Source organism: Brienomyrus brachyistius, chromosome 16, assembly GCF_023856365.1.
Source record: "Brienomyrus brachyistius isolate T26 chromosome 16, BBRACH_0.4, whole genome shotgun sequence".
In the NCBI taxonomy this organism is placed as follows: domain Eukaryota; kingdom Metazoa; phylum Chordata; class Actinopteri; order Osteoglossiformes; family Mormyridae; genus Brienomyrus; species Brienomyrus brachyistius.
The window spans coordinates 1,696,740-1,800,000 of record NC_064548.1 but is presented as its reverse complement, the minus strand read 5'-3'; the positions used below and the strand labels follow the sequence as shown (position 1 = coordinate 1,800,000).

The following is a 103,261-nucleotide window of genomic DNA, read 5'->3' as shown; positions in this document are numbered from 1 at the left end:
TAAATCAGTATAACTGTAATTTTAAGACACAAAAATGCCAGAGAGGTGATAGAGAAAGTCCCTTAAACACTGACAAATTTCACGCTGTTGTATTGCAGTGTATATCTGCCCCCTTACGGTGATATTTGAAATGGGCCATAAGAATTAACTCGTATGAAATGCTGCAACTCGTTATTTTGTTGTAAAATTTTGTTTTTTTCAAAACAGGTAAATGTAATAACTTACTAATAGAATCACTGCATGGCTGCAACTGTAGACAAAAGAGGAATTTTATCAAATATAAAATGATTTATTCATTATTTATTATTCATTAACATTATTATTTTATTGATCCCCATGGGGAAATTCTCTTTATGCCTCCCCCAACTTGCTTTCTATATAGATGAGAGCAAACTGGCTGCAAAGGGCAGCTACCTATAGCAGCATATAGGAAGCTTGGGGTTGAGGGCCTTGCTTAAGGACACACAGACATGCTAAAGCCAAGCTCAAACTGGCAACCTTCCAATCACAGACACAGAGACTTAGCCCACTGAGTGACTTACTGCCCCCAACAAACAACCAAATAGTAACAACAAACAAGAAATGTTACAACAAGTAGTGGTTTTCTTCCTTACAAGGCTAAATAGGATTTGCATTTACTGTATATTTAAAGAAACTTTTTCCAAAGTGACTTCCAAGCTAGTGTATTGGTTTTTTACATCTATTTTTTTCTTGAATAATGTCATATCTATACAACACTACTACTAATAATAATAATAGTGATAATGACAGATTACAGCAGTGGTTCTCAAACTCGGTCCTCAGGATCCACTGCCCTGCTTGTTTTCCAGCTATCCCTGCCCTACACACTGCTTATTACCTGGATCAGGTGTGTTCAGTCAATCAGAAGCCGAAAGACAGCTGGGACTTGTGTGTGGGGCAGGGATAGCAGGAAAACAAGCAGGGCAGTGGGGCCTGAGGACCGATTTTGAGAACAACTGGATTACAGTTACATAGGTTCTTTTCACAAAAAAGAACCAATGTGGGGAAAGTCATTTACGCCTCCCTCAACTTGCTCTTTGTAGAGTAAGTTGTCTGTGAAGGGCTGCCGCTTGTAGCGGCACCCAGGGAGCTGGGGATTGAAGGCCTTGCTCAAGGACCCACAGATGTGCTGAGGCTGGGTTTGAACTGATGCCTTTGTGATTACAGGAAGTAGGAAGGTCATCAAGACCACAAAGGGAGCAAGAGAGCTGTTCAAGGAGTTCCACACATCTCCTATTGGTGGGCAAGGAGTTCCACACATCTCCTATTGGTGGGCACACAGGTGTATTGAAAACCCGCACTGCCATGTGCTCCAGATTTTACTGGCTTGGCATGTCTGTGGATGTTGATAACTGGGTAATTTTTTTCCATATTATTATTATTATTATTATTATTATTGTTATTTTTAAATAGAAATAAATTAAATAAAAAAATTAAAATTAAATAAATAAAATATTGTGTATGGTTTTTACTATAATTATTTTCATGTTAAAGGTTTTGGAGTGTGACAAATGCCAAAAGGTTCCAAACCTTTGACTGTTGCTCAGCCACTCCAGTGTATTGAGGTAAATGTAAAATAGTAGACAAAAAAATCTTACAATTTACTTTGGGACCCTCATTGACTTTTTAGTGCAATAATCCATTTGCTATTGAGCAATGTTTGTTAGTTTGGATGATGTGTTTATTTATATTTTGAAAAATTGTTTGGCTAAAAGGTGTCTGCTGTCTGGGACCTTCTTGGAATTGAGCTGACGGGCCCACTGCCGAAAACATCAGAAGGCAACCAATACATTTTGACTGCCACCGATTACTTTTCGAAGTGGGTGGAAGCATTTCCATTGAAAACAAAATCTGCTGGAGATGTTCGACGGTATCTGTGCTCCATAATATATAGGCATGGATGCCCCAAACGAATCCTGTCTGACCAAGGCAGGGAATTTGTTAATGAAGTAAGGTTTTATTTTATATTCACATTAATTATTATTCATACTCTTTATGTACTGTATCTGTCTATGTATCTGAATAAAATAATTAGTTACCTTTCTTGCTATTCTTAAGCTAAACCAGAAGCTGTGTCAGGTGCTAGGGGTTGAAAGGAGTGTGACTGCAGCCTGTCACCCCCAGACAAACGGACTGGATGAGAAGACTAACGATAACATTAAATGGTAGTATTATTTGAAGGTTCCCCAGGGTACATTATTTACAATATTTTTTTTTGTAATCATGCTTGAGTTTTAGAGCCCTAAGGAAATTAGTCAATGACTAATGTCATTGTTTCTGGATGCCTTTCATTACCTTTTTCATTGAGGTCCAAAATTCGCACTACAGCAAAGCACTCCTCATTTCTACTTATGTATGGGAGAGAAGCAGTGTTCCCCTCAGAGGTTCCAGTTGACTTGCCGGTGAGTATTTATTTACAGCTCTGTGTGTAAATTTATATTATTATATATTATGAATAATGAAGATTTGATGCCACAACATATACATTATAAGTAGATGATAAATGATAAAATAATTCAGTTATTTGCAGTTTTGTTGTTCTAGTTCATAGATACATTGCTTAGCATGCTTATGATGTTTCCATGATCAGTGGTTACATCCTGTTATTTCACTTTTCTCCCACAGCCTAAAGACTTGGATGTTAGGTGAACTGAAGATGTGAAATAGTTCACGTATGTCTTGTGTGTTACTCAGACGCTGTCGGTGACCTTGACTTCAGGAGACAGTGATTAGCAGTAATGTGTGTTGTTTAACAATAACTGTTGCGTAGTTCTTCTGTTGTATTTTCCATGCTTTTGGCCCTGTTATTTGTAGATTACTGTTTCTTCAACTGATGTACCAGTTTTATATTTATTTCTTTTTATTAAAAAATAACATTCTTATGGTTAATCTCTAACTTGCCATTTTGTTACATGTGCACTTTTAATTAAGAACATAAGAACTATACAAACGAGAGGAGGCCATTCGGCCCATCAAGCTCGCTTGGGGAGAACTAAACTAATAGCTGAGAGTCGTTAAAATCTTATCTAGCTCTCGTGGTCTTCTCTTCCCCTCTCATTTCGGGCTAGGCTGGCTGTTATTAAGATGAACGTGCTCCCTAGAATTAATTTTATGAGTTCCATGCTTCCCCTCTCCCCTCCACCTGGGTACTGGGCCTCAGTTAAGTCTACTATTTCTACTTTTCTTTGGGATGGCAAGAGACCCTCCGTCAGACACTCTACCCTAATCCGTGACCGGTTGGATGGGGGCGTCTCTCTACCGGACTTCGAAATTTACCACCTTGCTTTTACTCTAAGGCCAGTTTGGAGCTGGATCAGTCCTCCCCAGCATCCCCCTGCCTGGCTTCCTATCGAAGCAGAATATGTTCTCCCCCATCGTCTAGCCTCGCTTCCTTTCCTCCCTGTTAAATTCAAATCCATCTCTGCCTCAGTCGGTCCGATTATCTGTCAGGCCCTTCGCACATGGAGAAGGGTTGAGAAATTGTTGGGCCCCTTCCCAAAATGGCACCCCAGTGTTCCGTTGCTCCATAATCCTGTCCTGAACATTGGAGGCTGCCCCATCTCTTCCTCGCCGTGGTCTCAGTCAGGTATCTCCACCCTGGGTGACATTTTTGATAGCTCGGGTCTCAAATTGTTCCAGTCTCTTAAGGTCACATTTAATCTTCCCTCTTCTTCATATTTTTTCTACCTCCAGCTGAGGTCCATGCTTAGGGCCTGTAATATCTCCTTTTCCTCACCTCTTCCGTTTCACCCGCTGTGCAGATTTGCTCTGTCCCTTTCTCCTGTTTCTAAGCCCGTGTCCAGTCTCTATTCCCTCCTCCGTAAATCCTCTCATAAACCTCTCCCCATAATTGCTGTCTGGCAGGGGGAGCTCTCTCCCACCCCCGTCTTATCTTGGAGTGTTATTTTTCATAATATTAAAAATTGTTCTAAAAATCCCAATCACCAGCAAACACAATTTAAGTTTGTTCACAGATTATACCCCACTCCCAGGAAACGCCATCTCATGGGCTTAGAGCCTGACCCCTTGTGTCATCTTTGTCCCCTCCAGGTTCCTGGTACCTTTCTCCATATGTTCTGGGACTGTCCTCCAGTGGCTGCTCTTTGGGATTATGTGGCCAGATCTCTCTCTTCAGTTCTTTCCTCTCCCATCCCCCTGTCTCCCATGGTCCTTCTTCTCCTGGACTTCTCTTCTCTCTCTCTCTCTCGCTTCCAGCAGAGGCTTCTGATGTCTGCCTCCTTAGCGGCCAAGTTGTTATTAGCCTCTCGTTGGAAGTCTCCTGATCGTGCCATTCCCTCTGTCTGGAAGTCCACCTTTCTTGATCTGCTTCTGCTGGAACTCTCTGCGGCCCGGATTAACAACTCGTCTGGTTCTACAATCCAGAGCTGGGTCCATGACGTGCAGCTGGTCAAGGATTGGTTGCAGGTCATGTCCTGAGGCCATATTCCTTGTTTTTTTGTTTTGATTTTTACTTTCCTAATTCTAACATTTTTCAGTGGTATAAGTGTGTTATTCCTTTTATCCTCAGTTTTTAGCTGTGCTCTCCGTAGCTGAGTGTGCTGGTGACCTTTGTTGGTTTTCTGTTTCTTTAAATTGAACTGCTGTCTCAGGGTGTATTGGGGGTGGGGTGGGGGTGGAGTATGTTCTGTTTTGTTCCATTTTGTTCTTTGTTATAAAAATCTCTAATAAAAATTTGGTCACAAAAAAAAAAAAATCTTATCTAGCTCTGATTTAAAGGAACCCAAGGATTCAGCTTGCACTACATTATCAGGAAGGCTATTCCATACTCTGACTACGCGCTGTGTAAAGAAGTGCTTCCTTAAATCCAGCTTGAAATGTTCTCCCGCTAATTTCCACCTATGGCCACGAGTTTGTGTATTTAAACTAATGCTGAAGTAACTATTTGGTTGAACAGCATCCAAACTTGTTATAATCTTATATACCTGGATCATGTCCCCCCTCAGTCTCCTTTGCTTGAGACTGAACAGATTTAGCTCAAGTAACCGTTCCTCGTATGACATTCCTCTAAGACCAGGAATCATTTTTGTGGCCCTACGCTGCACCTTTTCTACGGCCACAATGTCCTTTTTAAGATATGGTGACCAAACCTGCACACAATATTCTAGGTGAGGTCTCACCAAGGAATTGTATAATCTTAGCATTACCTCCCTTGACTTAAACTCCACACACCTGGAGATATACCCCAACATCCTATTGGCCTTTTTTATTGCTTCCCCACACTGGCGAGAATGGGACATGGAAGCATCAACATACACACCAAGGTCTTTCTCATGATCAGCTACCTTTATTTCAGTGACACCCATGAAATACCTGTACTTTATATTTCTGCTCCCTAGATGGAGTACCTTACATTTATCGACATTAAATTTCATCTGCCAGGTATCGGCCCAGTCACTAATTAAATCAAGATCCCGCTGTAGCTGCTGAGCCGCTAATTCAGTATCTGCTACACCACCCACCTTGGTGTCATCTGCAAATTTCACCAGTTTACTGTATATATAGGTATCCATATCATTTATGTAAATTAGGAACAATAGTGGTCCTAAAATCGAACCCTGCAGTACCCCACTATGAACGCAAGCCCACTGTGACATTGTGCCTCTTATAACTACTCGCTGTTTCCTATCTGTTAACCAGTTATCAATCCAGGTCGCTACGGTACCTAAAATACCTGTCGCTTTGAGTTTAAGTAGGAGCCTCTTGTGGGGGACAACATCAAAAGCCTTTTGGAAATCTAAGTAGATGACATCATAGGCTTTCTTATCATCAACTTCCTGAGTAGCTTCCTCAAAAAACTCCAACAGATTTGTTAAACAGGATCTACCTCTCCTAAATCCATGCTGGCTATCCCGCAAAATGTTATTGGAGTCCAGGTAATCTACCATTTTCTCTTTGATTATAGCCTCCGTAACTTTACCAGTTATACAAGTTAGACTGATTGGCCTATAGTTTGACAAATTACTTCCTACCCCTTTTTTGAAAATTGGCGTTATGAAGGCGTGCTTCCAATCAGAAGGTACCACACCTTCAGATAAGGATTTTTGAAACGGTAAAGTTAAGGGTCGGCAAATAATATCCCTCATCTCTTTTAACACTATAGGTAAGATGCCATCAGGGCCCTGTGATTTATTTATTTTGAGCTTAGCTAGGCTTTGCAAAACATCTGCTTCAGTTATATATATATTAGCTATAGACGATGCTGGATAAGTAATAACTGGTAAATTACTAAGGTCCTCAACAGTGAATACCCGTGCAAAACTATCATTGAACTCATTTACTATATCAATGTCGTTTACTATTATAAGACCCTTACTATCCTGCAGATTAGTAATTTCAGGTTTTAGAGCTCTTTTAGAGTTAAAATACTGGAAGAAACTTTTAACGTCATCCTTAGCTTCCAATGCAACCATCCTTTCGACATTTCTTTTAGCTCGTCTAATATCATTTTTTAACTCAGCCTGTAGACTTAGATATTCCTGCTTAATTCTGTCATCATCAGTTATTTTCCATTGCTGGAACAAAGCCCTTTTCCTCCTTACTTTATACTTCATTTCCCTAGTAAACCACCTAGGTTGCAATTTCCTAGATTTATTCTTGCTGGAAACAGGTATGAAGTCCTCTTGCACTTGCAATAATGTGCTTTTAAAAAATTCCCAGGCCTCTTCAACAGTTTTGTTATTTAACTCCATCCAGTTCACAGTTTCTAGTTTTAGTCTCATACACTTAAAGTCAGCCTTCCTAACATTATATATTTTTGATTTGGACTTAGCTCTTCGAACACTAAACTTAACCTCAAATTTAACCATGTTATGATCGCTACTGTCAAGTGGTTCTAAAACGTCTAATTTACCAATCCTGTCCTGGTTATTAGAGAGAACAAGATCAAGAATGGCATATCCCCTGGTAGGGGTGTTAACAAACTGAGTAAAAAAACAATCCTGTACTAATTCCACCATCTCCAGTTCATTTTCTGAAGAGCCAGTGATAATGTCCCACTGCATTCCTGGTAGATTAAAATCACCCATAACTACCACATAATTTTTATTGCTCATAGTCCTAATATCACTGTATAACAATCTGCTTTCCTCAGCAGCGATATTAGGTGTTCTGTAACAAACACAGACAATTAGGCTATTTGAGTTTTTAGCATCTAATTTTACCCATATTTACTTCCGTAGTTTTATTTATATCAGTAAGTTCCCTTGCCTGCAAGTTTTCCTTTACATATACTGCAACACCACCTCCGTTTTTTCCTATACGATCCTTACGGAACAACATGTAACCATCCATATTATATTCTTGTTCATCCTTTTCACTCAACCACGTTTCAGTTATTCCTATAATATCATAAGAGTCCGATGAGATAAAAGCCTCTAAATCATGAATTTTGTTCCTAATACTCCTGGCGTTTAAATACAGACAACAAAGGGTAGGCCTATTACGGTGCCCAGTTACAATATGATTATTTGGGGCTTTCCGTTTCCCCCCACCAACATAGTTAACTAACCTCCCTGCCCCCCCAGTCCCTAGTTTAAACATTCCTCAACTACTCTACACATACGCCTCCCCAATACACTGGTTCCCGTCTGGTTCAGGTGCAACCCATCCGGCTTGAACAGGTCCCACCTGTTCCAGAAGGTCCTCCAATGCCCCATAAACCGAAACCCCTCTTTCCTACACCATCCTTTTAGCCACGCATTTAATTTCCTTATCTCAGCTAACTTAACCTGACTTGCACGTGGCACAGGGAGTATTTCGGAGAATACCACCGTGGACGTTCTGCTTCTAAGCTTATTGGCGACTTCTATAAATTTATCCTGCAGAACAGCCCTTCTACCCTTGCCTATGTTGTTGGTGCCAACATGCACCACGACAACTGGATCCACCCCAGCTGGGGCCAAAAGCTTATCCACACGATCTGGAAGGTCTCCTACCTGGGCACCAGGCAAGCAAGACACCGTACGGGACCCTCTATCACGCGTGCACACATAACTGTCTACTCCCCTAATAATGGAATCCCCCACTACCCAGGGGGTTCATTTGAAGCCGGCACCCGGAGATATTTCACCGCCTGTGGGTAAATACATCACCGGCTACTTTCAGTTGTTGAAAAAAAAATTTGCCTCTGTTCCCAGAATCAAACGATCAGCACTCGGTGCCACAATAAAAGATTTATTTTGCAGAAATTTCCATATTCTGTCCAGGCGCAGCCATCTTCGTCTTAGCTTGGCTTTCTTAATTCTTATCTTCGCTTTGATTGGCTATTTTTGGCAAGCTTTTATTCTGCGTTTTCTGATTGGCTGATTGAGGCAAGTAGACAAAATGGTGTCTAGAAAGCGAAGCAGCTTTCTTGACCAGTCGCTGCAACCGAGCGCGAAATTGCCCAGGACTGAAGGAACTGAAGGTGAGTTTAATACATAATGAAGTGAGACCAGCATGGCGTAATACTATACTATTTCATCCCGGTGTCGTCGCTTCGTTTGCCGCATGCATTGCATTGACATACGACTCGACTCGTCGACTTATTCACACAGTACAGATGACCATGGATCAGACCAGCAGCAGACGATCGATATCTTCGTTCGTTCGAGCCAACATCGGCCGAGAATTGGTGAAAAATATGGGAAGATATTGCATGACACTGATTTTGTTTGAAAGCTAAGGCCGACAGCTTATTAATAAAGTGAAATATTCTGACAAAAAAAACGACAAAATGCTGGAGCATCTGAACTCGCTGATCTAGTTGTGTGTGTAGGCTAGTTACTTTTACTAGCCATATAATGTACAGCGATGACGTCACGATCAACCGAGCCCGTTTACAAACATTAACACGTGTTCCAAGTTAACCCATTCTGACAGTTTTTATACCATGCGTGAAAATTCAGTCTTTCTTAGTAAATTCAGTATTTCTTATTTGACACAAAATGCTTCTGTCTAAAAACTTTGAAATATCACCATTTCGTAGTGTCTAAGGATTGGGAACCACTGTTTTTGAACCTACATCAGTTTGGCTCAGAGGCATTGTATTTTGAAAGAGACTTTTAGTTGGTAACTTGGAGTGGTTGTTTTTTTCATGAGTACTAGTATTTCATGGGCATGACATGAGTGTACCTGGTAGGATTATGGAATTATTTTGATTTAGGAGACCACTGAATTTACTGAATGAAGAAGCTACATTCAGACAGTTGTAGGTTCCTTTAACATGTCTAATAGGGTGTGAAATAAATAAATGAAGTCATAGACATAATTTCCTTTGTTATGTTAACTTTATTTTTTTTAATGAATGGTTAATGGTTAAAAGTCTTATTTCAGACACTGGTAAGCTGACCTCTTGTTGATGAAACCATTACTTGATAATTGAGCACTGCAACTGACCAGTACATCAAACATTAATCAACATAATCTGAGAATGAGATACATTTGGTGTCCTCAGTAACAGACTGCTACTACTACTTAGTACTACTACTGTATGATGAAAAATAACCCAGAGTTTGTGTCAGTAAAATTTGGTGGAATGAGGCCTCTAAGATGCCTGAAAAAGGGACTATTAAAGGGTCTACATTTCAAAATTTCCTCAGAAGGACCCCTACAACCCCCTGCAATTGGTTTACGTCTCATGTCTCGGAGTTTGCGTGTCGAGTTTCCCTGAACAATTGTAGCCACCTACTTTCAAGGTGGTAGCCACCTTCTCTTGAAACTAATGAACCCCCTGACTACCACAACCTCCCTCTTCCTGGGGGGAGGGGGCTTCTCAGTGCCCAAGGGCCCACCTGCCTCCCCAGTCCGTTCCGGCTCTAAAGCTGGAAGAACCTGAAACCTGTTCGACACAGTCACCTCAGGTGATGCCGCCTCTGCAATGTGTGTACGCCCTTTCCTGCGTCTACGACCTACGGTCACCCAGCTCTCTCAACCTCTCTGCTCTTCATTCTCCCCCCTCCCCGCTAGTGGCGTACACACCTTCTCCCTAAAAGGCGTATTAACTTGCTCCTCTAACTCACTGTTGCATTGGATGAGAGCCAGTTGCTCCTCAAGGCCGCGAACCTTGACCATGAGCGAGTCCACTGGCTTACATCGCTCGCAGATGAAGTCCGACTGGACACTAACGTCCAGAAGGGCAAAGATGTTGCAAACGCAACACTGAGCCGGCCCCATAATTAACTAACTCACTATGACCCCATACTCCCAGCCCAGTAAATTCATATAGCGTATTTAACTTTAAAGATTAATTAGTGTAACGTTAAATGCAATAAAGTGCCGAGTACACTAAAATAAGTTACTTGGGTTGAAACGGAACTTAATTATTATTTTTATTTAAAATTTTAAATCCGATAAATTTACTACTACTTACCAAAAGAACTTCTGCCTGAACCAAGTATGAACTAAAAACAAAACGAAATCGAAGTTGCTCTTGGGAGGTCGAAAAACCACAAAAACCCCCACACAGCAGGCTACTGCCGGAGCGGGGAAAAAAGTGGAAAATGTCCTCCCGGCCCCGACTGGCGACCGAGCAAAGCTCAGGAGCAACTGTCCTTTTCTGGCGCTGAGTAACGTTACCGACGTTAGATATTATTAGCTATTTCACCCCGCTGGTGTTTTTTACGGAGTTAAACGCGAGCAGAAAACGCAGCTCACTGCCCGTAACAATCGCGCTGTTAATAAACAGACAGGACAGACAAGCACTCGCGCCGACCAAAATAAGAACAATAAATAGAAATAACACAGCCACCCACTAAACAATTAAAGCACACAAACACTCAGAATATACGTTCCAAACACCCCAAAAACAATCACAAACAATCCCAAAACAATCGCTGTAGCTGAACACCACTCTCTCGCAGTAATCCCAGGATGCACTAAGGTCTGCTCTGTTTCACCAATTGTAGCTCACCACCATTATTCTTCCTGAGGAGGATAGTTACGTAGAATTTTTAAATCAGAAAAGTCAAAAAATGGAGGCTGTTAGAAAAACAGCTGAAGAGAACATAGAAAAGTCTCAGCAAACAACTAAGGGATGCAAATGACAGGAGAGCCCAGAAGAAGTACAGAAATGTGGTGCACAGTCATGGCGATGAGGTTCTGCTTCTCAACATGAGGAAGCGTGGGAGAAAAGGAAGAATGGAGCCAGATTTCTCAGGGCCGCACATTATTGTATCCATTAGTGGTAAAATAGTTACCCTAAAATAATCTGAGGGAATGACTTTAAAAAACAAGTACAAATACCAGCCACCTCAAGCCCTACAAAAGAGGCCAGTGCACAGATTCAGTTGTTTCTATCCTGTAATCTGAAGTGAGGAAAACGGAAGCTGATCAGCAAGATGCAGCAGTTTCTTTAGAACAAAACCAAGTTCCTTCACGGCCTTCAGTCATCTCTTTTGCATCAACCAAGAAACATTGCATGCCTCCAAAGAGGTTAAATCATGTGCTGAGGCAATAGTAAAGATACAGACACATGCCACGAACACGCAAGACGGAGGTCCTAACATGAACGTTCTTGTTGCCAGTTTGGCACCAGTTCTTTCTTTGCATGATGTTGACCTCTTGGCTGTTCTGTCCAGTTGGTCATTTGTTGCCAGTTTGGCAACGGTTCTTATTTTACATGACGTTGGCTGAATGTCAAGTACAGGGGCTGTACAAACTACCCTAAATAACTGAATTTACATAATTCATGAGGTGACAAATTATTGTAAATGAGAAAATTTGCAGTCTTAAAATTTTAAGACTGCAAAGTTTTTTAACTGTCTTGTGAAATACTGAAAATTAATCAAATGACTAATGTTAAAGCTTGTGTACTAATGAGAACAGCTGTGATTATAGGCAGTGCAGAAGATTATTGCTTGATTTGTTCCATGCTGGAAGATGATCCCAACAAAAGCACAATTGAAATGGTAATAATATTTCAACATGTATCATCCGCAATAATATAATATCCTACTATGCTCATTTTCACTCTTCATAATTTTGTTCTTGGGGTGTAGTAATATAACTTAACAAGTAACATATTAACTGCTTCTACACCTGCTTAGCCGCATCGGACCAAATAGTTCATTGAATCAGTCAGTATTATTACTGTTTCCATGTTCAGACTAATACTTATATGTTTTATTTTTCAGGTGCAGTGTGATATGTGCAGTCGCTGGGCACATTGTGAATGTGCCAAATACAATGGAAAAGTTGATATAGCATGTTTGTAAAAAAAATGTTTAGATAAATAAGTATTGTTCTTTGGTCTTTGTTGTTGGAGTGTTTTATTTATTGTTCATTAATGTATGTAAATGAAAGACTTTTTATTCTTCCTATATTTTATTTAAAATGCCCTCAAATAAGGTGTTTTATGGACCTTAAAAGTTTCACCTAATATATTCACTAGAAAATATTGCACATACTTTATAATGATGTATGTAATAAGAACATAAGAACATAAGGGATGTATGTAATATAGTTCTACTGTAGTTTATTTTGTTATACTATATATAATGTGTCAGCTTTGCAGTATATTTCAGTCCTTGAAAATGTGTTACTGATGTACCCATATGCATTATAAAGGTAGTGTTGTGATCGCTGAACGCGGGTAAGGCGCACGGACAGGCAGGCAGGCAGGCAAGGATCAGGCAGGCAGCCCAAAATCGGGGAAACTAGGGGTTTATTCCAAGGACTACGAACAGGAAACATCAGACGATAACTAACATCAATGACAGACGAAGGACTCAGGCAAGACATGGACTCAAATAGACAGGATTGATCAAAACAAGACACAGCTGGGTACGATCGGGGAAGCACACGTGGATAATCAGGGGGGCGTGGCACACACAAGGATCGTACGAGCCGGGCATGACAGGTAGGATGTTTATATAGTGTTATTTACCACATCGAGATTGTCTACTCATGTGCGGTATAAAGGGAGGATGGTTATATAGTGGTGCCCTGCAATGGGCTGGCCCCCCATCCTGGGTTGTTCCCCGCTTCGTGCCCATTGCTTCCGGGATAGGCTCCAAACCCCTCACGACCCAGTAGGATATATATATATATATATATATATATATATATATTAAAATAACACCGTTACTTATTGCATTTGGCGTTTATACGACTGTTTGTACACGTTTATTTGTGCTTATTATATGTGACTGCTTACAGTTTCATTACTGTAGTTTGTCTTTTCATGAAATTTCAAGGGTCCTGTATTTCCTGTATTAAAATAAAAGTGCAAATGCGTCCTATTTCTCTAGTGAAATTGTTGCAAAGATTAGACTGAATACAATCCATCCATCCGTCAATTTTCCAAACCGCTTATCCTACTGGGTCGCGGGGGGTCCGGAGCCTATCCCGGAAGCAATGGGCACGAGACAGGGAACAACCCAGGATGGGGGGCCAGCCCATCGCAGGGCACATTCACACACCATTCACTCACGTATGCACTCCTATGGGCAATTTAACAACTCCAATTAGCATGTTTTTGGACTGTGGGGGGAAACCGGAGTACCCGGAGGAAACCCCACGACAACATGGGGAGAACATGAAAACTCCACACACATGTGACCCAAGCGGAGACTCGAATCCGGGTCCCAGAGGTGTGAGGCAACAGTGCTAACCACTGCACTACCATGAGTGAGTTACAAAAAAAAGACTTAATTGAGTGGAACTTCCCATCACTAATTCCGACAGCAGTGCTAAGAAAGGCTGGATGTGTCATGGTGGCCCAGCATGTTCTTCGTGCCCCAGCCCACCACTGCCCATACCTGGGAAGCTAAGAGAATGCTTAGTGGCTTTCCACTAAAACCTCTAGGAGGGCATGTTGATCCACAAAGCTCTGCTCATGGAGACATAATGATAGAGAGTGCCTCAGCACTGGGGCCTAAGTGTGGTCTGTAGTGATTCCTGTTATCAGGCATATGATTAATGCCTATGTTGGATTTGGCTCCGCCCGGTGTGTGCAAGGGTGCTTGGGTAGCGAGCATAATAGTTCATTTGGCTCTTACTTGTATAGTGAATGGTGCATGTAAATAAAGACTGTTCAGTACACGAAACAATCCTCCCTCGCCTCATGACATGGTGTCAGAAGTAAAAGACTGAGCGCCGAATAAGTGAAGAAATGTCAAAATTTAACCCACCGGAGCCGTTCGACTTCTCCCAGCCGGCCGCGTGGCCGATATGGCGACAGCGTTTTTCCCGTTTCCGAGTAGCGTCGAAACTGGATAAGGAGACCGGCGAAGTGCAGGTGAATTCGCTGCTTTATGCGATGGGCAGGGACTGTGAGCCTATCTACAATTCCTTTCGTATGGGGGAAGAAAATGAATTTAATTATGAAGCTGTAATTGCACGGTTTGACGACCATTTCGTGCCTAAACGTAATGTCATTCATGAACGTGCTTGCTTCCATAAGAGAGCTCAGAAGGCGGGAGAATCTGTGGAATCTTTCGTGAGAAATCTTTACGAGTTGGCCGAACATTGTGATTTCGGAATTACCAAAGATGAGCAAATTAGGGATAGGATTGTGATAGGAATAGTGGACAACGAGGTCTCACAAAAATTACAACTAGAAAAGGATTTGACGCTGTCCAAGGCAATTCAAATCGCTCGTGAAAGTGAGCAGATAAAGGTGCAGTGTGCCGACATAAGAACCGTGAGCAGCAAAGTGGACGAGGTAAGACACAAGCAGCGGCACGGATACATTAAGAAATGCACTGGAGGACAGCAGCGGCAGTCTAACAAGCAGGGGAAAAGGGAGTTTAAGCAAGGATATTGCACACGATGCGGGCAATTGCACGATTATAGTGTATTATGCCCTGCACGTGATAAGAGATGCAGGAAATGTAATAGAAAGGGTCATTTTGAACGCGTGTGCAAAACAAAAATGGTGAAAGAGGTTACTGAAGAACCCGAGATGGAAATGGAAAATCAAGGGACATTTTTTCTGGGTTCATTAACTAAGCAGACAGACTCAGATGACCTGTGATATGTTGTGCTCCCTGTTAATGGCCACAAGATCAAGTTTAAAATAGACACTGGTGCTGATGTCACAGTCATGTCAGAGAAAACGTACCAGAGTCTGCGACAGCGCCCCCTGCTGGTGGATACTAGAACTGCCGTTAGTAGCCCGGGTGGCAGAATCGACTTTATGGGAAAATTTCTAGCCACAAGCGAACACAAGGGACATAAATACACCTTTTGGGTTTTTGTAATAAGAGGGCCTTATGCAAACAATCTTCTCAGCAGAACAGTAGCATGCAGGATGGGTTTAGTGTTGAGAGTTGACCAAATAGACACAGACATCTTTGGTGATATTGGACTGCTAAATTGTGAGCCCGTTAAAATAGAGCTGAGGTCAGATGCAATACCTTATAGTTTAGCTACTCCTTGTAGAGTGCCATTTCCCATTTTACCTAAGGTGGAGGAGGAACTGAGACGCATGCAATCACTGGGCATTATTGAAGAGGTTACAGAGCCCACCGACTGGTGCGCGCCCATGGTGCCAGTCATGAAGAAGACGGGTAAAGTGAGAATATGCGTTGATCTAAAGAGACTCAATGAGGCCGTGAAGCGAGAAAGGTTCATCCTACCAACCTTGGAGGACATAGCCCCTAAGCTAGCTGGAGCAAGGGTCTTTTCAACGTTGGATGCTTCCAGTGGATTCTGGCAGATACCCCTGGAAGCCAGCTGTAGAAAACTGACCACGTTCATCACGCCAGTTGGAAGGTTCTGTTTCTGTCGCCTCCCTTTTGGAATAACTTCAGCTCCTGAGTTTTTCCAACGGGAGATGAGCACACTATTGAAGAACCACGAGGGCACAGTTGCGGTGATGGATGATGTGCTAGTCTATGGGCGGACTGAGGAGGAACACAACCGGCATCTGAGCGCAGTGTTACAGACCATTAAAGACTCTGGCCTAAGGCTCAATAAAGATAAATGCCACTTTGGAAAGTCAGAGATCTGCTATTTTGGACACATAATTGGAAAGGATGGGATAAAGCCAGATACCAGCAAAGTAAAAGCTGTTTCCGAGATGCCAAGCCCCACGAATATCAGTGAGTTAAGGCAAGTACTGGGACTCATCAACTACCTGGGTAAATTCTTACCAGCCCTGTCAACTACACTACGGCCAATCACAGAGCTACTGAAGAAGGAGGCTGTTTGGACCTGGAGTGAGTCTCAAGAGCAGGCATTTGCCAGAGTCAAAGCCATGTTAGTATCAGCACCCGTACTTGCGTACTACGATGCCAGAAAACCAACAGTCGTCAGCGCGGATGCAAGCAGCTACGGCCTAGGAGCCGCCCTGCTACAGGCACATGATGGCGAGCTTAAGCCCGTCGCCTTTTGTTCACGCACTTTAACAGCTGCAGAGAAAAGGTATTCGCAAATTGAAAAAGAGTGTCTGGCAGGAGTCTGGGCATGCGAGAGATTTTCCCGTTACTTACACGGGTTGGATAGGTTCTGTTTACAAACAGATCATAAGCCACTGGTTCCATTGATCAATGCATATGACCTAGACAAAGCACCACTCAGGTGCCAGCGTCTGTTGATGCGCCTCATGCGTTTCAATGTGAAAGCCGTGCATGTGCCAGGCAAGCAACTAACAGTGGCTGACACACTGAGCAGAAACCCACTGACAGACGAGACGACGTCCAACACAGAGGAGGATGTTAAGGTCTTTGTGGAGGCTGTGGTGACGAGCAGGCCAATGTCAGTTCATAGATTAGATGACATTAGAGAGGCCACGCGTAAAGATGCAGATCTCCAAACGGTCATCAGCTTCATCAGATCAGGCTGGCCAAAAAGAATTGCACAGTTACCATCGCTGCAGGGATTTTACACAGCGAGGGCGCATCTGTCAGAGGCCAATGGCCTCGTATTGTACCAAGACAGGATCGTTGTCCCGGCCACGTACAGATCAGAAATGCTGCAGCGGATACATGAGGGTCACCAGGGGTTGACAAAGTGCAGGGAAAGAGCCAGAATGTCACTCTGGTGGCCAGCCATAAGTACAGATATTGCCAAAATAATTAAGACATGCATGTTCTGTGCCGAGCATAGACCATCACAGAAAAAAGAGCCTCTCAAATCAACTCCACTCCCTAAAGGTCCATGGCAGAAAATCGCAGCCGACCTGTGCGAGCTAGAGGGCAGAAAATACCTTATTGTGGTGGACTATTATTCCAGAGATATTGAAATAGCCCACCTGCCCACCATCACAAGCCAACAGGTCATCACACAACTAAAGTCCATGTTTGTGAGATGGGGCATTCCCCTAGAGCTGGTAAGCGACAATGCCATGCAGTTTTCATCTTCCGAATTTCAGGTCTTCAGGCAGCAATACGGTTTTACGCATACAACCTCAAGTCCACATTATCCCCAGGCGAACGGGGCCGCTGAGCGGGCTGTGCAAACTGCCAAGCGTATCCTCAAGCAACCAGACCCTCATCTTGCTCTAATGTGTTATCGTGCAACCCCCATTAGTGCGACAGGAGTGAGTCCAGCGCAGCTTATGACTGGACGTCAGATCAGAACAACACTCCTCACATTGGATGAGAAGCTGCAGCCTAAGCATGTCAGCTATGAATAAGTGCTTCAGAGGGACAACAAAGCTAAAGAGGCCTACCGGTTCTTTTATAACCGCCAACATTCTGCAGAAGCTCTGCCGGATCTGCACCCTGGTCAGAGCGTAAGGGTCAAACTAGACGAGGAGAAGGCGTGGAAAACACCAGCCAAGGTCCTAGGCAAATCTCCTGAGCCTAGATCCTATTGGGTCAGGACAGACAGTGGTATGGTCGCTCGACGGAACAGGAGACATCTCCAGGTTGTGCCAGCGTCAGATGAACATGCTGGAGATGCACTAGGATCAACTGGAGAGGCCAGTCCACAGGTTCAAACTGAGACCCAGACAACTACAGGCACTGCGCCGGTGTCCGCAACACCACCTGGGACTCCTAGAGCAGTGAGAAGAACATTCAGGGGTAGAGAGATCAGAACCCCTCTCAGGTTTAAAGACACTTAGGTGGGGAGTCCAACTTCTTTGTGAAGAGAATGGGGAGAGACTGTTGTTATAGGAACAGCATCTGTTTGAGGGCAGAATAATCCCTATGTTGCTGTGGACGGAGGGCAGTCTACCCCAATGTCCTAGTTGAAACGTTCAAATTGAAATGTTCTAGTAATTATTTAAAAGTAAATTAACGTTAAACTAATAATAATAATAAATGGAAGCCGAGTTGCTTCATGCTACATGGTTGGGAGCAAATGTCATGCAAGCATGTTGAAAAGAAAAAAAAATTGTTTTATTTCCTTAAGAGAAGGGAGATGTAGTGATTCCTGTTATCAGGCATATGATTAATGCCTATGTTGGATTTGGCTCCGCCCGGTGTGTGCAAGGGTGCTTGGGTAGCGAGCATAATAGTTCATTTGGCTCTTACTTGTATAGTGAATGGTGCATGTAAATAAAGACTGTTCAGTACACGAAACAATCCTCCCTCGCCTCATGACATGGTCCACCTGCGGCAGAGAACGGGCAGACAGCAGCTATGGCTTGGTTTGACATAGCAGCTTGAATTCCCCATTATTGAGCTTTTTGTTAAGGTAAGGTGACAAAACAAAAAAACAAAACAAAAATGTTTTTATACTATTTTTTCCAGCAGTATAGTATCTGGTAATCACGGTGCAGAAGTTATTTGCATAAATCAGCTGCAGATTGTGTTCTGCTGATTATGATAGTATGATAATGGCCTAACTTGGCTTCAGGTACAGGAACACACTTAAAATAATTGATTATATCATTTCCAGCTGTAGAGGTTCCAATATATGGTATACACATATAGAGGTAAACAGAATATATGTTAAATGTCTTGTGTCCCCAGGCAAGTACTGGTAGAGAAAGCATTGGTAACTGTCTGTTCTAGCTACTGTACATGTTTATGTTTTACAGATGAAGAGAGCATTGGTCCATTCTCCCAGAGGCTCTTCATTATCCTATGGCTGATCAGCATCACCACAGTTGACCTGAAGAAGTAAGCCAGCAGTCCTAATGTCAGTAACTTCAGTGAAGGGCATTGTGGAACCCTCCAGCCCAGGTGACGGGGTCAGGTATATTTCCCCACTTCATCATACAGAAATATAATTATGGTAATAGAAAATAAGAAGCTATTTGCAGTGTTTATTTTCTTAGTAGTTCATCGGCAGCATGTTGCAGTTGAGTTAAATTATAGACAGGTTCTGTTCCAATTTATGACAAGACAAAGATAAGATAAGATTAAATAAGATGACATCAGACAAGAGAAGATGAGATGTGATGAGATTTGCAGATAACACCAGAGCTGCAGGCTCTGGCCCCAGGGAATCACCCCCTGTCCGTCATATTCAATGGTGAGCTCAAAGCTGATGTCAACCAGATTGAAAAGTTCCTTGAGGGATAGCTGGTCCCTCCATGGTATAATTTCATATTTCATCCCACCCCTTCATCATTTCAATTTCTCTTTTTTCCCTGTTCATTTTTGCGCCCTTATACTAAGCAGCATGAGTGGAGGAGTGCAGTGTCCTGTCCCTGGGTTAAAATTGCAGACATTTTTTCCCACAGATATCCAAAGCTGGTTGCTAAGCATCCAGGGTCAAACATAGCAGGAAGAAATGTGTTTGCCAAGTTTTCTGCCTTCATCAAGAATTCTCGCAAGAATACCAGTGATGGTAAAACGCAAGCAGGAGGGAACATCTTTATTAACACTACTCATCCCTTAGAGCTCATTCTCTCTAAACTGTTCTTTATCCTGTAAGCCTAATAAACTAGAATTACCAGCATATTTAATATAAGTCCATTTGTAGTCACAGAAATAGTAATATAGCAGGGCTCCTGACTGTAACAACTTAATCAAATTTTGTGACCATTTTTGGTGACTGCAACTACATTTTATAGCTTGGTACCAGTGTAACTTGTAAATATGCGCTCCATTTTTTTAAACCATCATCATATACCAGGAGGCATCATGTGTGTGAGGGAGATAGGAGCTGTGTCCAAATTCAGAACACGGTCTAAGAAGGTATACCCTTTGTAGGCTGCATTCTTCAAAGGCTAAATGGAAATCGTTGTCAAATGAGATGATCTGGCCACAAAGTCACAAAGTAAAGCTCCCTTCCTATTGTCTAGCCAGAACACGTGCACTTTACCTCTGCGCAATGAATCTTCAGATATGTTGGGCTACAAGGATCCATCTGGTGGACCTTTCATCTCGACTCGGCAAGAGGAGTTCGCATTTCTACACTGCATTTGAAGGAGACTTGGGAGAAATGGGACAGCCTTGTCGCTGTGACACATTCGGTCTTCCAATGCAGCCTGAGAAGACAGCAGCCCCTGAATTTGAACACAGCCATAGTGGAGAGCTAAGGTGGTGATGTTGCCAACATAGGAATGTGGACTAGGGATGATTGACACTGCATTTTTTTTCTCCTTTATACATAGTATACATAGTACATGGAAGCTAATTCATTATTCATGATGATTTTATGGATGAATTAATACAAGATGTATCATGAATTTCTTTTGTTCACCACGAACTAATCATGAAGTCACAATGACTTGGTGATTACTTTTCACATACTTGATCATCAGTTAAGGAGTGTTAATTCACAATGTGGAAGTAAAATTGGACATTGGTAGGCCCGGGAGGTTGGCATATTGGGTCTGTTATGTCTTAGGCCTTAGGCAAGAAGAGATTGTTTTGAATACTGTGTGACCTCGCTTTGCGATAGCTGCCTGCAGTAAGTTCCGCAGACCCTGAGGAAAGCTCGGACCTTGGAGAGGCAGACAGCGGAACAAAAGTGGGGGAGAAACCACCTGCAGGGAGAGATTCGAAGCTGCCCCAGCTGGTGCACAACGAGTTATAGCTTTACAAAATAGTTGTGGCAGACAATATATAGCAAGCTATGTGGTAGTGCAAATGTATAAGTAATTATGTTAATCATACTTATCATATGTTAACCATGTATTTGCAGTGATTCAATGACAAGGACGTCAATATGTTAATCATTAATCAATGGAACACCCAAACATTAATAGTGATTCAATGTCATATGATCAATATCTATATTCATATCTCAAGTAGAGTCTAGAAGCCGAGACAGATTCCGGTAAACTGAGCTAGATGGGTGGATTTTACCTTGCCACCAAGGTAAACCAATAGAGCAGGAGAATTGTGTTTGTTATACGTTTGAGCTCGGTTTGTTGGTGTTCTGTGACCAATCAGGACTTAGATGTCCTTATAGGGAATTCGGAGTTATGCTTTATCAACTGGTTGCTCTGTGAGCTCCGGGTGACTTGGTACCAAGTGCCAGAGTGTGAGGGGAGCGCTTTGTTGAGTTGCTAGAATAAAAGAGATTTCCTTTACTCACCAAACTGAGAGGTTCAGACTTTATAGTGTTATATTTAAAATTTTTCTACCACAACAATTACTTCATTCATTAATTGATATACCACCAAATTAACTTTATTCTAAGAAAAATGTGTTCATTCAAGTAGACACAAAATTCTTCATATACCAATTGGTAATTCATCAAGTCACTATTACTTCATTATCTATTCATTGATTTGTCATCCCCTGAAGCAAAAGCAAAGCCAGTGTCATCCAAATAAAATGTTACTTTATTACAAATAAAACATGCTTTCAAAACCAAATCTGAAAAACAAAACAAAAAGCTGTGTTTTTTTGTTTTCCTGCTTTAAAATTGCTCCACCCCAATAAATAACAAAAAAACTCTTCTATTGTTTTGGGATGGCAGTGTAGTTTTGAATTATGTGTAAAGTCTAACCGACAAGCTTTTTTGAGTGTCTAATGGTTATTTAGCATGTCTCTCTTCTGTTGTGCGGTTTGAAAGCAACACTTGATAGTGGCCCGGAGCTTCAATAGCCCCCTGGGGAGACAGCCCAGAAACTTGCAACCAGGCACTAGGTTGTGGAACTTTGATGTGAAAGCGCCTCACAAACACACACACAAACACACACACACTGTGATGCTGCCTACAAAGGAGAGTAATATTGTCGCATCACATGATCTGGTCATCTGACCTAAACACAATAGAGATGGTTTTGGAGGCAGAGAGTAAAGACAAAGCTGCTGTGAGACCACAGCATATATTTAGAACCTCCTTCAGGACAGGTGCAAAAGCATTCCAGGAGGCCACCGCATGAAACTGGAGTAGAGGAGATAGCAGTTCCTGGAGCAATTGGGGTTAGGGGTCTTGCTCAAGGGCCCACTGGTTAGATCACTCTGTCGACCACAGGATTTGAACCAGCAACATTCTGATTCCCACCCCACAGTGCTGACCCACCTTGCCCAAAAAAATATTAAATATTTTTTTAAATACATTTTTGGTCAGTGCATAAGCCAATATCCAGCATCCCCAGGATTTACTGTAAATATCACAAAAACTAAACAATAGAACATGATTTTCCAGTTTTAAAACAGAAAAACAAAACATGAAGCCTGTTCTTTTCTTCTTTTCCTATTTTTTGTTTTCCCATTCTGATTTGGTTTTGAAAAGGAAAATTTAAAAAAAAAATGATACATGGAGTTTGATGTTATAATACTTTGTGACTGTGTATCCCAGAGGAAGGCTCTGCAGAGTTTTCAGTTCGTTCAGTTCTAAGGTTTTATGTATCAGGATATAATAAAAAATTATCTGGTCTTAAAATTAGGTAAATGCAGCCTGAGATTAATATATTTCATATATTTCACCATGTCATTATTTATTTAACAAAAACTAAGCCAACTTGCAGAAGCAGTGTGTGAAAAACTAAGTACTGCATCCATTGGAATTAAGAGGGTAAGTAGCAGCCAGGTGCTGCTAATCAAATGCACTTGATTAACTGATCATCAGCAAGTGTGACCACCTCCATAAATGCAAATGTTTTGGTAGTTTGCTGGTCTGGAGCACTTCGGTGTGTGCTAACATAATGCCAAAGAGGAAAGACATCAGCAATGATCTTAGAGAATCAATTGTTGCTGTCCATCGATCTGGGAAGGGCTATAAGGCCATTTCCAAACAGTTTGTAGTCCATCATTCTACAGTGAGAAAGATTATTCACAAGTGGAAAACATTCGGGGCAAAATGGTGGTGCAGTGGTTAAAACTGTTGCCTCACACCTCTGGGACTCAGATTTGAGTCTCCGCTTGGGTTACATGTGTGCGAAGTTTGCATGTTCTCCCCATGTCGTCGTGGAGTTTCCTCCGGATACTCCGGTTTCCCCCCACAGTCCAAAAGTGTGCTGAGGCTAATTGGAGTTACTAAATTGCCCGTAGGTGTGCATGTGTGAGTGATTGGTGTGTGCGTGTGCCCTGCGATGGGCTGGCCCCCCATCCTGGGTTGTTCCCTGCCTCGTGCCCATTGCTTCTGGGATAGGCTCCAGACCCCCCGCGACCCAGTAGGATAAGCAGTTTGGAAAATGGATGGACGGATGGAAAACATTCAAGACAATCGTCCTAAGAGTGGACATGCCAGCAAATTCACCCCAAGATCAGACCATGCAATGCTCAGAGGAATTGCAAAAAAGCAAGAGTTACCTCCCAGACTCCACAGGCCTCAGTTAGCATGTTGAAGTTCATGACAGTACAATTAGAAAAAGACTGACTTGTTTGGAAGGAATGCTAGGAGAAAGCCTCTTATCTCTAAAAAGAACATGGTAGCACAGCTTAGGTTTGCAAAGTTGTACCTGAACAAACCACAAGACTTTTGGAACATTGTCCTTTGGGCAGATGAGACCAAAGTGGAAATGTTTGGTCATAATGCACAGCGCCATGCTTGGTGATAACCAAATATAGCATATTAGTACAAACTCCATATAGCAAATGCCAAGCATTGTGGTGGAGGGGTGATGATTTGGGCTTTTTTGTACAGCCACAGAGTCTGGGCATCTTGCAGTCATTGACTTGACCTTGAACTCCTCTGCATACCAAAGTATCCTAAAGTCAAATGTGAGGCCATCTGTCAAGTTTGGCCGAAATTTGGTCATGCAACAGGACAATGGGCCTCATTCACCAATATCTTCTTATGAATTCTCTTAAATTTGTTACTACGAAACTTAGGAACAACCTATGTTGGATTCATGACCTGTTCTTAAGCAGCAGAATTGTTCGCACCTGTGTTCTTAAGAAAGATGAATCCCACGTCTTTGTAACTGAAAGCCGGTGCCAGTTTATCCTAATTAGCATAGCGAAACACCCCTCAATTTCCCTTAAAAGGGCATGAGACTGTAGGGCCGTGTGTAAGGAATGGCGAAGAAAAATGCAGGCTGTGGGCTGCTTGGCATTAAGAGGAAAAAAAACTTCAGTAACGCTAGAGTAGAAGTATTAATACAGGAGGTAAATGCAAATAGACACATATTATTTAGTAGCATTATCATATAAAGCCCCCAAGAAAGATGAGACATGAAAAGGTATCACCTTCTCTGTGAACACTGTCCGGAGAATGGCGCACATTAGAGGAAGTGAAAAAGAAATGGTTTGATGCCAAAAAAGCCTAAGTTAAGACCAGTTAAGACCAGTCTTGGTAGCCTAAACCTTGAAATTAAGTACTCATTAGACTCCACAAATAAATCTAAATGATCTTCAAACATGTGTTCCCTTCTCAGAGCACGATTGGCAAGTTCTTCAAGAAGTAACAGAAATGCTATTTTCATAGCAAGACCAATGCGCAGAAACAGACCTATTTTTAATCTGTATGGTTGCCTTTACGACCATGAAAACAATTTTTAAATTTTTATTTTTTCCTATTTTACTTTTATAATTATTGAAATACTATCATTTTATCGACTGTAGAATGAACATAACTGCTTTAACCGATGATTTTGAACAAACTTTCATTACTCAAATGTGCGTACAAATGGTTTGAGTGTGTGTAGAGTCTGTTCTTAGCTAAGAACAAATTCAGATAAGAAAACATTTGTAAATGTCAGACTTTTCGTAAAAAAAGTGCGTATATAGGGTTTAAGAACAAATTTGTTAGTAAGAACAGTTGGTGAATGAGGCCCAATGATCCCAAGCACAACAGTAAATCTACAACAGAATGGCTGAAAAAAAGGAACCATGGTGTTGCAATGGCCCAGTCTAGACCTCAGGTTAAAATGCTATTACAGGACCTTAAGAAAAGTTGTGCATAAACGAATGCCTGCAAACCTCAATGAACAGAAGTAACATTGTAAAGAAGAGTGGGCCAAATTTCCTCCACAATGATGTGAGAGACTGAAAGTCATACAGAAATTACATTATTATACATTAAAAAATGTATATACATTAAATATACATTATTGCTGCTGAGGTTGGTTCTACAAGCTATTGAATCAGGGAGTGTAGTTAGTTGTCCACAGACGGCTTCTCCATTTTGGCTTAATTTTTGTTAAATATTGACACAGTGGAATCTGTTGTGTTATTTTACACCTGAGGTTAGACTTAAATACTTTTAGAACCTGGTAAGGACCAGATGGATTTTTTTTTATTATGTGCTGATACATAAAACCATACTGTAGAACTGAAAGTGTGAGTACTTTCTTTTTCACATGACTGTGTGTGTGTGTGTGTGTGTGTGTGTGTGTGTGTATACACACAGTATATAGAAAGGCAGTTCCTCATTCATTTGTCAGTACCAGTGAATAACTAAAAAGTAAGTTAAAAAGTTAATCAATCTCCTGCATAATTATATCAAAGTCAAAATATTTACAAGACTTTGATCTGTTTAATCTAGGTTCAAAATGTATCAAATGAATCTGTGCTTATTTAATCCATTTTGGACTTAAGTCTTTACATTGGGTATGTAAATGCACAACATTCAAATAAATACATAGGTACCTACCAACAGCTACTAATGGAAATATTAGCATGTTTAACTTTATCATGCTATTGCTGCATATTGCTTCTTCATTTACAAAACTCAAACATTTGTTTATCATGTACGTTAGACTGAACGCACATTTGTCTGTCAAGTGGCTTTCCTTGATGTAGTACAAAACCTTACCTTACAGTTTTTTCTTCTAAGTTCAATGTGTAATATTGGTAGCATATCATCTGTTAGGCTAGGGAAACACATTAAATAAATATGAGTGCAAATGCTTGCTATATCACCATTATACATTGATTCATCACAATTCTTAGAAATATGGAAAATGTAGGTTTGCCTTTTTAGTAATCATAATAAGATTAAATCTTAACTCTAATTAGTAATATTCTCTTTAAAACACAGAATTGCTGAAAAAAATATTATGTGGTACCTAAGAAGGAGCTAGGTAGGGGTTTCGTTTATGACATCATAAGCGGGAGGGGGCGTATCCCTTATTCTGATTGGTCAAATGGTTATGTCTGTATGTTGTATCAGACATGTTTGTTCCACGTGTTGCTGATAGGGACCACATGGTTTGGGAGATAAAGGGGGGCCGTTAAACTTTAATAGAATAAAAATACATTATATGTATTTATTAATGTATTATGTTTAATTATGTTTTAAGGAATAAAAGCTTAAAATTATGTTCATGGTAATAAAGGCAACCCTACAGATTAAAAATAGGTCTGTTTCTGCGCATTGGCCTTCCTATCAAAAGGCACAGCGTAAGCCGGCAAGACGGGGGAAGCATTGGACTTGGGGTAACGTATTCTCACAACATGATTATGGCAGATTTTACAAGCCTTACCCAGCTATCTCTGAGGAGTCGGCCCAGACAAACACTACTGTATTTAATTGCATAGGAGCTAGTGAGCGCCATGTATCAACATACATCAAAAACATTTTAAAAACTTTGGTAGAATTCTTATTTTAAAATAAGTATAAAATGTGTTATAAAGCATTTGACCAATGATAATTAATAAAGAATTTAGGCACGTTGTCCTACACACGCATATACTATAGTAACAGAAGTATGTTTTTCTTATAACCCAGGTCACCAACAGTCAAGAATTTAGGATATTGTTCTTTTGTTATTTTAAAGAAGGTGGACAATATTATTTAATTACAATTAATAGGACCTAGTAAGCTGCATTTAGAATTAATTGCTGGGCAGATGTACCATACTGATAGCCTGTCGTACGACCCACAAGGTAAAAACATATGGCACCAAAGCGGGTTCAATAGTCTTTAAAAGAATAAAATACATTACAGGTATTTATTAATAAATCATTTTAAATGCGTTTTAAGGATAACAACTTTTATCAGCTTGCTATTAACAGTGCACCGATCTTTTCTAGCTAGAGATGAACGGCTTTAAATGGTAAAAAACAATAGCTGTGTTTGTTAATGTCAGGCTTTGCGGTTGCGACGGGTAGACAGGCGGGCAGGAAACAGGCAAGTATGAGGCAGGCAGGCGAAAGTCGGGGAAAACGGAGATTTATTGCGGGGAAGACAGCTACGGGCAGGGCAGGACAGAACAACAGCACTAACTTCAACTAACATCAATGACGGACAAACGGCAGGGCAAGACGTGGACTAAAATAGAACAAAGACATGGCGAAATAAGACAATTGGGGAGGCACACGTGGATAATCAGGGGGCGTGGCACACAAGAAGATCGGACGAGCCAGGCATGACAGTTAACGTGTAATTTTAAACAAATGGGCTATTTTATAGCAGTAAAAACACAGCCAACATGTTTAGATATGTAAGGCGACGAATGGTCGCAAGCCCTCTATTGTCGTGGACGATGTTTTCGGTGGGGCCGTGTGGTCAAGCAACATGGCTGCCCGTAGCCATGCCATATACGGTACAGCACATGCCAACAAAATGGGGGTCATTAGTCTTTAAAAGGATAAAATGTATTACATGTGTTTATTAATGTACTGGTTAAAATGCGTTTTAAGGATAATAAAACTTTTAGCAGCGTAATTTTAATGGTGCTCTGGACTCGTCAATCTTTTCTAGCTAGAGATGAAAGAGGGTATGGCATTTTGAATGGTAAAAAACAATAGCTGTGTTTTGTTAACGTATTACTTTAAGCAAATGTGCTATTTTATGTCAGTAAAAGCGTAGCCAGCATGTTTTTAGGGTGAAATAATATGATCTAATTTTGTTTCACATGTTTAGACCAATCGGTGCAGCAGAGGGAACAAGTGTCTAACACACACACATGCTATCGTTTCGTGATCGATAAGGCCAGCTTATGCCAGCATGGGATGCAGAGGTAAGATATTCTCGCAACATGATTTTAACTTTAGGTCTGAAAGTAGGAGCGCAATGTGTATCCAAGCCCCAAAAGCACACTAACTCAGACGTTCATGCACCTTAACTTAACACTAACTTCAAAGATATAAAAAACTTTAGCTGTATTTGTTAAAGTGGCAAAATCGAGTTATTTTAAATTGGTATAAAAATTTAGCCTTAACTTTAGGAGTAAGACGAACACCCCACAAGCACCGCAAAGCCCGAACTCGCGCACATGCACGTATCCAAGGGTTGGTCAGCGAAACGGTTGTAATTCTCTCTAGCCGACAGTAGGCACCCTAACATGATGGGTATTACAGGTATTACCTAATAACCCTGCCTCATGCTCCTCATCAAAAAACACCAGACATATATAGTTCACGCTTTTCTTAAAATTGTATAAGGATTGTTTTGTTATAGCGAAATTTTAAATTAGGATGAGTGTGATATAACTCAATTAGGCAACAAGAATTGAGTAGAGGTAGGAACTAGTGCGCGGTATGTATCAACAGACATTAAAACATTTTTAAAAACTTTGGTGGAATAATGCCTTAGTTATTTTTTTATCCCTTAAATTATTAAGATATTAGATGTGTTTGTCAACGTGCTATTTTAAATTATGTGTTATTTTCTAACGGTAAAAACAATGTCATCATGTTTTATGGTGAAATTATATGAGTTACCTTTGTTTTACAACATATTACAGGATACTGATTCACACTATAGCTGTTAAAAGACGCCCAGGTATGCAGAAGTGCGAAGGTATACAGTAGCACAAGCCATGGATGGATTACGGGGAGGTACAGGGAATGGTCAAGAATTTAGGATATATTTTTGTTATTTTACCATTTTTGTTAATGTGCTATTTTAAATTATGTGTTATTTTCTAATGGTAAAAACAATGTCATCATGTTTTATGGTGAAATTATATGGGTTACCTTTGGTTTACAACATATTACAGGATACTGATTCACACTATAGCTGTTAAAAGACGCCCAGGTATGCAGAAGTGCGAAGGTATACAGTAGCACAAGCCATGGATGGATTACGGGGAGGTACAGGGAATGGTCAAGAATTTAGGATATATTTTTGTTATTTTACCATTTTTGTTAATGTGCTATTTTAAAATAAGTATAAAACATGCTATGAAACATTTTATTTAAAGTGCTTTAAGGGGTAACTTTGCTACAAAAGTTTAGTCAAGAGGCGACATGCCACTCTGTCTTTGAAAATGAGCAGGGCATAGCCACTGATGATTAAAACACGGAATAAAACAGTTTAAGAGTAACTGTTATTTTGTTATTTAAAGAAGGTGGACATGGATATTTAATTACATTTAATAGTACCTAATAAGCTACACTTAGAATCAAGCATCAAATACACATTAAAAAACCTTGGTAGAATAATGTCTTAGTTGACCTGATGGAAACACCCCTCCTCACGCTTTATTAAGCGAGCGAGTGGCGAGCACAAAATACAGTACAGATACAGTACATCTGATAGCTTGAAACAGCCCCAGGCATCTTCGATGATCAACTTTCATCGCAACGATGGAAATGGTAAACTGGAGGTATGCTTAATCTTTTACTGTATTTTAGAATTGTTTGAATTGTCACAACTGTGAAAACATGTTGCACTTGTGGGGTGTTCGTCTTACTCCTAAAGTTAAGGCTTTAACTTTAACAAATACAGCTAAAGTTTTTTATACCTTTAAACCAGGGGTGGCCAATCTTATCTGCAAAGGGTCGGTGTGGGTGCATGTTTTTGAGATAGTATCACACAGCGTATCATTTAGATGTTTAAATTCATTGGCAACATCTCTTACAGCATTGACTGTTGCATTTTGTGACTGCAGCACAGCTTCAGTCAGCACACGGCCGGACGGTCGGCCCCCGGTTTCCGAGGCACGGGAATGTGTGCAGCCAGCACCCAAACATGTGCTTGGCACAGCAACACCATCGCCGCCTGTGTCGTCCTCGGCACTGGGGGCACCTCTTGTACTATTGTCTTTAAGAATCCCCTTTTATCTATTTGCACGGTGGCTAATCAGTAACAATCACGTGATGATCAGTAGGTACATACCCTTTACATTTTCAGTGCTGCTAATGGTGTAGTGTTTTCACATTTGCTGGCTTGTTTTTATATTTGCTGGCATGTTTTCATATTTGTTTTGTGTTTTTTGTATTTATGGTTGTGTTTTCTTACTAAATCTCAATCAAATTAAAAATTCATTTGAGAGCTTACAATGTCAAATTGAAAGCACAACAAACTAAACTGTGTGTACATTTTCTGAGTTTCATTTAGTATTTTCTGGGAACATTAAACTAAAATCTGTACATGATTTAGAATATCGTGCCCAGAAAAAAAACTGTACCATTACTGTATCTGTTGCAGTTTTGTCATTGACAAGGCTGGTCAAAGTTCAATAAATAAATTGAATATAAATATTTAGACATTTAAAAATAGTTCTGACATTTTAAGAGATACACAAAAAATTCAATGTATAATCCTTTAAAGGTGCAACATACTTCACAGATCATTTATACTCCTTTATAAATATAAAATTCAACATGTTTTCCTGTCTTTCTTGGCTTCTCTCCAAGGTGTTTCTAGAAGCAGCCCTTCTCTTCTCCCAGGTATGTTCAGCTCCTATGTATCTGATCTCTATGGTATGAGAATGTCTGTGTAATTTGGACCCCTGCTTCCAGTAACACAGATTCCCTGCTGGCTCTGAGCTTCACAACAGGTTGAATCCATGTTACTGACAGCAGGAGCCTTGCTGATCCCATTTTCTGTTTACACTTGTCTGTTTTTGTTTTTACCAAAGAGGGGACAAGCTCCCTCTACAATCACCTTTTCCAGATCATCATACTTACTGGCTGGTTGAGTTTCATCCACAGATCTGTTTGATCTATAAGCAAACTAGAGGGTCCTGGAGAGTTTCAGTAGTGGTTTTGAGAAATTGCTGGATGATCATAACTACAGAGATTAGGGCTACTAGTATGTAGTCATTCAGGCAGGAGATTTTCAGTTTTTTTGGAACTGGAATGATGACTGAGTATTTAAAGCAGGTGGGTACTGTGCACTGACTCAGGCTCAAATTAAAGTGGTCAACAAAAATGGAGACCAGTGGATCAGTACAGTGCTTGAGTGTGGTGGGCCCAGCTGCTTTCCTGATCTTTTGTTTCTGGAGTATGCATCTCACTTGTTTATCAGTGATTGTGATGGGTGGGCTCATGGAAACCTTTGAAGAGAGAGCTGGTAGTGGGTGAGGGGGAAGCAAACAAGATTTTGCAAGATGACTGTAGTTAGGTTTTGGGGAGGGGGTGTCAGTCCATTGCTTCTCAAATCTGGCTTAGAAGTTGTTTAGCTGGTTTGGCAGTGAAGGTCTTGCTTCACTGATTGATGGTTATGTTTTGAATTTGGTGATAGTGTGAATTCCCTTCCATATGGAACAGTCATTAGAAGAAAAATACTCCTCTAGCTTGTCCTTGTATTTGTGTTTCGCAGCTTTGACTGCCTTATTGAGAGCATGCTTGGCCTTTTTGTATTCCACTATGTCGCCACTCTTATGAACCTCTTCTTTGGCAAAGCGTAATCTCCCAAACTCAGCTGTAAACCAAGGTTTGTTGTTATTATATTTCTCTATGGACTTTGTTGGAATACAAGTCTCTTCACAAAAGCAGATATAAGAGGTGACTGTGTCAGCATAATCATCCAGGTTGTGGATTTAACCCTCTGGGGATGAGGGCATCGTTGGAGATGCCACGCATCGTTCTTGTGTATTTCAGTTCATAATTCGCTTAAGTCATTTTATAGGAACATGGAAAAAACGCTGAATAAATCAGTAATCTGTCTTCTTTTCAAAACGTACATTGTTGGAAGTATTAAAGTTTTTTAAAATAGGTTAAATTCACAAAAAAGTAAACCACGTCACCTTACTTTGTTTTACCTGCATCGGGGGCATGTAGTACCACCCTCACCTTGAAGATCAGTATTCGCATTCTAAATAGCTGCATTAATGCGTATTCAAATTGCATTCGCATGGTAATTTGATTAACAACGCAATGATTAAATTCGATCCAGATAGATCATCATCAGCACCATAAAAACGGGGGGGGGGGGGAGACGTGGCCAAGTGTGAATGGCTCATGCATACACCTGAGAGCTCCTACATATTCAATGGAAGGAGCCCAGAAATAGTGACATGAGTTAGGTTTTTCTTATTTATTTATCCAACTGAATGTTGCAGTTACACCATTTAATCATCTTCATGTACTCAAGAATTTGGTGATCAGATATCTGGGATCAAAACAAACTGCCAGCATTGCTTACTATGTACTTTTATAATGTTTCTGCAAGTGTTCCAAACTGCATTTGGCAATGTCTATACTTTGATGTCAAATTACAATCCATCCATCCATAATCATCCATCATAATCCATCCATCCAACTGTCCCAGTGAGAGCCCAAGGTCACAGCTTTCCCACCCTGAGCCGCCTGATTGTGGACCAGAATCCTCGAAGCCGTCCAGAAGTTTTTTTCCATACCCTCGCCAAACTCCTCCCACACCCAACACGAGTTTTTGCCTCAGCAACCGCCGAAACCGCATCCTGCTTCGCCTGCCGGTAGCCGTCAGCTGCCTCTGGAGTCCCACAGGCTAAAAAGGCCCGATAGGACTCCTTCTTCAGCTTGACGGCATCCCTCACCACCGGTGACCACCAGCGGGTTCGGGGATTGCTGCCGCGACAGGCACCGACCACCTTACGGCCACAGCTCTGGTCAGCTGCCTCCACAATGGAGGCGCGGAACATGGCCCATTCGGACTCAATGTCCCCCGCCTCCCCCGGGATATGGAAGAAGTTCTGCCGGAGGTAGGAGTTGAAACTCCTCCTGATATGGGATTCCACCAGACGTTCCCAGCAGACCCTCACTATATGCTTGGGCCTGCCAGGCCTGACTGGCTTCTTCCCCCACCAGCGGAGCCAACCTACCCCAGGTAGAGATCAGTTGACAGCTCCGCCCCTCTCTTCACCCGAGTGTCCAAGACATGCGGCCGCAAGTCCGATCATCGAACTGCGGCCTAGGGTGTCCTGGTGCCAAGTGCACATATGGACACCCTTATGTCTGAACATTGTGCTCATTATGGACAATCCGTGACAAGCACAGAAGTGCAATAACAAAGCACCGCTCGGGTTCAGATCGGGGGGGCCGTTCCACCCAATCACGCCACTCCAGGTCTAACTGTCATTGCCTATGTGAGCATTGAAGTCCCCGAGCAGAACAAGAGAGTCACCAGGAGGAGCGCTCTCCAACACCCCTTCCAAGGACTCCAAAAAAGGTGGGTATTCTGAACTGCTGTTTGGCGCATAAGCACAAACAGCAGTCAGGACCCGTCCCCTCACCCGAAGGCGAAGGGAGGCTACCCTCTCGTCCACTGTGGTAAACCCCAATGTACAGGCGCCCAGCCAGAAGGCAATAAGTATGCCCACCCCTGCTCGGCACCTCTCCCCACGGGCATCTCCAGAGTGGAAAAGGGTCCAACCCCCCTCAAGGACACTGGTTCCAGAGCCCAAGCCGTGCGTTGAGGTGAGCCCGACTATATCTAGCCAGAACTTCACAACCTCGCGAACCAGCTCAGGCTCCTTCCCCATCAGAGAGGTGACATTCCATGTCCCTAGAGCTAGCTTCTGCAGCCGAGGATCGGACTGCCAAGGTCCCCGCCTTTGGCCGCCACCCAACTCACATTGCACCCGACCCCTATGGCCCCTCCTATAGGTGGTAAGTCCATTGGAGGGGGAACCCACGTGCCTTGTTCGGGCTGTGCCCGACCAGGCCCCATGGATGTAGGCCTGGCCACCAGGCGCTCACCATCGAGCCCCGCCCCCAGACCTGGCTCCGGGGGGGGCCCCGGTGACAAAATGTTGTCTGTCATTAGGGGTCTTCTGATCCGCACTTCGTCTGGTTCCTCACCCAGGACCTGTTTGCCTTGGGTGACCCTACCAGGGGCATAAAGCCCTGGGCAACTTAGCTCCTGGGATCATTGGAACACGCAAACCCCTCCACCACGATAAGGTGTCGGCTCCAAACGTAACATAAATCTGACATATTTACAAAGTACATTAAAATTAAGATGAGTGTAATGCCAAAACAAATATATAAGAAATAATTTATTTGCCATGAATTTAGTTTATGATATTGAAAGAAATGTGTGACCATGCCCCAGTCAGTGAAAGCATGTTCCTTACCACAAGTCCCTAGAAGGTTGAATATGTGCCAGTCAATGGAGTCTAAGCAGTCCTTCAGAGCATCTGTGGCTGCAATGGTCCAGATTTTCACCAGTTTGATTTTGGGTTTTATACTTTTGAGCTTTCGTATGTATGAGGGTATGAGGAGGATGAGTGAGTGGTCCAAGTTGTCCAGTGGGGCATCGAAATTTCTCTGGTTTTAATAGTGTTATAACAGTGGTCCAGAGTTTTGCCTTCCCTGGTAGGACTGCTGATCAAGTGTTTACATTTGCAGTTCCTCAGTCAAATTAGTGTGGTTGAAGACTCCCAGGATGATTACTAGAGAATCTGGGTGTTTCAGCGCAACCTCACCAACTAAGTCAGTCAACTGCTGTTGTGCTGAATATGCATTTGCAATAGGATGGATGTACACTCCAGTCAGTACAATAGACACAAATTCATGGGGAGAGTAGAAAGGCTCGCTGTTAATGAAGAAACTTTCCAGGTCAGGGGAACACGTTTTCTTTAAGACCGACACATCACTGCACCATTTCATGAACTTTTTTCATATAAAAACATATTCCTCCGCCTCTGGCTTTGAAAGAGAGCACGGGATCGTGATCTTCTCTGAGCAGCATGAAACCATCACCTTTTTGCCACAGGATCTCTAAATCTATGGATCGCTAAAATCTTGAATGGTTATTTGACTAAATCAGAATAAACCAGCTTCAGACTCTTTGCCTTTCCTACAGGTTGGTCTTGCTCAACTGAATTGGAATTATTACTTTGTCTGAATTATTATCATGAATGATTAATTCTCCTGGATTTATTACTGAGCCATTACCGGAAATATTACTCCCGATGAAAGATGACGCACTAAGAGTGCAAGTGAGGTATAGACTGATGAGACAGAGAAAGGATCAGAGACAACAATAGGAGGGTCCCATCTCCCTGTCTCCCTTCCTTTCATTACCATCTTCTCTTTTTGACATCTTAGACATTTCACACAATGGCTGCAGGTTGACTCGGCTGTACCATTCTGTCTGCAGGTTCAATAAGCTGTAGCATTCTGTCCACAGGTTGATACAGTTGCTGATTCAGCAGAAGTAATGCTTTGCATAACTGAATAACTCTTCTGCTTCTGTCTTCTAGTGCCGTACTTAACCTTCTCAGTCTCTGTCTGTATATCTGTCTGACTTTTTGTGTGTGAAAACAGGGCAGTTCTCAGTATACAGCTGAAACTTATTTACAGCTGAATTGATCGGCTCATTTAACGAATTCTCTCATGTGTTTCTTCTTCAATTTGACTCATTTGGCTGTTTTTGCCATTGCTATTTGCCTCATTTCTGATGAAAATACCCACATTATCAAGTTCAAGACTTTTATTGTCATTGTTCAGTTGCCTGGACAATGAAATTAACAAAGATGCAAGAAAAGTGACAAAGACATTACAAGATTTAAAAAAAAATCCTTTCTCCCTGTCTTTAAACCTCAGTACCTGTCTGTACTCATGATACCGCTATTTCTGTCCCTCTGCCTGATCTGTAAAGCTTTGTTGTGGATCTGTCTCTTTTGGTCCTGTGTAACTGTAATTTCATCCTGATTCTATTATTTTTCAGACAGTGATGGCAATATTAGCTGTTTGCTGCTAAATAGCAAAACTAGACACTGTATGTCTATGAACTTCTTTTTCATTCAGTGGATTTAACCCAGCTTTTTGTGTTTTGAGCAAAATAATAAAAAAAAAAACGTTGAAGCTTATCATTTAACCAACCAACTAACAACAATGCGAGACTCCCTGAGGCAGACTAACTGACTAAAAGGACAGCAGGTAGTGCTGTTAAATAAACTGCAATGGCACCAAACGCATCTCAGAGTGAAGACGAGCTTTCACTGAGGAAAGGCAAAGGACCGAAACTGCCTCAGTGAATAAAATGGGACCCCACTTACCTCCCAGTGTCTGCTTTAGATCAGGCTGGCTGATTTCCTCTCATATGTCTGGGAAGACTGCACTCCTTTGGGTGACCTTGTTGCCATTAATAACACTGAGGAGGGCACTGATAAGGCTGCAAAGGGCCAGTTGCTTGTTAATGATCAACCTTCTTATCTGTGTGTTCTCACTCCTTGGATGATAAAAGAACTGCAGGGATAGCTGTAGGGCAGGCTTAAGATTTCCTATTGGAGATCCCAGTCAGCATTTCGATGCATGATTTTACATGCTATGTAAACAGTCACACTGCTTTCTGCATTTAACCATCCATTTTCCAAACGACTTATCCTACTGGGTTGCGGGGGTTCCGGAGCCTATCCTAGAAGCAATCGGCACGAGGCAGGGAACAACCCAGGACATGGGGGCCAGCCCATCACAGGGCACACTCACACACCATTGCATGCATTTAGTAGCTTAAATGCAGCTATTTGTATGTGCTTACATACACACTGTCTGTTTTGTGGGAAAGTGTGTGATCTTTGGGTCCACTGTGTGTGTTTGAGCTTGTTGGTGCATGTGTGTGTAAGTTTCACCTTATGAATATTGTGATCATTTGGTTGTCTAGGCAGAAGTTAAAATAGGGAGAAAGTTGCATTTGACATGAAATAGAAGGCAATTAGCTCCTGGGTTCAGGGAGCAGGTTGCTGATAACAAAACGAGCATCAATTGGAAATACTTAGCCCAATGAAACATACAGGTGTCTTTGCTAAAAGGTTTGAGGTGGACCACCATAGCTAATGCATTTTTATGCTGATAAAGTTGCTTCTGCCCTCCACCTGGCTGGTTTTTGGTGATTGCCAGTGTCTCCTGCTTCACCTTGTTCTTCTGCACTGTTATCTTAGAAACTTTGGGCCTGTCTCTCAGTGTAGCCTTCTGCCAGCAGAACCAGGATTAAGCCAGAATTTAAAAAGGGAAATAAAAAAAAATATAGAGTTGTCTCAATTTTTTTACAGAACTGTACATTCATATCTTACAATTTTAAACACTGGACAATAATATTTGCTAGTAAATATAAAAACATTATATTTAATTTAATAAATTTCTTTTTTATAAAACTGACATTTAAATGCCTCAATGGCCTTGTCCCAGAGTTGGTGAGCAGAATGATTGTAAAGGCTAGCAGCACAGGAGCCCCAACAAGAGGAGCAGCTAATGGAGACTGTAAACCAGCAAAATACAAAACATCATTTGGTCAAACCTCATTCTCATTTAGAGGACCTTAGATTTGGAATAAGTTACTAACAGCAATAAAACTGTTACCAACTGTCAGGGTCTTTAGGTCCCAGGTGAAAAAATGGCTGAAATGAAAACAAACCTGTGAGCACTGATGTTTTATAGTAGTTATATTAATTAATTTACATTAATTTCTTGAGTGTGTGTGTGTATGTGCGTGTCTGTGTGAATCAATAGTTACTGTTATTGTCTGTCTTTAAAAGTCCAACCAAGGCCTAGATTTGCAAATTAGCCTCTGGCTAGAAGACCTCTGTACAAAACAACAGTTGCATTGTTTTTTACATGTAACATTGTCTTTTGTGCTGTCCTTGTTCAATAAATCCAATAAATAAATAAATATTCAAAAATATGCATAAATAATTCAAATATACTCAGTGACAAAAAAGGTTAAGCACCCAGAAGTAATGGTCTGATTTGGATGTAATTTCGTACATGTGCATTCCAGCGATAGGTATGTAAGCGATTTGAGCTGGCACGTTTAGTCACCAGATATATGCCTCATAGACACTTTAGACAACAATACCAGCACTTGACGGTCGCATTGTGGGTTTGCATGAGGTTGGCTGGTTATATCCTGCAATTGCCCAGCATGTGGGGCATGCAGATGACACTGTAGCCCAATGTTGGAACCAACGGACACGTGAGGGCACCCACACACATAGAACCAGCAGTGTGCCCATACTGCTAACTCTGTTGTCCATTTGATATGATATCATAATCCTTGTGATATAGTTACATGACATTTCACTAGGTGTGGATTCATTTCATTTCCACCACTCCATCTGGGTGCTTTTTGTCACTGACTGTATTTACCTGCCATGACCTCAGCTGACAGAAGTGCACAGTCAATAGGTTGTACAAGTGAGAAATGGCTGTGACAGTGTCGTTCATACAGCAAGCTAACAGATCAGAGGTTGACACAGCATCACTAATATATCAGAAGTTCATGCAGCACGGCTAATGGCCCAGAGCATTTTATCATGATGTTCTGGGTGTTCACCAGTAAGCACAGTGCTACTCCTTAAAGAACTTTGGCCTCTCTATCGATGGTGTCAGAACAAGTCAAATCTGGTTTTGTTTTATAGCTTGAGTTTCTTGCCTTGCACAGGTAGGTAGCATGAGCCATGAACCCATGGACTCTGATAAAGCACTGATCGTATGCTATAAAGAGGGCCCAACATCTGACAGCCAAGCACTCTGAGAAAAATGATGCAGTATTCAGCGGTGCACTGTAGATTCAATATTTATTTTTGCAGCAATCCCAGTCTTACCAGAATGGATAATTCCAATTGGTAAACAATAGAAAACAATAACGGACTTCAGGGAATATATCTGGTTTTGGGATCAGTCTGCTGACACTGCAGATTCTTTGCAGGTTAAACCAATAACCCAAAAACCATTTGGTGGATCTATTTCAGATTTTGCAGAGGTATTTTATGGGGGACAAAATAGAAATGATTATATTTTGAGCCAGTTTGTACCAATAATTGAATAAGTGTTGCATATTGATAGCAAATAAAAGGCAGAGTTAATACCATTAAGATAACTCAAAAAGGCTTCTATCGATCATTTGATCTCAAACTTTGCCAAAGTACTGAATGGGTGCTGTACTGGAAGGTATTACATTTTGAGACAAAATTGAAGCAATGCTGCTTAGTGGCACCAATGGGAATAATGAAAGCAGATGAAGTTTGCACACATGTGAAAGTCAAGATGAAGTTTGTGAATGTGAAAGTCAAAACGTCAAAATGTATTGTTTTGAAAGTATATTATTACTACTCCATAAAAACATGTTATGGGTAAAAATCTGTTTCAAATTTCAAACAAATTGCCCCAAAAATTAAGCAAAAGTGCTGTGTTCCAGCAAAGGAAGGAAACAGCAGCTATAGAAGACACTTGAACTTATGAACACTATAACTGTAAAAGACGTTTATAAATCTTTTTGAAATATTGCAGGCATATTGTAGGAGTGCAAATCTGAACATGATCATATCATGAGACAGATTTCCCCAAAATTGATAGCAAAGAGAAGGCTAGCTTAGACATTTGATCCTATTAATGTGATAACTCAAAAAGTATTTCATTGCTCTTTTTTGACCTTTGCAGACATATTGTAAGGAAATGCACCTGATAAAATGTTGACACAAACTGCGCCAAAACTGAAGCAGCACTGCAGAGCAATATCAAAGAGAAAGCCGGCTCATATATGTAATTTTGTCAGCATGATAAAAAATTATTTGTCCAATCTTTTCTAAACTTTGTAGGCACGTTAGTGCTACTTGAGACAGGACTTCTTTTGCAGTCTTGGTCTCATCTCCGAATCAATTTTATTTTTACTTAGTGTCGGACATAGAGGACTACAGGTTTTATTTCAAGACCAGTCAAGACTACTCATCAAAATGCCTTAATATTTATCACAATAGCTTAATATTTATCTGTTTGTTAAATCAACTGCGTTGATTTTCACACTCATTAATCTCAGGCTCGCAACTTTGGGTAGGTGTAACAAACAGAAAAAATGGATACTCACATTATATGGAAAATAAAGTGCATTTTCATTTCCACAATGATCCACACACAACCGTTTTGGGGATTTTTTTTTATTTATTATAAACCTGTAAATAGTTGTGTCTGAAATGGTATATGAACCCACACTTCCAGCAGGAGACCAGAACACCCATTTCTAGGGCGTTAAACCTTGAGTCAGGCGCCTTGGGCCGCTCACACACCCTGACACTGGCAGGGTGAAGTTGTGGCTCTGAGGATAGGGATCTATGCCAGTAATCAGAAGATTGCTGGTTCAAATCCTGTGGATGCCTGGAATGATTCTACTCCATTGGGCTCTTGAGCAAGGCCCTTAACCTGCAATTGCTTTGTTCTGGGTATGACATTAATCTACATCCAGCCCTATAAGGAGGTCCTCCAACTTACAACGGAAAAACTTGGGGGTTGACGGCAGAATTGGCACTCCAGCCACTGGGGAAAAAAATCACGCTGGTCCATTTGGACTAGTGTGGTGCTGAGGTATTGCCCGCCACATGGCTGTACTCAGATTCTCATCTCTGAGGTGGTTTGTCCAGTCTTGTATAAAGTGCCCGAAAGTCAGACTTAAGTATAAGTACAGATACCCTCCCAAAAATGTACTTTGATAAAAGTTCGTCACCAACTAGAATTCCACTCAAGTAAAAGTCTTAAAGTATCTAGTATTCACTATACTTGTATATGTATTACAAGTAATCTATAACTAACTGTACTTGAGTAATGAAAGTACAAGTAAACATAAATAACAACAGAACGCTGTCTAAACTTTTAATATTAAAATGTTTACTCAGCATTTTAAAGCATGGAAAATAAATATTTTGCCTACATCACACACTTCAAAAACAGGAGGCTTTAAAAACCTAAACAGGAGTAGGCTATTGTTAAAAAAGTACAGGTTAATGTTAATGTATTTTAAAGCCATTTCTGAAAACACAAGTCATTGTTTTTCCTATTACCAGCATGGGATTCATTATCTCAGTCACAAAACCCTGGTTTACAGCTTAAATAACTATTTCAATGTTCATTGTTCAAAAGTCCAAGTTAATATTAGTGATTCAAATACCCTAACCAGCCTATCACAAAGAGAAGAAAACGTTCACCTAACATCAGACACAAAGCTCACCCCAAGCTTTTATCCAGGCCAATCGTGATAACTGAAGTTAATTCACTGGTGTTTGCCATTAATTTAGCTTTCCTCAATGTGCTTCTTTAGATTGGACAGGGAGTTTTTAAAAGCCAAAATTTCGATGTCTGTAAGCAGGCAGAAGAGGCATTTCATCTGATAGGACGAATCTTTCCTGCCCACGTAAGAAAACTTTGTGTTTAATTATGGCCAGGGTGCTGCTCATCTTCTTCTCCGTCATTTGTAGCCGATGCTGCTTCCACTATTTCTTCCTCCATGACTGCTTGTGGGATGGCTGCTCAGTGCTCATATCAACAGATAACTGACAGGTTGAGTGAGGAGTGATGTGTGTGCACATCACGTCATGTGATTCATAGAACAATGACAAGTCAGCTTCCTCAAGCTTTTGTTACGGTCACCTAAACTAAGAGCAGCAGAGAAAACACCAAATATAATTTGATTTTTGTAACGAGTAACGACACTCCGTGCTGAAAATGTATCGGAGTAAAAGTATGCAATTAAATTAGGAAATGTAGTGAAGTAAAAGTGAAAGTTGACAAAATAAAAAAACTCAAGTAAAGTATGGATACTCCCAAAACATACTTGAGTACAGTAGTGAAGTATTATTACTTCGTTACTATACAACACTGGATTTGTCATGTAGTGGGTGCAGCAATGCACTGTAATTGGTGCATGCTCCTATAAATAGGCCTAAGGGGATAACAAAGACTCAAAAATCGACTGAAATTCTACCACAGGTAACAACAAAATGCAGCATTCTATTTATTAGGAAGACAATTGCTGGATATTTTCACAAAATTTATTCACGAAAGTTTGTATATGTATATTTAATGTAAAGTTCTCTCAAAACAGATGAAATAGAACGTGCCCATAGTGTAACTGGAACACCTTATACATGTACTGCAAACACAAAGACATACTACAGCGTTAGTTTGTTGTTTGAGGCTAAAATGCCAACTCAAAGATTCCTTCTAAAATTACACTTTACCAATCATACTGTGCATTGGTGAAAAAATGATAGCGATAAACATTCAGAATTAGACTTTAAAACCATCTGTTTATCCAGTGGATCATAAAGTAAACAATGCTGTTCTATTTCAATTTCTTTTAGATGTGTCATGGATCACGCTCGAGAATCCCCATCGCCATCTCAGCCATACCCCTGCCCCCGGGGATTCCGACCGATAGGGCTTCCCCAAGGCTTCGCGCCCTGTTGTCCAGTTTGTCTAGTTTTACTGGTTACTCTGGTCTCAGACACTCCTCTCCCAGCTGTTCCTAGTTTTCCCTTGTGTTGGTGCGCTATATCTGGCAACTCGGCTTTCTGATCTGTATGAGATCTCATGGTGTGCACAGAGTTTGAGCGTTTCTCCTGTTATCGATTTTCCCGTGTACCGACCTCTGCTTCGTGTTCCAGACCCCGAGCCTTACAGTACCTGCCCCCTTTTTACTATCGACACCGATCTACAATTCTTCTCCTTCTGGACACCGTCCCCGATCGCCCGACCCATGCCCGGCTCACCAACTCTGATTTCTGCCTCCCCCCTCTGGACTCTGACACTGATCACCCGTCTCCCTGTGTCGTGCCTTCAGCCACCTTTCCTGTCTCTGGGTCTGCAGAGTTTTATTGACAGCCTTATTCCATGCTGGTTATTTTCTTACGGCTCATCTTGCAATAAAACCGCTTACCTGAACTCGATCTGTGACAGTGTCCATCCTGTGCTTCTGTCACAAAATGTTAGAAAGTAATAAATTAAAAAACAAATATAAAACCATGCATGGCTGTTTATCAGAAATTGATGGAAAATCAAAGATATTCATTTCTGCCTGGCCCTAATCATGTATTCCTTCAGACTACTAAGCCATAGAAAGGTCTCCAGTGAAACCTCTGCACTCCCACATCATAGACACTCTAATCTCAACATGTAAAAGATTATATTTGTAGTGGCTGCAAATTTTTATATTAGATGAGACAAAAAATTGAGAGATTTCAATAGGTACAAGTAGTTTTTCCTCATAAGAAGTGTGATAAAGACTGTGTCAGCATTTACATGTCAATTTATGATACATCTGCGTAGCCCAGATTGCCCAGAAATCAAAAACATAAAATTCATGTACATACAATATAATAAGCCAAAATCAAAAAGATAGAAAAATGCTCAAAAATGGATAGGGTTCAAAGGGTTAACACAGTACAGTGAAACCTCCCGTATCCAGACCTCCAATATATGGGGACCTTCCTCTACTGGGCAGCTCTAGGCACGCGCATGTGCAAATTACTTTTACACAACCAGCAGCTATTGTTATGAGCCCCATTCTAGGGTTGGGGCATAACAGAGTGAAAGGGAAAGGGACATTGAGTAAGGGAAAGACAGGGTGTGATGGACAAGGGATCACACGTGGACAAAGGGGTATTTTTTATATATTTCATGCTACGGACACAACAAATAAACCTGGTGCAGGACTCAGGAATGACTATATAGCGAAAACAAACAAAACCCAGCTTTCGAAAGATACCCAAAGTTAACCTAGCTAAGTGCAGAGAAAACAAAAACACAACAACAAATTCTACACCTTACTCCCTATCCAAATAACAGCATACGACATAAGCTCGGAAAACAAAAATGGCAGTCACTCCCTATGCACCTGACACACAGACAGAGCACACACAGCGATGAAAGCGTCAATGTCCAAAATCAAAAATCCAATAAACCAAACAAATCATACACAGTAATATCCATCAAAGAAAAGCAACCCAACAGCAACAATCAATAAGTGTCACATAGAGTCATGGGCGGAGTCTGCACGTGGAGGCGGAATGAATGTCAAATGCAGGGTGAGCTAGAGGACAAGGCTGTGGGTGGAGCTGAACTTACAGTGGCGCATAACACTGTGCAAAATCCATGGCTTCAAAAGGGAAGCATCGTGTCATGTCCCTCCAAAAGAGGCTCGATATCATTACAGAGATATGAAAAGGAAAATCACACAGAGTTGTGTCATCCTTCCCCTCTTCCTGTCTGCCTGTTTGCCCGTCCAACCTGCGAGTCATAACAGAATGACGGACCTAAAAGAAGAAGCACCGCAGCAGACCGAGAATCGGCGTCTCGGTCTGCTGCAAGAGGTGATATACTGGCTAAACCAGCTCGAAGTCCAGGAGGACCCTTGTAGCGCTGGATTTGGCCAGCAAAAGTGACGATCCCCTGGTGAAGATGTGGGCGTGCACATCAAGATGTGGGCGTGCACCCGAGGGTGTGCACCTACTAGGAAAAGTGCACGCCAACCTCCAGCGGTTGATCCAGCGCGTGATGGAGTGGAGGTTCGAGCTGGTCGCTCCGCGCGTCGCAGAGGTTTTCCCCCCGCCGTCCATCCCGTCGGATATGGCGCAGCCTCCCTCCACCACCGCGAGCCGGAGGAAGAAGAGGAGAAAGTCAGCAGAAGCCCCGACGACCGTCTTTCTGGGAGCCGCTTCTCTCTTCCCTGCTTCTCTCGCTGCAGGTGACCTGGGGAAATCCCCGATCACCCCTGACATCACCACAGCTGCTAAGCTGCCTTCGCTGGTGGCTTCCCCCATCCAGGGAACGCGCCTGGCTCTTAAAGGGGTCAGAGCCGTGTTTGACGCTATCCAACGGATCCTGTGGGCTTTCAAAGGGGCAACGCCCACTTGTGCGCTCACTGGAGGAGGAGGAGCTCGAATGGGATCCCTCGGGGACCTCCCTGATGACTCCTCTTCCCTCGTCCCAATCCCGGCCTGAACCCCGCATGCCTGTGTCCCGGAAGGGGAGAGGACACAGACGCAGGGCTAGGGTCCCACCTGCCCTGTCCCCTGGCTTGCCCTTGCTCGCTTTGGCTAGGGCTCGGGGGGCGCCGGGTCCTGAGGCTCCAGGTCGGCAGTCACCTGTGGGTCCCTGCTTCGGTCCCACCTCTGACGCCTCGTTGGTCACCTGTGGGTTCCCCCGCTGCGGCTCCTCCGTCGCCTGCGGGCCCCCCCACTCCGGCGCATCGGGGGATGTCGCATCGAGCTTCTGGCTGTCTCCCTCCGCTCTTTCTAACTCCCCAGAGAATTTCCACAACTTTACCTCATTCTGATCTACATCCACCCCAAAGCCAACGCCGCCACTGCTACGGAGAACATCGTTAACACTCTAAATAAATTTGAACAGTTATCACCGGACTCCCCCAAATTTCAATTACTGTTCTCTCGACAAGTCCCTCAAAAGATTCCAGCAGTATGTCACATGCACCACCCGCATGGGGAACATTCTAGACAAATGCTATGGTTCTGTCCAGGATGCATACAGATCTCTTCTCCTCCCCCCTCTCAGCTCAGCTGATCATCATACAATCCTGCTCGCCCCAGCATACACACCGATCATCAAATGGGCAAAGAAGGATGTTAAAAACATCAAACAGTGGACTGCAGAAAGCATCCAAACCCTACAAGAATGTTTTGAATCTACAGACTGGGACAATCTCCTTTCCTCCAACAATATACACAATCAGGCAGACACAGTCTTATCATAAATCGCCTTCTGTGTTGACAACATCATCCCATCAAAAACAGTCACTATCTTTCCCAACAATAAACCTTGGATCACCAAAGAGCTTAAGGATATACTAAACAAAAAGAAAAGGATTTTCTTTACTGGCTCTGATTCAGGCAAGAAGGAAATCAACAGAGAAGTTAAGCAAGCAATTAAAACAGCAAACCTGAAGTATAAAAACAAAGTGGAGAAGAATTTTTCAGAGGGGAACCTCCGCTCTGCTTGGCAATGACTGAAAGCCATAGCTTCTGCGAACACTGCTGCCTCCAGTCCCAGAATCATCCATGTGGAGGGCAGTACCGCCACATCCCTCTCTGATGAAACTCCTTTTACACCAGGTTTGAGTCAGACAACTCCACTCAGCTCCAGAGTTTAAGATCATCGCTTAAATCAGACAACTCTGCATTCATCTTCAACACTCTGGACGTAGTGAATGCCCTTAAGAGGATTAGAGAGAGGAGCGCACCCGGTCCAGACCACATCTGCAGCCGAGTCTCACTGTGCTCAGCAACTAGGTGGTGTATTCCAGACCTTGTTCCAGAGCTCTATGGACAGCGGCATAGTACCCCGCTTCTGGAAACATAGTTATCCCCATTCCCAAAAAAAGTACAACCAAAGCTCTGAATGATCTTCAGCCCGTGGCTCTCACCTCACTAGTGATGAAAGCCATGGAGAGGGTTGTAAAACACCACATCATCAGAACCACTAACTCCCAAATGGACCCGACGCAAAACCATTCATTATAGACACCATGCATACACATTTGGAGCAGCCTCAGTTAGACTCATCAGTTAGACTCTTGTTTGCTGACTTCTCCTCAGCTTTCAACACTCTGCAACCCCACATCCTGGATACCAAACTCTCCTCTAACTTTCAACTGGACAACCAGTTAATCCTGTGGATATTGGACTTTCTGACCAACAGATCACAGAGAGTACTGGTAAACAATATTCTCTCTGACCTTCTCTATACCTTGACCGGGTCGTCCCAAGGATGCGTGCTGACTCCTCTGCTCTTCATCTTATACACGGATGACTGCAGAACCGCACAGCCGAACTGCCATTTGGTGAAGTACACTGTCAGGCCCCTCACACAACCATGGTCAGGCTCTGCAGAAGTTTGTGGACTGGTGTTGTAGTAGAAAAATTTTAAATCAACCTCTCTGATAACACAGAGAGTTACTTAGAATAAAAGTCTGGACCTCTCAGTTTGGTGAGTAAAGGAAATCTCTTTAATTCTAGCAATTCAGCAAAGCGCTCCCCTCACACTCTGGCACTTGGTACCAAGTCACCCGGAGCACACAGAGCAATAGTTGATAATCTATAACCCCCAATTCCCTATAAGGACTTCTAAGTCCTGATTGGTCACAGAACACCAACAAACCGAGCTCAAATGTATAACAAACACAATTCTCCTGTTCTATTGGTTCACCTTGGTAGCAAGGTAAAATCCACCCATCTTGCTCAATTTACCGGAATCTGTCTCGGCTTCTAGACTCTACTTGAGATATGTATATAGATATTGATCATATGACATTGAATCACTATTAATGTTTGGGTGTTCCATTGATTAATGATTAACACATTGACATATTGTCATTGAATCACTGCAAATACATGGTTAACATATGATTTGTATGATTAACATTATTACGCGTACTTATACATTTTCACTACCGCGTAACAGACTTACAATAAGCTAGTTTGAATGGAATTTATTTAAATTTAAAAGGACTTAAATGTTTAATTGTTTGTTTAAAAAAACTGAATGTTTTGGGGGAGAAACTGCAAAAAAAGTGCTTTACGATGTTTTTTAAAAAAGTGTCAAAAGCACATGTCTGCACAAGAAACACTGTCTTGTATTTGTACTTTAACAACAAAAACAATTTCTGGATAGAAATTGCTCTGAAAGCTAGATAGCTTACTCTGAAAATGTAGGAACATAGGTATACTGAACTACATAAAGTTTACTGTAACATATCGGTTTGTACTAAGGCGAGTCTCTAGATTTCTGAGATTTTCTTACAGATTTTTCTCTGCAGCGTTTTGGTGTATCGTCATATTGTGATATGGATTAATATTTGTTAATTGAGTCGATTAAATCATATGTCGCCTTTAACAATCAACACATAGTTTATAATCGATTAACTGTTACAACATTAGAACATAGATTACAATATTAAACAACAAATCATATGAATCATGTCAAAATGGCCATACTTACCTTATCAGGGTAACAATGTTAATATAAAGCTATAGGAAGCATTCCTTGACCAGCTAATCTTACGAGATAATGGTAATTGTCATGCCCTGCTCGTCGGCTCCTCCTGTGTGCCACGCCCCCTGCCTACCCACGTGTGTTTCCCGGATTGTACCCAGCTGTGTCCGTTTGCTTTCAATCAGTCTTGTGCATTTAAGTCCTGGTCTCCCCAGTTTTCCTTGTCTGTCATTGATGTAAGTCGGCGTTTCATGTTTCCTGCTCCCAGTCTGTTTATTAAACCCCTGATTTACCCCGACTTCTGCCTGTCCGCCTACTTCCTGTCCGTTCGCCTCGCACGATCGCCGCTCTCCCCGCGCCAGATCGTGGCAGAATGACAAACCCACAACAAAAGAAGCGGAGGAGACGGAGAGTCCCGCAGGGGACGATCCGTCTCGGCGCCTGCTCGCTCTCCAGGATTTGGCTCCCGACGGAGGACGAGAGGGAGGTACCCGCCCTACCTCCAGCCCGGGGGCTGACCACACGCGACCCCGATCCCGCGTGGAAGTACTGGCTCTCCAGTGAGGACGAGGACGAGGAGCCCTTCCTCTACCCTTACCCGGAGCCGGAAGCCTTTCTTCCGCCGTCCGTTTTTACGGACGTCGCGCCGCCTCCCGCCACCGCCAGGCGCCAGCGAGGGAGACGAAGGAGACCGGCGATCGCCAGTACGGAGGACCTCCCTCCGTTGCTGCCGGCGGACCCCGCTCCCGTGCGGCCGCCGCCGCCTTCGCTGCCGCCGCTGCCTGCGCAGCCGCCTTCGCTGCCTCTGCTGCCTGCGCAGCCCGCTCCCGTGCAGCCGCCATTGCCGGCGGACCCCGCTCCCGTGCAGCCGCCATTGCCGGCGGACCCCGCTCCCGTGCAGCCGCCATTGCCGCCTGCGCAGCCGCCTTCGCTGCCCCCTTCGCCTGCTGCAGCTCCCGGGCAGGCGCCCCCACTGCAGCCACCTGCAGCTCCAGGGCAGGCGCCCCCACTGCAGCCACCTGCAGCTCCAGGGCAGGCGCCCCCACTGCAGCCACCTGCAGCTCCAGGGCAGGCGCCCCCACTGCAGCCACCTCCTGTCCCTGGCCGCGCTCCTGTCCCTGGCCGCGCTCCTGTCCCTGGCCGCGCTCCTGTCCCTGGCCCCGCTCCTGCGACCCCTTGTCCCTCGCCCCGGCAGCGTCGACCCCGACCTAGGGTCGGCCTGTCTGTGTCCCGCAGGGGAAGGGGACACAGACGCAGGGCTGGGGTCCCGCCCACCCTGCCCCCTGGCTCGCCCTGCCTCGCCTGCGCTGGGGCTCGGTTGGCGCCTGCGGGTCCTGGCCCTCCGGGTCGGCTGTCGCCTGCGGGTCCCTCTCCGATGCCTCGTCGCCCTGCCTCGCTTCCCCCTCCGGTGCCTGGTCGGTCGCCTGGGGGTTCCCCGACGGCGGCTCCTCGGTCGCCTGCGGGGCCCCTACCTTCGGCCTGTCGGAGGACGTCGCCGCCTGCGGCAGCTCCCCCCCTCGCCTTGCCTTCGCCCTGGCCCCTTCCAGCTCCCTCGTCCCCTTCCCTGGTGCTCCCTCCTGCTCCCTCCCTGGCCCCTCCGTGGGTCCCTCGCCCTGTCTCCTCTGCCCCTCCGAGGTCCCCTCCGGCTCCGGCCTCCCGGCCGCCTGCGGCCCCTCTGGCTGCCTCCCGTCGCCCGCTTCGGCTCCCTCGGGCTCCCCTTTGTTCCCCCTCCTTGTCTCCCTACGCCCCTGCCTTTGTCCCGCCTGTCTCTGCCCCTTCGTTTTCTGCTCGCCCTTTCGTTCCGCCCGTCTCTGTTCCTTGTGCCCCGGTGTCCCCGCCTTGCACTCCTGGCCCCTTTGTTCCTCCTGTTCCCGCTGTGTCTCCCTTCCTGGTCTGTCTCTCTGTTTTCCCGACCCTCTGTCAGGTTTTGTCCTTTGTCTTGTCCCTGGCTGTGTTTTGTGCCTCGGTCCTGTTTCCTGTCTCTCGTTGATGGTTCTGTTTTTTTGCTCCAGTTCCCATGTCCCGTCTGTCGCCTCCTCCCTGGCGCGCCCGGTGAAGCGCGCCTTTGGGGGGGGGTTCTGTCATGCCCTGCTCGTCGGCTCCTCCTGTGTGCCACGCCCCCTGCCTACCCACGTGTGTTTCCCGGATTGTACCCAGCTGTGTCCGTTTGCTTTCAATCAGTCTTGTGCATTTAAGTCCTGGTCTCCCCAGTTTTCCTTGTCTGTCATTGATGTAAGTCGGCGTTTCATGTTTCCTGCTCCCAGTCTGTTTATTAAACCCCTGATTTACCCCGACTTCTGCCTGTCCGCCTACTTCCTGTCCGTTCGCCTCGCACGATCGCCGCTCTCCCCGCGCCAGATCGTGACAGTAATAGTATATTTGTAGTTTTTTTTCATATTATTTTAAGTAAACACTCGCCAGAGAAAAAACTACCACTAATTTTGCTGTCTATTTTTAGAGCTATGGAAAAGAAGTGGGATGAAGTTTATAATTTTGTCTCTTCACAAGCATACCCTGCAGGGTATAGTAAGGCACAGAAGCAAAATACAAGGAGATTTGCCTCCAAGTTCATACTGAAAGGTTAGTAATTCTTAAGGGAAAAAAAAGATTCCGGTATATTATGAATGTATGTATTAAACATTTTTTTAAATTGCAATATAGGTGGAGAACCCTGGTTTGGGAAGAGAAGAGTGGTGAAAACCAGAGAGGAAGCAAAGACTGTGTTCATGGAATTTCATTCATCTTGGGCATAAGAAAAACACGACATATATCTTCATGGTTTTACTGGTTTGGCATGTCAGTTGACATTGAAACCTAGGTATGTTTAATTGTAGATGATGTAGTTCTAATCTGTGCTGATATTAATTGTAAATATCTTACAGATCAAGTGTCAAAAAGTTGGTAAGCCTTTGGTTGCTGTTCGGACACTAGAATGTATTCAGGTAAATGTCATGTCTTTTCATTTTATGCCTAAATTTGCCAGTAAATACAGCTTCCTGCAGCTGAATCCTCCCAAGCCTGTCCCTCAGTCATTATGCAAATTCCTGTGATTTAATAATGGCTGTTAAGTAGTAGTAACTTTAAGTCAGTCTGGTGAGTAGTGGCTCCTTATTTGTGCCTTGTGTAGGTGCCACAGCTGCCCTGTGTTTTTTCTGGCCATTCTCTAACACAAACCACATGTCACCTCGGGCCGCTTTGACCATCGTAACAGTGACCACTGTACATATTATGTATGTAACATTTAGTATTGCACATATTAAAAAGGATCTTTCTCTTAATAGGTCAGTGATGTCTGGGAGCTTATCGGAATTGATCTAACAGGGCCTTTCCCAAAAACCACTGATGGCCTTCAGTACATTTTGACAGCCACTGACTACTTCTCAAAGTGGGTTGAGGCTTTCCCCTTAAAAACAAAAACAGCATCAGAAATTGCAAGACAGTTGTGTTCAATTATATACAGACATGGCTGTCCCAAAAGAATTCTTTCCGACCAGGGAAGAGAATTTGTTAATGAAGTAGGTACCGTTAAATATATAACAACCAGTAATTTAAGGTTTTGTGATTACTCTGCAGTCTCTAAAATTTTGTTTCTTCATTCTTCAATATCAACCATTCCCTTTGTGAACTGCTGTGCATTAAGAGGAGTGTAACAGCAGCCTACCACCCCAAACTAATGGCCTCGATGAAAAGACCAATGATAACATAAAACGGTAATGCTTAATGTTATTTTGCCTAGATTTTTATATTTCATAAAAATGTGATTATAATGATAGTATTTTTATTTTAGAGCCCTCAAGAAACTTCAATCAGCAGAATGACTGGGATACAATCAGCAGAATGACTGGGATACTTATCTGGATGCCACACTGTTCTCCTTGAGACCGGAGATGCACACAACCACAAAACACTCTCCCTTTCTTTTAATGTATGGCAGAGAGGCGGTATTCCCTGCAGAGGTTCCTGCTGACATGCCAGTGAGTCCTTCCAAAATTTATCACTTGCTATTTTAGAAGACACTTTTTAATCCTAACTTTGGCATTTCACTGTAATATGTCAAAAATATCTTACTGTGCATTTACATTTTGATGGCATTCCATTCCCAATTAATTGAAATTCTAGCTTTCCACTGTCATTCTCCCTGGAGAGTCTGTGTATACAGACTTTGTACAAGCCAAAGACAAGACAATGAAGGCTTTTAAACAGGCAACAGAACAAAATATTAAAAAGTCACAGGATAAACAGAAAGAAGTATATGCCAAAAGGGTTCAGATGAAGTACCAAGATGTCATGTATGGTGTCGGTGATGAGGTTCTTCTGTTGAATATGAGGAAATGTGGACGAAAAGGAGGGAGAATTCAGCCAGATTTCTCCGGTCCATATGTAATTGAAACGGTGTGTGGCAAACTGGTTACATTAAAAAACCAAGAAGGGTCTACGCTAAAAACAAATTACAACATAAGTCACCTTTATGTCACCTTTCAACATAAGCCATACGTTATGACCCGCATGTCCACCTAGAGGAGATGTCCCCACCTGGGAATACGCACCTCTTTACAGAAGTGTATGAAAATCTCCGGCGGCCGGTGGAGAGCGTAACAGAGAGGAGGCTGCAGCCAGTTGCGTCGTTCACAGCAGGGGCTGAAGACCCGCCATCTGTCTCTGCAGAAACGGCACACCCTACCACCACAGACGCGAGCCAGAAGAAGAAGAGGAGGAAGCGGACAGAGAGACCAGAGGTAGCCCCGACCATCCTCCTGGGAGCCACCTCTCTCTTCCCCGCCTCTCTCCCTGCCAGTGATCGGGGGGACTTCCAGATCACTCCAGACATCCCCACTGCTTCCAAGTTACTTTCATGGACAGCTTCCCCCTTCCAGGGAACGCAACTGACTTTGAAAGGGGCCAGAGTGGTTTGGGACCCTATCCCGCGGCACTTGATCTGCCTGTCCTGCTGGCGCCTGATCAGCCTGTCCTGCCTGTCCTGGCCACTGCGGTGCCCCCTGCTGGTGTAGAGTCGGTGGTTCCTGCGACGCCCCCTGCTGGCCCAGAGTCGGCAGTGCCTGCTGAACCCGAGGCACCTGCCACGGCCCCACCTCCAGCTACTGCTTTGCTCCCTGCACCGCCCGAGCTCCCTGCTGCAGCTGCTGCACCGCCCGAGGCATCGCCTCCGCCTGAGGCTCTGCCTCCGCCTTCTGCACCACCCACACCAGAGGTCTTGGCTCCGCCCGAGTTCCCGCCTCTGGCTGCTGCTCCGCCGGAGGCCCCTCTTCCTCCGCCCGCAGTTACTGTGGCTACCTCTGTGACTCCAGCCCCTGTGACTACTGCCCCAGTGACTCCTGTCCTAGTGCCCATGACCTCAGTCCATGTCGCCGGGGAGGTCCCGGCCTTTTCGACCATCGCTTCTTCTTCCTTGGAGGAGGAGGAGCTCAAGTGGGATTCCTCGGGGACCTCCCTCATGACTCCTCCTCCCTCGCCCCAGTGTGGTGATCCTGGCCTATACCCCTATATACTGTGTCCCAGAAGGGTAGAGTACACATATGCAAGGCTAGGGTCCCACCCGCTCTGCTCCCTGGCCCGCCCTCCGACGCCTCATCACCCTGCCTCGGTCCCGCCTCCGACACGTCGTTGGTTGTCTGCGGGTTCCCCCGCTGCGGGTCCCCCCACTCCGGTGCATTGGTGGACATCGCCATGGTCTGCTGTGGCTGCGCCGTCACCTGCTGCGGCTCCCGCACCCTCCTTGCCTTTGCTGGTGTCCCCTCCGGCTCCCTCCTCATCCCCATCACCTGTCCCTCGCCCTACCTCCTCAGCCCCTCTGAGGTCCCCTCCTGCTCTGGCCTCCCAGTCGCCTGTGGCCCCTCCGGCTGCCACCCATCGCCTGCTGTGGCTCCCTCGGGCTCCCTTTTGTCCCCCGTTCTTTCCGCGTTTCCCGTCCTTTGTCAGGTGTTGTCTTGGCTTTTGCCCCTGTGCCTGTTCTGTGTGTCTGTTTTGTTCTTGGTCCCTCGTTAATGGTCTTGCTCTTGTTTTCCAGGTCCTTTGCTCCCGGTCTCGTCCTCTCCACCGCTGTCATTGGGACATGCCTGGAGTGCGTGCCTTTGGGGGGAGGGGTTCTGTTATGACCTTCGCTTCCAGTCCTCGTGTGTGCCACTCCCCCCCCATCATCCACGTGTGCTTCCCCGATTGTGCCCAGCTGTTTCCTGTTCTTTTCGACTTGTCTTGTGTATATCAGTCTGCGTCTGAGTCAGTTCCCCAGATCGGTCATTGACATTTGTGCCACGTTGTTCTGTGCCTTCCCCATGTCCTTGAATAAACCTCCATATCAGGACTTTGACCTGTCAGCCTCGTCATTGCTCGCTACCTGCCTGCTCAGATGGACAGCTGACTATAACAATACAGAAGAAGCACAGACATTGACATTTCAGAAAGTTCAACAGATCTACTAGCTGTGAGTCACCAACCTTTGGCCGAAGAGAATGATCAACAGCCTCATGACAGTACAACCCCAAAAGACCATCTGTTATTGCATATGCCACAAAACATGAAGAACATATAGAAGACTCAAAAAAGGTAACAACAGCCACAGAAGCTGTAGAGCCTGCACCAGAAATGCCATCCAATCAAAAGAGAAGCTGTGAAGAACAAGGTTGCATACTCAGATTTCTACTTCTGACCTGTTGGTTACTTGTAACAACTTTGGCCTACTCCACCAATTTGTTCTTTACATAAAGGTGGATTGGCAAGTTTGTTATCCACCTGCTGTACTAACCTATTGGTCACAAGTTAGCAACAGGGGCTGGAGAAATCAGCATAAATCACAACCTATTTTTCAGTATCTAAAGCTTGGACACAACAAAAGGATGCCTTCTGCTCACAATGCGCGGCCAGCTGTGATATTCAGTATGCTTGTTATATGTAGAGTCATGCTCGGCTCGTCCGATCCTCATGTGTGCCACGCCCCCTGATTATCCACGTGTGCTTCCCTGATCTTGCCCAGCTGTGTCCGATTATTTTCGCCCAGTTTCATCTATTTCAGTCCATGTCTTGCCTTGGTTTTCATCCGTCATTGATGTTAGGTATTGTGAGTAGATGTTTCCTGGTCTCCGTTTCCTTATTAAATCCCCGTTTGCCCCGACTTTTGTCTCCTAGCCTGCTTCCTGCCCGCTTGCCTGCCCATGCACTTACCCGCTTAACCCACGATTCTGACATATAGGATAATATTTAATATTTTTATTGAATGGTACCATGCATGTCCTATGGTTCACGCATGAGTTATTTTATGGTATTCCTTCATCTAAGGTTCTACATCCACACACGTTAAATAACCTAGCCAAAAATATAACATGGAACATTTATGATCACGGGGTGTGTCTAGCTTATATAAACTCAACTCAACTTCCTTATTTATTCTTTCAGCAGTATTTCCCTATTCCTTTAAGGCCCTTTTAAGCATCAGAATTGGGGAACACTGTTGTATACTCTGATTATTTTATGTTATCCCGCTGGCCCTGTTCAATTTTATGTTGGCCCATTGGCCCATTTGAGTTGTTTTAGTAGACACTGATTTTTCTATAATCATTTAGTAATCATGTTCTGTGCTTCAAAAGACCATGGACAGATCGAAGCAGTTGTGGGACCTTATAAGCTGTATGGCCACTCTTTTTGCACGCTGCAAGGGACTGAGTGGCTGTCAGATGATGTAAGAAAGAAAAAATTACTTATGTTGTTGTGTTTAACGTCAGGTTTTGTACAGGCTTTAAAAGTAAAAATTTGGTTTTCTATTTGTATTTGTTCCAATACTGAAATTTATGTCAAAGAAGAAGCATATATGGACAAATGTTTGTTTGACAATTGGAACAAATACCGAGTATGTGATGTAAAGTGTCAATCTTGGTTAGCCATAGCTGTTACTTCTGCAAGTGCATGAAGATTGTTGTTGCATTGTTGACTAGACATTGCTAATAGAAATGCTCATTTAAGGTCTGTCATGAGACCAGAAAGCTAAAGCTAGTGAAACTTAGCACTCTACATATGTAAGGAGTACCTTTACAAAAGTTTATAAAAAAGCAAGCGGCACATTTTGAAAGATTTTCTAAATTTTAATTTTTGCTATATGGCTTAAAATATTTCTTAATGTCAGTGAAACAGCAATGTGTAGTTTGTTAATATTAAAAATAGATTTTTTTTAATAATTATAATTTTTAAGTGAAATTGTGGAAAATTTCTAAGGTGTCTGTTACGGCCTGCCTCCAGCTGCAGCTCCTCCCGAGGCCCCTCTGCCTCCGCCGCGTGCTGCTCCACCTGAGGCACCTCTGCCTCCGCCTGGCCCTGCTCCGCCCGAGGACCCTCTGCCTCCGCCAGTGGATCCACCCACTCCTGTAACTCCTGCCCCTATAGCCCATGTCTCTGTCCCCAACCCGACTTCAGTCCCGCCAGCATTGGTCCCAATCCCTGAGGAGGTCCCAGACAGTTTGACCACCGCTCCTTCCTCCTACCTCTGGGACTTCTCTCATGACTCCTCCATCCTCGCCCTGGCGTGGTCGATCCTGGCGTAAACCTCACCTTTCTGTATCCCAAAAGGGGAGAGGACACAAGTGCAGGGCCAAGGTCCCGCCCGTCCTGCCCCTTGGCTCGCCCTCGCTTGGCTTGACTGGGGCTCGGGGGGCACCTGCGAGTCCTATGGCTCTGGGTCAGCGGTCACTTGCGGGTCCCCCTCCGATGCCTCATCGCCCAGCTTCGGTCCTGCCTCCGACGCCTCGTTGGTCGCCTGCGGGTTTCCCTGCTGCGGCTCCTCAATTGCCTGCGGGTCCTCCCACTCCAGCGCGTCGGTAGACATCGCCCTTGCTGGCTGTAACTTAGTGTAATAAACTGTTTCCCCACTAAAAACTATAGGCAGCAGTGTCTGGCAGCATAAAACTAAGTGTAAAAAACTGCAACCCCACTAAAAACTATAGACAGTAGTTTCTGGTAGCATAAAACTAAGTGAAAAAAACTGCTACCCCACTAAAAACTGTTCACTAAAAACCCCATTAGGCAGCAGTTTCTGGCAGCATAACACTATGTGTAAAAAAACTGTTTCCCCACTAAAAACTACAGGCAGCAGTTTCTGGCAGCATAAAACTATGTGTAAAAAACTGCTACCCCATTAAACGCTATAGGCAGCAGTGTCTGGCAGCATAAAACTAAGTGTAAAAAACTGCAACCCCACTAAAAACTATAGGCAGTAGTTTCTGGTAGCATAAAACTAAGTGAAAAAAACTGCTACCCCAATAAAAACTGTTCACTAAAAACCCCATTAGGCAGCAGTTTCTGGCAGCATAACACTATGTGTAAAAAAAACGTTTCCCCACTAAAAACTACAGGCAGCAGTTTCTGGCAGCATAAAACTAAGTGAAAAAAACTGTTTCCCCACTAAAAACTACAGGCAGCAGTTTCTGGCAGCATAAAACTATGTGTAAAAAACTGTTTCCCCATTAAACACTATAGGCAGCAGTTTCTGTTAGCATAGAATTATGTGTAAAAAACTGCTACCCCAATAAAAACTACAGGCAGCAGTTTCTGGCAGCATAAAACTAAGTGTAAAAAACTGCTACTCCCTCTGAAGTACAGAAAAAATATTTTGATAGCATAAATCCTTATACAGATATCTATTCCGAAGTATAAGTAGGAAATTTTGGCAACGTAGCAAAAACTGACAGATGTAACTGAAAATTTCTGCTTCAGTAGGAAATTCTGGCAAGGCAGCAAAAAATGGCAGAATGAACAATTAAAATGACAACCAAAGAAAGCACACGTTTTCAAATAAGCAGAATCATTAACACTAGTTCTCACTAAACAATAAAGCGACCACTCTAGTTGGTTAGCCATAAAATGGCAGAATGAACGTATAGGCCAATGCCAGAAAATGTAATGTAGTGCACGCCTGCTCGAAAATAATGCGCATGAACAGCGGTACGAGGTACCACTCAGTACTCGATTTCCAACCCAGTACAACAGCACAAGCCCAGTTCTGTGGTGAAAGTTCAGCTGCGGTTTAGCAATCGTATTTATTGGTAACATTTACGAACTTGGTGGTAACAAATTTTCTTGGGTAATTTGTCTATTTCTTCCGTTTTGTTTCTTTCACGAATAACGGTAGACCTTATAACAGCCTTATAATAGGGAATTTTATAGTTATATTTCAGGCTGCCAGTCTCAAAAACTAGACATACCTGCCTACCTGTACCGAAGTCTGAGCTAACGTCTATGCGAAGCGGCAGGTCGGATATCCTATCAGTTAACATTACCCCAAATGTTTACTATATAGTAATTACATTTAATAGGTTTACCATCTGAAACTGTAGTGTTGACGTTCCTCTATCATATTCGATTTGGTTCTATTAATACGAGATAATATTTTTGTTGAGAATATTATTTGTGTGCCATTACCCGTAACTGGGATGCTGTAACTATGAAGTGAGCTTAAATGTTGATAAAAGCGGACTGTTCATGATGACAGGATCAGGGGTTTTGTTTTGTACAGCCAATGACGATGTAAACATGTGTCTCTCCTTCCGATGGTATCACAACAAGAGGTGTGGCTTATTGGAAATGGGTTGGAAATCGTGTTACGCGACCGGTACAAAGACGAACTAGGGAAATGTTTTACGGCAACTCGGACGCACGCCGGTAAGGCCAGGAAGTGGAGATGAAGGGGAACATGTCTGAGAGCCAAGCCGAGGCGGGAAACGACATGCCGGCGAAAAAGCAAAAACTCAGTAGCGATGAGAACAGTAATCCCGACCTCTCGGGGGATGAAAATGTAAGTATCATCCGGCCGTCACTAGTATTTTCACTGGCCGTAATTTATCATATTATGTCGGACATGAACTTTCTCCCCATTTCATTGTTTAAAAATTTAGTTCGAATATTAGGGTAACAAGCTAGCGGTGTTCTGTATTCTGAGGCCCACTTATAGCCGAACTGATTCTTTAACACATAGTCTAGTATCCTCGTTGCGATGGTTATATTTGAATTCACTGTTTAAGAGGATCGTTGGATAGTTTATTGGTAAACTTTCAGTAAACAAGCACATTTTGAATGTGCCTACAGAGACGATGCGCGTCCTTAGCCTAGCATCCGGTGAGCTTGCCTTTGTTCAGCTTGTCTGAACTTTTAACCAGTATAAAATATAAGGTACGAAAACGTTTATTAAAGAAGCGAAGTACTCGTCTGTGGCAGCAAAACATAATGTTAAGAATTCAGAATTCGCTAATGCATTTAATTCGTTGCCTGTACTTGTTTACGTATGGTGGCTACGTTAAATTCATATACTTAAAAATATCCCCTATATAGCCAAGGTCTTTCACTTTTAACAGCAAATTCGATTTTTGTGCGCATAAATTTTCGATCCTTCTGGTACTATTCTGTACATATAACGCAAACAACCATCTCTAAAATTGAGAAATCTTTCATGAATACTGCTATTTGTGCATTAATTACCCTTCTCGAGGTGGTTTTACTGAGCCACATAAATGGATCTGTCATTAGTAACTAGCAGGAGGGTAAATGAGCTTTAACCGTTGTTTAATGAAGCAGCCATACAGGTTTGCTAACTGACACTATTATGCTTTTTATGTGATTGAAACGTTCGTGCAAGAAATCCTATGGCAGATCTGTATTATTGCCTTAACACTAAAATTAGCTACATGAACATTGTTGGGGTAGTTTGCAACCCTACAGACTATTTACAAGGTGATGAAACTGGCATACATGTAAATGTGTGTGCAGGCTTGTCTCGAATTGAAAATTTCACTTCAGCCTTATGACCAAAGTTGACAACCCTGGTCATAGCACTCTGTCACCCACAGGTTTTGTCCAGGCTCTTTACATCATGGAGCCATTTTTCTGGCAGTGTATGGAAAAACATGTATTTGACTAATTATTCCAGTAGTGATTTAACCACTGCTAATTCCCAACTGATCTACCATTAATTGATCGCATGGGAATGTAAGCAATGTTTGTACACACTATTTTTTCGTGTCTGTATAAGGTTCCAGGATTTGGGTGACAGATTTAAACCAATGCATAGAGTCTATAAATATTTAACAAGAATTTGTAAAGTACTGATGTAAATGTACTGCAGCACCTTTTAGAATTTGCAAAATTTTGATAACACTAATCCAGCCCCTTCTGGCTTTCCAAGGATGATGCCATCAGCATTGAGAGTGGGACCAACATGGAGCGGCCGGACACACCCACAAATACACCCAATGCCCCAGGCAGAAAGAGCTGGGGGAAGGGCAAGTGGAAGTCCAAGAAATGCAAATATTCCTTCAAGTGTGTGAACAGTTTAAGGGTGAGCTCTGGGCTGCTTATGCCCTTTAACCTATTGTCGGTCATTAGCATGATGTAGGCCTGTAGTGCCCTAGAGGTGCTGGATTGGATGTAGTGGATGGAATATAGTCAGGTAGTGATTGATCCTTGTCCTGTGATTATCAGGAGGATCATGGCCAGCCCTTGTTTGGAGTGCAGTTTAACTGGCACAGCAAAGAGGGGGATCCCCTGGTATTTGCCACAGTGGGAAGTAATAGGGTAAGGAATGCCTGCACTTGCTTATATGCACAAAAACACACCCACTCAAGCTGTTTAAGGCAAACCTGTGCTGCTCCTCTCAGGTGACCCTGTATGAATGTCATTCCCAAGGTGAGGTCAGACTCCTGCAGTCTTACGTGGATGCAGACGTATCCTTCTCTTGCGTGTTAATTCTCCCATTGCTGTAATATTTTCTTTTGGTTCTGGTATTAATTTCTTCTTTATTAGTGCTGGTATGCTTTAATTGTGTCTTTCTTTGTGCTCTGGTGTAATTGCTGTCTCTTTATGTTGTTCTGATTTTTGGGCTAGATATGGGTTGGTTTTCCTTTATACTAGTTCCAATCAGGCAGATGAGAACTTCTACACCTGTGCATGGACCTTTGACACCAGCACCAGCCACCCTCTGCTTGCAGTGGCTGGATCACGAGGCATCATCCGAATCATCAATCACATTACCATGCAGTGCATCAAGGTGCGTGTGTCTGTTGCCTCAATCCTATGAACTAGGTGCCATATCCCTGCCTGCTTACTGTTATGGCTCTTATTATATAATCTGTTATTTATGTGGCTTCTTTTGTTTTGTCTGCCACCGCAGCACTATGTGGGACATGGGAATGCGATTAATGAGCTGAAGTTTCATCCTCGAGATCCGAACCTCCTCCTGTCTGTCAGCAAAGGTAAAAAGGAATAATCACTTGTATCCATCCATCATTTTGTTCCAGCAAACAGAAAAATATACCTTGAAGGATTTTATTTTTTTTAATTTATTTTCTGAAATGTGGAATGTAAAAGCTTTTAAGTACAGATGAGTCTGTCACTGGTCCTGTGTCCCCCAGATCATGCCCTGCGGCTGTGGAACATCCAGACAGACACATTGGTGGCTATATTTGGGGGTGTGGAGGGTCATCGGGATGAAGTGCTGAGTGCAGTGAGTAAAGAATTAAGATGAGGTGTGTCATAGGTTACAAGGTTCTGAATGCCAGTCTTGATGGGCTTGGAGAAGGTTGTGTCCCCCTCTGTGTAGGGTAACGTGGTCTGACTTTCTTGTGAGTAGGTTAAAGGGGTAATTGCTTGATTTTATGACAGGACTTTGACCTCCTTGGGGAGAAAATTATGTCATGTGGGATGGACCATTCTCTGAAGTTGTGGAGGATCAACTCCGAGAGGATGCAAAAAGCCATTCGGGGATCCTATGAATATAACCCCACTAAGACCAACCGGTGAGTCAAAACTCCTGAAAACAGATGTTTAGGATGGCAAAAGTGAATCTACCTGGTCACTTTTTTTTCTTTTTATTGAATGAGGTGTGGGTAAGATTTGACAGGGTCATATTTGTGAAATTGTTTCAAGGTGGATGAGAGCAACATTATATTTTCCTATGCCGTGCTAAATTTTTGTCCACAGGCCCTTTGTCTCCCAGAAGATCCATTTCCCTGATTTCTCCACACGGGACATACACCGCAATTATGTGGACTGTGTGCGTTGGCTTGGAGATCTAATCCTATCCAAGGTAAGACTCAAGACACAGGACAGTGTAATTGAAAATTTTACAACATACTGCATACTGTGAGCATTCCCAGTGTCTGGTCAGATTCAGAGATCTTTCACTGATTCGTTTTTTTCGGTGATATATGATGCACTATTACAGCTTAATGAGGCAGTGAAATTTAGTTGACAAGGATTTTATTAAATGTACAATAAACACACAAGCCAGGTAAAATAAATTGTGACATGGAATTTGGAATGGACCAGAGATTTGGGAAATTTCTTTTCCAGGGATGGAAGTGGGCAGCAACCAACAAAATTTAATTTTAATGGATTGTCAAGTTAGGGGGCTCTGAAGAGAAGTACGTCAAATGAATCAATAAATGATGACTGCTGCACTCAAACTGCTATTAATCACTTGGGCACATTTATATTTCTAGCTGTATGAATCAATTTTTTTTGCATCTTTCACAAATGTCACCCCATGGCACTTTACAGGGGTGTGTTGTGATGCATTACTGCATCATTTATACAGAATAATTAAATGGAGAATAGGGAAGCCCAAGGGTTAAAATAATAATTGCACGACTTAGGTGATATGGTAATTCAGTGGGTGTAACTGTTGCCTTACACCTTAATGGTTGGGAATTTTGAAACCCTTCTGTGTATACAGTTTGTAGTTTCTTACGATGCTGTATGCTCTGTTTTTCTCCTGCGGTCCAAGGACATGCAGTCACCCTTACTTGTGTGTTCTGCAATGGACTAGACTGGCATTCCATTCGGCATACACCCCTGCCTTGTGCCCAGTGCTACTAGTCATAGGTGTAAAATCCCCCATGGCTCAGCAAGCAGTTTGAAGATTGATGGATAGAAATTTCAGGTTTGTGCACCCCGCAGCTGCTAAAATGGCTGATTGTTTTCGCTCCTTTCTCTACCCTCCAGTCATGTGAGAATGCCATTGTGTGCTGGAAGCCAGGGAAGATGGAGGATGACATTGACCGTATAAAACCCAATGAGTCAAATGTGACCATCCTGGGCCGCTTTGATTACAGTCAATGTGACATCTGGTACATGCGCTTCTCCATGGATTTCTGGCAAAAGGTACATGAGGGTTTGGGCATCCAATATTGTCCCATCATAATGTATTTTTCAGTTATTTTCATATGCACAACTTCTCATATTCCAATGTTGTAACATGAAATAAGTTTTTGATCTCTTCCAGATGTTGGCTTTGGGAAATCAGGTGGGGAAGTTGTATGTGTGGGACCTGGAAGTGGAAGATCCACACAAGGCCAAGTCAGTTATATTCCTTTGTCTTTTTGTTTGTATAATAAATTTACATACTGAAAAGGTTCTAATTTTATAGATTTTGTGTATCGTAATTGTATACTGCTAGGCTAGTCATAACTACCTCTGTTGGGTGATATTTTGACAATTGTGCTAAACAATATTATTGTCCTTTTAAGACCATTTTATGCCACTGATATATAATACATATATAATAATGGTAATATAAATTATTCAAATATCCCTACACATGTACCACAGCAGTGACGTTTGTGTCCATTTCTCTGTTTTCCAAAGTCAAAAAGCCAGCTCACAGGGTTATCAGCTTTGGTCAGCTGGCTGGCGTGAGATTTTCAGTTCGAGTCTGCACTTGCATACACGCGCATTTACATGTATGTAACAGTTTTATTACCTTGTGAATAGTCTATAGGGTTTGTAAACTACCCCCCACACTCGTCAAAAGCATCCATGTTGGTATTTAAAGTGCACACTAGCAAATCGATCATGCCCAGTGTGTGCAGAGCTGTGTGGACACCAAATTTGAAGTGGAACAAATGTTAGTCTGTGGAAGCCTACAATGAGTGTCATAGATGTTTGCGCAGACATGTCATCTTATATGCATGCAGAGAAGTATGAACCACCCTTAAAGCTCTGTTAAAAATGGCACTAAAATGGCATTGTGTTATAGACAGTCATTCGTTCCTTAACTGGAAATGTACTGCAAACCTAGTTTTGCAGAGGCTCCACTCGTATAAAAATACATAATTTAGAAAATGAATTAAAAATCAAAACGATGACTGTCCCCCCCATATACATGACCGACTGCAGATAGCTGAAACAGTGTATGATAGTGAACCATTTGTGGAGCCCATACATAACAGGACCTCTGTGTATTTATGGTAATGATATATTATGCACAGTAAGACATTACTGACATTAAGCAAGTTGTGCATTATATATATATGTGACCCTCCAGCACAAAACTGTACACTTGGGTCAAAAATTAGAAATTAGAATTATGGTATCAAATGAGAGTACAAAAAATCCTCAAATATATAAAAATACGGCCATGCGACTTCCGTATGGTTTTGTGCTGGAGGGTCACATATTTAAAGTTTGGTAGTTTAAACGATTTAGCCTCATTCTACATATCGTAAAGTGGAATTGACAAATTATGCATATTAGGACATTACTAACATTAAATTCAGTAATAATAAAAAGATACGTTATTGTGCTCTACGCTCTTTTGGATGTTTTAGCCTAATTCTCAAGATTCTACAATAAAAATGTGTATCGAGAGGACGGAACTTGTGAAAATCATGCTTTTTATATGTTTTATAACACTGATGTGACAGCAGTGAATACTATTAGCAGGAACACTAAGCAGACTGAGTTCTACAGGAAAGCGTGGGTATGAGGACGAAGGGAGATGTTATGTACTACACATGACTAGGCTGATGGATTTCATCGTGTTACATTAACAAATTGTTTGCCATACAGTATGAAATTTGTATGTAATTTTTAATTTTTTCTGACCCATGATAAGTTACGGATACAGGGTCTCACTTTACAGTAGTTCCCATGTATTCGGTTTCAGTAACTACAGCTTCAAATAGGGCTGAACGATTTATCGTCATGAAATCAAAATCATGATTTGAAACGACCCAATTAGCAAATTGCAAAGGCTGCAATTTAGGATGTGCATTATACAGCACATCCTGCTGTATCTGCTGTGCTTGTGTGATGGTCGTCCTCATCAATCAGAAGTGCCAGGCTGATACTGTAATTTATAACTATTTAATGTTAGTAATGTATTACTGTGCGTAATTTATTACCATAAGGACACAGAAGTTATGTTGTATATGGGGTCTGCGGATGGTTTGCTATTTACAGTTTCGGGTATTTGCGGTGGGTCTTGGGATGTATCACCCACGGGTAAAGGGGGACTACTGTACTTGCATTATTATGCTATTATTTTACCATTATATCAGTGGCATAAAATGATCCTAAAATGACAATTACATTGTTTGTTTCTCTTTTTGGGACAATGTATCATCTAATAGAAATAGTTATGACAGGCTGAAACATGACTATTTATATGCAAGTTACTTTGAGGATAACACAACATTTTTTTTTTTTAAAAAAAAAAAGCATCTTCAACTGCCTTAGGATTTTGAAGCTCAAACAATAGACTTTCTTGGAGTTCCTTACAAAAGATTCCTATGCATGTCTACCAAGCTCTTCCCCCATCTGAGATGAGCCTTTCTCTCCCTCCCCGAAAGGTGTACCACCCTTACCCTCCCAAAATGCACCTCAGCAATTCGCCAAACCAGCTTCAGCCGTGACAGCAGCATTCTCATCGCCGTGTGTGATGATGCCTCTATCTGGCGCTGGGATCGCTTGCGCTGATTGTCACTGTCAAGACCTATGGTTTTTGGTTAGTGCAGGGTCACCAGACTGAGCTGGATACACTACTGCTATTAGTGTCCATCACCCTCAGACTAGGAATTTTTGACCTGTTTACTTTTTTGTGGCTTTCATGTTATAATAAAAGTGTATTTTTTTAATCAATATGTTGTAAATTATCGTTTTGATGGTTGTTGGTATGGTAACTTCTTATTTGAATGAAGGAAATTACAAACTTGAAACGAACACAATTGCAGTCATGGATTACTGTAATTGTGGGTGGGTATAGATAATTAATGATGAGCTCGATTTGATATTAAGCAGCAGTACATGCTGTACTAATCCATACCATATTGCCAGTGCCAGCAACCCCCCCCCCTTTTTTTTATTGCTTTGTTTGCTATGTTTGTATTTAAGGCTATTGTAAGTCCCATTCATGCTAGTGATGTTCTCTGATGGAAGTGGCCTCTTACTGGGTCATTACGTTTTACATTGCAATACATTAAATTGTATTATATTTATCACATCATTTTATCATAGATACAGTGCATTTCGCACAAGGCAGGAACCAACCAACCATTGCAGGGTCAGTCAATTTCAGGCGTTTAAATTGCATATTTCTGGATGGTTTAAGGAAACTGGAGACCAAAAAGCTATGCCCACACAGGGTGAATATACGAACTCCATACACACAAAGCAGCTGTGTGCAGCAGCAGTTTTACTTGCTGTACTACTATGCCACTTTAGTTTAATATGCAGTTGTCACATTGCAGGGACTACAATAGTCTGCTGGGTTCAAACCATCCATATGTTGGGTTAAAACATTTTTGGTCAGTTAACTTGCTCTTTGTCGAGTAAGCTGTCCAGAAAGGGCAGCCACCTGTGGGGGTGACCAGGGAGCTAGGGGTTAAGGGTCTTGCTCAAGGACCCACAGACATGCTGAGCACACAGGCTTACCCCACTGAGCCAGACGCTGCCACCTTTAGCAAGGTTTGTAATTCTAATGATGGTTCCTTTTCAGAATAATCTAGTATATGTTTTTAAAAAATCAGTCAAAAGTTTACCACTTTTGCATGAGCTCTCCATTTGCTCTCTGACACCATAATTATTTTTGTATTTGAGAGCAAGCATGTTCATGAGAAATTAAAATGATCGAAGAGGAAGAAAGAAGCTGGTCACGAAAAGACATTTGACTTCCACTGTATTTTGTATTTCATAGAGATAATGTTGAGGAAAAGCAAGTGATTGTCAGCATTGCTTTGTGTCTTTTCACAGCAATGGCAATACCATCAACCTGTTTGACAGACTTTGTTGGCTATATGGCTAATTTTGAACTTTTAAATGTCACAAAAACATCAAATATTGTTCAGCCATACTCAAAATACAATATGTTCACAAAAAAAAATGTTAATATGTACCATATTACGTAAACCGATGCAACTAAATGACAGAGCTAATTTTTGATTTAACAGTGATTATTAATATTTTGACATAGAGGGATTTTAGAAAGTAAATTAAGCAGACTGATTTAAAATCAAAATGGTGAAAAGACTAGGCTATTCCAAGGTGCTAAATGGCACATATCTTTGGCTAACCTCACATTAAGTTTGTCAAATTCGAAAGTCTTCTATAAGATGTTTTTGCATTACAGTCCTGCCGTGGTGAAACTTAAGTTCTGTTTTGCAATACTGATGACTGCATCTGCATTCATTTTTAATGTGAAGTGCTCCCAGACAACTGATAGTTTTCGCTCTTTATTTTCACCTTCGTCCGTTATGTGCCATATCTATCTGCCATATTGCATAATTGAGTAATCAAGAAGGAAATTTTTAATTGATGCTTTTTAGTTTAATCGAGTTTGAGTAATCATGACAGCTCTAAAAAATATGTTTATTACTTGTTTAAAAAGTTCCAGCAAGTTTCAGCTGTCATGCAGCTGTAATAATAAAGTTGCACATCAAAGGAAAACACTGGGAATAATTTTTTTTTACCACCTGTGGTGTAGAGAAAGTGTTATAATGAATCTGATTGAACATTTAGGGGATGTGTTGGAACAAGAAGTCCAATCTGGCAGTTTCACCTTGCAATTCACAGGAGTTAAAGGATCTGTTGCTATTCTTGGTGCCAAGTACCTCAGAACGCCTTCACAGATTGGCCAACTTTAGTTAGCTGGCTGGAGTGAGATTTTCAATTCAGAATTAGTTTACACATACATTTACATGTATGTAGGAGTTTTATTACTTTGTACCTAATCTGTAGGGTTTGCAAACTGCCCCAATGTTTTCAGTGTAGCAAGTTTAAGGTGTATAATGTTTTAGTGGCATGCAGAGAAGAAATGGCATATTTTATAATATTCCATAATATTCTATTGGAGGTAGTCTAACACAGTTCTCTTTTCTTCAAGAGTTGCTAGATGTCTCACAACTAGTCGTCTGTAACATTTTGCTGTGTCTTACAGTGCATTCATACAGCTTGCATAGAAACGGCACTCAATCTAGAATACAAAAAAGAGGGGCATGTACATTCAATTGATACATTGATGCAGTTATCTCCTTGCTTAAATTTCTAATCCATTACATACTTAGCTTAGTTCTACATTCTATACAAAGAACAGTAAATGTAGCTATTGCACTGTGTACGTGATCAAGGAAGTAAATACATTTAAAAATAAACCCTTCCCTGCCACAGTCATATGCTTTTCCTATTTCCTTCAAAGTATTCCCTATTTTATTTGGCAGTTACAGCATTTACTGTTGCTTTGAATGAAGGCTGGCCTGCAAGATACAGTACAACATCTTTTGCCAGGAAATGAGTGCATGGACACATGTGATACTGCAGCCATCTTTCCTACCAGGAAGTACTCATCCTCCTTGACAACTATGAATGAAAATCGGTCATATTTTATGATTTTGGGTGATTTATGATTCAACCATAATCATAACTTGCTTTTTATGTTATTTTTACTGTTTGGCACATAATTACCATCAACAATTCAAGTATGCTCCATAATCCACTGAATTCGAGACAAACACCAGCAATTGTTGCTTAACTGCTCAAAGTAACAAAGCATATCAATGATGTCACACATCCAGCACCATACATGGCATTTGCAGTTGTTGATCAAATTGATCACATTTAGGTGGTTCATTAGTAGAGTTAGAAACTAAATACATTTCCTTCTTCAAAAACACCAGTCTCATAAATCAGAATACTTTAATCCCTGAGGAAATTATGTGGCAGTACGAAAGTAATTAACAAGTTAAAATACCAATATTGAATAATACAATATATTTGTCACGTTGAAAGCCGGACGGAACGGCAATCGTGCGAGGCGAACGGGCAGGAAGCAGGCGGACAGGCGGAAGTCGGGGTAAACCAGGGATTTAATAAATAAACAGGGAGCAGGAGACATGAAACGCCAACTAACATCAATGACAGACAATGGACTCAGGTAAGACACGGACTGAAATACACAGGACTGAGCAAATTAACTAGACACAGCTGGGTACAATCGGGAGAAAACACGTGGGTAATCAGGGAGCGTGGCACACAGGAGGAGCGGATGAGCCGGGCATGACAATATTACAAATTACAAAATATTACAAATAGCTCTAATAATGCAATAACTCAATATATAAATATCCTAATATATTGCAGAAATTAGCTATAGATAAAGTTGAATTGAGGTTCCCATATTTTCATACTCATAAGTGAATCAGACCAACATGTCACTGGTTTCTGAATATGTTGCATGCTTGAATCTTCAGATTGCTTCATCCCAAATGTTTGACATTGTAATGCTGAACTGGCTGTCTCTATCACAATCAACAGGACGTGACTGGTTTTTCTGATGATACCAGGTAGCGTAATGGTGCATAAAGGTTTGTTTTTGTACTGCAGTAGTGGCCAAAACTTTTGAGAATGACAAGTATTGGTTTTCATTTACTACTTCTGTGATTGTAAATCTTTTTGACATATGTTTCTATGGTATGCTGAAGTATAATTAAAAGCATTTCACAAGTGTCAAAGGCTTTTATTGACAACTACATTAACTTTATGCAGAGTCAATATTTGCAGTGTTGGTCCTTCTTTTTCAAGACCTCTGCGATTCGCAATGCTGTCAATGAACTACTGTGCCAAATCCTGACTGATGGCCATTGTTGCATAATCAGTGTTTGAACTTTGTCAGAATTGTGGGTTTTTGTTTGTCCACCTGCCTCTTGAGGAGTTCTCAATTCGATTAAGGTATGCGGCGTTTTGATGTTTTATTCCTTGAGCCGCTTAGTTATCACTTTTGCCTTATGGCACAATGCTCCATCATGCTGGAAAAGTCATTGTTCATCACCAAACTGTTCTTGGATGGTTGGTAGCAGTGGCTCACGGAGGATGTTTTGGTACCATTCTTTATTCCTGGCTGTGTTCTTAGGCAAAATTGTAAATGAGCCCACTCCCTTGGCTGAGAAGAAACTCCACACATGAATGGTCTCAAGATGCTTTACTGTAGGCATGACACAGGACTGATGGTAGTGCTCACCTTATCTTCTCTGGACAATGTTTTTTCCTGATGCCCCAAACAATCGGAAAGGGGATTCTTCAGAGAAAATAACCACCCCAGTCCTAATGTCATAAACACTGAAATGTGACCTCCACTCAATAAGGCATGCAAGGTATAACATTAAGAATGGGCACAGACATGTCTCAAGAGTGATGGAATAAAAAGCTTTGGGGACAGATGAGATAAAAGTGACTCTTGATGGAATAGATGGATGGGCCAGTGGATGGAGATCCTTTTCAAGCACTAACAAGGTGGTAGAGGAGAAATTACATGGGCTGCAATTATCAGTGATGAACTTGTCAAACTTTTCTGACTTGCAGATGGTGTAAAAATTAACCACAAGGTCTACTGGCAATTTGTAGAAGATACTTTCTTCAAACACTAGCACAAGTCAGCAGCTTTATAAAAGGTTATGATTTTCCTGCAGGATAATGTCCCTCCCTATGCATCGAAGTATTTCATAGATTGGCCTAGAAAGACTTGAAATATGATTGAATTATAACCTTCCCCCCTTCATCACTTGACTCAACCCCACTGAGAAATACTGGGCCTTATCAAAGTGTGAGATTTACCAAGTTAGCAAGCAGTACCCTTCTCAGAGCAGCGTCTTGGAGATGGCCATAGCTGGCTCAGCTAATATAGGACACGATAAAATCAAAAACCTGATTGGTTCATTGGGCAACAAGCTCATGATGGTCATTGAGAAGAAAGTTGGCTATACTGGACATTAAACTTGGTGAAATGGGCTGTATAGAATAACTGACAGCTTGTTATTCCTTAAATACAGGGACGGATTACGGACCGGACCAGCGGGGCCACTGCCTAGGGGCCCTTGGGGTGCAGGGGGCCCGTGGGGCCCCTAGCCCAAAATAATTTGCAACGCTTATCAACAATGTATTTTCGTTTGTCTATTTTAGAGGGCCTACATTCTTTGATCCTCTGCCTACAAGGGCCCCTGACCCTATAGGGAGGGCGTTTGGCTGCCAAGGGCCCTTGAATTGTGGTGGTTGTGGTGGTGGTGGTGATGGGGGGGGGGGCCCTCACGAACGTTTTGCCCAGGGGCCCACACAACCCATAATCCGTCCCTGCTTAAATATACTGAATGACAAAAATTGTTTATTATTTTTGGTAATGGTGAAGAAACAAAATCCACTTAGTTTCTCATTGCCTATTAAACCTGCACACTGATAGTCAAGCTTTTTTTCTTTTATTTTTGTTTACGAAAGTCAAATGTAACATTTTCTCTCTAAAAAAATTAATTGGTGCACAAGAAATCTTCTGAATTCATTTTTATAAGTCTGTCCAACATTTGCTAAAAATTATCTCCAGGAATAGTACTTGCCTAATAATTCTGCACACAGGGTATGTTTTCTCATTATGTTGCATAATGGCAGCATGTACAGGAAAAACAATGAAGGACCAAGAATTGATCCCTGTGGTACTCCATATTTGACTGGTGACATACACAGCAGAGTACAATTATTTGACACTTGATCATGTTGATATTGATTGGTCAAATAGGATTTAAACCACTTCAACACCTTTCCATACAACCCAACATCAAATGTAAGTCTTAGTAATAGATTACAAAGGTCAACTGTGTCAAAAGGCTGCATTAAGGTCCAGAAACATTAGCATTAGTTCCCAGTATGATGTCATTTATGACTTTAGTTAAGGCAGTTTCAGTTTCAATCTTTTCCAGCTGATGTCACTCCAAACTTCGTTTTTTCAGTAGTAGTCTAATTACTTCTACTTTAAATTGGTCAAGCACATCACCTGAGAACACATTCATTGGAGTGGTCTTGCCAGGACTCCCAGGGATTCTGTAAGAAGTTAATTGATGTTTGGCTCCAGGGGTACAAGTGGTCAGTTTGGTTTTAGTTATGCATATTGCCCCCATGAAGCCTAGAACGATGAGTTTCTATGAACTGCAGGTGGAACTCAGGCATTTGACTGGAGAATCAAAAAAATCTCATTGCCAGCCAAGATCCAAGAAAACCTTCAGTCAGGTGCAAGTGGCAAACACAGGATGTGAACAAAAAGCCAAACGAGCCATATAGCAAACAAGGATCTGAACTGACAGAGTTATCAGCATTGGTGATTTTGACCCAGGAGGAACAGGTTTCTAGGCTGGCGGCATTAGAGTCTAAGCTGGATGCTGGACCTGCCATGCCAAAATTGAGGCATCCTGTTACCTCTAAAAGGGCTAGCAAAGCTGATGTTGTCTGCTACCACTGTGGTGCGCCTGGACACATGGGCAGACTATGTCAGGCTGTCTTGCCCCCATTGGTTGACATGCAGGGTGGCAGCCAGGTAGACCAGCCATTAAATCCCTAGAGCCCATGGTAGTAGGGGCACCTATGGGCAGGGCGTGCAGCCCCAACCTAAAATCCAATCATCTACAGCAAAAAAATACTCCACTTGTAGACCCAAGTAATGAGGGTGAAGTGATAGTAAATGGATAGACTTATTGAAACTGGCTCGCAAGTGACAACAAATATGGACAAGTTCTAGCATGGACTCTCTAAACTCTGTTATCAAACCAAATCTTCAAATTCTTATAGAGGGTGCGGGAAGCCATCAGGTGGGTGTTCTTCACATTACCCTATCATTTCTGGAGAAGACTTATAAAGATGTACCTGTGTTTGTCATACCGGTCTGTGAATATAGGGTAACTTTTCACTTACTAATAGGAACAAATGTGATTCGTGCATCAAAAGATTAACTGAAATCCAAGTTTGGTGAGCATTACTTGTCCACTCATCCTGAATGGTATTCTGCACTTGCATGAGTGGAGAGGGTTTGCTGTGATGACGATCTCAGTAAGGTGGGACCCATGAGGTATGCCAGTGATAGAGTAATGGTCATTCCTGCTGGGAGAGAAGCCAATGTGATGTGTCAATATGGGAGGCCCTGGGCAAGATTACACTGCCTTGTTGGAAAGTCTGCCATGTTATAAGCTCCCTAAAGGCCTGGTTGTTGTTTGGGTTCTAGAAAATGTAAATAATGGCTGTGTTTGTTAAGAAAGCCATTAAAAATCAAGCCTAAAACCTGGCACGTGCAAAGTGTTCCTTGTAGAGAAAGTGAAAGAAGGCAAATCTGAAAAACCTTTTCAGCATCATGGATGTCTGCAGGACACACAGAAGCCTCAAACCCAACTACATCATGTTTGACTAATTGCAGACCAGGCACATGCCAAACAAACTGAGCAGGACATCTTTCCTCTCCTGAACTTGCTTGTTTTGAAACAGAGGATCAGCGCTTGCAGATGATAAGCCTTATACAGCACAAGACTGATGTGTTCTCCAAACTGTTTAATATGGGCACACCACAACTGTTAACCCTCTGGAGTCAACGGTATCTTTCTCATGTATAACTCACTGAAATCTTGTTATAGAAAGATGAAAAAAAAACGCTGACTAAATCCGTATTCTGTCTTCTTTTCAAAACGTCCATTGTCGGAAGTATTACAGTTTTTAAAATTAGGTTAAATTGGCAAAACAGTAAACCATGTCACCTTTCTTTGTTTTACCCGCATCAGGGGCATGTAGTGCCGCTCTCACCTGAAGATCGCTATTCGCATTCTAAATAGCTGCATTTCCATGTATTCAAATCGCATTTGCATGGTAATTTGATTAAAAAAGCAACGGTGAGATGTGATCGAGATACATCCCTGTCAGCCCCATAAAAGGGGGGGGGGGATGAAGTGGCCAGGGGTGAATGGCTCATGCATACATATGAGAGGCTGTATAGGTCAAAAATACCCAACTACACTCTCTCACACACTATTAAACTCTCTCTCACTCACTATCTAACCTCTCACACACATCGCCAAACTCTCTCTCACACATCAAATTCTCTTTCACTATCAAAATCTTTCTTACATACTATCAAATTCACTCTTATGTACTACTTCTTTGATAGTATGTGACAGAGAGTTAGTGTGGTAGTGTGTGAAAAAGAGTTTGTGCATGAGAATGGGTTTGATAATATGTGTGAGAGACTTTGACAGTGTCAGAGACTTTAATAGTGAATGAGAGTTTGGTCTTCGCAGGTTCTCATTGGCTTATAATACTGGCAGTTATTTTCACCATTTCTGATTGGCTTAAACCATTTTCCCGCGTATAACATTGCTGTCTCTCTATGGCTGGCTGTCCAAATGAAGGCCAAATTACAAATGTGATGCAGCTGATTCCGAATGTGTTAAATTCATCTGAGGACGGCTCATTAAGGTTAGTGAGCAATGTAATTCATGACATGAGACAGCCAGTGGATGCCGAAATGCGTTGTCTATTTCATGGCCATGTCAGTGGAAGCAGGCCTTCACCCTGACCATGGTACCATACCTAGCAGTACTTCTCCGGCTAGGCTCCAAAACCCAGAAAAAGGTAAGTCATTGGTTCCTATTTGTTTTCAACTTCACTAGCCAGCAAAATTCAGTTACGGTGTTGTGGTACGATAGACAGTCAGTAGCGGTTACAAAGCATTAGTGATGCATCACTCTATAAAAGACGAAGAGTGGCAGAGTTAATGTTAGTCAGCTTTGAGCTTATCTTAATAATTTTATTAATGTTTCAGTATGTGTGTGTGTGTGTGTGTGTGTGTGTGTAAAAAAAAAAAAACTCCAGCTAGCTACCTTTGCTAGGGTTTCGATTTTCCCAATGACAGTACAAGTCTAAATGGATGTCCACTCTTTTTGTTTTGAACATTACCATTTAAAATATGTAAGAAGGATTTTATGATGTTTATCTACCTTCTTGAAAATGCATCGTTTACGTAAGTTTTTATTTTTTATGAAGGGAATAGTGAGTTAGACATTTTTTTAAAACATTCGTATAAGTTTTATAAATTCATATAAATATAAATTCATATAAATATAAATTCATAAATTCATATAAGTTTGTTGAGAAAAGAGTTTATGGTAATATTAAATTAACTGAGGAGATGAGTTGTCTTAACAAATAGTTTTAGGGCAGCAAAATAATAACCGAGGAATGGTTGTTATTCCTTTCTAGGTGTTCTCAGCCACTTCACACAACATTCAATAAAGATTTGGTACTTCTGGCCCTTCCGTCTTGGGAAACGCAGCACAGGACAAACACATGACACGCAGCAAACTGCACCAAAGTGGTCACATTGTAAATGATTTCGAAATTAAGAAAGCCTGGGATCAAAATAACGTTTTTCGGGAAATAAGACATGCATTCAAAGAGAAAATCCCAAACGATGTGAGGTAAGTTTTTTAATATTAGTAAAGTATATGTACTGTATGTTAGTGCTGGGCGGCATACCGGTTCATACCGCATGTGTTTAGCCTTTAGCGGTTAGCTCTTCATGTCACAGCACGGACATTTATAGCATTTAGTCAGACAGAGTGGATACAACCACATTAGAGAGGGCGGAAAAAACGCAACTCCTTACCATGCATCATGCCTGTATTTATTCTCAATTTAATCCAAAATTTGGCATAAGTGAGCAAACCACACGCGACTAGAACTAACAGTGCACTGCCTGGTTACGGAGCGGTTATTGGGCGTTCACAGGTAAAACGGACCATCCCAGACAGGCCAGAAGGTGGTCAATTTAGGTGGATACTTAACTAAACTAACTTAACTAAATCTAAATATCTGTTTGAATGCTTAAATGTTGTGAAAAGTATAGTTTTGACAAAAACATGTTTTGGAGCATGAAACTCGGCTTCCACATCTTCAAGTAACACTGGTGAAAAAGCAAAAGCAAGTTCAGTCAGATGCAGTAATTCATTTGATCAAAAAAAAAATACTATCATATACCGTGAAACCGATATAATTTTGAAATACCGTGATAAAATTTTTTGGTCATACCACCCAGCTCTACTGTGTGCGTGCGCCATATTTCAGTCAGTGCTTAAGGTGGAAAAATTACTGTCGTGGCTGTACAGTAGCTTTTAGAATTGTTGTGACTGACAATAGAAGTGTGAAGCTATTTACACATCAGTAATGGGAATTGCGCCTGATAATTCCCTTTAAATGGTAATTTATTTTAAGTAGAATGCAGTAATCTGACTGTATATGAACATAATGTTTATGGGCAAAGTTGTAATATCGTGTTCTGCAATTTATTTACCTTGATCTGTTCATAAGCATCAATTTGTTGATGCCCTGTGGAAACATACTGGTCCATCCAAAGCTACAAGATAGACAGAATCTCAATGGATTTATCATCCATAAGGTGTTCCGATCAAAAACCCTCTATATTCGCCCTTCAAGAGCCCTTCTGGTATGCTGTTTAGGGTTGCATTATTTTCCTGATTTGGATCATTGCTCATAGTGGATTAGTCACCTACTCATTTGTTTTATTCTTTTTTTTTATGAAGTTTGACTCTTCAGATTCAGAGGATGATTGCGCACAAATGAAATGTCGGACTCATAAGGGGTTTTACCCAACCTAATTATCACAAGGGCTAGAACAAGGGCAATTCCATGTGCTCACATCCATAATGCTGTAGTGAATGAGACTCCCCCTGAAGGGGAAACCTTTAGTGACATAATCATCGTAGACCACAGTGCCAGTTTCACTACCCAGGTCTGATCCAGTTACCATCACATCTACAGTAAATCCACAGTCCTCATCACATCCTCCTACAACTGATGGTGGATCTGAAGCCTATCTAACAATTCTGCCATCAAGTGCTAAAAATATTTTTGATGATGAGGAATCTCATGGCCAGCCTTGAGAGTCAGAAGTGTTAAAAAAAAAAGACATTTTATCTTGACTACAAACTTGTACAACTTGTACAGGCCCTCAGATCCACACCCAGGATGGGGGACCAGCCCATCACAGGGCACATTCACACACCTGTCACTCACACATGCACTCCTATGGGCAATTAAGTAACTCCAATTAGCCTCAGCATGTCTTTGGACTGTTGGAGGAAACTGGAGCACCCGGAGGAAACCCCATGATGACATAGGGAGAACAGGCAAACTCCACACATATGTAACCCAGGCGGAGATTCAAACGCAGGTCTTAGAGGTGGGAGACAAAAGTGCTAACCACTGCACCACCATGCCGCCCCCAATCAATCAATCAATACAATATTTTCAGTTGTGCGTGTAGCTCTGTGTTTAGTTCATATTTGTCTCCTTTATTTCAGTCTTGGAACTGATTCTTCAAGACATTTCTCAGTGCGGGATTTACTGAAGGAGCTTTCCTCACAATTTGATCACATGCATAGATGTAAATTTAACAATAAACAAGTCAAATGTACTGAACGGGGCGACAAGGGACTTCAAGCATGCATCATTCCAACCAAAGTATAGCATTATTGTAAAGTTCATGATACTGTTGATGGACATTTTGCCTCGTTCACCAATGTTTGAAGGCAGGGAGGAACAGCAGAATCTGGCACTCAATAGTTCAGGTAAATTTTAATTTGACTGTTTCAATGGCTGCTTTTGTTTGGTGTTGACGTTAAATGTGGTTTACAATCTATTCCTTTGGCAACTACATTTGGGTATGTTCTGTTTTCACCAGCTTTTAGAGAAAATAAATACTTTGTGGCTGGCTGTGGGATTACTGTAAACCTAGTTCACGGAGGCCCTGCTCCTGGTTTCCTGTCTCGGACTCTCTTCAACTGTCTGGTTAATGGCCCTGACTCAGGAAATCCAATTATGGAGGATATTGCAAATGTTGAATTATATGAGAAAGTCAAAAGGGTACGCTCATATGAAATAGTGAATAAATGTGTAAAATTTGTAATGCTTGTATATTTATTTTTTTATTTTTTGTCTTGCATGTTAGGTGGCTAAGAGTGAAACTTTGGAAGACTTCATCATGGCAACGGAGCCTTTGATTGACTATTTTTTGACCGGCTAATGCAGGCTGCTTGAGGCCACTGACATGCTTACAAGATGGAGACCGGCTGGTTCAAAATATCTTGATGTTTCAAGTGGCTCACAGAGTTAGGGGGCATTTGAGAGGTCAGCATTTTAAACTTGATGTTTACAGACTTTTTTAATCCATATGATTGAGGCCATTCAAGGTGTGTGTGTTTTTTAATGTTCACGCTTAAGTTCCTAGATGGGCTTAAGACTCTTGGCATTTTGGATATGGTACAGAGACATCCTCAACTCTTCAGACCTCTGTTCTGTCATTCACCAGTTCCATTAACTGCAGATGGTATGGATGACATCTTTTACATCAGGCTGTCAGAAAAGGAAGCAACAGACAAGTGGCTGAAGAGATTGTGGTGCCTTTTTGGAGAGACTACTTGCAAGACCTTGAAGGTGAAGAACATCAGCATTTCATGCATGATAAAAATTAAAATGGCAAATTTTCCGCCAAATGGAACAGCGTTACAACTTCGTTTGAATGTAATAGCAAGAATGTAAAACAGGTAACCAAACACCACATTTATTTTGTAACTAATTCTTTTAATGTGTTGCTAATATCACACAGCGTATCATTTAGATGTTTTAATTCATTGGCAACATGTCTTACAGCATATAAGAATAATAAACTGAATAAACAAAAGTAACACCGCATCTGTGCCCTACTTGTTATTTATCAACATGCAAGTAATTCAAACAAGTATGGTATGAGAGAAACTCACCCGCGCTGACATGAGAGTCCCCCTTACCCCCAGGCTAAAATAAAAGTGTGCCCAAAATCATTGCAGCGACTCATTGCTCATAGGCTGTGAGACCGGGAATTCCGCTACCTCCTCCTGTGCTGTTAAGACTCTTACAATGAGCAGTCACTTTTTTTTTTCACATCAACTTTAATGTCCAAGCACTTCTTTTTAATTTCGGCCACTGTGCGAATTTAGGAACCAACATTTTTAACGGACTCTGCCACGCTGTGCCACTCCGTCAACTTTTGTTTATTGCTCATGCCACTACTTAAACCACCAAATAATCACTTTTCTCGATTTCTGTTAAGATGACCTCCATTTCGCACTGGCTGAAATACTTCGTTTTCCCACATGGTTTATCCATTGTTATTAAAGAAAAACATAGAACAAAGCGGGTATTTATACAGATTTACATATGCAAATATGCATAATTATGGGCGGGTCAGGGGGTGGCTGTGAGTTCGTTCATGTATGTAAAATTTCACGCTCATTGGGATTTATTAAGGGAATGTGCGTAGATCTGTGCTTGCGCAGTTTTGTGCATCTGGATTTTTTTCTTGCGTACGCACATTCCTCATTTTGTCCGTACAACATGTTGTTTTCAGTTCTATGCACGTCATTATACATGAGGCCCCTGGTGTACTGTATCTTTGTTATTTGTTCCCTATCAGCAAACATGCTGCTGATATCTGTATTTGAGCACCTTAGTAAATAAGCTTCAGCGCAGGTTCGATGTGCGATGCTCTTTTCGTGCTCCTCTATGCATTGGTGTACATGCCTCCAATCTGACATTCCAGTAATAATGTGTCAGTTATCTTCCCAAAAGCCATACACACAAAACAATGGATGAGTCACTTCCTGCTGATTCCATTTCTTTTTCTCTTGTGTTAGCAACCATAGTGGAAGTAACAAGCTGTGTTTTCTGAGGTCATCTGGGGAGCTACTGCCTGAGTGTTGGGAGTTGAGTGGTGATAATGCTGTGCGGCTAGTAAATGTCATTAACCATATCTTTCAAAAGCAGTTATGAACTTAAACCCATATCTTCTGAATCAAGCAAGGGTTCACTGTACATATAAGTGTTAATATACTCATGAACCTTTCAACCTATTAGTAACCTTTAATATACTAATAAACAAGCTTCAGAATCCCTGGCATGAAGCTTGGACTGTTCCCAATCTGGCACCGGACCGACAGCCTTACCAGCTGTTTCTCGTTGTTAATTAGTCCTGTGAATTTAAGTCTGCGTTAAAGTATGTTTCCACAGTCCGGTCCCGAACGTGCACCCGAAGCACTGAAAGGTGCCAGGGCTCTTAGGGATGCCATCCTGTGGATCCCCAAAACCCTGAAAAAGATGGCACCTGCTGCCAAGGCGCAAACCCCGGCTTCGCCCCCCGTGGTTCCTGTCCTGGCAGCTCCTGCTCCGCCACCCATGGTTCCTGCCCCGGCCGCTCCTGCTACGCAGGTTCTTGTCCCAGCAGCTCCTGCTCTGGCCGTTCCCGCTCCCATTCCCCCGTCTCCCATCCCCGAGGTTTCTGCTCCTGTGCCCCTGTCTCCTGCTCCTGCCCCCGAGGAGGTCCCTGATTCCCCAGTTCCTGCTCCTTCCCCCGAGGAGGTCCTTGATTGTCAGACCACTGCTCCTCCCTCCTTAGTGAAGTTGGAGGAGTAGCTCCTCACCTCCTCCCTGATTGCCCCACTGAACCCCTCTAATGGGTCACCCCAGCGTGGTAAATCCCTGCCTGGTCCCTGTCTCTCAGTCTCCTGGAGAGAAAGAAGATACCTGTGCCGGGGTAGAGTCCCAACTGTCCAGCCCCCTGGCTCGGTCCCCTTGGCTCTGGCTTGGCGGTCTCCTGTAAGTCCTCCGGCTCCTGCTCGGTGGTTGTTTGTGGTCCCCCTGGCTCCTGCTCAGCAGTCGCCTACGGTTCTCCCTGCAGTGCCTCATCGGGTGGCTGTATTCCTGGGACAAAAAAATCAGCCATGGCATTTTGACCCAGACCGGCCCAGCACATATGATCATGTACACCACCTATCTTTGCGATCCCTCGAACCAAGCGTGCAACTCCTTAAAACCACTAAATCATTGCAATGAGAAACAGTAATAGTGGACACATTAAATACTTCCAAAAAGTGTCATCAATACAAAAGTGCTATTAAAGCAATAAAAATGTATACCCCACCACAGTGAAGCAGCATTCATCTTACTGTGTGTGCCTATGTGTTTGAGGGAGAAAGAAAAGAGAAAGAATAGACATGATGGATCAGACGATAACTGTTTCCATACAAAGTAGTATTCAATACATTGTGAACTTACCCAGTCAAAAAGGATGCAGCTGAACTCTTTTAATGAATCCCTGAAAAAAGAGAGGACATTTTCTATGTGTGTGTGTGTGTGTGTGAGACAGAGACAGAGAGAAAGAGAGAAAGTAATTATGACTAATAGTTCATCAGATGAGGTTCAGACCTGAAAGAATCATAAGACAACTGTAACATTGCAATGAAAACTTTCATAATCATTTCAAGAACTTCATCTCACCTTATTAACCTACAAGAGAAGCTTTCTCAATAAGTCCTAGATTCCTAATTCCTAAAATAATTTCCTAGATTTAGTTTTGCTGGAAACAGGTATGAAGTCCTCTTGCACTTGCAACAATGTGCTTTATAAAAATTCCCATGCCTCTTCAACCATTTTGCTATTTAACACATCCAGTTTACAGGTTACAGTTTCAGTCTCATACCATTAAAGTTAGCCACAACATTGTATACCTTTCTTTTGGACATGGCTCTTCGGACACTAAAATTAACCTGAAATTTAACCATGCCATGATCACTACCGTCCAATGGTTCTAAAACCTCTAATTTTCCAATCAAATCCTGGTTATTAGAGAAAACAAGACCAAGAAGGGCTTCTCCCCTGGTAGGGGTATTTACATACTGAGTAAAAAACAATCCCCTACTAATTCCACCATCTCAAGTGCATTTACAGAGGAGCCAGAGATTGTCCCACTGAATCCCAGGTAAATTAAAATCACACATAACCACCAAATTCCTTATTCCTATAATGTCGTAAGTGTCTGATGATATTAAAGCCTCTAAATCATGAATTTTGTTTCTAATACTCCTAGCATTTAAGTACAGACAGCAAAGGGTAGGCCTTTTACAGTGTCCACATTTAATATTTATTGAGGCTTTCCGTCTCTCCCCACCTAAATTCTTAACTAACCTCCCTGAACCCCCAGTCCCCATTCCTGAACTACTCTACACATGCGCCTCCCCAATACACTGGTTCCCATCTGGTTCAGATGCAACCCATCTGGCTTGAACAGGTCCCACCTGTTCCAGAAGGTCTTCCAGTGCCTCGTACACCTAAACCCCTCTTTCCTACACCACCATTTTAGCCACGCATTTAATCCCCTTATCTCAGCTAACTTAGCCTGGCTTGCACGTGGCACGGCAAGTATTCCAGAGAATACCACCGTGGATGTTCTACTTCTAAGATTATCTGCAACTTCCATAAATTTTTCCTGCAGAACAGCCCTCCTGCCCTTTCCTATATCATTGGTGCCAACATACACCATGACCACTGGATCCACCCCGGCTGGGGCCAAAAGCCACACAATTGTGTCCACACAATTCGGAAGGTCCCCCACCTGCGCACCAGGCAGGCAAGACACCATACGGGACCCTCTATCATTTGTGCACACATAACTATCTACACCTCTAATAATTGAATCCCCTACCACAACAACCTCTCTCCTCCTGGGCGTAGGCCAGTGCCCAAGGACCCTCCTGCCTCCCCAGTCTCTTCCGGCTCTAAAGCTGGAAGCACCTGAAAGCGGTTAGACACGTCACTTCAGGTGATGCTGCCTCTGTGAACTGTGTACGCCCTGTTCTACGTCTACGACCTACGTTCACCCAACTCTCTCGATCAACCTGTTCATCATTCTCCCCCCTCCCCCCTTGTGATGTATACACAGTCTCCCTAAAAGGCATATTAACTCTCTCTTTTAACTCAGTGTTGTGTTGGATGAGAGCCAGTTGCTCCTCGAGGTCCCGAACCTTGACCATGAGTGAGTCCACTAGCATACATCGCTCACAGATGAAGTCCGACTGGACGCAAACTTCCAGAAGGGCAAACATCTTGCAAACACAACACTGAGCTGCCCCATAAACTAATCTCACTATGACCCCGTCCTTTACTCCCAGCCCATTATGTTTATATAGCGATATATCATCGATGAACACCAAACTTTACCAAATGAAACAGATCATTTCTTCTCAGGTGACAATAATTATAAGAATATAAATCCTCTAGTGGATATATCACATGAATTTCATGAAACAATGGACTCACTTCTCTTGAAGTTGAAAAGTGTGCACAATATTTCTAGTATATGTATTGATTTGGTGGAAGAGCTTAAAAAACACAAGATCTTTCTGTCTTGGAACAAGAAGGAATTTTCATTGCCTGTGCATGAAAGAACATTAAAGAGACCATATATTGCATGGCAGCAGACAATCTAGGTATGCACTCTCATGGTGGATGGACTTTTTGAAAATGTTACAGGTCCTTACATTTGCAGGTTCTGATTAGGACCACAGTCTGAATACTTTCAAAAAGAGGTATGCTGTGTGGAATTTCCACCCCGAACAGAGGAAGCCCACAACTTGCATCTCAGATATGTAGAACACCCCACTTTGCCACATTACTATGAAGTCAAAAAATCTTGTCCACTGATTACAAAGAGGATTAACTTAAGAACAAATACATTACATTATCAGAATTAATGACTTAATCAAACAATTTCCTTTTAAGTTTACAGACGGCATTGATGGCCCTCAGACAATCCTAGTAAATTTTTCTAGTGACAGTGTAGTATAGGAGGAAATACTCATGAGAACAAGGCACTCATAAGGTCACTCCCACTACTCATTGGATCAAAGATACCCTCTGATAATCCAGCATGGCAAATTTTTCTGGAGCCCCTTTCCACTTCCTTGAAAGTGTTGCTTATCTTGACCTGAAAATATCAGAGCATTGTCACAGACTACAATTACAGAATACTACACAAACTAAGAATTTTTCCCTCAGCTGAGATTTGACACCCTATTTTGGAGCACTGTCCTGAACTTACAGAAGCCTTTGGTCCTCTAGTTTTTTTGTGGACTATTCACTTTGAGGCCAAACATAGGTTCTTTAAACATCTTGTGAAGTTCTAAAGCAACGTCAAGAATGTCTTGTGTAACCCACTCAATCTATAGAAGCGGTTGGATCATTTCAACTTTTTTATATCCGAATTCTACGCTATTTTTAGCTGTGTCCAAATTTTTGTCCAGTAGATAGCAGTATGTCGTTGCTGAGGGAGAAAAAAAAGTACTGGTTTTACTAGCAAGGGAAGAGGAAGTATACTGTGAATGGCAGAATATTACTGAGCTGGAGACCAAGCTAGTATGTAAAAGATTAATAGATAGCTCAAAGGGTTTCAATTAAACACTAAAAATAACACAGGTAGAAAGTCAGACGAGGATATTGAAGATATTGTTTTCTTTACTCTGGTGAGTTCATTTAGTGTTTGCCATATGTGACACTAGCCAGTGTTACAAACCCCAATCTAGGGTTGGGGCGTAACAGAGTGAAAGGGGAAGTGGAATAAGGGAAACGACGCAAGGTGTGAGGGACAAGGGAACACATGTGGACAAAGCTGTATTTTTTATATTTTTCTGTTTTTATTTACACACTCTGGACACAGTACAAATAAACCTGGTGCAAAAGGACTCAGGAGTGATTATAGCCAACACAATAAACAAAAACCCAGCTACTGAATGCAACCCAAATCTAACTATTGTTAGATTCGCCTGCCCCAGGGGAACTAAGGCTATAGGGTCAGGCAACACGCCGCCCCGCGAGGGTCCAGCCTCAGCGGCCGACGCGCCAACCCCAGACGGCCCCGGTGGCTGACACACTGACCTGCGAGACCCCAGCTCCCCAAGTCCCTGACACCCTGGCTGCAGCCCCCTGGGTCCCGGACCCCTCGGTCCCATTAGACCCTGTCCCTGACCCTACAGCCCCAATTCCCCCGGTTCTTGTCCGCCACAGTACAGTCCCCCAGGTCCCAGCTCCCTCAGCCTCAGTCTCCGTGGTCCATAAACCCTCGGTGGCAAGTCCCTTAGCTCCTGGCCCCCTGGTTCGGGAGCACACAGCTCCAGTTCCCCAGATTCCTGACCTGCTCCCATGCCCCTGGCTTCCTTGGTCCCAGTCCCTGTCCCCAAGGAGGTCTCTGATACCCTGACCACTGCTCTTTCCCCAGTAATGGAACTTGAGGAGGAGCTTGAGTGGGACCCCTCGGGGATCACCCTGACCACACCCTTGGACCCTTCCAAGGTGTTACACCAGCCAGCACCAGCGTATCATGGCAGATCTTGGCTGGATTCCCACCTCTCGGTCTCCTGTAAAGGGCAGGGACACCGACATCAGGGTTGACTCCCTGGTGCGCCTTTGCCCCCCCAGACTCCACCTCGGCAGGTGCCCCGACCTCACTAGTGGCACCTTGTCAGCCAGCAGTAGCCCAGTCTCCGATGCCTCGTCGGTCACTTACGTCTGGACCGGCGATGGCTGCGCCCCCGCCTGCCTTGGCTACAGTTCCCTCCTCTCCTCTGCCTCTTCAGCTCCCTCCTCACCATCTCCACCAGCCCTTTTACTTGCCCCATCGCATTCCTCCTCGTCCCCTTCAGCCCCGGCTCCAGTCTCACGCTCGCCCCACCCAAAGCCCCCAGTGAGTAAGCCATAGGCAACAGTGGCAAGAAAAAACTCCCTAGAAGGAAGAAACCTTGGGAGGGACCAGACTCAAAGAGGGAACCCATCCTCCAGTGGCCGGCAGGGAGAGTCAAATTGGAGATATGGCTAAGTGCCGAGTCATACTATCCAAAAATCTGAGACACAACCGGGGAGCAGGGGGAAGATGACAAGCCAGTGCCAACACTCCCTCCAATCGCTAGGCAATCTGAAGTAAGGCAGCGGATCATACATGGAAGATGACACAGGCAGAATGGTGAGCTGGATGCAGGGACGTCACTAGTAGTGGCGACATCACATGTAGCAGGGTGTGCTGGACATCTTGATAGATTGAGGTCTCCATCCAGCACCCCCAGGAGGAGTAGGGGAAATAAAATGTGCAATTAGTCAAAGTAGGGGAGACTATAGGCAGTGCTAACAATTAAGTGAGTGCAATATGAAGCTCGGTATCAGCTCGGAAAAGAGAAGATGGAGAAGAGTTATTGCCCTACACCTAACCTAACTTCCGTCAGGACTAAAGTAAGTATGACAGCCTGGCTAAAAGAAGTACCTGGAACAAAGCACAGACATGAGGGTTTCCAGGGGTTTTGGCGTCAAGCCAATCTACCATCAACAGCTTAAGTGATCGGCAAGAGTGGCAAGACGACAGCACCAATCCCCCTTTCACCTTTAAACTCAAATGACTATAAACCTCCAGATTTCCTATTCAACTTAGGAAAGGGGATTTAACTATCCAAAAGACTGGCTAAAGAGGTACGTCTTAAGCCTTGACTTAAAAGCAGAGATTGTGTCTGGGTTCCGAACACTAATAGGAAGTTTATTCCATAGCTGTGGTACTTTATGAGCAAATGCTCTTCCCCCAAAAGTAACGTTCTTTATTCTGAGTATGGATAGAAGACCTGCATCTTGTGATCTAAGTGTACGATTCGGAATGTAGTTGCAAATGAGGTCACTCACATACTGCGGTGCAAGACCATTTACAGCTTTATAGGTTAAGAGCAGTGCTTTGTAGTCAACACGAAATCTAACTGGCAGCCAGTGCAGTTAGTATGATCATATTTTTTAGTTTTGGTGAGGACTCTGGCTGCTGCATTCTGGACTAGCTGGAGTTTATTTAATGACCTCTTTGGACAGCCGGAGAATAAGACATTACAGTAATTGAGCCTGGAGGTAATAAACGCATGAACCAATTTCTCTGCATCTGTCCCCTTGTGCCACCTTCCCTGGTCTCTTGGCCACAGCCCCCTGTGTCCTCCTGACCCTCCAGGTCCCCATGGTGCCCATGCCTGAGGCTCCAGTCCCCGTGATGCCTACATCTGAGGCTCCAGTCCTCATGAAGCCTGCGCCCAAGATTCCAGTTCCGACGCCTGACGTGCCGCCCCCCAAGGGTCCTGTCCCCATGGTGCCCACTCCTGAGGAGCCAGTCCCCATGGTGCCCGCTCCTGAGGAGCTAGTCCCTGTGGTTTCAGCTCCCGAGGAGCCTGTCCCCTTGGCTGAGGCACCGCCCTGCGAGACCCCAGTCCCCTTGGCCTACACGTTGTTAATAAATTTTTGACTTGTGTTTTCCCAGGTTTCCTTGTACCCAGTCTCGTCGCTTCACTCCCCTTAGGCGCACCCGGAGTGACCCTAAGTCAAAGCCCTAACCCTAACCCTGTTCTCAATCGTCTTCCGTGTGCCACGAACCCCTCGTTAACCCCATGTGGAATCCCCGTGTTTATCAGCTCTTTCTTGTTGATGTCATTAGTGCAATGTATTTAAGTTTGCGTTATGTATGTTTTCCCCAGTCCGGCCATTGACGTTCGTCCAGTTTCTGGTGTGTCGTGATCCTTGTTTTATGATTAAAATCCCTAGTTCGCCTACTTCCCCGATCCATGCCTGTGCGACATCAACAAATATCCACAATACAATTGTAAATAACACCAATTGCATTGTTCCCAGGCATAATTCTAGTTGTAGATATCTGCGATTACATTTTTACTAGTCATAATATGAATTGTGGATATCTGTAATGACATTTTTACTATTCACAATGTATTTTTGGATATCTGAAATTAAAATTATGACTAGTAACAATTGGATTGTAGATATATTAGAGATAGTTTTTCCCAGTAAGAATTTAATTGCAGATATCCAGAATGAACGTTCTGGATATCTGATATATAATTGTGGATATCTGAAACTGAAAGCTCAACAGACATGAATGGCAAAAGTGACGTAATTTTTCCTAGGAAGAATGACGTGGATATATGAAATGACATTTGTGGATAGGAAGAATGTCATTGTGGATATCTGAAATGACAATTGTGGATAGGAAGAATGTCATTGTGGATATCTGAAATGCTCTTTTTGACTAGGAAGAATTAAATTACGGATATCTGCAATACATATCCAGTCTAGCAATTAAATGTTTAAACCACCACTTATACTTTGTAAAGATTTAAAGATATCTTAAATGTAATTGAGACTAGGAGAAATAAAGTTTTAGATATCTTGAAATACATTTTCTACTAGGAAGCATGTGATTGTGGATGTCTGAAAATTGCCATTATGACTAGTAAGAATACAGTTTTGACTAGGAGAAAAGCTATTGTGAATATCTAAAATGTCATTACAGATATGAGTGTGACTTGATTAAATGTTAAAACGTCTATGGTTCCGATGCAGTATCTGCTATTTCTCCTGAAAAGCACGTATAGCAGTGAGAACAGGTTTTCAGTTAATTTACCTGGTAAAATAAAGTTTAAAGAAATTAAATAAATGCTAAAATAGTATACGTACGTTATCTGTTAATTTATTGTTAGTTACTGTAATGTTGCGCTGTTTTATTTGTTTAATCGTCTAGTCTGTGAAGGCATTCAAGTAAGAATTGCATTGTACTCTGTACATGAAGATAAAAACTTTGAATCCATTAAGTAAATGTATTTGATCTTTTTCCTGACAACCATCATTTTACACAGGTCCACTATGCACAATAGTTTTTTTTTTCATTGCTAACGGCTTGGATCAGGAGTTGGTTATTGTAAAAGAATATTTTGCGTGAGACATGAGAGCACTGGCATTTACCAACACTAGGTCTGCACTATAATACCATATATAATAATCCATTCAACCTTATTCACATGTAGACCTGGAATAAAACATTCAACAGAGCAACGTAATGCCTGTCAGCTTCTAGTGACATAACAAAATTACGTTCCGGAAGTGCGGAATACATTCTTTTCTATTGCGCTTGCGCATTTTAAAATATCGTCGCGGGCCTATGACGTACGTGTGCAAGGGGCTCAGCTTTGCCACGTCGGTTACACTGTGGAAGCGACAAGTCTTTTCTTTTAGCACATTCAAGTGTACACGTTTTTCCATCCTTTACCTGATTAATAGATTCAGAGACGGGAGACGCCATTCTCACCTTATCAACGCAAGTGCCAAAAAGCACACGTATCTTATGTGCAATCATTTCGCGAAATACAAACCAAGCTCCGAGCGCGTACCTAAACTGATGTTTCTTTCAGGTTGGGCGATTCAGGCGGGCCTCGACCCCACGACCGACTGATGTCTCCGCGTCTACACCAGCCGCTCTCCGTTCATGTGTAAGTGATAGCTTCGCCTTAATTAATGATTCGAACTGCAATATGGTTTAATCGTTTGATTTTGATAATCGGTATTCTTTCTGTATAAAATTTATAGTAATAGATGACAAGTAGTTGAAGTTATGTTTTGTGACATTTCTTTCGATTGAGCTGCCCTATTCCAATGTAGTTTAGCCAAAAATCACTTAGACGAAAAACTGTTCTTGACATTATAAGGTTCGGAGGAGAACCTGTGGATACCCTTATGTAAGAACTTTGACTCGTAGGTGTCAGAACTTACTGGCAATCGTGTGTATGTTTTAATGAGCAATTCTTCTGAGGAACTGCTGCACTGGCCAGTCTGTAATTGTGTAGTTATTAAGGATATGTGCACGGAAGATGGATACAAGTCTATACAGATGCCATGGAAACATGGCTATCCTATACTAATGGTACATGAATTGGTCATTTAAATTGAGCACTTGGTATAAGGCACTGAAGTGTATCTTTGTTTACTGCCACTTTTTCTGTTGTATCATGGTGCTTGAGGCCTTTTGTTTGTGTTCTGCCAGTACTGTGTCATGGTCTTGGTAAGGTGTGATTATAGTGTTGTGCAGTAAGATGTGGATTTTTGTTTGTGGTGTTACGGAGTGGCTGTAATGCTGCTGTTATGTTGTAGTGCAGCAGCAGCCCTGAGGTTGCCACGGGGAGCAGCTGGGGTCACTGGACATGCCCGGCGGTCGCAGGGGTCCGAGTAGACAGCAGCTGAGCCGCTCGGCCCTGCCCTCGCCTCAGACTCTGGTGGGGAGCAGCTGCAGCAACGGTGCGGGGCTCAGAAACAGGTGAGCCCTAACCACCCCCCCCCCCCCCCCAACCACCACCACTGACACATCCTAGTACAGGAAGGGCACTGTCTGTAGATCCCTATATCCTCCTGAGACCCAGCACTTCATTTTGGCCCAAGAAGGCGTATAGGCCAACAAACAGCAAACACGTGAAACCCAAGGAAAATGTTACATTTGCAGTGCGGAAAAATACTGATTCCGCTACTGAGCTATAAGTAAATTGTCTTCCTATTTCATGGTCCAAGATTGTTTCAGAAAGGTCCTATTGATGAATAGAACCGCCGAGCTCCTTTTAAACACCAGGTTCGATATATACTCTATGATATAGAGTATCATACCTTTTGTTTTTGTTAATAGGCAATAGCATTAGCATACTGCTAACCCATCAAAACAACAAGGAGACAGTCAGTAATTCTCACAGCAGCGGAGTCGGTGACCCCCAAAAACGCCGTAAAACCCATAATACAGTCGTGTTTATGTCATATGTTTTCGTGCTTATTAACTGAAGTATTTCCAAAGATTAATCTTAATCCCACAACAGTGAAAAAATAAAAGTCTTGCTTTAACATAAATACAAAAAAATAGATCACTTAAATTGCTATTACAGTTGGGTATGGGCACGCGGTCTTATTTAAAAAAGATACAAGAAGAGACGCATATAATGTTTATTCATTCGTTTTGCATTTGTCCTAGTAATAAAGCAAAGGAATGATACGCCGCTTCAGTCGAAAACTGCATTTTACTTCTCATTTCAAATAAAATGCAGGGTCGGCAACTTTGGTCGGCTGCATGGAGTGAGATTTTCTGTTCTCTCTTCTGCACATACATTTACATGTATGTAAGTTTTATTACCTTGTAAATAGTCTGTAGGGTTTGCAAACTACCGTAACGTTTTTGATGCAGCTAATTTTAAGTTCAGAATATAATATAGATTTGCCGTAAGATTTCTTGCGTGAGAGTCTGAAAGAGTTTGCAACCCTGAACACGTACATTGTTTTTGTTTCACCTGAATTGATTTGTATAGAAAATAACAGTATACAGTTTTTAAAAAGCAGAAACTTCGACCAACATGAAATCACCAATAAATGACTTCTATTTATTCAACATTTTATAAAATGCATACTATGTTTAAAAATTTCTAGTTTTGCGGTTTCAAGACAGAACAGCCTCTCTCTTATGAACATTACGGCATTTTGAGTGTTGTTAGCTGCTGTTGTTAACACTAATAACACATTAGCGCAAACAAAAGTGCTGTATACACCGAAATAGTTCTTGCTAAAATGAACTGAAGCTTGACATAAAAAAAATTAAATCACAAATCAAATCGTAATCGCAATGTCTGTCAGAAAAATCGCGATTAGATATTTTCCCCAAATCGTGCAGCCCTATCCATTATGTTTATGCTCATATCTCTTAAATTGTACATGCCAGCCTTTTAAGTCCTGTTCTTAAAATGGAAAAGTAGGGCTTTAAGATGACATCAAGATGAATTCCAATGTCTCTATTGCCCCTGCAGGAGCAGCACATCTGTGGGTCTTTCTGCCCCACCGCTCACTGCACTGATCAGCCCCGAACCCGTTCGCCATGCACGTATTCCTGAACTTCCCATCGACAGCAGCGTGCTCTTTGAGTTCATGCTCTTTTTGTACCTGCTGGTGGCGCTGTTTGTGCAGTACATTAACATCTACAAGACTGTCTGGTGGTATCCTTATAGCCATTCTGGTGCCTCTACCTCACTGGTGAGAGCGCTCTCTCTCTATCATCCTCTGTCACACACAAACAGATTTTGCTGTCTGCTCTCTTGTCCTCACAGGTGAGGGCGTGCACTGTAGTTATTTAGTTGTTGTGTCTGTCTAGATGTTTGCAGAACACATGCACATGAAATGCATAACTAGATAATCTTTCATAATTCTCTTTTCTGTCTGCAGAACTTTCATCTAATAGACTACCACCTGGTGATCTTCATTACTGTTATGCTGGCCAGGCGGCTTGTGTGGACTATTATTTCAGAGGTACAATGACTGGCTTGCCATTTCTACCCAGATTTCTTTCTAGTTATCTATTCCTTTTAGCCTTTCCAGCCCAATCTAACTGCCCCCCTCTTTTGTAGCCTGTTATTGTGCATCTGTCTTGAGTTTTTTTATGTTTGTATTGCTCATGTTTTGTTCCTTTGGTTTGCATAGACAGGTATCGTCTGGAGTAGTGCATGAATTTATGTGGGCACTTCACTGTTCTGACAGGCGTTCCACACAAGCTCTGGCTCCCTGCTCCAGTACATGATTCTGATCGCCGCCCGGCTGACCCTGCTCACGCTCTGCGGCTGGCTGCTGTGCTGGACTCTCGTCAACCTCTTCAGCAAACACTCAGTGCTGAACTTGTTGTTCTTGAGCTACCCGTGAGTCCCTCCTTGGTGCTCGGTACAGCTTTGTCCCAGCAAGCAATTCTCATACATGTACTTTTTCATCTACATATCAATATGTCACATTAGAGCTGTGCAATTCATTGAATTTGAATCACGATTACAATTATGGCTTCCCACAATTATGAAAAAATTATAATTAAGAAAAATTAAAAATGATGCACTACTTTATCTTGCACAATAAATCTAGATAGGCGCACTAATTTTTCAGTGGTGTGCTTTGCCCCTCCCTGATCACTGTTAGTGAATTCCCTACAACACAGCAATAAAAATGCGTTCACGGTCGAAATAGCAAGACCGGTACCTTTGGTCAACAAAAGATAAACACACATCAGTTATTTGGAATCAATTTGGTTTCAATGAATCGGTCCAGCATGTGTGCGTGAATGGTGTGTGAGTGTGCCATGCAATGGGCTGGCCCCCCATCCTTGGTTGTTCCCTGCCTTGTGCCCGTTGCTTCCGGGATAGGTTCCGGACCCCCCACGACCCAGTAGGATAAGCGGTTTGGAAAATGGATGGGTGGGATGAATCGGACCAAGAACAACAACAATTAATTTGCAGAATATGGTTCAAAGCTGTGTTTGCACAACAAGGCAACACAACCAATTTATTTAACCACTTAAAGCTTAATCATAATGTTGTCTATGAGTTTTCTGTTAAGGACACCCTCTATAATGCAACCATGTATCCGTCAGGTTCTCAATAACACAGATAGCGATTGGCATCACATATTATTTAGCAAACGAGATGGTCTTCAGCACAGCTTGGAAATTACATATCCTGCCGTCGTGCATGACTGAAGCCAGATCATGTAAACAGACTAGTTTTTCATGCTAAAAGTCTTTAAGTTGCACTTTTTATATCAGTGGACTAAACAGTGGACTCTAATATGTATAGCTGGAAAAAAAATCAAGTTTAGTGTTCTTGAACCTCAGAACAGTTCATCTCAGTATAATTTATTTCATTTAAAAAAATATATTTGTACAAGTTCAATGTGTGTTTTGTTAAAATTAATATTTTTGTTACACTTGCATTGAAATTGAATTAAATGTTACATTATTAAGATTCAATAAATACAATGTTTCTGCAGTCAAGAGAAATTGTGGGAAATAATCATGATCCCCATATTAGCCAAATTGTAATTATGATTTTTGCCATAATGGAGCAACTGTAAGTCACATTTCTATTTACATCTCTAAATGCAGATGTCAGTTTTACGCTTTCTGATTTGCAACTATACATAGCTTACATACTTGGCTGTGTTTGCAGATATCTGTACTTATACAGCTTTCTCACACACTTTCACTTTTGAGATGGAAGTTAAGGAGCTAAGGAGAAATGAGTGCAATCCCAGCTGTGAAAATTAGTATAATTTTAAATCTGAATTATAGCTGTTGCAAAGGAAATGTGCTGCAGTGTTTAGCTCTGTATCTGCCACTGCTTTGTGATATCTTGGTTAATATCTCTGTAACACTGCTCCCCAGGTTTGGCGTGTACGTGCCGCTGTGCTGTTTCCATCAGGAGGCTCGTGCTCAGGCCCCAGCAGCTGATTGTGGATGCCTGGAACAGGATCCAGATGGGCAAACTCTTCGTCCCAGGGACTTCCTGGCCCTGCTGCGAGAGAACCTGCGGGAGCAGCTGTCTAGCTCCGCCCCTGTCCCCACCCATACCTGTCTGCTGTCACCTGAGCTAATCCGGACTGAGGTAGAAGGGCTGAAGGCTGACTTCAACCGCCGCATCAAGGAAGTGCTTTTTAACTCATTGTTCAGCGCCTACTACGTGGCCTTCTTGCCTCTCTGCTTTGTTCAGGTAAGTTCGTGGCTGTGCTGATCGTGGTTGTTTTGATGATGGTGGCGACAGCCATAGTAATAATGATAGTGCTGTCTTCTAGAGCACGCAGTATTACGACATGCGCTGGTCATGTGAGCATCTCATCATGGTATGGACCAACGCGTTTGTGATGCTCATGAGTCAGCTGCTGCCTCCCCGATACTGCGACCTGCTGCACCGCTCAGCCGCTCACCTGGGCAAGTGGCAGAGGCTGGAGCATGGTTCTTATGGCAATGCCCCACAGCATCTGTGAGTATCTGCCGAACACCAAGACATGCTCTTTCAGCTTGCTCATAGTCTAACCAGATGTACCTTTGTAATCTGTGTCTTTACTTTGAAGATTACTTTGGAGAGCGTCTTATTTGTTGTGTCCTGTGTATAGTAGGTCCCTATATTGTTTGCTGCTTTTATTCAACAGTTATTTACAAGATTTGGTGCCGTACACAGAGCCTGGCCTCCACCAACACCAGCCACAACTGCAGAGACTTTCATTAATGGTGCAATAATCCTGAGTTGCTCATGCATTTCACTGAAACTAAATTCAGCAGCTCCTACACAAACATTGTGGAGGCTGGAGATTTGATGCAGCAGAGCTTTATGGACAGATCAGGACAGAAACATTATTGCCTAGGCTGATGAGATGGCATGGCCCACTGTTATTGCTCATTATCTCCCAGACAACTTTCAGCTTTTTTTTTTTTAATCCTTCCTAGAATAAGAATCCAGAGTGTTAGGCTTGTTCTCTGTCACGGTGACTTTATTTGGTATTATTTAAATGATGAGGGAGACCTTTAACATAACACAAGTTTTCACTTATATTGTACAGATAAGACGTTCATAGTAATGACTGGTTATATCTGTCTGTCTCTGCTCTCGCAGCTGGTCGGACAGTACCATCTGGCCCCAGGGAGTGCTGGTGAGACACAGCCGCTGCCTCTATAAGGCTGTCGGACCATACAATGTGGCACTACCCTCTGATGTCTCCCATGCCCGCTTTTATGTGAGTCTTTATATGTATGAGGATTCTGAAGCCATTTTCCTAATTTTGTGGGGATATTTTTGGGTTACCACTAGGTGTAGTAAATCTTGAAAATATTTGGTGATCACAGACAAAAGTGCCACATCTTTATCAATTGTCATTGCATTAAGCAGAAAGATGGTGACATCTTTATAATATGTAGATAAATGTGTGTGTAGTATGTCCTATGAAGTCACTTAAAAAGTAGTTATTCAGTAATGTGCATTCATAATAATAGGAAAGAACAGGAAGGTTTTGTCTGAAGCTTTTGCCTTGACATTTTCTTTCTCTCACTCTTTCTCATAGTTTTTGTTCCACAAGCCACTGCGCATCTTGAACTTGCTGATTGGGATTGAGTGCAGTGTGGTTGTGTACCAGCTATACTCACTGTTGCGGTCTGACCGCTGGAACCACACCCTGTCTCTGGGGCTCGTCTTATTCTGCAGTTATTATGTGTTGTTCAAGCTGCTGAGAGATCGCATCGTGCTGGGCAAGGCATACTCCTATCCCCTGAGCAGCAGCAGCAGCCTGGGCCTCAAGTCCCAGTGAGGCAGAGAAAGTGTGGAGCCTCCCCCCTAGGACTCAGAGAACTGGTGACCGTCAGTAAACTCAGAATGTTATTTTGATACGGTTATATTTTTCATGCAATGTTTGTTTTATATATGTATATACAAACAAACAATTATATTTAAAAAAACAAACAAACCAAATGGATCTTTTATATTTTGTATAAAGTTCCACTTCTTGACGAGCAAGGCTTAAAGCTGCCATGTAATGTCATTCCTAATGTGTGTACATGAGAGCGGTGGTGGACCAACTGCTCTCGGATAGATCTTTCCTGGGTGCTGAGAGTGCTAGCAATGTCATACTAAAACAGCCTATCACAGGGAAAATGCTGCATGAGACAGTCTGGAGAGGATGTTTGAGCTTCCTCATTGTTTTGCATAGATGTCTTCATTTTATATTCTCCACTCATGGCGGGATCCTTGCCATCAGCTTCTCTGCGTTCAGGACCTGAACAATAGTAAACTGATGCTGCTCTGTTTTATTTCCCCATTGCCAAAATCCCAGAATTCAGCCTGACAAGCTGCAGAGAGAGAGGTGACTTGAGGGAAGATGTAACTGTATTCTGCCGCTGTGACTCAACATGCAGTATCTCAGACAGGTTTTACACACTGGCAATATGACAGAATAAAGACACCTAAATTAAGTGCCCCTAGTGATGGGCACGTGTAATATAATCGAGTGTGTGTGTGTACTTCTGTCTATGGACATTGCCACACTAGAGATCAATTAAGCATTTATTCATTCAAATTTTCCATTCATATTTTGAGATATAACCCACAGCTGCCACAAAATCATTGTACTTTATTCATTTCTCACAGATGTCATGTTTAAATTTAGGTATGTTAATTTTAATAAAAGTAAAATTCAGCACCAAACATTTGAGGATCATACATACAAGTAATTGTTTGTTGTTGTCTTAGTTTAGGTTCTCCAGTACAACAATATGAAGCATTTTTACTGGTTTTTAATGGAAACACTGGTATCCTCAAATATTACCTATCCTTTGGAAGACCCATTTGATCCAAAGGGCACTTGGTCTTCATTGGTTTTTCACTAGTAGCTTTAATAGGGGGGTAGAGATAGCATCTTCCATGGACGGACTCCATTGGGTGTTTGTGCTTATTGTCCCATTTGACAGCTGTAGTCTTTGGCTGTAGCTTTCACATGATAGTGTGAAGCGGTATGCTAGGTTAGGTATTCCATTATTGTGTATGGTGACTTGCAACCTCATGTCATGCCACTTTTAAGACTGTCACTGGCACCGCTTCCAAATCAACCAGTGCCCTGTATTTCTATGGATACACGTGGTTTTACACATCATAGCCACTGTGTATGAGAGTCTTGTATTTGATTTACATTGACATTGTATTTCATATATGTGGTGTGTGTGGAGACGACATACAAACTTGTGTGTTTGGTGTGTCTTAGTATGTGTGTACATAGAATGTTATGTGCTATTCTATGTTTCTTTTCTGTTTCAGACCTGGGGTCATCCACCCTTATACAGTTTAAGGGCACATTTTTTGTTACTGAGATGAGACCACCAATCACCTAAAGTCTGGTTGCTTCATCATGTTACAGTAATGAGAACAAAACTCACTAAGAATTTTTCTTAAAACTGTTCCCTGTGGACTGAGTGAGATTTGGAAATTTGTTCTTCAATACCATTATGGGGCATGGACTCCAGACCCACTACCTGCAGATTGAGCATAACAGTACTGGTACAGAAACTGAGTAAAACTAGTGGACTAGCTGGCCTGGCTGATTGTTCGAAGGTGGAGAACTATTACATCACCAGTGCTACTCGAACTCCATCAGGGTATAATAATCTTAAAATTGTCTAAAACAATAGCATTGGTACTGCCCTGTGGCACATATGTTTATTATGTACAGATCCAAAGTATTCTCACCTCATCAGGTCTGTAGTGGATGTAGCGCATTGCAGTTTGCACATGATGCAGAGCCACCCGCACAGCAGAGAAGCCTGTTGAATGTTCTCTGATGTGGAGAATGGGTAGTTTAGCAGGAAACACCAGCCTAAAATACTAAAAGAGCAGACTTATCTAATCAGTGTACAGCTACTGGTAGTCCGGTGCTGGTAGTCTGTAATTCAGCATGAGAGTAAAATGAAGAGCTTGGAGGTGAATGAATGATAGACAGCAACCTGTCTGTGTTTGAACACAGCTTTAATACCCATGGTGGGCAGGAGTGCAGTGCAGTGTGGTGTAAACCAGAAGGGTTTAACCAAATGGAAATCAAGAAAGTAATAAATAGAAAGTGGGTTGACCCTGAATGCCACCTACTGACACTTTAAACATTTTGAATACATCATAGCTTAGCATGAACATGCTCAATGAGGTACCTGCTGTGGGTCACATCTAAATAAATTTTTTCGGATTGACTATAAAATACTGCTATTAACCTATAAAGCACTGAACAGCCTTGCACCAGAATACCTTAGTGACCTGCTGACCTTATACAACCCTCCACGCTTGCTTCGTTCTCAAGGCGCAGGATATCTGTTAGTGCCTAGGGTAGAAAGAGCTACGGCAGGCTGCAGAGCTTTCTCCTATAGAGCTCCTCAGCTGTGGAATGGTTTTCCACCGGATGTGCGGGTTTCAGGTTCACTCTCAATATTCAAGTCTAGCCTAAAAACACACCTGTTTAGTTTAGCATATAGGGACACTAGTTCTAACTCCTCACTCCCAGTCAGGCCTATAGTGTGAGGTGTAGATCTGGGTGGGGATCAGTGCCATTGGCTTTGGATAAACTGGACTGTCAGTGCTGTCACTCTGGCTTCACAATCCCTTGTGGAATTGGAGTGCTGACATGTCAGGGACTCCCCATGCCTGCATTTCCACTTGCCTCTCCCTCCTACTTATGCTGTCATAGCCATATCTGCCGGAGCTTGCACTTTGCAGTTCATATTGCACTCATCTAGCTGTTAGCACTGCCTATAGCCTCCTCTACTTTGACTAATTGCACATTTTATTGCCCCTAACCCTTCTGGGGTGTGCTGCCTGGAAACCTCAATCTATCAAGATATTCAGTACACCCTGCTACATGTGACGTTACCTCTACCCATAATGTCCTTGCATTCAGCTCGCCATTCTGCCTGTGTCATCTTCTGCCTTATTTCTGGATGCCTGGCGATTGGAAGGAGAGTCGGCACTGGCTCCCTGGTTATGTCTCAAATCTTGTGATTTGGACAGTGTGACTTAGCACTTAGCCATCTCTTCTATTTGACTCTCCCTGCCGGCCCCTGGAGGTTTGGGCTTCCCTTTTGAGTCTGGTCCCTCCCATGGTTTCTTCCTTCTAAGGAGTTTTTCCTTGCCACTGAACCTACACAAAAATGTCACAGCACCTTGATTACATTATTTTTTTTAGAAGGTTCAAGTCATTGAACTGTGCTGGGGAAATCAAAGAAGGAGTCAATTTGAAATTATGTTGTTGAAAATACTGATCAATAACTTCATGAGGGACAAAGTTCTTTTTGAGATAACAGCTCATCTACTCTGGATACACCATAAGATTGTAACACAAAATCTGATACTGAGCTTTGAAAGGAAGAGGTGCCAGGCTAAAATGGACTTTAATTTTTCAGTTGTGTTGGGCAAATGTGGCATGTGTACCCATACTTACATAATTTCTCTGCTCCTACATACAACTAACACATACTCAAATATAGTACAGGGACCCTAATAACGACAATGTATTCACCTATCCAGCATGGTTATGGTCAGGGCAGGTAAGGTCTGGGTGCTCACCTACTGTCCTACCCTCCAGCTCAAAGATCTTGTCAGGTGGTGAGTGGACAGTGATTATAGATCTAAGGGAAAAAATAGCCTAACTAAGAAATTTGATGAGATGGTACATTATTGAGCCGGAGGGAAATTTGGAATATGGCACAGGTGTTTAAGTCCATGGGTTAGTTAGAGCTTTGGGCCAAGGTCTAGAAGGTCATAGTTTTGAATCCCATGGTCAGCAGAGTAATCAAATTGCTATTGTACTGTTGAGAAAAGCAGTTGCTCCAGGGGACCTAGATGCTGGCTGACCCTACTCTCTGATCCTTTGCTCTCCTCACTTGTATGTTGCTTTGGTCAAAAATACTGAATAAAAATTGTAAATATGGGAAGAAACAGAGTGCTCAAAGTAAAGCAAGTTGAATGACAGGGAGATTAGAAATGTAGTCTAAATTTGTCTGGAATCAGCAGATGAGTGATGTGAAACTCACCTTTTCCTTGTCACAGTTGGGGCACTGGTGTTCCATTCCTCCCTGACATTCACTTATTTGTGACACTGTCTGTGGGGTCCTGGGTAGTAGAGTAGATGGAGTCTCTGACACACAGGGAAGTCAGACAACATGCAATCAATAAACACAATGTCGTCAGAGCACTCAAGCTGAAAGCGGTCAATTGTTAAAGCATGGCATCTTTTAATCTGTAACTTTTGTTTTTAGTACTTATGGTTAGTGCAAGGGATTGTGTGGATATATTTATTGTTTATTTCATGTCACTGATGTGATAAAATATCAGTATGTATAACACATCAGCCCAGTAGCATCAGTAGAATGCTACCTGTGTTCCACCGATATTTTCTATTCTTCTCTTGTGTATGTGGCACTACCATCTCCTGCTTTGTAAGGGGCCTCACACTCTGCTCGACGTGCAACAGAGATGGTAGCTGTATGGGGTCCCTGGTATGTGCTTTCTGCTGGCTGGAAAGCCTTTCAGGCAGCAAAGAACTGCTGTTCTCTGACCTCTGAAAACACAAGCTGTATCATACTAGAGAAAATATGCCATACAAGGATCACATTGGGAAAAAACACAAACTCACTGGAGTAGAGGTACACTGGAAATAACACATTTAAATGAATGCTACATTTCAGTTGTTCATTTCAGATGTTCACACAAAATTTGCACATGACCATGTAGACCTTGCAAAAAGTGTTGAATACAACATATACAAGAAACAGAATGAGTGATAGACAATGAATGGATATGAGACAAAAGGGATACTGTCTTCAATGAGGTATGTGTAGAGAGAGCTGGTGGTCCTTACTTTGGAGAGAGCCCACAGCAGGTGTCCTGTGGCATCCATGGCCATGATGAAGTCTTTATAGAACTTCATCTTCACCTTATCTTGACAAGAACACCAACACCTCGTAGAATGAAAACCACAGCATTCTGGGTCAGGACAGCATGAACAAGCAGCCGTAGAGTCTCCTTCACGCAGCCTGCCACCTGGTCCTGTACAAATGGGCTGCCTCCTGCCAATGCCATGAAGTTCAGTGGCACCACTGGCACCTCACCTGTGGTGGGTACACATAGTCATTTCACACTTTCACTTCCACCATGCAAAACTCTTCATTAGAAACAATGATCTCTGCTAGGTGCACTTCATTATTACATACTCTTACCTGTAGTTATTTTTTCTCTTTATACTGTATATCACCTCAAAATTTATTAGGCTGTCCATGTACCATTGATAAAGTTATCGACGGGGTGGATATCGGGGGGCGTTTGGATGGGCGTTGCAGCGTATCACCATACACACTATAATACACTGATACCTTTGAGTACCACTAGAGTGGAGCCTGTATACCATAGTTTGAGAACTATCCCCATTAATATTTTTTTCTTCTAGGAATGTTTACTGTCCATGTCCAGTTTTCCTGATATTCCCAGAACATTATCCCACCACTACACCTGGTACTACAACTATGACTAACAAAATAAAAACAAATGAATGGCATGGTAGTTGGTAATACTATCACTTTTGCGGCACAAAAGTAATGAGTTCAAGCCTGGATGGTGCCTTTAAGAGGACCTTCACAGAACTTTGGTTAACGTTCTGGGAAGGTTCCCTGTTAGGAGGGACTGCTGTAGATATATATAAGAACATAAGAACTATACAAACGAGAGGAGGCCATTCGGCCCATCAAGCTCGCTTGGGGAGAACTAAACTAATAGCTCAGAGTCGTTAAAATCTTATCTAGCTCTGATTTAAAGGAACCCAAGGATTCAGCTTGCACTACATTATCAGGAAGGCTATTCCATACTCTGACTACACGCTGCGTAAAGAAGTGCTTCCTTAAATCCAGCTTGAAATGTTCTCCCGCTAATTTCCACCTATGGCCACGAGTTTGTGTATTTAAACTAATGCTGAAGTAACTATTTGGTTGAACAGCATCCAAACCTGTTAGAATCTTATATACCTGGATCATGTCCCCCCTCAATCTCCTTTGCTTGAGACTGAACAGATTTAGCTCAAGTAACCGTTCCTCGTATGGCATTCCTCTAAGACCAGGAATCATTTTTGTGGCCCTACGCTGCACCTTTTCTAAGGCCACAATGTCCTTTTTAAGATATGGTGACCAAACCTGCACACAATATTCTAGGTGAGGTCTCACCAAGGAATTGTATAATCTTAGCATTACCTCCCTTGACTTAAACTCCACACACCTGGAGATATACCCCAACATCCTATTGGCCTTTTTTATTGCTTATTTCTCACACTGGCGAGAATGGGACATGGAAGCATCAACATACACACCAAGGTCTTTCTCATGATCAGCTACCTTTATTTCAGTGACACCCATGAAATACCTGTACTTTATATTTCTGCTCCCTAGATGGAGTACCTTACATTTATCGACGTTAAATTTCATCTGCCAGGTATCGGCCCAGTCACTAATTAAATCAAGATCCCGCTGTAGCTGCTGAGCCACTAATTCAGTTAATTCAGTTCAGTTCTGCTACACCACCCACCTTGGTGTCATCTGCAAATTTCACCAGTTTACTGTATATATTGGTATCCATATCATTTATGTAAATTAGGAACAATAGTGGTCCTAAAATCGAACCCTGCGGTACCCCACTATGAACGCAAGCCCACTGTGACATTGTGCCTCTTATAACTACTCGCTGTTTCCTATCTGTTAACCAGTTATCAATCCAGGTCGCTACGGTACCTAAAATACCTGTCGCTTTGAGTTTAAGTAGGAGCCTCTTGTGGGGGACAACATCAAAAGCCTTTTGGAAATCTAAGTAGATGACATCATAGGCCTTCTTATATTGTCATTTCACACACACATATCAGTCTCATCAGCATTCAATCTTACATTCTACTTCAGGCTCAGGGAGGTTTGCCCCACACTGTTTGCCCCAACCCTTAAAACGTGGTAGGCCTTAAAGGAAGAAGTTTTCTAGATGTATTCTTATATATGGAAATATTCAATC

At 42.5% G+C, this 103,261-nt stretch overlaps 3 protein-coding genes and 1 pseudogene across 7 annotated transcripts; all 4 read left to right on the top strand.

The window, feature by feature from the left end:
- The first annotated feature begins 27,321 nt into the window (after positions 1 to 27,321).
- Positions 27,322 to 55,202, top strand: LOC125709952 (uncharacterized). Of its 2 annotated transcripts, XM_048979043.1 has the most exons (9): positions 27,322 to 27,751; positions 28,072 to 28,168; positions 30,792 to 30,824; positions 50,536 to 50,657; positions 50,739 to 50,873; positions 50,960 to 51,019; positions 51,359 to 51,592; positions 51,718 to 51,787; positions 51,865 to 55,202. In XM_048979043.1, exon 9 carries the CDS (start codon positions 52,930 to 52,932, stop codon positions 54,334 to 54,336), a length of 1,407 nt encoding a protein of 468 aa, XP_048835000.1. In that variant the 5' UTR covers positions 27,322 to 27,751; positions 28,072 to 28,168; positions 30,792 to 30,824; positions 50,536 to 50,657; positions 50,739 to 50,873; positions 50,960 to 51,019; positions 51,359 to 51,592; positions 51,718 to 51,787; positions 51,865 to 52,929; the 3' UTR covers positions 54,337 to 55,202. The 2 variants fall into 2 exon arrangements, with proteins under 2 accessions (XP_048835000.1, XP_048835001.1); XM_048979044.1 differs by lacking the exons at positions 27,322 to 27,751; positions 28,072 to 28,168; positions 30,792 to 30,824 and adding an exon at positions 45,411 to 48,781 and having other exon boundaries at positions 51,865 to 52,051; positions 52,635 to 55,202.
- Positions 55,203 to 58,088: 2,886 nt separating this feature from the next.
- eed (embryonic ectoderm development) lies at positions 58,089 to 65,984 on the top strand. Its single transcript, XM_048979046.1, has 12 exons — positions 58,089 to 58,869; positions 60,253 to 60,405; positions 60,549 to 60,641; positions 60,725 to 60,790; positions 60,988 to 61,113; positions 61,237 to 61,318; positions 61,478 to 61,569; positions 61,728 to 61,861; positions 62,046 to 62,151; positions 63,069 to 63,227; positions 63,349 to 63,422; positions 65,696 to 65,984. Exons 1-12 carry the CDS (start codon positions 58,756 to 58,758, stop codon positions 65,820 to 65,822), a joined length of 1,326 nt encoding a protein of 441 aa, XP_048835003.1. The 5' UTR covers positions 58,089 to 58,755; the 3' UTR covers positions 65,823 to 65,984.
- Positions 65,985 to 72,592: 6,608 nt separating this feature from the next.
- On the top strand, positions 72,593 to 78,760 carry LOC125710266 (G2/M phase-specific E3 ubiquitin-protein ligase-like; annotated as a pseudogene).
- Positions 78,761 to 89,038: 10,278 nt separating this feature from the next.
- tmem39a (transmembrane protein 39A) lies at positions 89,039 to 96,895 on the top strand. Of its 4 annotated transcripts, none has more exons than XM_048979042.1 (10): positions 89,039 to 89,190; positions 89,285 to 89,362; positions 90,026 to 90,183; positions 91,703 to 91,925; positions 92,115 to 92,198; positions 92,427 to 92,581; positions 94,090 to 94,414; positions 94,497 to 94,684; positions 95,315 to 95,435; positions 95,760 to 96,895. In XM_048979042.1, the coding sequence occupies exons 3-10, from the start codon at positions 90,071 to 90,073 to the stop codon at positions 96,000 to 96,002; spliced, it is 1,452 nt and encodes a 483-aa protein (XP_048834999.1). In that variant the 5' UTR covers positions 89,039 to 89,190; positions 89,285 to 89,362; positions 90,026 to 90,070; the 3' UTR covers positions 96,003 to 96,895. The 4 variants fall into 4 exon arrangements, with proteins under 4 accessions (XP_048834999.1, XP_048834996.1, XP_048834997.1 ...); XM_048979039.1 differs by having other exon boundaries at positions 90,021 to 90,183; XM_048979040.1 differs by having other exon boundaries at positions 89,039 to 89,362.
- Positions 96,896 to 103,261: the final 6,366 nt, after the last annotated feature.

Coding starts and splice junctions, on each gene's coding strand:
- LOC125709952 (XM_048979043.1), top strand. CDS start 52,930: ATGGACAGCTTCCCCCTTCCAGGGAACGCAACTGACTTTGAAAGGGGC.
- eed (XM_048979046.1), top strand. CDS start 58,756: ATGAAGGGGAACATGTCTGAGAGCCAAGCCGAGGCGGGAAACGACATG. Junction 58,870..60,252: donor ACCTCTCGGGGGATGAAAAT/GTAAGTATCATC, acceptor TGGCTTTCCAAG/GATGATGCCATCAGCATTGA. Junction 60,642..60,724: donor CCACAGTGGGAAGTAATAGG/GTAAGGAATGCC, acceptor TGCTCCTCTCAG/GTGACCCTGTATGAATGTCA.
- tmem39a (XM_048979042.1), top strand. CDS start 90,071: ATGCCCGGCGGTCGCAGGGGTCCGAGTAGACAGCAGCTGAGCCGCTCG. Junction 92,582..94,089: donor TTGTTGTTCTTGAGCTACCC/GTGAGTCCCTCC, acceptor ACTGCTCCCCAG/GTTTGGCGTGTACGTGCCGC. Junction 94,415..94,496: donor TGCCTCTCTGCTTTGTTCAG/GTAAGTTCGTGG, acceptor GCTGTCTTCTAG/AGCACGCAGTATTACGACAT.